General features: G+C 42.5%; 6 protein-coding genes, 23 non-coding genes and 1 pseudogene across 41 annotated transcripts in view; 26 read left to right on the forward strand and 4 right to left on the reverse strand.

Annotated features, from left to right (window-relative positions):
- Positions 1-613, reverse strand: part of LOC147334816 (uncharacterized) — a 19395-nt gene extending 18782 nt beyond the window's left edge. For both annotated transcript variants that reach the window (XM_086275366.1, XM_086275349.1), the window contains exon 1: positions 343-613. The gene's annotated coding sequence lies outside the window, so the exon portion shown is untranslated. The remainder of the gene's footprint in view (positions 1-342) is intronic.
- An 8925-nt stretch (positions 614-9538) lies between these two features.
- Positions 9539-22271, reverse strand: LOC147334817 (uncharacterized; annotated as a pseudogene). Its single transcript, XR_015128365.1, has 7 exons — positions 22194-22271; positions 14085-14305; positions 13882-13965; positions 13538-13775; positions 10955-11061; positions 10837-10881; positions 9539-10701 (listed from the first exon to the last, which is right to left on the reverse strand). The product of XR_015128365.1 is annotated as an uncharacterized LOC147334817 (transcript).
- Positions 22272-25019: 2748 nt separating this feature from the next.
- reeld1 (reeler domain containing 1) lies at positions 25020-30043 on the forward strand. The gene is made up of 6 exons (XM_086286006.1): positions 25020-25278; positions 26481-26690; positions 26860-27175; positions 27265-27376; positions 27546-27599; positions 29411-30043. Exons 2-6 carry the CDS (start codon positions 26483-26485, stop codon positions 29999-30001), a joined length of 1281 nt encoding a protein of 426 aa, XP_086142132.1. The 5' UTR covers positions 25020-25278; positions 26481-26482; the 3' UTR covers positions 30002-30043.
- Positions 30044-32033: 1990 nt separating this feature from the next.
- On the reverse strand, positions 32034-44830 carry slc10a7 (solute carrier family 10 member 7). 2 transcript variants are annotated; one of them, XM_086275393.1, is made up of 13 exons: positions 44579-44830; positions 42690-42772; positions 42459-42595; positions 41777-41852; positions 41657-41695; positions 41494-41529; positions 40765-40848; positions 40521-40686; positions 38003-38054; positions 37448-37521; positions 36944-37089; positions 36770-36821; positions 32034-34906 (listed from the first exon to the last, which is right to left on the reverse strand). In XM_086275393.1, exons 1-12 carry the CDS (start codon positions 44676-44678, stop codon positions 36801-36803), a joined length of 1014 nt encoding a protein of 337 aa, XP_086131519.1. In that variant the 5' UTR covers positions 44679-44830; the 3' UTR covers positions 32034-34906; positions 36770-36800. The 2 variants fall into 2 exon arrangements, with proteins under 2 accessions (XP_086131519.1, XP_086131511.1); XM_086275385.1 differs by lacking the exon at positions 36770-36821.
- A 362-nt stretch (positions 44831-45192) lies between these two features.
- On the reverse strand, positions 45193-55099 carry ttc29 (tetratricopeptide repeat domain 29). 5 transcript variants are annotated; one of them, XM_086275413.1, is made up of 12 exons: positions 54830-54983; positions 54470-54561; positions 53388-53471; positions 52756-52815; positions 51596-51759; positions 51241-51417; positions 49723-49935; positions 48538-48623; positions 47401-47492; positions 47022-47145; positions 46800-46889; positions 45196-46494 (listed from the first exon to the last, which is right to left on the reverse strand). In XM_086275413.1, exons 1-12 carry the CDS (start codon positions 54923-54925, stop codon positions 46327-46329), a joined length of 1446 nt encoding a protein of 481 aa, XP_086131539.1. In that variant the 5' UTR covers positions 54926-54983; the 3' UTR covers positions 45196-46326. The 5 variants fall into 5 exon arrangements, with proteins under 5 accessions (XP_086131561.1, XP_086131539.1, XP_086131554.1 ...); XM_086275428.1 differs by lacking the exon at positions 54830-54983 and adding an exon at positions 55027-55099 and having other exon boundaries at positions 45197-46494; XM_086275405.1 differs by having other exon boundaries at positions 45197-46494; positions 53388-53474.
- A 7122-nt stretch (positions 55100-62221) lies between these two features.
- Positions 62222-72061, forward strand: LOC147334821 (endothelin receptor type B-like). The gene is made up of 8 exons (XM_086275447.1): positions 62222-62382; positions 63304-64103; positions 64697-64824; positions 66698-66899; positions 69556-69708; positions 69787-69923; positions 70011-70119; positions 70796-72061. The coding sequence occupies exons 2-8, from the start codon at positions 63594-63596 to the stop codon at positions 70892-70894; spliced, it is 1338 nt and encodes a 445-aa protein (XP_086131573.1). The 5' UTR covers positions 62222-62382; positions 63304-63593; the 3' UTR covers positions 70895-72061.
- Positions 72062-72642: 581 nt separating this feature from the next.
- On the forward strand, positions 72643-82152 carry LOC147334822 (transmembrane protein 184C-like). Of its 6 annotated transcripts, none has more exons than XM_086275505.1 (12): positions 72643-72663; positions 73942-74099; positions 74379-74509; positions 75320-75356; positions 75520-75725; positions 75808-75882; positions 76663-76756; positions 77125-77237; positions 77336-77435; positions 78311-78388; positions 78568-78661; positions 81512-82152. In XM_086275505.1, the coding sequence occupies exons 2-12, from the start codon at positions 73983-73985 to the stop codon at positions 81784-81786; spliced, it is 1320 nt and encodes a 439-aa protein (XP_086131631.1). In that variant the 5' UTR covers positions 72643-72663; positions 73942-73982; the 3' UTR covers positions 81787-82152. The 6 variants fall into 6 exon arrangements, with proteins under 6 accessions (XP_086131631.1, XP_086131595.1, XP_086131586.1 ...); XM_086275469.1 differs by lacking the exon at positions 72643-72663 and adding an exon at positions 72670-73033; XM_086275460.1 differs by lacking the exon at positions 72643-72663 and adding an exon at positions 72670-73007.
- A 1882-nt stretch (positions 82153-84034) lies between these two features.
- trnas-gcu (transfer RNA serine (anticodon GCU)) lies at positions 84035-84116 on the forward strand. Its single transcript has one exon. It is a non-coding gene; the product is annotated as a tRNA-Ser (tRNA).
- Positions 84117-85894: 1778 nt separating this feature from the next.
- On the forward strand, positions 85895-85976 carry trnas-gcu (transfer RNA serine (anticodon GCU)). The gene has a single exon. It is a non-coding gene; the product is annotated as a tRNA-Ser (tRNA).
- A 1778-nt stretch (positions 85977-87754) lies between these two features.
- Positions 87755-87836, forward strand: trnas-gcu (transfer RNA serine (anticodon GCU)). The gene has a single exon. It is a non-coding gene; the product is annotated as a tRNA-Ser (tRNA).
- A 1779-nt stretch (positions 87837-89615) lies between these two features.
- On the forward strand, positions 89616-89697 carry trnas-gcu (transfer RNA serine (anticodon GCU)). The gene has a single exon. It is a non-coding gene; the product is annotated as a tRNA-Ser (tRNA).
- Positions 89698-91466: 1769 nt separating this feature from the next.
- trnas-gcu (transfer RNA serine (anticodon GCU)) lies at positions 91467-91548 on the forward strand. Its single transcript has one exon. It is a non-coding gene; the product is annotated as a tRNA-Ser (tRNA).
- Positions 91549-92185: 637 nt separating this feature from the next.
- Positions 92186-92258, forward strand: trnaa-agc (transfer RNA alanine (anticodon AGC)). The gene has a single exon. It is a non-coding gene; the product is annotated as a tRNA-Ala (tRNA).
- Positions 92259-93327: 1069 nt separating this feature from the next.
- Positions 93328-93409, forward strand: trnas-gcu (transfer RNA serine (anticodon GCU)). The gene has a single exon. It is a non-coding gene; the product is annotated as a tRNA-Ser (tRNA).
- Positions 93410-94046: 637 nt separating this feature from the next.
- On the forward strand, positions 94047-94119 carry trnaa-ugc (transfer RNA alanine (anticodon UGC)). The gene has a single exon. It is a non-coding gene; the product is annotated as a tRNA-Ala (tRNA).
- Positions 94120-95187: 1068 nt separating this feature from the next.
- Positions 95188-95269, forward strand: trnas-gcu (transfer RNA serine (anticodon GCU)). Its single transcript has one exon. It is a non-coding gene; the product is annotated as a tRNA-Ser (tRNA).
- A 1778-nt stretch (positions 95270-97047) lies between these two features.
- Positions 97048-97129, forward strand: trnas-gcu (transfer RNA serine (anticodon GCU)). The gene has a single exon. It is a non-coding gene; the product is annotated as a tRNA-Ser (tRNA).
- A 1769-nt stretch (positions 97130-98898) lies between these two features.
- trnas-gcu (transfer RNA serine (anticodon GCU)) lies at positions 98899-98980 on the forward strand. The gene has a single exon. It is a non-coding gene; the product is annotated as a tRNA-Ser (tRNA).
- A 1769-nt stretch (positions 98981-100749) lies between these two features.
- On the forward strand, positions 100750-100831 carry trnas-gcu (transfer RNA serine (anticodon GCU)). Its single transcript has one exon. It is a non-coding gene; the product is annotated as a tRNA-Ser (tRNA).
- A 637-nt stretch (positions 100832-101468) lies between these two features.
- Positions 101469-101541, forward strand: trnaa-agc (transfer RNA alanine (anticodon AGC)). The gene has a single exon. It is a non-coding gene; the product is annotated as a tRNA-Ala (tRNA).
- Positions 101542-102609: 1068 nt separating this feature from the next.
- On the forward strand, positions 102610-102691 carry trnas-gcu (transfer RNA serine (anticodon GCU)). Its single transcript has one exon. It is a non-coding gene; the product is annotated as a tRNA-Ser (tRNA).
- Positions 102692-103328: 637 nt separating this feature from the next.
- trnaa-agc (transfer RNA alanine (anticodon AGC)) lies at positions 103329-103401 on the forward strand. The gene has a single exon. It is a non-coding gene; the product is annotated as a tRNA-Ala (tRNA).
- Positions 103402-104469: 1068 nt separating this feature from the next.
- trnas-gcu (transfer RNA serine (anticodon GCU)) lies at positions 104470-104551 on the forward strand. Its single transcript has one exon. It is a non-coding gene; the product is annotated as a tRNA-Ser (tRNA).
- Positions 104552-105188: 637 nt separating this feature from the next.
- On the forward strand, positions 105189-105261 carry trnaa-agc (transfer RNA alanine (anticodon AGC)). Its single transcript has one exon. It is a non-coding gene; the product is annotated as a tRNA-Ala (tRNA).
- A 1068-nt stretch (positions 105262-106329) lies between these two features.
- trnas-gcu (transfer RNA serine (anticodon GCU)) lies at positions 106330-106411 on the forward strand. Its single transcript has one exon. It is a non-coding gene; the product is annotated as a tRNA-Ser (tRNA).
- A 637-nt stretch (positions 106412-107048) lies between these two features.
- trnaa-agc (transfer RNA alanine (anticodon AGC)) lies at positions 107049-107121 on the forward strand. Its single transcript has one exon. It is a non-coding gene; the product is annotated as a tRNA-Ala (tRNA).
- Positions 107122-108180: 1059 nt separating this feature from the next.
- trnas-gcu (transfer RNA serine (anticodon GCU)) lies at positions 108181-108262 on the forward strand. Its single transcript has one exon. It is a non-coding gene; the product is annotated as a tRNA-Ser (tRNA).
- Positions 108263-108899: 637 nt separating this feature from the next.
- Positions 108900-108972, forward strand: trnaa-cgc (transfer RNA alanine (anticodon CGC)). The gene has a single exon. It is a non-coding gene; the product is annotated as a tRNA-Ala (tRNA).
- Positions 108973-110040: 1068 nt separating this feature from the next.
- trnas-gcu (transfer RNA serine (anticodon GCU)) lies at positions 110041-110122 on the forward strand. Its single transcript has one exon. It is a non-coding gene; the product is annotated as a tRNA-Ser (tRNA).
- Positions 110123-111162: 1040 nt separating this feature from the next.
- Positions 111163-111235, forward strand: trnaa-ugc (transfer RNA alanine (anticodon UGC)). The gene has a single exon. It is a non-coding gene; the product is annotated as a tRNA-Ala (tRNA).
- Positions 111236-121896: the final 10661 nt, after the last annotated feature.

Genomic DNA, 121896 nt, shown 5'->3' on the forward strand with positions numbered 1-121896 from the left:
CGACTCCCCGCCACACCGAGTCAGAAAGTCATCACGCCATTTAGAGCCGCCTAACTGCCAATTTACACATTTTTAACGGTTTTCCCTCGCGCTGCCTTCAGTTATGGGGAACAAGGGCAGGTGTCAAGAGTCCAACGGCCCCCCCACACACACCTCCTCCCCCCCTCCCTCGCCTATCGATCTCCTGCAACATGGCTGAACGGTAACCCGACCTCACGAGACCTCAAAAGTCATTTTCACGGGTCAGTTACCAACGATACCCAGGCACGGCTAGCACCAACCCGCCCCGGGACACCACGGTTCTCTCCCAGCTTCCCACCTCCTCTTCCCTCCGTGACTTACCGGCACCAGGGGGGGCAGGTGGTGGTGGTGGTGCAGTCCGGGGCATAGCCTATATATAGACTGAAGATCTGCTCCGTGTTAAATTTCCTCTCGCTTTTCCCGTGGTCACATCATCTCCCCGCGGTTTCCTCATCCAGAGATGTGAAAGTTAAAATTAAAAAAATGACAACAGCGAGGAGACGATCCGTCTGTTCCCCGAGCCCGAGGATGACGGGTCGGTCACCGAGCAGGGCAGATGGAGGTTTCCGCCTCCTCCTCCTGCTCTCTCTCTCCCTCTCTCTTTCTCTGTGTGTGTGTCTGTGTGAGGGAGATGCAGCGTGTGTCTGCACAGGGCACATAACATGTTAACAGCCTCCATCAGCACGAACCATGAGGAGAAACCTGCATGTTGGATACTCTTAAGGGGGACATGATCCTGCAACTGCTCCACTGTCTCACTGAACACTGATCTAACAGACCTGTTTCCACATACTGCATCAGGTTGGCTGCATGCAGTATTACAGCAGTAACTTTTCCCCAGCTCAGATTACACACCGATACTTGAACTGCTGGCACCAATACAAATAGTGATAATGTTTGCAAAAGAAGATGAACTTTTAGGTTGTTATTATTCAGGTTATTATTTAAAATGTTTTAGTTTTCATTTATTATCTCAGCATTTCAAGATTTTATTTAGGTGTGTCCAACTTTAGACGTATAGTAATTTGGATTTCTTTTCTTTTCTTTTTTACATACCTAACCTAAAATTTTGGCAAGTCTACGTGGCCATAACTGTTTAGCCACATGTTTTAGCAGTAACCTGACTACTAACCATGTGACATTAACTTTTGCATCATTTTGGACCTGTGACACTGGGCCGCCATAGACCACCGCTGGTTGCTAGAGAGAAAAATTTGCACTCCCTGACTGGTTGGTGAGTGGTTGATGCCAGCTGCGGTGAAACTGACTGCTAAAGCTCCAGAGTGGTCAGTGACCATTCTGGAAACTGCTGGTCACAAGGAAAATAGCTGACTGCTTTGGTCGGAAGCAGACCGCTGCTGGTGCTTGTAGTTTGCATGTCTGCAAACACTTGGCAACTCCTCTCCAAGCAGTGGTGAAACTGTGAAGTCCATTTTTTGTTTGTTTAAGATAAGATAAGATAAGATAAGATATTTATTGTCACTGTTACCAGAACAATGAAACACAGTTTGGGAGTGTTTTGAGTGTCCAGGGTGCGAGGGTTCTTTGATGATGATGCTAGCTTTCTGCTGACGTCTGCCAGTATAAATGTCTCTGAGGGGGTTAGTGAAATGCCAGTTGCCCGCTCTGCTGCACTCACCACCCATTGCAGTTTCCTATTGTCCTCCACAGTACAGCAGTTGAACCAGAGTGTGGAGCAGTAGGTCAGAGGGTAGAAGTTAATTAGCAGTCTCTGGGGTAATTGGGCCTAACGCAGCTTCCTGAGGAAGTACATCCTTTGTTGTGCTTCTCCTACCTGGTGGAAAATGTTTGTGGACCAGTTAAGGTTGGTCGAGATGTGGACCCCGAGGAACGTAAAGCCTTCTACCCTTTCTACAGGGTGGGCCATTTATATGGATACACCGTAATAACATGGGAATGGTTGGTGATATTAAAGTCCTGTTTGTGGCACATTAGTATATGTGAGGGGGCAAACTCCTCAAGATGGGTGGTGACCATGTTGGCCATTTAGAAGTCGGCCATCTTGGATACAACTTTTGTTTTTTCAATAGGAAGAGGGCCATGTGACACATCAAACTTATTGTTAATGTCACAAGAAAAACAATGGTGTGCTTGGTTTCAACGTAACTTTATTCTTTCATGAGTTATTTACAAGTTTCTCTTTGTTCACAGTCCAGCAATAATTGCTGGTGTTTTATTTTTTCAATTTCTTGTGTGTGCGGTGAGAATTAATAGAGGTTTCAATTGTTTTTTCTCTTTTTGACTTGCTCTTTCTGAAATACATGCCTTTCAACAGCCATTGACATGTCGAAGAGGTTAACACGTGAGGAGCGGATCGAAATTGTGTTGATATCTGGTGAACGCAGTAACCGGGTCATTGCAGCAGATTTCAATGCAAGACACCATACGAGACCACCCATCTCCCATGCTCCAACTGCTTGCTAAGTTTCGTGAAACTGGTTCAGTGTTGGATTTGCCAAAATGCGGACGCAAGAAAACTGTCACTAATGAAGAAACATCAGTGGCTGTCCTAGCTTCATTCAGCAAGAGCCCACAGCGTAGCACTCGCCGCATGTCACTGGAGAGTGGCATTGGTCGAACATCCCTTTGGCGGATATTAGCTACTCACAAATGGCACCCTTACAAACTCCAGCTACTGCAGCATCTAAACGAGGATGACCCAGATCGGCACACAGAATTTGCAGAATGGGCAAAACAAAAATTGGAACAGGACCCTCAGTTCACGCAGAAGATTTTGTTCAGAGATGAGGCAAACTTTTATGTGAACGGTGAAGTTAACAAACTGTCAGGCTCAGGAGGGACTCGGAGTCAGACCGTCACTAAAGTTCGTGATTTATTTACACACACAGACACCAGGTGCGACTATATACAGGTGAGGGGGCACAGGAAGAGGGTCTCCGGGGAACACAGGCACGGGAAGAAGAGGGCTAGGTACAAAATCCACTGAAGCTCAGGTAGCTCGGACTCCGGCTTTAGCTCACCAACGGCGGTCCTCAGGCTGGCGAGAATTCTGGCACAGAGAGGAAAGGCAGGTGAGTAGTGGCACGACAGAAACTCGAAAAACGGCTCAGATAGGTGATGACACTGACGAGTGTTACACAATAATCCAGCGAGGAAGCACTCTCAGCAGCCGCCTTAAGAAGTGGGTGAGATGATTGCTTGCAGGTGTCCGAGCCAGGGGCTGGAGCCGTCACGACTCCGCCCCGGTAGAGCGCAGTGAGCGGGAGGGGAGAGAGAGAGATGCAGCACAACAAAAACACTTGTAGCCATACAGAGTCAGCCGAGAAGGCACAGGGTCATGACACAAACAAAACCACCGCTATTGGTCTGACACTAACCCACATTGGATGGATCCCTCCAATACTGTTGGAACAACAAAAGTGATGGTTTGGTGTGGTATATGGGGTACAACGATAGTGGGTCCATTCTTCATCAATAGAAACCTCAAGGCCACTGTATATTTGAAATTGCTACATGATGATGTGTTTCCCTCTTTGTGCACTGAAGCTGGCAGGTTCCCTGAGTTTTTCATGCAAGATGGTGCACCACCACATTATGGGTGCCAGGTCCGAGCATTCCTAGATGAACAGTTTCCTGGAAAGTGGATTGGTCGTCGTGGGCCAGTTGAATGGCCCCCAAGGTCTCCCGATCGGACCCCCTTAGACTTTTGGGGTCATCTGAAGGCATTTGTCTATGGTGTGAAGATACGAGATGTGCAGCACCTGAAACTACGGAAACTACGGATACTGGATGGCTATCAGTGTGTGAAGAGTGGGAGATGAGGATTGCATTGACAATCCAACACACAGCACATTGAACACATTTTATAAGTGGTCAGAAACTTGTAAATAACTCATGAAAGAATAAAGTTACATTGAAACCAAGAACACCATTGTTTTTCTTGTGACATTACCAATAATTTTGATGTGTCACATGTAGGGATGGGTACCGGTGTCCGGTGCCATGATGGCACCGGTTCTGACATAAACGGTAGTAACCAGACCGAAAAGCAGCGCACATTTCGGTGCTTTATTTCGGTGCTTTTTTTTCCTGAGCTGTGATACACTTCTAGCCAATCATTTTACGTTTCCGAGGATAGTAGGCGGGGCCAGGTACGTACGTTCAGTTAGAGCAGAGCTACAGATTAAAAATGTCCAAGGCGAAGCGGTTAAAGTCTGGCTGTACTTCACAGCAAAAGATGCAAACTCAGCAGCCTGCAACAAGTGCTTTAAGCTGATACTGTGATACTGTCAAAGGAGGTAACACCTCGAATCCGATGAAACAGCTGGCGACGCATAGCGTTTTTTTTAAAAGCCGAGAAATGCGCCGTATTTGATAGCTTGCTGCGAGACCTCACACTGTGCACGTCGGGTGGGTTGCCAGTTATCGGACCCGGAGCAACATCCCCCAAAAACACGAAGAATAGAGTCCTGGCCCCTAGCCCTGCCACTGTAGCAGAAATGATGAGGATGATGATGGCAGCAGAAGCCGTTCTTCTCTGCGTGAGTCGCTTAATGTTGTTCGAGTGTAATTTACGTTGAGTAGGCTAACCACGTTATTACATTAATGCATGTAAGGTGAACTAGCAAACATCATCATAGCTACATGCGGCTGTCCTCTTGTTTGATGACAGATACTCCCTTCACCCTGGACAAAAAGGCTAAAATGACCAAAGAAAAAGTGGGAAACAGTTAAACATGAGAGGTTTTTGGACAAAGTTTGTGTTTTTTTTCCATTGTTTAAGCACTGCTTCCAGCCAGGAGTGATACCATATATGCCCCATAGCTGCAGAAAAGGCTAACATTGTTATCTTTTTACAAAAAAAAAACAAAAAACAGCTGAACATGAGAGGTTTTTGGACAAAGTTTGTGTTCTCCATTCTTTAAGCACCGGTTCGAGCACCGTTTAAGCACCGGTTTCAAAAGTACCGATTTGGCACCGGTATCGGATAAAACCTAAACGATACCCATCCCTAGTCACATGGTCCTCTTCCTATTGAAAAAACAAAAGTTGTATCCAAGATGGCCGACTTCTAAATAGCCACCATGGTCACCACCAGAGATGGGTAATAATGGATTGGATTTATATAGTGCTTTTCAAGGCACCCAAAGCGCTTTACAGTGCCACTATTCATTCACTCTCACATTCATACACTGGTGGAGGCAAGCTACGGTTGTAGCCACAGTTGCCCTGGGGCAGACTGACAGAAGCGAGGCTGCCATATCGCGCCATCGGCCCCTCTGGCCAACACCAGTAGGCAGTAGGGTAAAGTGTCTTGCCCAAGGACACAACGACCAGGACAGAGAGCCCGGGGATCAAACCGGCGACCTTCCGGTTACAGATACGCATCCCAACCCCCTGAGCCACGGTCGCCCCATCTGCCTAACCCACTCCTGCTTTACAGGTGAAAATAGAGCAAGAGGACCGCTAGTCTTTGACTTTATTTATTTTCTGTTGTGTTTTACTTGCATCTATTTGAAAGACTGAGTGTAAACACAAAAAACATTTTATTTTATGTGCTGGAATGTGCAGAAAATAGGTTTAAATGTTAAACTAATTTATTCAAGTCAGAGAATGTTGCATATAATTACAGGTTTGCTTGATGCATAAAGTTAAAAGATTAAAACTGATAAAAGAAGTTAAAAAAAAGAGAGACTTTTCCATTTGATTACATTTTGTATGATGGATTATGTAGAAAAAGTAGAATTGGGCTGAAAGATCTATCGCTTTATCACCTCTTCAGGTTGTAAATCGTGTTTTTAAAAAGTAACTAAGTAACTAAGTAATTAATTACTTTTGAAAATAAGTAATCAGTAAAGTAACGGGATTACTTTTTTGGGGAAGTAATCAGTAATTAGTTACTGATTACTTTTTTCAATTAACTTGACCAACACTGGTCACCACCCATCTTGAGGAGTTTGCCCCCTCACATATACTAATGTGCCACAAACAGGACTTTAATATCACCAACCATTCCCATGTTATTACGGTGTATCCATATAAATGGCCCACCCTGTACTTCCTTGGGCTGAGTGCTCTGATCGCTTTGTTCTTCTGAAGTCAAGACCATCTCCTTGGTCTTGGCTGTGTTCAGATGCAGGTTGTTGTTGTCACACCATTGTTTCGGATGCTGAACCTCGTCTCTGTAGGCTGATTCATTGTTGTTGTCGTCAATCACTCCTATGATGGTGGTGTCGCCTGCAAATTTTATAATGGTGTTACTGGTGTGAATTGAAGAACAGTCATGGGTGAAGAGTATATTAAGGGATGGAGGATACACCCCTGTGGGACACCTACGTTCAGAATGAGGGTGGAGGAGGTGTGCTCTCCCATCCTGATGTTCTGGGGTCTATCGCTCCGGAAGTCCAATATCCAGGTGCACAGTGAGCTACTGAGTCCTAAGTAGCTTACTTTATTAATCAGTTTGTGGGGTTGAACTATATTGAAGGCAGAGCTGAAGTCAAAAAACAGCATTCTCACATAAATGTTACTACTGTCCAGATGTGTGAGGGTTGTGTGAAGAGCTGTTATCATGGCGTCCTCTGTCGACCTGTTTGCCTTGTTTGCAAATTAGTATGGATCGAGGTTTGCAGGGATGACAGCTTTGATGTACAACATGATGAGTTTCTCAAAACATTTAGCAATTACGGATGTTAAAGCAACTGGACGGTAGTCATTCAAGCAGCTCTTCTTGGGCACTGGAACGATGGTAGTTGACTTAAAGCAGGATGGTACCACAGACTAACAGTGAGAGGTTCAAGATGGTGGTGAAAACCTCTGCTGGTTGGTCTGCACATGCTTTAAGCACTCTTTCTGCCACACTGTCTGGACCAGCTGCCTTCCTCGCGTTGACTCTGCGCAGTGCGGCTCTGAGCTGATGCTGCTCCAGCTGGATGGGGGCCTTGTCCCTCTCTGAAACAGCAGGATAGGTGATGGTGTCCCTGTTTTGTTGGTCAAAGCGGGTGAAGAACTGGTTTAGGGTGTCAGGTAAGGTGATGTCCATGGAGTTTGTTTGTATGTGACTGTCTTTGTAGCCAGTAAGTGTCTTGATCCCCTGCCACATGTTTTTGAAGTTGTTTGTGTTAAAGTGCATTGTTTGTATTTGCGCTTGGCTTCTGTTATGCGCTTTAAGCAGAGATTGGCGTGCCTCTTTGTAGACTTGTTGGTCTACTGATTTGAAGGCACTGTCCCATGCTCTTAGTAGAGCTCGCACCTCGCTGTTGAGCCATGGCTTCTGGTTCAGGAACACTTTACCAGTCTTTGTTGTTGTTACACTCTCCTGTCCGGTCTGAATGTAGTGGGGCCCGCTAGCTCAATTGCAGTGTCTGGGGTAAAAGAGTCCAGCCAAGTCTCTGCTGTGATCATAGCACAGTAATCCAAACAACGTGAGGCAGTCCGCAGTTGTAGCTCATCCATCTTGTTGTTTAGTGACCGTGAGTTGATGAGGAAGAGACTCGGAATAGCAGGTCTGTGTGGGTTAGCACTTAGCTTAGCTCTTAGCCCCGCTCTCTTCCCCATCTTCTGTTTCCTATGCCTCCATTGCCTGTGCCACTTCAGCGGTTGTATGGTGAAGTTGGAGTCCGTATTCCTTCAGATATCAGGGGGGATTGAGTCCCAGTCATTGTCGTAGAAAGTGTGCAGGTTTGTGTGGCCTAGAACCATGAGCTGTTCAGTTTTACTGTACTACACATGTGCTCTTGCTAATCAGAGGAGACGTGAAATAAAAATACTCAAAATAAAAAAGAAAGCTGCTAAATTGTGCAGCCCGCGGACCACTGCGACAGCTCACGTCACCATCTTGCGGTAGTTAACTTTTCTAGTTTTCTACCACTTGGCTTGTAGTTAGTTTTGCAAGCAAGTTACCATCTTCCATCCAAACACAGAAAACCATGTCACCATAGCCATGAAGTTTTTGGTGCAGCAGCCTCTTAGCTATCACTTTCGCCCTGGGACAGCGAGCAACCTCCATAAACTAGTCGCTAACCAGTCGGGGAACGCAGATTTTCCCCTTACGACCTGTAGTTCTATCACGTTCAGTGACAACTCTTGAGCAATGTGTACACGATGTCTCACAAGAAACTTATACAAACATTCATTGCACCATACTTGGTTGTTGATGGTTGTATTAATACTACTTAGTATGAAACTTTAAATAGACACCACACACCAACAGAGGATGCCCATGGAAATAACATTTGCTTGGGGTCCCTAATGTAATGTAATGTCTCTGACATCTTCAAATTACGTAAAAACATCAGAAGGGGGCCCTATCGCAATAACGTTACAAAATGGCCATGAATACATTTTATTTTTGTTGTCGTATGTATCATATTCAACACGTATAACTAAGGCTTCCGCTTTAAGTAAACAGTTGCAAATAACTGGTTCAAACAGAGCAATTATGTCAAAGTTATCTTATGTTATTAATAATAAGGTATTCACAATGTTCTTTTTCAATCTTTGCTATGACAGTACGATGGTTTAATGTTAGTATTGCATGAAGTGAAGTAGATATAGAAATCAGTAAAGGCCATTGCCACTATTCTGCCTCAACCACATCCAAATTGTAATGATTAACTTGAAGAAAAACAGCTTCATCTAATGAAGCTCATCTGCCCTAACTGGAATATGTCCATCAGTGGAAAGTATGATCAACATTAGCAAAAAGGATAATTTAATTTAGGTAATCTAACCCTAAATTGTGTTTTTTCTATTCAATGTTATGTAATGCTAGCTTGTCTCTTAACGTAAGCCTTTCATCCAATAGAAAAACCCTGACTTCTGCGTTTAATATTAAGCAAGTTCATGCAAATATCCAGGGTTTGTCCATTTTTAAACCGCTTTAACAGCCAGTGCTGCAAGTAGCTATTGCCAAATAATTGTATTCTAAATCACACTATGTTATTGCCAACAGAATCTTTGACGCAGAATGCTAATTAGCTATCGAGTATTTCCCTACAGTAGAGAACGGCGATAATCCTCTGGTGTTCTGTAACACCTGCTCGATGTTTCAAATTCTATAACCCTAAATAAAAAATGTTAGGCCAGGACCTGATCACATCGATGATAAAAACAAAACAAAACAAAACAAAAAACAACAACATTGTGAATATATTAAAACATCAGGCAGAGTTAGGTTGAAAGTTATCTCAAAATACAATGTTAGTATGATGAACTTTCAGCTTATTTTCAACTTTAGCTATTGTTTAGTTATAGTTAAGTTGAAAATTCGAGATACCGAACTCCAAATTTTGAGTCAAGTAGAAAATTTGACATACAGATATCAGAAAAAATAAAATTTAATTCATAGGTTGCAGTTCAAACTAAAAATATGCATCAAATTTAACAGTCTTGAATACTCTTGAAGAGATTCAAAGTTGTTTCTTTCGTGTCCTCTTTTGTCTGTGTTTGCTCAAACATTTTTGCAAATGTAGAGTAGAAGCAGTAGCAGTATTAGAAATGAAAGCAATGACAGTATTCCTAAATAGTAGCATTGGTAATAATGTAAGGTAGTAGTAAAGTTGGATAAGTGTAGTACTAATAGTAGTACTCAATTACTTTGCAGAGATCTTTAAAAGGGTGCAATGTCCTATTTAAGCCTGCAGGGGGAGACAAAGACAGCCGTTTGAAATGGTCTGTTATTACGATGCAGGGTTCTTTAAACATAAACACACATGAATAAAGAGTTTCAATGGTTTTTCTCCCTTTGGATTAAAATGGCAACACAACGCTTTGCACAAATTTAGAATTTGAGGGTTTTATTTTATTTGAGGGTTTTATTTTTATTTTATTTATTTAGGGTTTCTGTTAGAATAGGTTTACATGCTTTAACCCATAACAGATTTTATAACAGATTTTATCTTTTCTCATGCTTCACATTTTTCCCTTCTAAATTACTGTGTTTTAACTTAAACATTTTACAGTGTTTTTATTAAATGTTTCATATCTCAAATCTAATACATAATCTGTTTGCTCATTAGCAAAAACAACCTGGGCAAGGTATATTAAAAAACAGAAGATTTGGTTCAAAGGGGGGGGAAACAACACATAACATTTTGAAGAATCTAATTCCCAGATCATGTTCTTTAAATTTGTGAGATAGGTTACTGGGTTTGACAACGTCTACCAGGACTGTCTGTAGGTAGGATAATACCAAAACTATCAATGTGAATCTGTAATTTTATATCTCTTTCTGAACATTTTGTTCCCTTTTTCATGAATTTCAGAAAAGAGGATAGAGAAGAGTTCAAAGAACAACAAACCACCACTGAATGTGTCAGAATGCAAAAAGAGGACAAATACTGAAAAAGGACCCAGAATGTAAACAGATGCACACCTCTGTGAGATAGTCTGCCTTACGAAATAAAGTGACTCGAGAGGACTGTTGTTCTGATTCTGTGCAATTCAATAGAATAGAATTGACAATGTAGTTATTGCCTGTGTAGGTTCTCAGTTATCCAGGTCATGGTAATCCAAAGAGCTTGAAAAGAATACTGACTGGACCTCTTTGAGTTTCTTGAAGATGTTTCACCTCAGAGATGAAACGTGAAACAAAGAAGTCCAGTTGCTTTTCTTTCCAAGCTTCTCAGTACGCAGCATCAAGCTTTCTTGATTGAAGAGAGTTAAAGTTGTTTCCTTCATCCCAGCAGTGACGTCTGTCTGCAGGCAAAAAAACATGCACTTGTCCATAAAACTGCTGAAAACAGAAAGACTGAGCTGAGCTTTGAAACCAAACAAGAATAATCAAGGTAATTCATTTGACAGTTTGCCGACTCTACAGTAAAGCTGACCCACCTTGCTTTACTTCTTCATTGTTTGCCTTCTTCAGATGAACAGACCCTGCAGCAGAGACGCACACATTAGAAACTCCAGGCAACAGAAAACAAAGAGACGCGCACTGATATGTTCTTACAGAGCCTTGTAGAAAGCCTTCTGGGCCATCATGTGCTCTCTGAAGATATTGATGGCTTTAAATGCATCCATATGATCCTGATTCTCCTTTATCACCTTTTTGTACCTGTGTCACAGAGAGAGAAAGAGGGAGTAAAAAAAGGCTGTTTGTTGTCATCACAAGAAGAAAAGCAAAACACAAAAGCTCAAAAGTTGATAAGCAGAGATGGTACACTAAGAAAAAGGAAAACTGGAACATTTAGGATCTCACTGTGTTTCCTCTCTGCATCATTGTTCACCCTTCTAAAGGACGAGGGATATAATCAGCTCTGTTTGTATGTCTAGTGTCCACAGTTTTCAAGACATCATGTCCAAATTTTGTGTGATGGTAGCAGAGGTGGGCAGTGACACATAATCTGATTACTTTTTTCAAGCAACGAGTAAAGTAAGGGATTACTATTGCAAAAACGTAATTAGATTACTGTTAATTTCTTGTAAGAACTCTGCATTATTGCGTTACTGAACCGTGATTTTGTTTGTGAGAGTGTCTTAGTGCAGGAGAGAGTATGAGCGTGCAGTGTTTAAAGCGTGGAAGTACTGACATTACTTTGAGTTTGATTCCATAAAAAGTGACAAAAACGTTAGCATCCGCTGTTCACTCTGCGTAGGAAGAAAACTTCTTTTTACAGAGAAAAATTAAACTTCAAATCTGAGCAAGCACTGCCACGGGCATGTGAAATTCACACAGATCCTCCCACTGACATGACCTCTGTGGCACCGGGCAAACCTCCACCTCCTGCTAAACATGTGACAGTAGATTTAAGAGTGACAGAATTTAGTGCCACTGAATCTTTGACTTTATTTTTTGCTGTGTTTTACTCTCATCTGTTTGAAAGAATGAGTGTAAACATAAAAGTTATTTTATTTTATTTGCTGGAATATGCAGAGAATTGGTTTAAATGTTAAAGATTTTCTTCCAGTCGGAGAATATTGCATATAACTTAATATTTATGCAATGTGCATAAAGTTAAAAGATTAAAACAAGTTTTAAAAGGAGACTTTTTCATTTCATTACCTTTTATATGACGGATTATGCAAAAAAAATAGAACTGAGCTTAAGGATCTATTGCTTTATTACCTATTCAGGTTGTGTATCATGTTTTAAAAAAGTAAGTAAGTAACAAATTCCCTTTGAAAATAAGTAATCAATAAAGTAACAGGATTACTTTCTTGGAGAAGTAATAAGCACTCAGGAACTAATTACTTTTTTTTAAAGTAACTGGACCAACGCTGGATGGCAGACACCAATAACAGCTCGAGGCATTTTAACTTCAATTTAAATCAGTTCAAAATCAATCAAGGTCACACCAAATATGAAAATTAGTAAAAGCTTTATATGACCTGCTTCACAACCATGTACTTGTCACGGCGAGTAGAGTGAGTCGTGTGGAAATATTAAAGGAGAATCAAGTCGCAGGCACTCGTGAAGGTGAGGTGGTTTATTGAACACAAAATGCAAATGGAGAAACAGCAAACGGGACTGAAGACTATTTAAACTGAGGACTACTAAACTACTGAACACAAACCAGGACCTGAACACGAAGGAGGATGAGCAGCGGTAAATGACGACGGACAGCAGGGAGAACACACAGATGAAGCATGGTGGATACACAGACGGACCAGCAACTACTACAACAGAAGACACGACTTAAATACACAAAGGCTGAGTCCCAATTCAGGGTCTGCACGCTTGAAGGACGCGCACTATGCATACTACGTACGGTGCGTACTATAAGTACGAGAAGTGCGGAAGTGAGAGGCCTGTGAAATGGGACGGTCTAGCCTTTGTCGCGCTGTTCAGGTTGCCTAGCAACCATGATACTAATCGCGAGAAACGTTACATACAGCTTTGTTTGACAGAAATGAAGGAGAAAAATGTTTTGTTGGTCATTCATTGTTGTCATGACATCACTTTAGTTGAGTATCTGAGGCAGAGACCACAGGACTCTAAAACATGATTGTTGGGCTTCATTTCTGTGCTGAACAGTCATTTAAGATTAGTTAGTAAATAACAATTAGTTAATGTTGTTCATGAGACTAAAATCATCTCACTGTGGTAATGTAAATATAATATGGCCAATATTATAGTATATACATATATATATATACACATATACATACTGAAGGAGGTCAGACATGTGTATATACATATGTATATATACACATATATATACATACATATATAGATAACACCTCCCACCCACTCCATGACATGTTGGTCAGTCACAGGAGCTCGTTCAGTGAGAGACTGAGATTACCGAAAAGCACCACTGAACGACACAGGAAATCATTCCTGCCTGTGGCCATCTCCCTGTACAACGCATCCACTTAACACACTGTTTGCTGCTACAACTACACATGTTTCTTTTCCAACTATTTATTTATAAGTGACTTATGTATGTATGTATGTATATATATGTATATATCGTACTATTCTTAGTTAGCGTATTGTCTGTCTTGTCTTAATGTTGGTTTAAAATGGAGCACTGTAACAAAAAATAATTTCCCCCAGGGATCAGTAAAGTATTCTGATTCTGATTCTGATTCTGATATGTCTGACCTCCTTCAGACTGTCTTTGCTCCACTCCTGGTAGAAGCTAGAAGCTGTTAGTCATGGACCTGGAAATCAGTAGCTCTTCAAGCAGTTCTTGAGCCAGGAAGCAACGTAGACAGGGCCGGGCCGACAGAGCCACTAACCAATAAACCGGCTCCTCCAAAACCACAGAGTGGTACAGTTGGAGAGGACAATGGAGCCACTGTGGGGGAGGTGAAGCCAGGAGGCTCTGAAGGACAGGACAGAGTGAATCACAATTAATTTAATTCATTTTGCATGATCTGTTGTTTCAGTGGTGTGTTTTTCTTTTGACTGCTGCAGGAAAATGGTTTCACCTGGTTTGTGCTGCTGTAGCGTTTAAGTGTGTCCAGCAGCAGTGGCCTAATGTCGTCAGTCTCCTCTCGATTACGAATCAGGACCTGCAAGAAAAGTCAAAGAAGGAGCTGAAGTCTGAAAGTCTATGAAAAGAGCTGGTCTGGAAAAGGTTGTAAGAACATTCACAGCCGCTGATTCTGGGATAAACATGGTGACCTCATACCTCCAGAGTGCTTCTCACTCAGGTCAAATACAGCGCCTCCTGCTGCATGAAGCTGGAGTAGCACTGCTCTGTCACAGCTCTCTGAGGAAGGAGTACGAGTGGAGCTCCTCTGCTAGTGCATCGCTTTTGCTCCAAAGGACATCAAACAAATCCACGCCAGGGGCAATATCTGAGTGAGCAGGCGGGACACTAGTGAACGTACTTCTAAAGCTGCAGTTCCTCTAATGGCCACTAGGGCCATGAACACACAGGTGTGTAGTAGCGGTTTTTCATAGGGGCGACATCACGGGCATCGGGGGGGGGGGGGGGGGGAATTGCTCGTTCTCATGCTGCCCCGACATCAGCCAGCGCATATTAGGAATGGTACAGGCACTGATTGGTTTTCTATCGCCCATTTGCTGGGAGTAACGGCGCCCTCCGTTTGCGAGGTGCGCCTGCTGCTTGCGGCACGCCGGCACACGGAGGAGAGGGCGGGGCGGCGGGGGATTCACTGGTGGCTGGAGCAGCATCTAATAACCAACTCGCAAAATAAAACAAAACAACAAACACGAAAACACCAGACATTATGATACAGACTTATAATTTGCACCGATGTTTTATCGAAATTCTATACGCGAAAAGTGAGCGCGAGAGCCCTCGGTGCGCCTAAGTCAAAGTCAATTTTATTGTCAACTCCGCTACATACAGTCCAGTATATAGAGAGACGAGACGACGAGGCTCCAGTTACAGCAGTGCAAGTAAACAAACAATATATATAAGAAGAGTAAGAAAATAAATATACACTTTAGGACTAGAGGTAAAGGGATCAATAACAATTTAAAATTTATATTTTGATGATTTAATGTCTCAAACACAACCCGTGGAAAGGGGTTCATAATGTTGTAAATCCAAGCCCATTATGTAATCATGATTTGAATCCTGGGTTGTGTGAAATCCCAGAACCCTAGACAAAGTGAATCTGTGAACTAAGGTGTAGGTCTGTTAGGTTATGTTGTGGCGATCCTCAAGTTGGTGGATTTGTGTTCATACTGGAGTCCAAAATTAAAACCAATGGAAGATGGACAAGAAAAGTTCAAAGCCATCAGGTGCTCAGTTTAGAAAAAAGGAGAAACGAGCAAGGAACATGTTGGCTGAAGCAAAGAACTCAGGTGTGGGAGGAGCAGAGATGGGCAGTAACACGTTACTGTAATCCGATTACTTTTTTCAAGTAACGGGTAAAGTACGGGATTACTATTGCAAAAACGGTAATTAGAGTACCGTTACTTTACCGTAGGAACGCTGCGTTACTGCGTTACTAAAACCGTGATTTTTTTTGCGAGAATGTAAGCCAGTGCGACGTTCGTGACAACAGCTGTGTGCAGATCAACAATGGATCATATATCGAGTGCGGGAGAGAGTATGAGCGTGCAGCGTTTAAAGCGTGGAAGTACTGACCTTACTTTGAGTTTGATTCCATAAAAAGTGACAAAAACATTAGCGTCCATTAGCATTGTGCGTGGGAAGAAAACTTTTTACAGCGAAAAAAAAAACCCTAAACAAGCTCAGAGTGCGCAACGACGTAATGGGAAACTCACAGAGAAACACACTGACCGCGGCACACCTGCACCAGGATAAACCTCCGCCTACCCTACTCCTGCTTTACAGGTGAAAATAGAGCAAAAGGACCGCTGAGTCTTTGACTTTATTTATTTTCTGCTGTGTTTTACTTGCATCTATTTGAAAGACTGAGTGTAAACACAAAAAAAAACATTTTATGTGCTGGAATATGCGGAAAATAGGTTTAAATATTAAACAAATTTCTTCCAGTCAGAGAATGTTGCATATAATTAAATTTTTGCTTGATGCATAAAGTTAAAAGATTAAAACTAATAAAACAAGTTTTAAAGAGTCTTTTCCATTTGATTACATTTTGTATGATGGATTATGTAGAAAAAGTAGAATTGGGCTGAAAGATCTATCGCTTTATCACCTATTCAGGTTGTAAATCGTGTTTTTAAAAAGTAACTAAGTAATTAATTACTTTTGAAAATAAGTAATCAGTAAAGTAACGGGATTACTTTTTGGGGAAGTAATCAGTAATTAGTTACTGATTACTTTTTTCAAGTAACTTGACCAACACTGGGGAGGAGCTCTGAGATGTGTTAGAAAAAGACTTTTAGACACAAGTAGACTTCTTCCAAAGTGTGGCTGGCTTCTCTCGTAGAGATAAAGCGAGGAGTTTAGCTGTTCAGCCATCTGGAAGGGGGCTCAGAGAAGAGCTTCTACTCCTCCACATAGAAAGGACCCAGTAAAGGTGGTTCAGGCATCTGGCAGGAATGCGTCGCTGGCACCTCCCGGGTGGGGTGTGAGGCCCTGGGGCAGACCAGGACATGCTGGCCAGATTAAGGCTATGCCCACGCTAGATTTGAAAACAGCATTTTGTGTCCACACCAGCGCTTTCAGTCGTTTTCACATAGTTGTGCGTCCACATTGAAATGGCCGAAAACACTTACATTCCAGCAGTGTTGGGAAGGTTACTTTTAAAATGTATTCCATTACAGAATACATGCCCCAAAATGTATTCTGTAACGTATTCCGTTACGTTACTCAATGACAGTAACGTATTCTGAATACTTTGGATTACTTAATATATTATCATGCTTTTTACTATTATTGCTGTGTGATTTATTACTATTACTGAAGGCGACTCCGAACTGTAGTAAAGGGACCTCTGACTAATACGGCGGGGTCCCTGTCGGCTCGTAGCCGAAAAATAGCTTTACTTTGTTGTGTGGGTCAACTTTTCTTGCGAGAGACAGAGAGAGGCGTTGAAAGACTGCTCCAACGGAACTTATTGTTTTCGGAGGAAAACACGAACACGGTGTACAGTCGAGTCTTAATAGCTTACTTATAACTGGGCTCGTCAGGCTCTCTTCTTGGCTGCAGTGGTTATTATTATATTTACATGCTTCCAGCTCCCGTTTTTCCTCGATGACAACTCGTACCTTTCCACTCCCCTTTTTCTCCCTCCTCGCGCTCACAGACCCATAACGTGTATGGCAGTCCATTCTCCCTGCAACACGGACTACACTGCCCATGATGCTACATTCTTTAGAGCTATGATTGTAGCGTTCTGCCTGTTAGCTTAGCACAACAACAACAACAACAACAACAACAACAACAACGAAAAGGCGCTCTCTCACCCAGGAAACACACAGTCGCAGAGAGAGAGAGCGTCGCCCTGTAACCATGGCAACCGTAACGCTGCCGCCTGGAACAAAAGAACGTAGCTGTCAAACAAACCCAAACAGTCCTGACCCGCGACAATATGAAACAGGAAAGTACCGCAGTGTAATCCATTTATTTCAACAAAGTAACTGTATTCTGAATACCACCTTTTTAAACGGTAACTGTAACGGAATACAGTTACTCATATTTTGTATTTTAAATACGTAACGGCGGTACATGTATTCCGTTAATCCCTAACACTGCATTCCAGTCCTGCGCATGCATGAAACGCAAGACGATTCGACCTGCCTCATTGCTGTCAGCTGTTGATTTACTTTCCGGCTCTTTGAAACGTCGCGGCAAAATGTCGAGGAAAAGCACCGAGTTTTTTAAATGGACTAACAATGAGGTGGAGTTGTTGCTGCGAGTAACACGAAAGTAAAAAGTTGCAAAAGCGAGTGAGAGTGCTGTATAATGCCCTCTGCTATCTTAGTTTAATTGGTCACATGACTGCATCACATGACTAAAATGTGTCATAATTTTAGAAAGTCTCTGTTTCCGCTGTCCACACATCAAATGTATGCGTTTTCGAGAGTGTTTTGAAAATCCTGGGAAAACGCAGGATTTTCTGAAGGCTGATCTGAAGGCAGTTTGGACCACAGTCACTAACAACACCAGTGGTAACACACTACACTAATGTATTAAAACACTGCTGCTAAAGAAGGCACATGTTCAGGCCCGCCTCGAGTTTGTCAGCGAACGTCTAAATGATTCAGAGAAGGCGTGGGAGAAAGTGCCGAGGTCAGACCAAACTAAAATCAAGCTCTGTGGCTTCAACTCAACTCCCCATTTGTGATTATGATTCAAATAACAGCATCCTCACAGTAAAGCATGGAGGTGGAAACATGCTTGCATAAATCATCTAGTTGGCGTTTTTCAGTTTTTTATGCTTGAAAGATTCACAGAAAGTGTTGAGTGTCTTAACAAACAAATAAAACAAATGCTGTGAAAATGGTCCTTTAGATGGAAGGAAGCAGAGCTAAGCACAAAGCACACAGTGGAGGGCAAGTGATAAGTGATAAACAGAGTGGAGGCAGACTTGACAGGATTGGGAACTAAATTGAGAAAGTAACTCAGACCTACAAACATAATGAGAAATAATAATAAACTGAACAATGTAGAACCAACCGGACCCACACTCCGTGACACATGATGAGTGTACCTAACCACACTTTTTAAGCAAGCCAGGAACTCCCTGACAACATCTGTGCCGCCACCGAGAAGATGTAGATTCACAAAAGGGCTCTTGCCACATCTGAAGGGAATTACTAAACCACCATAAAGGTGAAAAAGAAAACAGTAAATTCTGAAGTACAATGTAATCACAAAAAGGTGTACAATTAAGTTTTAAATTCCAACACATGTTGTCCAATCAGTGTTGAGTTTCAGCTTCAGGTCACGGAAATAATGTTGTTTCAATTTTTAAAAAAAGACAACATTCATGTAATGAAATTAAAAACACGAGTTCAGCCACTACCATAGGTCACTTATCTAAAATAAGAAATATTATATAAAGTATTTAAAACTATACATTTTCAGAAGTTCACTGAAGGAGTTCCAGCAGGAACGCATAAGATCAACTCGAGGTTCAGAATCTTCCCCAAGAATATTTTAGCATTCAGACTGGAGCAGCCAGGGATCGAGTGCTTGTCCTGCTACTGATTAACCACTGATTAAATGTAAAGTGATGTATAAACACATAGGCTATCTGACATGACCAGTTGGGGATGACTGGATTTTACATGAGGCATTCACTTATAAAATATATAAATGTGAAAGTGTGTAATTAACACACGTTAATAGAAGAGGTATTACAGTTGTAGTCAGACATTTGCATACATTTGTCATGGAAATGAATGTCATGGTAATTTGGTGCTTTCTTTGAACTTTATTTTTCAGGGTCATATGCTTGTACAGCGTACATCTTTAATGACTTTTAAACCAAAAGAAATTCATTTTCAGAGTTCTCTTTCCGGTCCCTGATGAATGATAACCAACAATATCACCACATGTAAACATAGATGGGTTTTTGATGACCTGGACCAGTTTCTTTCTTTGTAACCTGAGAGCAAAACTCTTAAATCTCTCACCCACTCAGACTACATTGTCCCTCTGTTCAGCACTTTGGTTGACACTTGATATCTTTTAAACGTGCTGTACAAATATAGCTGACTTGACTTGATTGTTGTGCCTTTGCTAATGTGGCCAGCATGTTTATCAGCAAATGACAAAAACCACAGACTCCAAACCTTTCTGTTCAGCAACTGTGAACAAGTTTAAACAAAGTATTTAAAACTATTTAAGCATTAAAAACTTAACCTTAAGAAGATCCAACAATAAAATACTTCAGTCTCAGAGGAGGACATATCTGAGCTGCATAACATAACTTTGCAGGGGTGTAAAGTGGGGTCCTGCTAACAGTGTGTTAAAATTTGACTTACATCCACCAAGGTCCTTAAGGCTAACTTAATACTTTATTGGCGAAAAGTTGACAAAAAGCCTTAGAATTTAGAAACTATGACTCTTCCAGGTGTGGTGTCTGAAGAGGTGCCAGACGTACAGACACTCTTCATTTAAGTATGAATGCAGATATTGTGTTTAAAAAAATAACCTAGTGAAGGCTGATGAATTGGAGCAACTTATTTACTTACAGACTGTGAAATCGAGTCAAAGTATGAAAGTGAAAAGTAGCTCAATGAAGGAAAATTCTACCATTGATTTTTATGCAAAGGTAACCAGGCCTTTTTATTAGGATTCATCTCTTTCACAAACAGGAAAATATTCTTCTTGGTTGATTTTAATAGGAGAAGTGCAATAGCTGCTGATGTATGGGTGAAAAACATTTATATCTGTACATAAAGACCTCATTACTTACCTACCTTGGCTCAGATAGATTTTCCTATAGCAAACCTCACCCTCTCCTTTATGTACGACCTTACTGACAATGCCCTGAACCTTTTAAGCCCTGAAGCTTAAAAAATACAAAAAGCCAACATTTGAGTGACACTCAAGATACAGAATGTTGTAGCTGTTGAAATGTTCCTGTTGTTGGAATGTGGACCTGCTGCTGGAAGTTTTACCAGTGAGTAACTGGAGCTGTCTAAATGCATGGACTTTTCAGCGTCACTCTGAGACAGGATATTTCAAATTTTAGAGATTTTGCACAAATGGAAGAAAGCAGTCTTACATATTTGTTTAATATGTGCGTTGAAGAACATGTCCTGGTCAAAAATGACTCCAAGGTTCCTCACAGTGTTACTGGAGGCCAAGGTAATGCCATCCAGGTCTTTATGTCTTTAAGACATTCCTGCAGTTTAACTAATTGGTGTGTGTCATCTGTGACATGGGGTTAGATGAGTAATTTGTTTGATAATTTTATTAAATTCATGAAATTTTATTCAGTTAATTAATTTATAAAGCAGCAAACTATTTCTCCAGGCTAAATGATGACATACTAAATTTCTGATATGCCATGTCCTCTCCAGCTTATGAGTTATCTGCTGTAATGGAATTTTCTGTTCATAAAGTCTGCAGCACGGTGTGGTCAAGCTTTTTAATTACTGCAGGCAGAAATTGAAACAGACATCAAACGTCACAGTTATAAAGTGAGGAGAGCACTCCCCTTGGGATGTCTCAGCTCCTCTTTTATACCCTCAAGCACAACTCACTGTACCCTCTCAGTTACAATACGTGCTTTCCCAGCAACAGCCCGCGGCCTCCCTGGGAATTTTCATACAGTCAGCAGATAACATAGTTAAGCAGGCTACACCAGTTCATATTGACCCATACGTCCTTCACCTAAGAAATAAAAAGGCTATGTAAAATTCTAACCACCTAAATCTTATTGTGAAAAAAAACTAGAATTTTGCCATCACAATGCTTTAGGGTACGTGTTTGAAAATTATACCACGGAGTCAGGTACTTCTGATCTGAGACCTTAGTTTTCACAGGAGCTACAGTATCCAGAGTCGTACGTAGTGAGGAGGTGAAATTATTAACAAGATAATCGACCTCTGTTGGGGTAGCGTTCAGATAGCTGCTCTGCTCTGTGTTGGTACAGGGCATTGAAGATGATAGCAGTGGGTGGATTATATTCTTAAACTTAGTTACAGCAGTTACAGAAAGACATCTACTTTGATAAAGTCTACTCTTCACCGCTGTGTAATCAATTATTGTAAATGTTGTAAATGTAAATGTTATCAGGAAATGATCAGACAGCAGAGGGTTTTCAGGAAACACTGTTAAATGTTCAGTTTCTATGCCATATGTTAAAACAAGATCTAGAGTGTGATTAAAGTGGTGATGTGGCTCGGCTGCAGGGGATGGGTAGAGCAGCGGGTTCAGGTTGTGGTGCCGGGGAAGGCTGGTTTTCATAGCATCATCTAATCATGCCTTCCCATTTCAGTATCAGCCAGGCTGGAGAGGAGAGAGAGAGGTGCTGGAGCAGAGAGCCATGTGCAGAGCGTGGACCATTGTGCTCTGCAAAGTGCTGAAGTGCAGAGTTAACCATGAAAAACAAAACAGAACACTGTGAATAAAACAAAAGGAAAACGCGAGAGTCGGAGATTCGTTGGGTCCTTTGGGTCTACAGGTGATTAGAAAGAAGAGGTAGAAAGTATGTTTTGTGACTATTTGACTGCAGGCCTCATTTGCAGACTCCACGAGACACGGAGGCGGGAAGAATCAGCCTCAGGTGAAACAAAACAAAATGTGCAATCACAATGTGAATCTTTGAAAAAGGCCCCCTTCAAAGTAAAATATGAAATTTTAAAAACCAAAATAACAGAGACCCAGTCAAGACAATGACACGTTTCAGAAGCATCCAGAAACTTTTCTCCTCACCATGGAGTTTTCAAAATAAAAGACTTCATGCAGGCTGAATGTGTCACGGCCCAGTGGATCAGCAGGGGCAGGACTCATTGCGGGTTCAAGCCCTCGGCCCACGCACCTGTGAAGAGTAAACACCTGAGCCTCATTTGCACTGTCAGCATTTAACCTGAGGGATGGCAGGTATTCATGCAGGATCATGGTGTGACTCGCGTCAGTGTAGCTTGGCTCTCAAAGTATATAGCACTTGTTCCTTCTGTGCCTTTGTTAGCGTGTACGTTCTGAATATAGATTCCCTGAACCCGCCCCTCTGTTCCCTGAGAGGATTCCTTGTTGTGAGTGATTGGAGAGTGGCTGGCAGCAAGCAGTGAGTGATCGAAGAAGAGCAAGTGTTTTCCCCTTGTCCTCCCCACCTTGGATCCACTGGAGCCCATATTCCTGTCACCATTGTATACAGCAGTGTTTCCTGCTATTAAATCCAGTTCTTTGTATTCTTCAGGGCAAAGAAAGACTCAAGGCTCAAAGTGGTCAAACTCAAAAAATGATCTTTAATTTTACATATCCCGGAATATGGAGGCTTAGCACACCCAGCAACGCCAGCTGAAGTCTGAAGCAAAAACAGCAAGCTTGGTCATTTATATTCCTCCTCTGGACGTCACACACACTTTAAGTTTTGATCAAACACTCTGCTTAGTCTCACTTTCTGGCTGCAGCTCCTATTTTCTCTGCAAAAGCATGCAGTTTCCTGTCAGTACTTTTTGGCACACACTGTGTTGGCCTCTCTTATACATAAAACAATATAATCAGCAAATAAGCACTAAGAATATATATTAAATACATGACAGTTCAGCCCCTTTTTGTCTTTTTTAAAAGACGACATAAACCCTGATTTATCCCATTAAGTTTTACTTTCATGTGGCAATAATAGCTAAAATATAACAAACATCAAGCTCTTAGACAGCACCTCACGTTTGCGCCGGGCTGTGAATTATTGCCCCCTTTTTAAGTAAAATCCCACTTCCAAACCCACTGTTATCATCACAAGCTCCAGAGTGCTGCGTGAGTCCTCAGCGAACCGTGACAGAATGCTTATGAAACACTCCCGGTGTGATCTGAAGCTGAAGAGATGGAAGGAAACAAATGTCAAAGACACACCTTTTTTTTTGCAAACTTACACTTAACTTAGAAGGCATTGGAATGAAAAATAAAACAACTAGAAAAAAGTAGAGACAATAATAGAGAAATATCAAGACAACATTTTACTCTGTCCGTGAAAATGAAAACTCAGTGAACTCCGGCATTGATGTCCAGTTTAGATATTTCTTCCCTTGCGCGTCCTGTTGAACCAACTTTACTTCTGTTTTAATGTTGACGTAAACGTTTTAACCTCTTTGTGAAGGTTTTTGGGTTGAATCGTCTTTTAGAAATAAATTTCTTCCTTCTTCTGATGTTAAATCTGACCTTAAAATTCTAATTTGAGTTTAATGACTCGTGAATTAATGCTGATGTTATTCTTATAATATATATGCTCTTGTGATAGTGGATAGTGACTACTGAATAATGTCTCAAAGTGAAGAGTAACATCACTGATGTTTAAGCAGAAGAAAGACAACAAAATAAGAACAATGAGAACAGAGGGACGAGGAGGAAGAGGTCAGTGGAGAAGTCTGCAAGATCCTGGAGGGAGGCGGCCACAGCTGGTGTACATCCTGGTAGTGTGTGGTTGGGGTGATGGGAGGTCTTAATCCCATAGAAAACCTGATACTAGAAGAGAAATCTTGAAACAGAGCAATAAGAGTAATAATGATCAAATTCTTTGACATTAAAGTGCAGAGAGACTTTATTGTAAGTGATCCCTTTTGATGTATCCATAAAAAGGGATCCACCATAAAGTTGTTGCCAAACATACGGCCCGGGGTCCAGAACTGTCTCATCAAAGGGTCCAATCCAGCCTGTGGGATGGCTGTGGAGTATTGCCGAGTGGGAGGGCTTAAATTCAGAATTTCTTTGGTTATATTTTGACCATAAGGATGGATCACATCAGGAGAGCCTGAACTGTTCATTTCTGTCTGAATTGCCTTACAGCCTTACAGCCTTCCTTCATCCAACAACATTCTCCCATGACCTTGAACTCTGCACCAAAGTAAGCACAACATAAATCATTAAGTCATTTTAAATTAGCTGATTATTCTTTTTTCAGAACGTGGAAAAACTGAGACATATTTTTCATAAAGTATTTCAGACTATTTGTTACTTTCATACATATCAACATTGTAATAATTGATGATACGGTGTAGTAGTAAAATAGTAGTAATAGTTGCGGTCTGGCATATGGGCTGAGTGGGAAATTATATATGCGGGCAGTTTGTATTCTTTCTGCACCATTTCATGGTGGATGGTGAAAATGAATTTAAATAAATGCTTTTTTAATGTTTTGAATAAATACAAATTAAAATGACGTGTTTTTGAGTATATAGTATATATATAGTGTTGTCATAAGTATTGTCACGTTAATACATTAATCCTTAAAACAGACGGTATTTGAACCTTTGCACATGGCACAGTGACATGAATCTGTTTAGATTTGTTGTTCACACAAAAGACAATCTTGTTTTCTTATTTATATCTAGAAGGTTTATACACAGCACGCTGTGCACCTGCAGGGTCCACCTAATGCAGATAAATCAGCTTTAAATCAACCACAGACCCCTCTGAGGTAATCATCTAAGATATATTTATTTTTGTGAGGAGTACTTTTGTGTTTAATATTTGTTTATTTTTGAAAGTTACTGTTGCTGTACACAGCGTCACATATGCACTGTTTTTCCATTTGAACGTCACAGATTGTTAATCCAGCAGCTCTACATGCTCTGGATCTACATCCCTCCCCCCTCTTCCTCCACATCCTGGAGCCCCGGATTACTCTTTCATCCTCAGAGTTTCCAGGAGCACTTTATTCCCCCAGCTGTGGGCTGAAGTATTTTAAATGGTTTTCCCACAACAGCTGAACTGACAGGACAAGAAGATCTGTGCAAGCTGAAGAAGAAGCAGGAGCTCGCTGTTGTTTTAAAGGCATCCTGAAACTTAGTGCTCTGACAAGGTAAGGATAAAACTCACTACTGCTCCAGTCATCCATTCACATGTGAACTCCTTCCTAGGAGGATGTACAAACAGACAAGGCTGCTTAAAAATTGGAAAAAAATGTATCAAAGGAGAGAAAAAGAAAAAAAAGCAAGAAATAAACCTTATGTGCTTCTGTAAGGATTTATTGAGTTCTATTGGTTTAAATAAAAAGTATAACTGATGTAATTTTCTCATAGCCTGATATATTCAGACTCTACATTCATATTTTTCTTTGGGAATTTTGTCATCCATCCATCCATCCATCCTCTTCCACTTATCCTTTTCAGGATCGTGGGGCAGCTGCAGCCCAGCTGTTAGGGTGAGAGGCAGGGTGCACCCTGGACAGGTTGACAGTCTGTTGCAGGGCTACAGCTAAAATGATATATTAGCTATATTTGTTCATATTCATTTTTTTTATGAATATTTTGATGAACAGCCTTTTAAGATTTTTGCGTCACTTGCTTTGGGACTTTTCCTCTCATGTTGGTGTGTTTCATGCTTTACATTTTTTTGCACATCATTGTTTTTTTTTTTTTGCATTAATTTGAATAAGTTTGGGACTCTAAGTAGTCAGCACCTCTTTACAGTCACGTTTCGTTTCTTAACAGAGTGGTGTGTCTATTTTTGTTGACTTTGCATGTCTTTGTCCTCTTTTTTGCATCTTATTTGTGTCATTTCATGTTTACATTTGTGGTGGTTGGTTTGCTTCTGTTTGGCTGTTTTGTTTTTTAGGTTTTTGTTGTAGTTGTTTCGTGCCTCACCGTATTTTTTCTTCTGTGTTTTTCATGTGAAGTCATGTCATGTTGTGTGTTTCTGAAGTGTTTCAATACCTTTGATCTCTGCAGTTTTTTCTTTGTTTGCCTCTTTTGCGTCTAATTTGGTTTATTTGCTTCTCTTTTGCCATGTTCAGTAATTTTATAGCTCATCATGCATGTTCATGTGTAATAATAGGTTGATTGGTTCATACGCATTATACTTGTCGTTTTACTTTATCTCTTTATTGTCTTTTGTGATATTTGCACTGCATTTGAGCTCTGCATGGTGGTTTTATGTTGCATTTTCCCAACTTTATTTTGCACTATCCAGTCTCAGTTTCTGATAAGCAAAATCTTGTTTGCATCATCTCTCAGTCCATCAAGTGAATTGGTTGAGCTACATAAACTTTGTATTTACCTTTAGCGATGCTGTCCACCCTACACTGTTTGGGTGTGTGTGCGGTCTTATTCGTACTGGCCCCGCCCACCACATCGTTCTCCGGTGGTGCAAGCCACGCCTCTTGTCAGGAAATGATTCCCGGCCACATCCGTGCTCACTCTCAGGACTCGCAGCACAGACAGGTCACCATACGCACGTCTGCCTCTTCCTACCTCCCTGGACAGTTTATAACAGGTACTATCAGCGTAATGTGCGACGCTTAACAAACCAACTAAAAACCAACAAACCTGCTGTGATAGTTACTCAAATGTAGTTATTTTAATGTGGTATGTGAGCTGAATGACATTAAAACACCTTCATGATCTGTTTATGTTGGCTACCTTTTGTTTTTTTGACTGTTCAGTAATGGTGCGGAGCTCTCGGGACTTCATGGGTTTCCTGCTCCAGGCACGCCGTGCAGAGGGTACCTTCAGCAAATTTGGAGGAAGCTATGGGGTCACGCCATGGCCCAAAACCAGAGCTGGAAGTGGTGTCAGGAAGTCCAGGAGACAGGGCCCGTTGCTGGTGGGCGGCTCCTGGATCCTCACACCTCCTGGCACCCACACTCTGTGCTGCCTCTCGGAGGGTGACACTGTCACACACTCGGACAAACAGCTGAAGAGAAACCTCTCGTTTGTATGGAGGGCTCCTGATTCACCAGTGGGAGACATACGGTTCTAGTAAGCCTACAAATAATAACAGATTCGTTTTCACAGAATTTCAAGTTTTGTACAAGAAAACACAAACCTGAGTATCCTCTGTTTTCCAGCATCACGGTGGTACAGTCCTACTTTGTTTACTGGGCAGGTATTGAGTCTGGACTGGTGCGTGACGCGGGTCGTAGGCTTTGGAATGGGAGTAACACTACTGGAGTGAATGGAGTGAGTGCAATTTCCACACTACTGCAAGACAAAGTTACAGCCCTGCCAAGTAAGCTGATTTAGTTAGTATGTGATGGTAAATTTGGGACAAAATGCAAGCTAGGTGCTTTGAAATAGAACAATTGTCGCCTCTCTATTCACTCTCTTCTCTCACCTTGTTGTCTTGCAGCTCTCAGAGCCTTTAAAGCATCAAAGAAAGAAACAAATGCGACAAATAGACCAGGTACTAGTCTACAACTTATTACAAGAGCAAGAAGTGGACCTTACAACTACAAATCTATGAAAACAACAACAGAAACAACTCATCCAGCCTTGGACAGGAGCAGGTCTGTGACTCTGGCATTGTTTGAAGTCAGTAAAAAGAAGAATATGACCTTAGAAAATCATCAAACTGGTTCTCAAACACCTTTAAGATCATATTCAGGTGTGACTGAAGAGGCACAAATTGACCCCGTTCCTCAACCGAAGGACCCCAAGAGCTCAAGTCCTTTGACAGCATCTTTCTTCTCTGCTGAGGCTACAGGGATGAAAACTACCACCATTTCTTCATTAAACAACACAGTGCAAGCCTCAAGTAGTCCTCTTCCCCTCCTTGTTCCTGTCATCCCGCTGAAGGAAGAGGAACTTCCAAAATTACATTTACCAGATCCAAAAGCACCTAACAAACCTGAAATAGAAGATGTCACCAGAAATCACTCAACTAATCACAGTTTTCATAAGATAAAGCTCCCAAAACCCACAACCCAGAATCCAAAAGCAGCAATCCAGGAAGAAGAAGGTTCAGCAAAGTTCAAGACCCAGAGTGGTTCAGTCCAGCCTCACAGGACTAGTGTAACTGAGTCCCAAACCAATGCAGTTAAATCAGAAATAGGTATCGGGTCTCAAAATCCTCACTCCCAAACTTCTTCACCCAAGCCTATTAGTCATTTCGAAACTTCCATACTTCCATCCATACTTCTTCTACGGTCCCAAACTGGTAGGAGTAATATTTATCCATTTCTCCCAGCATCTCCATCCAAATTCCTTTCTCGCTCTCAAACCTCTTCTCCACACTCCATTCCACCATCCAGATCTCCCATCATTAAGTCCTTTCTCACAATATTGTCCCTTACCCACTCTGAAAACAGCCCTTTAGAACCCAAAAGTAGCCCAAAGCAAACCAGTACACCTTTCTCTAAGCTTCAGACTACAGCTACTGTCCTGAGTAGCTCTCCTCACAGTGAGTATATCAGAACATTTCTCCAAGACATGCCAGAAACTACTACAACTAAAAGTCAGGGTAAAACTAGCATTCCTTGGACAGATTACTCCCAGTCTGAGATATCACCTGACGTCTCAAACAACTCTCCTCGACCACAGAAACAGAAACAAACTCCATCCTCAGAGTCTCTCTTTAACCCACTGCTCTTTACACTGAGGACTGACCAAACTCCCATACTGGAAAAGAGTCAAGTGGATCTTAGGTCTGACGCAAAGATCAGAACTACGCGCCCAGTCTTTGCTCTGCCCTCAGCCACTCCTTCCCTTTCCGCTTCATCTTTCTCCTTCTCCAATACTTTGCTCCCTACTGCAACAGTTAACGATAGGTCTACCAATTCTCCTCATTCTTCTGGAGGTTTACTCCTTGTAACTATGCGTGCATCCATTAGGTCTACATTTGTCATCCCTTCTTCCTTTACGAGAAACCAACCGACAACATCATCAGCTCGTTTTGCTCTCCCCTCCCCTTCTCCAATCTCCAACCCCCCTTATTTGTCATCTTCTCAACCTACCCCCACTTCCCCACAGCCATCCTCCTTTGCCTCGTCTACTATACCCTATTTATACACTTCTAACCATCCATCATCAGATCTCTTGTTTACTCCAGCTCCCTTGCCTACCTTTACCTCTTCCCAGTGCATCACAAATTCAACAAATTCTTCCATTTCTTTTGTTTCTTCTACCACTTCATCTAGCTCGACCTCAGCAACTTCTTCCTCCTATCAAGGTACATCTTTTTATATCCCATCTGTAACCTCCCCGCCTGCTGCCCAGGCTACCTCCCTTCACTCAGGACCCTCTCCAGCTCCCCGTCGCTCTCTGCACAACCTCTCCATGCCCTCACCTTCCCAGAAACATACTGAAGGTCACACTGCATCATCTGATCCTGATCCAAGTATACACCCACCAACACCAAGAACAGACATTCATCCAAACCCCAAACCCCACCCTAACATCGAGGAAAATCTTGGCCACGAGTTGAAACCAAAGCTTCCAAATAGTGATGCTAAACATCCCTCCAGTCCTCCTGCAACTCCAGACAAGGAAGGGAAATATCCAGACATACGCAGGCACAGTGCCTGGGAGCTGGGCATGCTGCTGGGCAGCTCAGCTGGTTTGGGTATGGTACTGGTGGTTGGAATAAGGTACTTGTATCGCCAGGCTTGTGGAAAACGGACAGCGGTGACCCTGAACGATCGGGAGAGAGAGTATGGGAGAGGAGAGATAGGACTGATCCACGTCCAGGAGTGTGGAGATTTGGTTAGAGTCCGAAAAATCAGAGAGAACAGCTTAGTACTTCTGGCAGAGTATGATGTACTGTCACCACCTGGAGAGAGAAATGCCGGCTGCCAACAAAGATGCTAGATACCAAAACCTTTCAAGGACAAGAAAATAATCTTGATTAACTCCTCGAATGTTCGGATTGATTTTTTTCCCTACAACAAACGTCACATTGGGGAGACAGGTCAGGCTAGGTAGTAAAAGGAAAAACAGTGAAATGTGTAACACAAAAGGGTCATTAAGGAGAAAAAGAACGCACAGATATCATCACACCATAACACAATAAAACACAGACAAGCAACAGGGGGACATATTCCAGCTGGATCTGGGACCGCTGCAATCTTCGATCGTGCCTCCAGCTGATCCCTGTCCACATCGGATGCGAGCCAGTCCGTTCTGAAATTTTCTTCCTCCTTCCAGATTTTCAGTAACTATTGTTTGAAATTCATTAGCTCAAAAACCAGCAGAACTTTCACTTGTGACAGCACAGCAATGCAGATGAATGCAAACACTGTCGTCTACTGCAGTGCAGGCTCCACAGGGGTGACTACGAAAGGATAAAACTGTGGTCAGTCAGTCTGTTGCTGAAAGAGATATTCTGACACCTTTTTCCGCTTCTTCATTAGTTTTTTTTTTTTTTTTGCCTGTCCCATTTGGTTCTTTAGCCGTCAGAATTGTTGTCTGAAGACCAACAAGGATACCCAATGGATTTACTTTGCCAAATGGATCATCGTGGCATTGCCGTATTGGTCCATTTGATCGACCTTTGTTTTTATTGTTTATTATATTTTATTTTCAGATGTTACAGACGGGACAGACATGAGTGAGGGATAGGAAAGGGAGAAAGAAAGAGGAAGGAAAGGAAAAACAGAAGGGGAGAGGGACAGTGAGAAAGGGGGGGAGAAAAAAAATCTCCTGGATCACCTGTTGAGAGAAGAAGAATAGAAAACAAGCGAAAAAAAAAAAACCAAAGCAACATACTAAACACAACACCATCGCATTAATCTAGCTAAGTGTAAACAGCAGTAAATACTAAATATTCAATGTTGTTGTGCAGCACGCAGGACAGACAGCGCACAATGTGCTTTGAAGTAGCAGCCAAGAAAGGTGTAATTTAAGTCTACTGTTACGTTGCCTAGGCCGGGGTGTAACACTACAAACACCTTCATTAGTTTTAAACAAGCAGCGTCTCCAGAGGACCTTTCAGGTCCCGTTGAGCCGCGGTCCCTGACAAAATGGGGCTTGGCAGGCTGTCACGAAATTCGCTGTAAATGTTCACAATCATCCACAGATTATTTAAGCCAGGAGAGCACATTAATAGACTCCATAGACAAAAGCACACACTGGTGCACTTTCTAAGAAGAATCAGCAAGAGCAGAAGAAAATATTCCTGGCTAAATCTTTCTGTCTCCAACATAAGTAGAAGAATAAAGCTACAATCTGAGTACGTTAACAGAGAAGAATAGGTATGTTTTCTGCATGCATGTCTAAATATACCACAGTGTATAGACAATGACAGGAGGGCTGTAAGTCCAGCTCTGATTAGGTTTTATAGGCTGATTTTAACAAGCAGAGGTTTTTGCATCTGTGGAGAAAGAGACTACACTGCTGATCACTAACATCCATATTAAATTGTTAAGTCATGTGATTGCACTCAAAAATAAAAAGTATATTTTCAGTATCATACACTTTTCATTTCTTTATTCAGCTCCTGGAGTTTGAGGCAAAATGCTGGTTTTTAAATTAGGTTTGATTGAAGGTTAAAAACAGCACAAAGCGACTGCGGTCTGCTGGCAGTGCTTTTATTGGTTTATTTTACGACTGCTCCTTCCAAATGATGTGACAGAAGAGCCATCTGTCCAGAAAAAGATGGGTCAGTGAAATTAATGAGCTGCCAATACAGCTCATTAATTCTAGAGTTCTAGAGTATTTGGTCAGAGAACAAATACAAGGATTTATTCTAAAGTGCTTCTGGCCTCAGAGGACGAAGCACTCATTAGGGCTGTTAAGACTTTGTCAAAGAAGTAAGAGAAACACATTCCAGGTACTTCTAACAGCTAGTAGGGTGTGTAGAAAATAGTCTCTGCTCAAAATGTGGTACTGTGTTACAAAGAGAAAGCCTTTTTGTGTTTAATTCCCAAAACTTCTTTAATAAAACAAACAAAAATCAGACACATACATATCCCACTCATTGTTTCTCCCCACAATAAATTACAATGACAAAACAACCACACTGCAAATAGACTGAACAGAGACTAACTGTAAGCTGGACGACATAAGAAATGACATTTGTGCTGTAAAGGCTTCAGAATTGAAGTGAATGTGGTGACATTCTCCGTCAGAGACGCCAAAATGTTCATACAGTATTTTCAACACTATGTTAACATCTTTTTGAAAGGGCAGCAATCATGTGAAAGGAGACTGGAGGCTTTACAGTCTTAGGTGGATACAAAAGCTAATTTCTGCTACTGGAAAAAGAAAAAAAAAGCCATCCACAGTTCAAAGTTTTGACTTTCTAACTTCAACTTTCAAACATCTGAGCTAATACTTTGAAATGTCAACTTTGCAAGCTGTTTTTTTTTTTGTTTTTATTTGTGTAATTAAGGTTTCATAGGTGGAGAAGACCAAAGCAAGAGATAAAAGAACTTGGCGTCACATGGCGGACATGAGCTCCACTCCAACTGAATATTGGTGTCTGCTGTTAAATCAAGCAACACTTTGCTTAGAAATTTTAATGACACTGACTTGGATTGTGTCACTTTTGTGAAAACAACTTTACAAGTTGCTTGTACTGTTCTCAAGTGGTTTAAAAATAGGTATTGCAGGTTTTTGGTCCATCACTTCAATTCACTTTAATAATATAAGACAGAAACACCATGCTGTAATTCATTGTAGGATATGTCCCATTAATGTTGTTATTGTGACTGCACAGGCTATGTTTGCATCCTTGGTGATAATGTGAGCCAGAAGTAACAGGAGTCTCCTGGATATAGAAATAAGTTCAAAGGATGGACAATGTGTGGTTTCTTCTTTTTCCAGTGTAAGGTTAGGTACACATGACGACTACAGACTAAAAAAAATACTGTAATGTGGGACTGAAGCTGAATACAATCTGCTCACTTCTGGATTTGACTGGTTGAGCAGCATGGTGGTGAAAACCAACGGGCATCTGTAGTGACGTACCAACAAAGCAGAGTAAACCTCATGATGCTGCTATCTGTAATTCAGTGTTAGAAAGGATAGTGACGGTAATTTTAACATGCTAGCACTACTTTAAGCTACAACAGATACAGAGTTAGCTGAGCACAGAGCTACTGTAAGGCCCTCCAGTGTGTCCTCTGAGGCTTGATGGAGTTGTGCTATTACGTAGCGTGAAAGCCCTTAAAGAAAAATGGAAGTCAGAGTTGTCATAATTTACCAGAAGGATGTAAGGCTAAGTCGTTAGAGCAAAGAACAAAATAGAAAAATACTACCAAAGTTCCCCTGAGCAAATTCCCACCCTTTCTCCTCACTGGTGTGCATTTCAGTTTGGTCCACAGAACGAGATGGACTAGAACAACGTTTTAGTGAATATCATGTGCTGCTGTTCTAATGAGATAACTCATTCGCTGTCATACCTCTGAATAAGGTGAAGCAGCTCCAGACCTCATGTCACAAAATTTTGTTATGCAAATCTAGATTCTAGAGGTCTGAAATCTATTATTGTATTTTAAAGTTGCAGCTCTGGAGCCCAGCAGCCTAGAGTGTGGAGGGACTCTAGACCTGGACTCTAAGACTCTAGAGTTCTAGATTTTTCCTCCCAAAAAACATTTACGTGTTTACTGTAGACTTTGGTTGGTGTGATATACAGACATAATCAGCTATATTATTTCCTTAGATAATACCATATTCTACAGCTATGTTCAGAGGTTTATTTAGATCTTTATTCTAGAGCTTGAGTGATGCAGGATTTCTGATTCTGATATTTGGTGGTTTAAAACTCTGATATTCTGCTTTCACTTTCTTTAACATTTCTTATATCTGGTGATTTATTTACTTGTTCACGTCCTGCCTGCTCCGATTGTTTGTGGAGCGCGTGTCAACAGGAACGTTGCAGAGTGCCCCCCAGGAAAAAATCTGCAATGTCAAGACATTGTAAGAAAATTGTCCCCCCATCTCTTTACTTTTTTAATTTTGCAATATTAAATGCCAATAACAACAGACTGGCAGGTATCTCATACCAAACAATATCAGCTTTACCCATTCCTGCTTTTTTTGTGCTTTGTTACTATTTAACAGGATCCTTACTGAGAGCCCAAAGCTCTCCTTATTGGTCCGAGACATAAATGCCCTTATGGGTGACAGATTTGGTTAGAATCTGAGGGAAGCAGGCCAGGAATTAAACCGAGACAGCCATATAGAAACAAGTGAACCAAGTCATTAACAAAAAAATTTGACCTGTAAACTTGGACTCACTACTCCAGTATTAATGTACTAACATCCTCCACTCAACTAAACGCCACCAAAAAACTACTTGTAAGACAGACGGCATTTTAGAAAGTGTCAAAAATCCAATTGGCTGTTACAATACAGTATATTAAGTATCAGATAATCCAGATCGTCCATGTAACAAACACTGACGCAGGCAGCGACCGCTAGTGGGAAGGTAGAAAAATGTTGAAAACGGCAGAAAAGAGAAAAGACTGGTCCAAATAACTTCATCCTTCTGGCTCCAAAATCCATATAAAAATAGAACTCGCACTTAGTTTAATATAAAACAATATATGTGCTGGAAAGAGGAGTCCTTCCTCATCATAGAAAGAAAAGAACTGAGGCACGCGGTTCCTCTCGTTCTTTCCGCTAGGCTGAGGTCTTCGTTGATTGGTAGCAATAAGGCACGTGTGACCACTGCAATCCTCCACCATAGTTCCCTTTTGTATGAGACACCAGTAACTTCACAAAAGCCAACATTTCATGTCAGATGGGCTGCAGCGCTGACAGCTTCACCGCCTGAACAGAGACAAGAGCCATGAGAAAGAAAAGATTGAGAAGAAAAAACATTAGACAAAAGACGAGTCATTTAACAGGACAAAGAAAACTCTGGAATTATTTAATGACCGACAACATGAAGCCAATTACTCATTTCCCCACCCTAGCAGCACACTTATAACAGGCAGCTGAAGCTTGTACAAACACAACGTTGAACCGTGCGTCATTAACTTTGAGAGAAACCCAGCTTCATAAACATTGTGAAGTGAAGCAAAAAGGTCCATGTCCCACCAACAACACAACATCCGTTTGACACCAGAGGGCGCTGTTGCACCCAGAGCGCAGAATTAAAGAGAATGTGCAAAAGAATTATTCATCTGATAGTGGCACACCAAAGTGTTCAATATTAAATAACTAAATATGTGGATAAAACAGACAACATAACATGGGATAATGTGAATATAATGGCGTTTAATAGAGCTCATTCTTATGGAAGTAGCATGATGACAAACAAAATGCAAGCTATGCATATAAAATTTTGTAAAAACTAAAAAACCCAAACATTTAATTATTAAATAAATTAAATGAATAGAATTCAAAACTGTAAAAACAATGAAAACAACTAAAAATAAACAAAAAAGCCCACATTTTTTTGATCTAATGACACTTTGATGCTTTATTTTCTTTTTGTTTCTAATGAATTGAATAAAACATGTTTAAAAACCGGGTCGGGGATGAGTTCCTGCCCCAAGTGGAGGAGTTCAAGTATCTCGGGGTCTTGTTCGCGAGTGATGGGAGAAGGGAGCCAGAGATCGACAGACGGATTGGGGCTGCAGCTGCAGTAATGCGGACGCTGCACCGGTCCGTCGTGGTGAAGAGGGAGCTGAGTGTAAAAGCGAAGCTCTCAATTTACCGGTCGATCTACGTCCCTACCCTCACCTATGGCCACGAGCTGTGAGTAGTGACTGAAAGAACGAGATCGCGGATACAAGCGGCAGAAATGAGCTTCCTCCGAAGGGTGGCTGGCCTCTCCCTTAGAGATAGGGTGAGAAGTTCGGCCATCCGGGAGGGGCTCAGAGTAGAGCCGCTGCTGCTCCACATCGAAAGGAGCCAGCTGAGGTGGTTCGGGCATCTGACAAGGATGCCCCCTGGGCGCCTCCTGGGTGAGGTGTTCCAGGCATGTCCCACTGGGAGGAGGCCCCGGGGCAGACCCAGGACACGCTGTAGAGATTATATCTCTCGGCTGGCCTGGGAACGCCTTGGTATTCCCCCGGATAAGCTGGAGGAGGTGGCTGGGGAGAGGGAGGTCTGGGCCTCTTTGCTTAGGCTGCTGCCCCCGCGACCCGGCCCCGGACAAAGCGGATGAAGATGGATGGATGTTTAAAAACATAATTTGTATTTGAATTTGATTTTTAATGACACAGATCGTGATCTTTTTTTTCCTCTTGTTTGTTCTGTAGTGACTCATATTCAACAGAGACTACATAATTATTTAGATGCAGTATATTGTTAAATTTAATGGGACTTACACAGCTGACTTTTTTTAAATGCCCAAACGAACAATAAACAAAGTAAAAAGACAAAATTTCAAGCTGAAAAAGTTAAAATTGTACAAAATGTATGAAAGGAAAATTGTTTGTCAGTGTGTCAGTAAAGGGCTTTCATAAATCAGAGTATTACTAAGAAAACAACATACCACATTCATGGTTCAGTCACACTTGAATATTATTATTATAATTCATTTTTCTTTCATGTATTTAATATTGAACACTTTGGGCTTCCATATTGTAAATAAAAAGAAAACCCAGGGAAGCCACAGTAGAGATTTTTTTGAAATTATATACAAAAATAACTGAATTTGCTCTTCCGTCCGTTCTTACTCACTCGGGTCAGACAGAAGTGTTGGCATGCAGCCTTATCGCAACAACAGACTAGACTGTAGGGGGACAAGGTGTAGAGGTTAGTGTTGGCATGGAGCCGCCACGCCGAGGAGCAGGAGAGTTTGATTTAACATCGTCCTCAAAGTGCACGTGTGTGTGTGTGTGTGTGTGTGTGTACCTTCTGCCGGCTGGTCATCCAGCTGCGGATGGTCGGCACGAGGACGGAGCCGAGCAGGATCTGAGCCGGATGGTAGATCAGGAGAGGGACTGAGATCAGAGACAGGTGCTCATAGCCCTCAAACACGATCTTCAACATGGGGATACCTGTGATTAAATAAATAAGGAAGACCTCATGGACTTAAAGCTAACCCAGCATTTAAAATTAGACTTCAGAATGAGATGCAGCGTAGACGAGATGACTTTGTTCACTTCATGCCAGCTCCGACCTGCAGCAGAGCTCACGACCGAGCTCAGAGCTTCACAGGCCTCAGAAGCTCTTTCTAACTCCTCCAGATTTCTCCTCTCTTTACTTTCTAACTTAAAACTCCACAGAGCTCTCAGGAGACACCCGACACTTTATACAAGTTTTTGCGCGCATGCAGGAGCTCTCTTCAAACACAACTTTGATGTGAAGTTTCTCTCTAACACAAAATCTGAGCGTCTAATCTGGATGTGCACCCACCCAGGGTTAGAGACTTGTGTGTGGAGCAGAACATGATGGCGACGGTGTCCGCGGGGCTGAACCTGGAGCCTGGCCTGCAGAGACAAACAGGAAGTTAAAACGTGCCATCTGTCACCCTCCAGACGGTTTGCAGGTGGTGACCTTTACACCCAGAGCAAAATGTTGGAGCAGTTCTTATTGTTTTAGGGAGCCAATACATGGAATGATAAGAATATGATGAATAAATGAAATGTATAAAAATAAAATGTGTGAATACCAAACTGTGAAAAAAAAGAAATGAAATCTTAAAATTTAAGATTTGATCAAAGTTGTCGTTTTTCTGTTTTTAATTTTCACATTAAGGGTTTAATACTGATTCTTCTGCAAGTAACTTGATGACAAAAACTACAAGAAATAAATGCTGAAAGCCACTTAATGCTACTAAAAAATGTAATTAAAAAAATATATATTTAGAAAAACATTTCATCACATTTCTGGGCAGAGCTATGTAAAAATAATCAATATAATGAATATTAAAAGAAAAGAAAAGGACAGGTTGAGAAGGAGGAAGCTTACCTGGTGGAAAAGGCAAATGTGAGCAGCATGAAGCTGATCTGGATGGAGAAAACTGCAGAGCAAGAAAAAAAAAGAGGCAAATTTAACTTCTCATTTCATATTAAGCTAAAATCAACATTTAGATGGACTTTTAGCAGTTTTTCTTTTTAAAATATTGTTTTAGATCTTATAATAATAAGAACAATAAAAAACAGTCCATTCATTACTAACAGTCTGTGGAGTGACCTCTGTGGTGGAAATCTTCAGTAACTCCTTCAGTAACGGTTGATTTGATTAGTTTAGTATTGAGTTCTTCGATTAGCCCTTTTTTGGATTGATTCACCAGTATCTGTTCTTCTACACTGCAGCTGCTTTGCAGCGGTTGTAGTTTGTACTAAGCATCTGTAAAAGACGTTGTGTGAGTTTGTTCATTTATGATTTATCATGGATTTTTATTCTAAATTAATAAAAATGTATGGATACTGAGATGTATTAGTTCTACACATTGTCTCTGAAAGTTTTCATTTTTAGACCAGCTAGCCTGAGGGGTAAAATAAAACACCACACTGTTTGTGAGGGAATAGTTGTACACGTTAATAGTCTATATATACTGTTTCTATGCTTCTATGCTATGTTTCTATGTGTTCAGTCAAAACACTGTTTATTTTATCTCAATGTATTGTGTTCCTATATTCAGCGATTACTGTTTTCTTTCCTTTTAAGTTAGCTTGGCTAGTTACCAAGGTAAACTTTAGGATTAAATCCAGTTAATGCTGATTTGGACGAGCGCTGTAGAGATTTTATGGTCATTTGGCGCCCTCTAGTGGCTGATACAAACTAGAGCAGTCAACTGGGAAACATTGACTACTGTTCTGTTTATTCTTTTCTGATATTTTTATTTGTAGATCACACTTAGTCGGATTGTAAATAAAGGGAATCTCAAGGCTTTTTTAAATCCTTTACCAGATGCTTGCAGTGGCTGTAATTACTTAAACATTCAAAGAAATCAGGTTCTGATGATTATACTCAGTCCTGGCCCCGGGGTCGAGCAACATGAGCTAACATCATTTTAGAAACTGAACCTGCTTATCGCTAACCTCAATAAACAACACAGAGATAAAACCACTGGACGTGCCTTCCAGGTCTGGAAGGTGGGCTTCCTGAAATCTGCATTATTTTTACTGACTAGTAGAAGGAAACACTGGCAAACTGCTAAATTAACCAACACAATCATTAGGAGTCTTTTGTTTTCTTTTTTGCCACTGATTTTACTGAGAGCCAGAAACTTCAAGAAACCAATTACAACCAATCAGGAAGTGCACGTTTCCCTAGCAACCAGAGGTTAAATCATGTCCAACATGGCAAACAACTCTTGAACAATCTCTTGAGATCAGTTGGGTCAGCTTAACCTATGTTTATGGGAAAACGGTCTTAGCAGACAGTTTCCTTTATGGGAAACATAAAAGAACAACTTTACGGCCTCATGGCTGCGGGCCATGAAGAAAAGGAAGATTAGTCAGGACTTCAGTCATAAGTCCTGTGGTCAGCTGTTTAAGGATCTGATCAGGATCTCTTCTGGATGTCTCACTTCAGAAAGTGGACGTCAGGGTACACACCCAGAACTCTCTGTAGGGGTTATACATCTCATGTGGCTTAATTACACCATGGGATGCCTAATGGCTAATGGCTAATGGAAGTGAAGGATTTCATTGGGTGGTGGCCGGTATGCTGGAGCATTTGAAAAAATGTCATCTGAACAGATAGAGGTAGTTTTTGGGTGTGAAAAGTGAAGCCAGTGTAGAAGTGTCTTCAACCTGCATTATTTTTAATGACCAGCAGGGGAAGATCGCTGATTCAGCAAAAACTGGCAAACTGCTAGCTTAACCAACACAATCTTTGTTTTTTTTGGTGCAGCACATTCTCTGCCACTGATTTTAACGAGAGCCAGAAACGTCCAGAAACCAGTGCCAACCAATCAGGAAGTGTACGCTTCCCTAGCAACCAGAGGTTAAATCGTGTTCAACATAGCAAACAACTCTTGAACAATCTATTGAGATCAGCTGGGTCAAAACAGCCCTTATCTGCCTTGATCTATGTGCTTAGCAGTTTCCTTGACAACTTTATGAGCTCATGGCTACGGGCCATAAAGAAAAGGAAGATTCAGGACTTCAGTCATAAATTCGGTAGTCGGCAGTTTAAGGACAGGATGATACCTGTGGTTGCAAACAGGCTTCCAGTGTTATAGAAGTCTGTGGGATAACAGCTCTGACCTCGGTAACACTTTCCAGATGAGCTCATATTCTCAGCCACTGGTTTCAGTTTACAGTGAATATAACATGAAGTCCACTTGAACTTTTGGTAGTTCTCAGAGTAACCGAGGAGAAATGTATTCAGGGATGCTTAAAAAGTTCAACTTTACTCAGCGTTTCAGCGCTAGCACCATTATTTTAACACTTCCTCTGATAGTTTAGTTCAAATTTACAATTTACATTTGATTTCCATTAATCTGCCATTGATGACACGCAGAAGGTGTACTGACTGATAAGGCCGACCAGCAGCAGGCTGGTGGGGTCCAGCTCGATGCTGGGGTTACTGAAGGTTTCGCAGAAGGTGGTGTAGATGATCATGAGGAGGACGGCGCTGCTGATGGCGCCGAACGGGGGCTTTTGCCTTTCCAGAAACTCCCTGAGGAAACCGCGACACACCTGCGCACAACCGAGCAAATCAGCCGATTTAGAGTTCAGACTTTAGACCAAGACTTCAGGACGTGCGCCGCTTCATACCTGACCCAGGATCAGAGGCACCACCACCGTCATGAAGAGCTGAGAGAAGATTGAGGAGAAGGGAACGGAGGACGAGGAGCCGAGCTGGAGGAGGAAGAGGAAAAAATAAATAAATACAAATATTATCACAAGAAATGCACAAAATATTGATCATAAAAAAAAAATTGTGCTTAATTTTAGTTATTTTATGACTACTTTTCATTTTTATGACCCTTGGTTGCGTCGTGTCTTTTTTCTTTTAAAAGTAAGGTAAATAAAAACTTATTTAATTATTCGTACGTTCGTAATTATTAAGCTCTTCTGGTTCTAATTTTATTCTGATTTTCATTTTTATTGTTTTGTGACTGTTCAGTTGTGTTTAATGTCCTCACGGTCATTTCAAATCTCTTTATGGTTGCTTTGTGTGATTATTTTAGCTCATTTGTGGTTTTTCGAGCTCTTTTTGTGTTTAGAGATATTTACTTATCATGCATACTTATTTATGTTCTTATCTGGACATCAAACAAATCGAAAACAAAGTTTAAATTTATCCATTTTTCACTTTCTTCATATTTGGAGCAGGACTGGCTTGTAGCGTGTCTGTAATTTAAAAGTGATCATTTTGCTTGTTTTATGTCTCGGTTTGGTTGCCATGGATCTGTTTATGATTGTTTTATGTTCATAACCCGACCAGGACGTCCTTACAAACGTCTAAGCCTCATAAGGCGTCATGTGGCAGGCGGGACTTACAAAGAGCAGCAGCAGCAGAGGAGTGACGACGATTCCCTGCAGGGAGAAAAAAGGAAAAGAGAAATCAGGATTACAGCTTTGACTCTTCGTTCATTACTGCAGGATCGCTTCATTACAGTCACAATCCTCCAAGGAACGTGAAACAGAAAAAAAACTGTCTTACCAAGAAGCTTCCAAAAGCAGAGTTGAAGATGGCGGCGGCCTGCACAAACACGCACTCAGTTTATCACTTTGGTGACACTGCAGGTTTAATCTGACCTGCTAATCTTTGTGTTTGTGTTACCTCGTTGCCTCCGACAGCCTTGGTGAGAATAACGGCGGAAGAGACCGGAGGGGGCATGCAGCTCACCGTCTGTAACCTAGGCAACCACAACAACCACAGGGTGAAGAAGAAAGAGGAGGATGAGGATGAAACAGATCTGAGTCACTGCCTGCCTCCTCAGAGGAAATCGTGAGGATGGAGGAATGTTTTTCACAAATGAGAAAAACAAAACAAAACAATGCAATACGATGTCACGCAAACAGGTCTGCAGGTGGGAGGGGCTTGTGTGAGACTGAGATGACCATATTAGGAATATGTCCCCTCTGTGATGTCATAAAGATCAGAAAAAAACTGCCTGAAATAAAGAGTTTAGAGCCGTCTGAAGTCTGGAATTGCTTCCACATAGAAAAAATGTTTACAGATCTTATAAATCTATATTTTATTTACAACTGATGATACAATTTTATTTATTTTAATCTGATGACTTCACTTGGACGGACCTCAAAACAAAACTGTGAAAAAAAATAAAATATCCTGTTCCTGGTGTTTCTCTGGGAAGAGGGAAGTCTCACATTATACACAAACACATGGAGCCGGGTCTGTAGTAATCTGTGAATGTGTCTTTATGCCAGCCCTCTAGGTACTGTGAGAATAAAGAACAACATTCTCACACACACACACAGACAGACACACAGAGTCCTACCCTCTGAGCAGCCATTGGTCGATGGCGGTCAGTGAGAGCACCTTGAGCAGCAGCCAAACGGCGAGTGGGAAGAAGATGAGGGTGAAGGACTGAACAAAGAGGTGGAGCCGCACGTGAAGCAGCGCACTGGTCAGCTCCTGCACACAGAGACGGAGACTTTTCCAAACTGCACCTGAATGCAACACTGCATGTTCCATAACTGAGGACAGAAGCAGGATGGGAGCAGCTCACCTCCGTTTTTAGTGACAGGCCGCTGTTGAAGAAGATGAGCGAGACGGCGATGTACGCTACGGTGACCTCCGGTTTTAAAGGACCTGACAGACAGAAACAGATCAAATTTTCAAATGTGACATAGTCTGTGTAATACAGCAGGGAGAGGAAGCAGCCATCTGCTCTCTGTAGCTCTGCGTGGAGGCCTGTTTTTACTGCAGTATGGATTAAAAGGGTTTTCACATCCGGTGCAGTTTCACCTCAGTGCTGCCTTTGTGACGTTGACATAATAGTTTCCTTAATAGGATTTAGCTTTCGGTTGGTGTCTTTGGTTCAGCTCTTGACTTGTTTTCCTCTTATTTATCTGTAAGGACCTTCTCTGTTAGGGTGTGCAGATTTTCCTCTTACGTTGCTTGTATGACCTGTGAGGTTCCACAAGGTTCACTCCCGGGTTCATTGTTATTTTCGTTTTACCAGCTTCTTTTAGCTAGAATCAATCTTTTTATGGCATTTCATATCATTTCTGGATAACCAGCTGGAGGCTAGTTAACTGATCATCCCAGATTACGCACTGACTCTTCAATAACTACCTTGTTTTAAACTTCATATATAACTGAACAAAGACTGATCGCACCACAACTTCTGCCTCCAAGTCAGCTGTGTCATCCATGCTCGCAGTTTACAAAAGATGAGAGCTGCATGTCTTTTAGCTGAAACAAGACTAAGGTGCAACTGTTTTCAACACAACAGCAGCAAATAAAACAAACAATCAAAGAAACAAAAACACACCACACCTGTGCTGATGTCATACTTCCAAAGCATCAACATTCCATGTTGGGATGCCCAACATGCAAACTGGCTGAAAAAACACTGTAGTAATCTGTGAATGTGTTATGAAGTTGAGACTTCAAAATGCGTGATGTCACAATGGATTTGACCATCTTTTATATACAGTCAATGGTAACACGTTAAAATAAGAGTCCAGCAAATACGAGCAAGAAAACCCACTGATATTTGAAGCCGGCGTTTACGAGCAGCGCCTAAAGGCACCACACCGATAGTGGCGTCTTATCTAATCTACAGGGGAAATGAGCGGAGGGGTTATCAGCTCCGGTGGCGGCTGATTTGTAGTTATCAATGCTTATGCTTTCTCCTCACTTAGTTTACTGTGAGTAATTAAAGATGCCGATAACGTGCTCGTGGACGCGCACACATGAGCGCGGAGCGGAGCACGGAGTTGGGTTGACATTACCTACTGAATGCAACGTGTCACTACAGCGGCACTTCAGGTACGGAGGGAGACACACACAAACACACACAAACACACACAAACACACACAAACACACACACAAACACAAACACAAGGAACCACTGTGACGTAGAGCCTGCTGCCCCGGGGCCAGCATGCAGGGGAACATTCCACTGAAAGAAAATCCTGAAATGTACACTTTGTTAAAGTCTGACAAAACCTCCATTCATTACATCACTACGTTATAAATAAAACCAACAGTATTTGCACCTTGTTTCGGCTCAGGTCATATTCACAGAAACATGCAATGTTAAGTTGATAGTCCACACTTTTCTTCAAATTTCGGGGAAACAGCGCTAAATAAAGTCTAGAAGTTGTTAATTTATGGAAGATCAAATGTTTCCAGGTAAATCAGCCTGTGGCGATTTATTTTGTGACTCCTAACGATTGATTTAAGGTGTTAAGTCTTTACCTGAAAGAACACCTTTGGCCCTGAGAGAGAAGTAAAAGGATGGCAAACTCTTTCACAGCCTGGCAGTAAAATGCCCCAAACTGACCACTTAATAAACGGAATATTTGTTCATTTAGAGTCATTCAAAGAGTGAACACATTTTAAAGCAACACCATTGAACTTCAGTGATGAACTTCCGACCCTCTCACCTCCTTTCACTCCGATGCTGGGCTGCAGCTTGGCCGATAAGATGACCAGCACGATCCCGACGATGAACCACTCCTTTCGTATCCTCGCCACAAGGCCCATGTTTCAGCTCGCCGGTGGTCCACCGGCTCTCCTTGCCTGCCCCCCACGGTCACAGCAGCCGGGACAGAAGTTCCCACAACTCCGGCGCTTCTTCTACGAAGCTTTTATCATCACAAAACACAGGCAGAGGAAGCCGAGGCTGCTTCCGGACACATGGGCCCAAACTAGCCGTAAAGACCAGATTACAGACGCACCGACTCACTCATTACCGTAACACTACTAAAAGCAGCACAACATGCGTGTAACGATCAGAATCTGAAAAAATGTCAATAAAAGATTACATGTTAGGATACAGTTTCATTATTTATAGGTTAAAAAACACAATACAAGTAAAAGTATGAATAATACTGTTATAAATAAGAAACAGGTAAAGAAACAATGGATGTAAGGGTCAGTATAACATTAACACATTTTAGTAGATATTTAAAAGTTATTTATTAAAAATATGTGCCATTTATTTAACTATCAACAAATAATCATAGCAAACATTTTAAAAAATGTAAAAAAAATATATATTTAGAAAATTGTGATAATGAGGTATTGTTTTAGGTGAACAAGTCATAAAAATATTTTAAAAAATTTAAGTTTGTACAAAAAAAATAGACAAATTTTAATTGACTTGGAGAACAACAGTATATAACATGTAAATAAGGCTGAAATCCCAAACCTCATGCTTTGATGTCCATTTCTCTTCTTACCAGTTTTGTATTCAGTATTTAACGTCTTTTAAAACAGTCAAGGTCACTTTTAATAGAAGACTTATGAACAATAACCAATGACAAACAAACTATATATCAAGTCAATAAAAGTAAATTTTAACACTGAGTATTTAAACTGACATTAAAACATTACAAGTGCTTGAGTACAGATGAACTGTGTGGTTGTAGTACATTGTTAACTATGCAGAAAAGGGATCTCGTGACGTGCTGTGATTAGACCCGTGTGATAAGGAGCGTCCTTGTAATGACATTATTATGACTGTTGTACATTTCTTTGTGGATGATGGCCTTCAGCTGATGCAATTGAAAAGTAAACCACGGTGCAGTGCGAGAGAAGGAAAGGTTTCTAAAGGAGCCATCTTTAGTTTAGCGTTTATCCTTTTCACTCTTATTTTTAATTGATACTATACAGAGGTGAGATTTGGGTAAACGACCGTAGATGTTCTAGGCTATCCCAGCTATCATATAGCATCCTATAGTCTTTGGTAGCATGCTTCATTACTGTGATCTGTGTTTCCTTCCTTTCAAATGTTTGAATGACAGTAAAAACGAGTCTTAGGCGAGATGCGGGACACGTTGCTAAACTGTTGCAGGGCTAACACAGACAACCATTCATACCTATAGCAAGTTTACAGGCTCAGCCCTGTAAATACTGACTCTTTGTATAAATTTGATTTGTTTATGAATAAAAGTCTTTGCATGTTATGAAATGCTCATGATTGTTCTTCACTCCATCACATCTGTATGATATCTCGATGCCACATGAAAAAAAAAACATCTGAAGAAAGATTTAAACAGTAACTTTGTGCTGCTGCCAAAACGTTTGGCCTCGACAAAGCACACAGCAGATGTTTCAGGGTTTCATCTTTATTCACGGTAACAAGTAACTCTTCTCCTTTCTCTCCCTCATATTGTCAAACGACGGCCCGTTAAAACCAGGCAGGAGAGTAGTAGTCCTCGGAATCCACACTGAGGTCCTCGCGTCCTCGTTTCACCTTCCAGGCGAGCAGCGCCTGCAGAGCAGCGGGCGAGGTTGAGGTAAGTTTGGCGCTGTATTTTCCATTCGTGGCGTGGGCGTGAGCGGAGGCCACCAACACCTGATGGAGGAAAAGCAGCAGGGTCACGGCCTTACAGTCGACATCTGGATCCACATAAACTGTCCTCAGACTCTTCAGTCAATTTAACTTCATGACTACTTCCTGAGTCACAGGTCTCAAAGTTCACAGGCTGAAGGACTCTAATGAAGGATGCACAAGTGTATCTTTTACTCTATTTTTATCTGTGTATAAAAGAGGTAACATGTCATCCTTGTTCCCGAGGTATTGCATTCACAAACTGTGTGACACGGATACCTCATCAGGCTTTTACGGCTGACTGCTAAAGACGTAAAGAAAAGACCAACCTGCGCTCTCTGCAGCCGAGCCACATCTTCTGTGGTGCAGGCCACCTTGTAGCCCTGCAGGTAGTACTCAGCAGCTTTCACATACTGACTCTACAGAGACACACAGAGATGGGGAAGCAAGCCCAGGTGTTTACGAGGCAAAGCTAACATTTTTCAGCTGCTATAAATCAGTGTGATTGGTTATTGATTCCTGCACTGAATACTGTGGGGTGTGATTGGTACCCTGCTGAAGTAGATGTTTCCCAGACACAGATGAACGTCGATCAGTCTGTGATGCAGTCCGCTGCTACGAGACATGGCGACTAACTTCTCCAGACACGCGACCGCCTCCTCGAAGTATCCCTCGCTGTGCCACACACACACACACACACACGAACACACGAACACACGAACACACACACACACAAAGATGGAAAATGAACACTTGACTACAAGAAGGTTACTTGACTCACATTTGCACAGAGACCTCCAGACAATGTGCTGATAAACTTAACTTAAACTGTAGAAATTTCCTTTGTGGTTTTTTATTTTTATTTAATTCAGTTTTAGTCACCATAATACACTTTTGTGTGTGTGTGTGTGTGTGTGTGTGTCTGTGTACCTCTTTAGAGACTTTGCCAAAGCTATGCAGGCCTTCACCGCTCTGTCTGTGCCGTCTAGGCTGTGAAAAATCTCCATGCTGGTGTTAAAGAACTGGACACACACACACACACACACACACACACACACACACACACACACACACACACACACACACACACACACACACACACACACAGTTGAATAATTTTTGGGTGGATGTGCGTATGAAATGGGGCTTTACTGAAATCTGTTAAAAACACAGTGTGACTTTTGTGTGACTTGTTGCCTACACCACACACATGTGGATTCATCCGCAGCCTAAAATAGTCCCACCTAAACTGCCTTTTCCCTCGGGTTCTGTGTTTTTGAGTTTGATTTTCTGTTCTTGGGTTTTACTATTAACACCTCTTAATCTGTCTCCCTGGTTTCAGTCTTATTCCATTTACTTCAAAGCCGCGTGTGAGACGTCAGGAGTAACATCCCTCCTGAGTTATTGTATTCCAGCAGGAAAGCTGGAAAAGCGTGAAAAACTGGATTTGCTTTTCTAGTTAGTAAACACAGCCACTCATGCATCATTAGTAATGCAGCATAATATTTGTGTTTTTGCAGTTAAAAAACGCAGCTGCAGCTTGTTCATGGATGGAGAATGCTCGGTGTCTGCCTATGAAAATTCTGACTGGGAACTTAGAAGTTCCGACTTCCTGGAAACCACCCTTAATCTCATTAACCTCCTGTGTTCCCTTTTTTCTCTGTTACTGTTTAGTCCCTCTTCTTCTCTGTTTAATGTTTGCATTTGCTTTCTTCCTATTTTACTTTGAAAGTCCATTTTCTTCACTGTCCTTTGTGAGTTTTACTTCCTGTCTTGCTGATTCCCAGCTTGTTTGTTCTGCTCTCTCCTTTTCCTCATCAGGGTATAAATCATCCTGTCCTCCTTTTTATCGAGTCGTGTCTTCCCCTCTCTCCCCGAGCCCTCGATTTTCTTTACCTTTTGCTCCAACATTTATGACACTTTGTTCATGTCTTTGAGTAACAGCTGTTAAAACTTTACAGACCAGCTGTTCAAAGAGTAATATCTTCAGCAGAGTGGTCTGAACACAGAAGTGATGAAGTTTAGGTTTCTTTGTGGCGTTCAAAAGTCAAACACAATCTTTGGTACCTTTTTGGCTGTGCTATGGTCTCCTGCTCTCTGATAGGCCAGGCCTACTTGGAAAGCCGCCTCCCCCTTCATGTGTTTGTCTTCAGCTGAAACAGACGTAAAAATAAAAACCACGTTATAAACACTAATCACTAAACACTAAGAGTCGATCTGATGTCTGTTTAGCAGGCCTGACTTCTATTGAGGAATTTATCCATATATAGGTTTTAGTTTTCGAATTCAAAGATCTTCCTGTGATTTTCAAAGTAAAATCATCAGAATTTTTGTAAAAAGATACTTTAAAAATAATAATAATAGATGTTTGTTTATCAAATGCCCAGCAATAACCCTCAACCTTGTAGTAGGTACACCCATGGTATCAACTGAAAATACTTGTCTCGCATTCACAAGATTTTCAGACCTTTCTGACCTTTGACCTTTAGGTCACTGAGTGTGGTGTTATTAACGTTTATATCGAACCACAAAGCTTTCAACGTAAATTGTATATTTGTTAATTTCTTTGTTGTAGCACGAATGGGAGACATCAATATCAATAAATAAACAATAAACATAAAGCTGTAAAACTTATGAAAACACAGTTAAAAATCCAAACTTCAAGCCTTCCTTTGTGTTTTCTAAAACTGTCCAGTGGGGCCAAAGTGGAGTCTTTTGTGGGCCAGTTTTGGCCCCCGGGCCTTATGTTTGCACCCCTGATTTAGATGGATAACAGCACTACAGGCTGGTTTAGAGGCGAATAACAAACTGGACTAAATGAACGTAACGTAAATGAACTCTTTATAGTATATATACTATAAAGAGTGTCTCGGCTCGATTCTTCTGATGTATCACAAATTTAATTCTTTTTGGCGACTGAGTTGAGGCTTTCGCTTGGATTATGGTTAAAAAAACCCTGTAATTTATTTTAATAAACAGAATAAATAAACAGACAAATCTCCTCCTTCTTCAGAAGAATAAACATTTCAAACTCTGTAGCTGTCAGGACCAGTTCTTAACCCCCTCTGAAAACGTGGTACTCGTTGTTTTGCTGAATATTTCTCTGCTTCTGCCTTCACTGTGATCCTCTCAGCACAAACACCTCCTCCTCGGTCTATTTTTAATCTAAATGTTACACATGTGTGTGTTTCCGTGCACAGATTACTCCGATGCGCTGCCTCTCACTGTGTTTTTAGCCCTGGTTCCACCTACACTCCGCGGCCCTGCTGTTGCCTTCGTGAAGCAGCGTCAGGGCCTTCTTGTGGTCCTCGGCGGCCAGCGGCGCCTCCGCGAGCTCTCTGTAGATCTTCCACAGATCCCGGCAGGCCCGGAGCTTCAGGGGCCGACCGTCTGAGTCCAGCCAGCCGCCGTCCTCTGCCTGTTTGCGGCATAGCTCTCCTTGCTGCCTCGCCTCCTCCAGCTCACCTGAGAGAGGTGGCATTTTTATAAGAGTGGGTGGAACATGAGTTCAACCGTCACAGGAAAATAAAGAGAAAAAACAGCAACAAAACAACTAAATCAAATAAAAATACCAAACATCTAGCTGGTTTTGAGGGAATAAGCTTGAGTTTTAGATCATCTGAGTGAAGAAATGTTTCATTTTTTGAGTGCTGATTTAGCTCACAGGGTCAATCAGGTGACCTATACGCCATAAGACTAACACAGAGGGCTGCATTCAGGTCGGTCTTCCATCTTTCTTGTCTTCTCTGCACCGCCCTGTCACAATAAATTATTAATTTGAGTTAGAGTTATTTTTAATCTCAGGCTTTATTCCACAGTGTGTTCTTTGTCTTGTCTTCTTCTCGTCGCCCCCAACCAGGAGATGGCTGAAGCTTCCTCTGCCGGAGGTTTTTTCATGTTAAAGGGGAGTTTTTTCTTCCCACTGTCTCCAAATGCTTGCTCATAGAGGGATGTCCGACGGTTGGGGTGTTGTATGTTGTAATTTATCAAGAGGACCAATAACAGCACAAGCAAGAGGGGATCTTATCTTTTCAACACTGCCCCCTGGTGACACTACACAGCTACAACACTCACAAAGGACCAACACACAACTGCCCTCTTTAGGTAAGAGACTAATGCATCAGTGTCAGTGAAGGACAAGTATGCCTGTGTGTGCATCTGCGGCTCTCCACTTACACACAGAGCAGAGCACTAGACACTCCCACAGTGCGGGCAACAGTGGTCCTAAAACGTATTACAGACGGACTGCAAGGTTGGCTGGTATTTTACAATTCAAATGTTTAAGTTTGTAATTATGATTAATTTTTACAATGAACGTTTCAGGATCAAACTGAAAGGAGAAGCCACACCTTCCACTGCAAATGCAAGTTAAATAAGGTCTTATTGTAGGTGATACTCAGTCTCACATAAAAATGAAACAGAAGAAAACAAAACTTCATGTTCAGCTTTGACTTTCTTTTAATCTGAATGTGATTCAAGGTTTTACTGGCCGCAGTTTTTAGTGCTGCTCATCTAAATCACCTCGACCTTGGCACTGCGCTCACCAGAAATAAACCAGCCAAGTTTGAGGCTGAATGGATGCTTGGACGTTAAGACAGGCTAAGAGCAGACAGTCAGAGAGTTTCATTATTCACTGTCATCGTTAGTAATTCAGATTAGTCAGTTACTGTTTCTACTGTCTTGGAGCAACTGTGACCACACGCTTTCCTCAGGGATTAATAAAGTGCTGTGATTCTGATCATTCACTGTCACTATACTCGGTGTGTGCACCTCGATCCAGGTACAGCTCAGTCAGGCAGGCCCGGGCCTCGGTGGCTGCTCTGGAGAACCTCCCTTTCTCTCTGTCAGTACAGCTGTGGTAGAAGTAGAAGCGGAGCCAGAGGTCCTCGGGGTCTGAGAAGAACCGACCCAAAAGGAGACGCTCCTCGCAGACGGTGGACCAGATACCTGCAACAGAAGTCACCTGGTCCTGAACCATGGACGCAGTCTTGTTCTGTGTTCTACCAACAATAACCTTACACTCATTATGTCACTGACACACAAACACACTGATCTAATCACTAAATGAAGCCTCACTGGAATCAGAAGGATTGAATCGAGGCTCTGTGTGCGTGTGTGTGTGTACCGGTCCTTTCAGCCTCCTCAGCCAAGCTCAGGTGCTGGCTAATGGTCTCCATTTTGTGTCTTTGTTCCACCAGAGGAGGAGCACGAAGCCTGAGTGATCCCGGTTCAGCCGTCGCCCTCCAGTCCTGATCAGAGCGCAGCAGAGAGACGAGCTCAGAGAACGACCTGAATGACAGAAAGACATTTTTGGGGGATCTTTTTAACTTTGTGTAAACTGGAATGACCACCTGGGAAAAGCATGTCAGAGCACCAGTCCACTGTTTGTTAGAAATGTGCTGCACTGAAGCTAAACATCAACTGTGGAAGCCTCCATCTTCCATGAATTCTTTTTTATTTATAATGTTTGTTGTACAGTCTATTTCTCATGATCCTGTCAAAGGGAAACTGGAGTTTGCTGCAGCCAGTAATTACTCCAAGTCGGATTGTCTTTGATAGCAATAACTTCAAATGCTCACCGCGCCTGCATCAGCCACAAACCGTCAAACAGAGATTCAATATAACACGGGAGGAATCACAGCAGTGAGATGAGTCTGGTATCAACATGTGGGGGAGAAACAAAACATAAAATGCATTTTGAAGGTTTCTCCAGAGTACCGGCTCTTTCCCCCTGTGTCATAGACATTAAATGAATGCACTGTTGCTGTTGAAACTGAGACGTACACCATGAGAAGGTTTTATCTTTGGTTGCAGATTTTAACAAAGCCTGAAAATCTCACACACCTGTCTCCAGCACTAACAAACTTAAGAGAGCTCAGAGCTGCTGTCAAAATAAGATGACTTAAAAAGTGCCACTCTGTGCAGTTTGGGGGTCTCTAACCCAGAAAGTGTTGATGGCATGAAGGAAAAGCTCAGCTAGATATTTAACATCACTGTACAGTGGAAAACAGCAGGCTCTGAGGCGTTTGGGTGCTGTAGGAAAATAGGAAACAAGCAGTGTTGGTTGGGTCCTGTGTGAAATAACGAAATGTGTTGCATGTCTGATGGACAATCAGTTCTTCATTATAAAAAACATGTATTTCATGTCTGTGAGTGTTTGATCACACTGACGGTAATTTTGTTTTTGTACATCAGCAAAACTGTGCAACGATCAGCCTGCGACTGCAGAATCTTGTTTTTGAGTCAGACATTAAACATTTATCTTGCTGACGGAGAAACAGATACCTGTGGAAGCCTTCCTGCAGCAGCCGCACACAGATGCTCTGCTTCGGACTGCTTCTGAACCTGATGTGAGAGACGGAGGAGTAAAGATTACAGATGTGAGAGAGGAGGAAGACCATGTTAGGCAGCTCAGTGTGGGCGTGTCACAGGAGAAAAATCAGTCGGCAGCCCTTCTCTTTGCAGCAGGGGGCACTCACACCACTCAGATTTCACGGTCACGATTGCTGAGCAGTACATCTCTAACTCCTTAAACTAACTGCTGACTGGCACCTGTACACCTGAGAGCTGTGCTATGGTTTTCTTTGTGTTAGCTGTATTATTGTAGGGTCTTTAACTTACAATAAGCGCCTTGAGGCAACTGTTGTTGTGATGTGGCGTTATATAGATAAAAGTGATTTGGACTTACTCCACAAAATATCAAACCACAGTCAGAGATCACAGGGACGACGATGGTGGTTATAAACTTTCACTACTAAGCTGGGCTCTCAGCTGCAGGCTCTGAGCGCGCTCGCATAAAATGATCCCTATGAGTGCCCACTACTGCAACCAGAGACATTATCAAATATGATAAAATGGTGATTAAAGTGGTGGTGCCTGTGTTAAAATCCACCCAGTGACACTGAGGATGAACTCACAGAGCGATTTCTTTCCTGGTCAGACTCTCTGCTGGTCGAGCCGGGCCCAGTCTGGCTCTGAGGGACTCCTTCGTCTGCTTCATCCTGCTAAAATACACACACACACACACACACACACACACACACACACACACACACACACACACACACACACACACACACGGGAAGTTGAGTTCCCATCATTACTTCAGAGACTGATACCCTGCTGCTATGTCACTGCGCTCTCCAGCACATTGAGTGCTGCTCTAAACAAAGAAGCCTTAAGTGGAAATTACTTCCAAAGACCTGCAGTTAGCACCAGTGCTGCTTTCTAAGCACACTCTGTAGGTGGAGCGCTTTGGTTATGCTGAGGAAACACTGTTTGAATACTTCAGTCATCACTGAAGGAAATCAAATATTCTTTAATAGTGCCACAGTTCATCTGTTAATAGTAAGGGGAAATGAATGACACTGAAACACAATAGATGCACATGGAGTAAGTGATGACTGTAATACATCTGATAGCGGGGTAAATCGCCACATATTCTGATTACAACTTCCTGTTTCTGTCCGTAAAAAGGCAAGGGCGTATTTATGTTCCACCCTGTCTTTAAGAGAGCCACCAGCAGCTGTAAGAGCTGCACCGAACACTGAAAGTGAGGTTAAAGTTTACTCTGAGGGTTACTTCTGTCCTCACGCTAATGCCATGCTGTCAAAGATGTAAAGCATATCAGCAGGTTATGGCATGACACAGAAAACACATCAGTAATACAACAACCTGTCAGTTATGTGGTGCTTGTTTTCATTACCTGAGCACTATGAAATATCTTTGATAAAGAAAGCAGTGAATACTTTGCCCTAGTATTTAGCGAATACACAGATAAGCACAAGTGATGTTTGCTTTGATTTTGATGAAGAAGTAAAGACAAGGTCACGAGAAGGTCTGTGTGGGTGTTCCAGGAAAGAAAAAGGAGGAAAAGAGGAAGATTTGTAGATGTAATAACAGAGGACATGCAGAGAGATGATGTGACAGGAGGTGATAGGGATAGGGTGAGATATCCTCCTTGCTCTCTGCCCTTTCCTGCCCTGCAGGCGGTCCTTACCTGTAGTAAGTGCTGCTCCTCTGTTTGCTTTTGTTGGCATTAATTTCAGGGAGAAACCCAACAGCTGTGTTCATCTTCACCTGCAGGTCAACCTGGTGGAGAGAGAGAGGACCCCACCCCACAGAAAACTTTATGCATGAACTGCAATCAGTTTAACACTGATGCCTCTTCTAAAATCACAGGGTTTTTATCTTGATTTGAACAGTTTTGCTGCATCTAACAGGGTCACCAAAGAGCGCAGGTCGTTTAAATACAATTACAATAATTTAAGTGAGAATAAGTTAGGCAGACTATTCTGGAGTGTAATTGTGATATTTACAGCTGCACTTTTTAGAAACACACGCAGAGCTCCTGAATTACCGAAAGAAAGACACAACCAGCTGCGCGTGACGGTGAAGCGGGTGAGGTGCACCCGAAAAGCTCCGGAATGAAGCTAGAACGTGAAGCTAATGTCATTAAACCGGAATAACAAAAACAAAATAAAATAAAATAACAGTAACCCTGCTAAGATTTTAAATGTAACACACGGAGAAAGAAGCGCAGAAACACGAACTCACCGCCAGTTTTATTAGAGAAAAACTTTCCACGCTGCCAGCACACTCAACTTCGTCACTATGACAACACCGAACCAAGTCGACCAGAGCAACGAGCTGAACTGCTTCCGGTCAGGTGGTCCCATTAAAAACAATCATTTTTTGTGTGTATATTAATTTTATTTATTCCATGGGTTTGTTATTATTGTCTTCGTGGTGACTTCATGTGTATCTTGTATAAACTGTTTAACAAAAACTTCATAAAGTCCAGTTTTTTTCTTTTCTTTCTCTTCTAACAGGTAAGTTTCTTTTCTTTTTTTGCATTAATCCCAGAATGAAGAGGAATAAAGTCTGACAGTATTTTCCCTGTAAATTTACAGCTTTATCTCAGAGAGTGCTTAATTTTTAAGAAGCTTCACTGACTTTAAAAAACAATTCTGATCAAAATCTTTCCAAATATTTAATATATTATAATAAGCCAATTTTATTTATAAAGCACTTTTAAAAAACGATAGCGGCTCCGGCAGATCCCAGGAACGACATTCAAGATCTCTGTCCAGAGCGCAGTCCTAGGAACAACTAACAACAACTTTTTAAAAAAAATATTAGTTATATATCAGTTATTAGCAGTTTTATCAGTAATTTGTAAGACCTGCATATGACAGAGGTTCATGAAGAGCTTGTAAATAGTAACATTACACACCAGAGGATGCTGCAGAGAGGGGTTCATTCATTTCATTAAATTAATTTTTCATTAATTTGTTCTTCAAAAATCAGTTTAGTTATTGCACGTGAGCACAAATGGTTGCAGAAATCTTGCAGACAGAGTTTTAAACCACAGCCAGTCACAAAAATGTCCGGATAAAACAACAAAAGCCAAGAATGATTTTGACTGTGGGGGCTGACAGAGCAAAAAGACGCAGTAAAACTGCAGCAGTGGAGTCAGCGGGGGTTGAGTAAAGCTTTTAAAGGAGCCTTTTCAAAAAGATACACAAATTTTTCTTATTAACACTGCATTAAATCCTCTCCTCCTCACGATTCATCTGCTTCTTTCCCTGTTTGCACTCTGCACACATCAGATGTTCGGGTTCCCGCAGTGAGACTTTTCCATTCAGCCTCACCACAGCTGGATGGAAATAGTGTGCCACTGCGGGTTCTTCAGAGCTTTATAATAAAGTTTCACGAAATCATCAGCAGCTGAGGGGACGTAGAGGCTGTTTCCTGTCTGTCTCAGTGGGCTTGATTCGCTTGTTTAAATGAACTTGTTTGTTCTCGTCGCTCTAATTAGCTGCGAGTGTAATTTATCTTTTTATCAGCGGCACTTCAAGACGAAAGTGAGAACGAAACCTGCGCTCACTGAAGATAAAGTGCAGCACTCGGTCCTGGTGGTCCTGTACATGCTTCTGCTTCAAAGGAAAAGCATTTGTTGTTCACAGACACAGCACATCTTTTTCATCTCTGCAGTTAAGCCGCGCCATAAAACTGATTACATTTATAAAATTAGTCTTGGTATGTGGCCTGTCAAGCTCCTTGCTCCTCATGGGTGCAGTTTACTGTGATAAGAGCAGCACATTACCTCGCAGGTTATCTCCGACAGAGGGGTCACTGATTTCACACAGTGATGCACAAATCCACGCTACTCATTGCTGCCTGACTATGCTGGCTTTTTGAGTACTTCTTCTAAAAGGGCACGCTCGTAAAAAACAACAGTATAAAAATATTAAAAGTACACAATCTGGGGACAGAGGCACCTCCAGACTTTTTTCAAAGGGTTGCTCTAAAAATATTGGAGTGGCACACCAAAAACAGCATTTGCCCTTTTATTATGTTGTTGTTAAATATAGGTTACTTGAAGAATATAGCAAGAAAGAGAGAACGAACATGCCTTAGTAATTTCCTGCTATTAAAGTTGATATGAAAATATGGACCCATGAAAACCACATACGATTTCGTGATCAATATTAATCTGATTCATTAGATGAAGTTATAGATTGATTGAACATCCCAGCCATTAGTTTAATTGGTAAAATTATTACCAACATAGGACAGGTTTGCTTTGTGGGGTTTCCCCTACCCGACACGCGCGCGCGCGCGCACACACACACACACACACACACACACACACACACACACACACACACACACACACAGTACAGTGGAAATTGTTTTAGCGACTCTCAGGATTTATTTGAAGAGCATAAACAGAGCTGAGTGAGAGTGGATACTGGAGTTGGATGAGTCAAGTTGGCCAAAAGTCAAAAGATAAACTCTAATGTTGTTCAAAGGGCTGCAACTGCTTACACCTCAAAATCCAGTCTTTACAGTTTTTTCTGATTGCTTAAGCACATTTTTTGTAACTATTGGCTAATTTTGCAAAACTCTTCACACAAATAAGAAAACCTGTCACCCAATCATCAAAACATTGTAGTTCTCTTGCAAAAGCAAACACAGCTAGATTAACTCTTCACACCTTCGTAAAAATGGTGTTTCCGTATCAAACAGTACACACAAGCCATCATCTACTAAGCACACAATGCGCCAACTGCACACTGATGGTATGAATACAAAACACATCTGGCTTTTGCTTTCTCTGTGCACAAGGTAGGCTATGTCAGTTTGAGCTCATACTTCTGTCATAGATCCATAAGCATAGAGGGATCCAAACTTCAAGTACTGCTGTTTATTCAAACACATCAAAACAAACACAAGTGTTCATTTCCAAGTATAGGATTATTTGCAATCGCCATAATGACTATATGGGTTACTTGGTCTGCAGTGAACATGCTTCCTCTGCCCCCAGCATCTGGTCATCTAGCAATTCTGTAAAGTAACAATTTCAGTATTTTTACATCAATGGTATTGGTGTGTTTCTCATTGGCATATGGCAGTGCTACAAATCTTTGTGCAAAGTGACTGTACTAACCGATTCTCATTTCAAGATGTCCTTATGGTACTTGCTACAGTGTAGCGGCTCGAGTTAGGCTGGACCCGTTGGCCAGCTACCCTCAGGGTCATTCCATGGTTGATTACATGGTCCACTATTGTAGCTCTGATGTCATCAGCAATTCTATTTCTTACTCTTCCTACCCTTCCTCTCCCCCCTCCTCATCTTCCTCTCCCCCCTCCTCGTCTTCCTCTTGCTCCTCCTTGTCCTTGTCGTCCTCTTCATCCTACTTCTTCACCTCCACGTCCTCTTCCTCGGCCTCCTCTACTTCTCACTCTTCCTGCTCCCTCCATTGTACTCCGCACACACAGCTTACCTGTATTATAGTGCTTAGGCTGATTGCAAAGTGAACTAATTATCTAAAAAAGTTTTCACATGTGAAAGTGTGCCAGACAGTTGGCAAATTAGTGTTAATGATAGCCATACATGTGTATACTTTTGCTAGGAGTGTGTTGGAAATTTGGTAATTGAGTGTTGTGCAGTGAATTGTGCCTACAGTTTTGCAAAGTGTGTGTTACAAAATTGCAAACTGAGTGCAAAGCAGTTTTTGTGCTTTTAGTTTTGCAAACTCAGTGAGTGGTTTTGCTATAAGTCTGAATAGTTTTAGAGATTGTGCTACAGGAATCACAGTTAGGGTTTAAGCATTCAGAAAAAACTGTAATGTGGACAGGGGTAAGAAAGGCAGGGAAAGACCCACACATGAGAAACTCCAACACTGACCAAGAACATCAGGGAAGAAAGAGCAGTAAAAAAAAAAAAAAAAAAAGTAATGTCTGAGATATGAACAGCTGTAGATACTGAAGAGGCTAACTGAACACAGGTGTTGAAACAGAACAAAGGAGGCAAAGAAAGTACCAAAGCCAAATATCAATACTATTGATACCAAAGTTGGTATTGATAGTATTGGATCAATTTTATAATTTAAAAGTAATCATACGTAAAAAGGTATTTTCTGAGTTTTAATTCAAGCACCACATGGAGCCTCTGTTTGTGTTAGCTTGTCATACGTGTTCAATTCAATTCGAATTTAAAAAGGATATTTTAGTGAAAATTAATCAACAGTTTTTAAAAAACATTTGTATTTTTGCAAAATTGGCACTGCTTTTCCTTTACAATGGGTTTTAATTCCCATTTTGATTATAAGAATGAGCAGTGAAATTTTTAGGTTTTTAGCTTTAAAATTTTTTAAAATAATTTTTCAGATATTTTCCTGCAAATGCTGTCTCAGAATGTAAAGTACAAATACCTGAATGTGGGTCAACAGACAATTAAAATAAATATATATTGTGGTGAAGGTGTGGTCCCTGGCTCAGCTGTGCAGTGCTCAAGGGGCAGTGCCAGTCAGGTTCATGGTACAGGTATGTGGTGTTTTATTAATGAGCTCTCTCTCTTCCCTGTTGATTTAGTGAAGCCGCAGCAGAGTGTGTAGGAGTGCAGCGGAGAAGCTGCACGCGTGGGTGCAAAACCGAAAGCCCAAAGAACTGTCATATATATATATATATATATATTTTTGTGGACACAAACATGTCCTTCTGTGCTGCATGCAGAGAATAAGGGAGAGGGCCATCCTCTGATGTAGGTCACAGGTCTACCAGCTCCTTCCCTGGGCTTTGAGCCAGGCAGTAATATGTGTGTATTTGTGCCAGAGAAAAAGAGTTATTATCTGGCTGCATGCTTCGAGTCACGTAGAGCTTTGATGTGTTTATCTCTGAGTTTACTGTCACAAATAAACAAAACACACGCACACACACTGGGCTGCATATCTCCACCGACTCGCTGGGACTCAGATAACATGGACTTCTCGTAAAGGCACACTTAGCCCCGACATCAACTTTCTGAGGTCAAAGGTCATGCTGAGCGGAGCCAAATCAAACTCATACAGAGACAAAAAAAGACAGACAGATAACTGGAAGACTGACACACATGTGTCACAGATGTTTAACCATGCATGCTCCCACAAACATGTTTCAGTCAGGAATAACACGGGCTGTGTGCTTCTGCCAGATGTTTAAACGTTTCCATGGTCACAGGAGATCCAGAGCTTTTTCTCATTTCCTGTTATTGCTGAACATAATGACGGTATAACGGTAAACAGCGAGAAACGTGTTTTTAAGCCAGGTATTATCACTTTTGTCTAGGCACTCCAAAAACTGTAAACAACAACAAATGATACACTGCCTTGAAAAGACATTACTTGTTGCTTTTAGTGCGATGAGATCTCAAAAGCCTTTATGTAGTTTAAAAAGTACTTTTTTATTGGAAGCTGGGGAACACATTATTGACTCAAAGAGGTAGACTAAAACTCTCATGTGCACACCCTGTGTCAGTGTTAGATTTCAAACAGGTGGATGATCAAGAATGGGCAAGATTCATACTGGATTGATCCGGGCCCAGTCTCTGATCCTGCTGGCCAACAGGGTATCAGTGGAATCTGTGCTGCTGTTGGGCGAAGGACAAAGGAAAAGACTATGTTTGCATATAACACTCTAATCTGTAGTGAAAGTTGGGAGGAGGTGCAAAAAGAGCCTGCAGCAGTGGAGGTGTTCTGCCTTTCATTCTTCTTTCTAGTGCACAAAGAAGATTGAAAGGCAGTGGAAGAAAAACAGAATACATGTGTGTGAATGAGGGGAAGACAGGTGGAAACATGAACATGCAAGGAGCAGAGGCAGTGAAGGTTGATGAGTTAAAATACCTGCGTCCACCCACTATGTGCACATGAGAGGTGGAGAAGAGCGTGCAGGTAGTGGGTGGAGTGGGTGGAGATGAGTGTCAGGGGTGATTTGTAGCAGAAGGATAGGAGCAAGAGTGAAAGGGAAGCTTTACAAGATGGTAGTGAGACCTGCTGTGATGTTTGGGTTGGTGGTGGCGGCACTGACAACTAGACAGGAAGCTGTTAGAGCTGAAAAGAGGAACATCACGAAGGTTCATGGAAGTAGTGAACAAGGACAGACGAAGGGTTGGTGTGACAGGGATGGAGGCAGATGATCTGCGGTGGAGACCTACAAAGGGAACAGCTAAAAGAAGAAGAAAAATCCACCTTAAAAAATAAACATGACCAGATGTTTGGAAGGATGTCACAAGAAATTGACTTTTTTCTGTAATTATCTCAGTAGATCGACAGACGGATTGGTGCTTGAGAGACTACGGTGCTGATTGTTTGTATATTATGTTGTAGATAGCAACTGATAATTAGCAATAGCTATAAACTTATGTGCTGGACTGGACTATGTTAAACAGCACTGTCCCTTTTAAATACATAAATTCTTCTATTTTGTGCTTTATTTATTGGATCTTTGGTTTATAGCAATCACTTTGGCCAGGTCTCCCTTGTGAAAGAGATTTGAGATTAATGGTACTTCCTGATTAAAAAATCTATTCCATTTTTATTAAAATCCTAAAGAGGAACTCTTTTATCCACTGAGTGTTTCCTCAGTTAATAATATTTCAGCTGTGTGCTTATCATGTCTGGACGTCAGTAGAGATCCATGGTCACCCTGATTGGTGCCTTACAGAAACCAGGCTTGAACTTTTGGTGACAGTTTTGTAAGGTGCAGAATTAGGCATGTGTTGATTCATTTGGGCATTTGTGTAGCAATTTTCTGGTCTATCTGTATTTATAACTGTAGGTGGAAACAATGGGAACAAAGGCGCAGGGAAGGTTCAAATCCAGGACAGCTGCACCGCTTTCTTCTAAATTCACGTGTGCAGTCTGAGCACTGAGCTGAATAATTTCCATTTAATAAATCAGTTAATTAATTTGTGACCACCATGACTGTTCAAGCTTTGAGTTAAACACAGTTTACTTTGTGTTTCTCACTCATAAAAATAAAAAACTCTGTAAACTGTCCTGATATGTTTTCAGCACGTTCCTGTGATGGCTGTGAAGACTGGGGCTGGAGTGGAGCTTTGTTGAATTACTGTTTGAATCAGTCAGTAAAACGAGTTCAGGGATTAACGCTGTAACAGTAATAAACCGACTCTGGAGTCTGGAATCGCTCGTGTTCAAACACTCGTGACGCAGTCGTAAATTTTTACAGCTTCAATTTCCACAACATTGTTTTATCAACAAGCTCTCAAGTGGGAAATCTGGCTCGGTTTCAGTTACGCTCACTGACGGTAAAAGACTTCGTGTCTTCTTTATGAGATGTTCCACTGAGACCTGAAAAGAAGAGAGGAGGGGAGGAGGACAGCAAGTGAACAGGGAGACGAGAAGGAAGGAAGGAGGGAGGGAGGAGGGGGACGCCCGAGCATTTACAGCAATCAGAGTGAGAGAGAGATAAAGAGGGAGCGAGGAAGTGAAAACTGAACTCAGTTTGATTTTAGTCAGTTTAGTCTGGACTGAGCAGAAGGAACTAATCTTCTTCTTCTTCTTCGTTGACTTTGGAAGGATTTATTTTAAGAGGAAGTGACAGACAAAGACAGAAAAACTCAAACAGGTGAGCTTTTTAAACTTTTCATATTTCATACATTTATACAGACGTAAATTTGAATTGTGAGCCAGCAGTGCATTCTGACGAGTTCACACCTCTGATCTGTCTTTAATTTTTTTATGCCTTATTGACACCAGCTGACTGTTCTGTCCTTCAAACACGTCTCTGTTATGTCTGTGGTTTAGGAGTAAAGTGAGAGTTCACTGAGCCCAGTCTGATCTGAGGTGGCCCAAACAAGTAAAACCAGATAAAGTGTCAAGAAGTACATTCTCAAACAATAAAGTTCAATACGTGGTGTGTGTAGTTGTCTGCGTTTATAACTCCAGTGTTTTCCCTGCGGTTTGAAATTTTGTGTGATCTTGTGAATTTCATGAGCCCAGGCAACTAACCACTCATACTAGATTGCATCCTGTCATCTCAGCAGGAATAAATTAAGTTGTTGAATTTCATACAGATACTACATGATTTAATTAGGTTCACCATAAACATTAAATTATTTTGTACAAATTAAAAGTTCCATTTTTGTAAATGTAAAAACCACCAATTTCCTTTTTTGAGTGCAGCAGACTTTAGTCAGCTCCTTACTCCAGTATCCAGATAGGTGAGTTATTAAAAAAATGTAATGCTGTAAAGTTGCTGTAAAACATTTTACCATGGGAGTCTATGGGGCTTTACTCACTGCTGAAGTCAGCCTCAAGAGGACATCAGAAGAACTGGAATTTGCAACTTCACAGGCTTCATTTTCCAGTCCTGGAGGTTGCTCCTTGGAGATTACCTCTGCAAGCCCTGTGAATTATCTCAATGTAGAAATATCTAGCCAAATATTAACATCTTATAGGATTAATATCTTTAAATATACAACTAAAATCCTCAAAAGTGGCCTTTACTAACCAATCACCTGTCACGTTCATTCTACCCTCTCCACAGACCAAAAACAGCAGATTCATCTGAGGACCACGATCACTTTCACGTCCCCTTTCAGCCCAGCTTCACAAAGAGAAACAAAGATTCTGGAGTCCCAGAATTCAGGACTTTTGAACAAGTTTCTGAATCTGAGCAGCCAAACAGGGATCTTCTGGAATCAGTTTTGAAGCTACAGAAAGTTTTAGAAACACTACTACCTCCAGATTTTTCTCTAAATTTGGGAAGTGGTTTAGAAGTAGCAGTCCATAAGAATTTTTGGAGTCGCAGTAGCAGATTCGGTGAAGGGTTCCAGGATGGGACACAGAATTTCCTCCATGCCCTTTGGGTTCATCCTGCTGCTGATTGTCTGGTGTTTGTCATTTATTGATCCAGCTGTCTGCCAACATAACCCCACATCAGAGCCATCTTTCTCAAATCTGGTGATGTCTGATCTGCCAGGCTTCCACAGCACTGACCAACCTCTAGACCCAGGCTCGCATCATTTGCAAAATAATGAGAAAAAGAGTGGTCACGGAAAGCAACACTTCCAAAAGCTGAAGCAACACAAAGAACAACAACCGTCCACCAATACATCTACGGTGGTTAGGTGCTCAGTCAATGTGAAAATGAAAGCAACCTTCAGGTACATCAATGTCGTGCTTTCCTGTTTGATCTTTATTGTGGGAATCATTGGCAACGCCACCCTGCTGAGGATTATCTCCCAAAACAAAAGCATGAGGAATGGACCCAACGCTCTCATAGCCAGCCTCGCCCTCGGGGACCTGATATACATCACAATAGTCATGCCGATCCATGTCTATAAGGTACCGGACTTAAGTTTATATGTATTAATCCTTTTAACACCTCAATAGCTTTCATAATCTACTGACTTGAAAATCCCAAAAGGTAGCATTTAAGAAACATGTGACCTTTAATAGGTTTTTACCTGAAGTCCTGAAGAAAATTTAAGTGCAAGAAGCTCAAAAGAGTAGAAGAGTTAAAAGGCTCTGATCAGATGGTGGGAGAGGTCAACTGTTGGAACGAGGTCTCAGTGGATCTGGGATATCAGCGGGAGTCTGACCTCACAAAGCTTTTAAAATTAGTTCAAAGATTTACTGGAAGCCAAAGAATCTTTTTCTGAAAAGTTGCCAGTTTAGCATGTGGCTAAAATAACATCAAAGCCTAACTCTAAGAGTACATTTGACAATATCAGGAGGTTTAATTTTTATGACCTGTGTAGCACTAACATGGACAATATGATGGGGAACAAAACCACTTCCTAGCTGAGTGTCTCTATCAGGAAGTTGAGTGTCGTACTGATAACAACCCAAAAATATCCTGCTGATTGTGATTGCTCACACACTGTTTTAAAGCTCTCTCGGTTTGTCCGTGTGTGTGTGTGTGTGTGTGTGTGCAGCCCTTGGCGATGAGGTGGCCCTTTGCCGAGAATGACTTTGGGCTGTTCCTCTGCAAGCTGGTTCCCTTTGTGCAGAAAGCTTCAGCCGGCATCACCGTCCTCAGCCTGTGTGCTCTGAGTGTGGACAGGTAATACAAATTTTACTATGCTGATGATCTTCTTGGTGCATTCTCAATCATCCAGGAAAGTAAATCTCCAAAAGTTGATTCTGTTCATCTGGACGTAGCGTTTTGTGGGAGAAACGTTTCGTCACTCATCCAAGTGACTTCTTCAGTCTCAGCTGACTGCAGGTTTCCAATCTTATAAACAATACATTACAATAACTATACATTATTATTACATTATTATAAACAATACATTACAATAACTATACATTATTATTACATTATTATAAACAATACATTTGCATAATGACTGAAACCAGCCCACTGAAGGAACACTGGGCTGATGGTCGTATCCAGATATGCCCTTTATCAAAAATATCTACATGTCTAAAAAAACAGACTCTGTCATCAGCCTCTAGTCGTAGTCTTAAACCTCAAATAGTGGCGCTTGTTGTTTTAAAAAGGCTACTGTTTGTCAAAGCTGCTGTAGTCTAATGCTTGTATGCAGAGCTGGAGTAAATTCAAAATCCACATTTTGAATGATGATTTCATTCATTGAGGGAAAAAAATCCAAACTTACCTACCTAGTAAAAAAACCACACAAAAAACCCTATTAATCGTCCACCCTTGTTAAATCACAAATTAACTGTGATTATCCAAATATTTTGGAAAGCTCAGTTTAATTTTTACCAGTCACACCCAGGTCTGATTACTGCCAGACCAGCTGAATTAAGAAATCACTTAAATAGAACCTGTCTGATAAAGTCAAGCAGGCAAAAAGATATCAAAAGACAGCACATCATGCTATAGTCTAAAGAGACAGCTGAGAAACAAAGTCAGTGACATCTGTCAATCTGAAAAGGGTTAAAAAGTGATTTCTAAGGGTTTTTGGACTCAACTGGACCACACTGAAGGCAATTATCCACAAACAGAGAAAACTTGGAACATTGACGACTCGTCGAGGAGGTTACAAAATAGTCCAGAACAACATCCAAAGAACTGCAGGCCTCACATGCCTCAGTTAAGGTCAAAGTTTATGATTCAACAATAAAGAAACTGGGCAAAAATGGCATCCATTGGAGAGTCCAGCAGAAAACCCCTGCTGACCAAAAACAACAAAAAGCCTTCTACATTCTAATGATCGCCAAAACCTTTGGGAAAATATTCTGTGACCTGACGAGGCGAAATCTTTTGGAAGGTTTGAGTTACATCTGGCATAAAACTAACTTCACAACTTGCCATAATAGATGGAAACATGAATTCTGCTTTCTACCAGAAAATACTGAATACTAGGAGACAAGTAAACTTGGGTTAAGTGCACCTCAAAAAATAAATAAAAAGAAGAAGAAGGAGAGGTTTTTTGGGGTGGTTTAGTCAAAGTCTGGAGTTAGATTAGATTGAGATGTGTTGACATGACCTTAAACCTTCATGTGACCAAATTAAACCAATTCTAGAAAGAACAGTGGGCCAGAGTTCCTGTACAGTGATTAGAAAGACTCATTGCCAGTTATCTAGCTAATTTTGTTGCCAACGGAGGCCCAGCCAGTTATGACGTTTAGGAGGGCTGGGTAGGTTTGGATTACTTTCATCCTTATTAAATTAAATCATCATTTAAAAGCTGAATTTTGCATTTGCTCTGGTATCTTTGTCAAACATTAAAATTGGTTTGATGATGTGAGACATGTAAGTGTGAGAAATATGCAAAAAACTAAGAAATCAGGAGGTTTATCTACTTTCTAAGTGTGAAAATATGAAAAGGAAACAAGATCTGCATCAGATTAGATTTAAATCTGTCATTGTGCTAAAACTATGTGTGAAACTAACATTTATGGAATGAATATTTTTCATGAACATTAACAGAAGACGTATTTTTCAAACTGTTCCATCTTACTTCCAGGTACCGAGCTGTGGCATCCTGGTCACGGGTGCAGGGCACGGGTCTCCCCACGGTAACAGCGGTGGAGATTATGGTGATCTGGGTGCTGTCGGTGGTGCTGGCTGTGCCGGATGCTGTCACCTTCACTATGGTCCCTTCCACATACAACAACCATAGCTTCAATGTCTGCATGTTGTCACACAGGAACACACCCTTCCTGAAAGTGAGTCTGCACTCTGAGAGCTTGCGTATGTGGGCGTGTGTGTGTTTATGGGAACATCTGATAAATATTTAACCCTCAAAACTGACTAGTGGCTGCTACAACAGTTTCTTCACATCCTCCACAGCTCTCACGTGTCTCTTAATAGTATTTTCACCTGTAAGGAAGCTTTTTTAAGTGGTATGTCAAATAGAAAATTGAAGGTAAAACAATAAGAGAATGAGAGAATGAGCTGGTAGGGAGTGGTAAAGATTTATCAATTCTTAGCTATCCCAGTCTGCATGCCAGAGTATCCTTGGGAAACATACTGAACCAGAGGCACCAGTGTGAGTGTTTGCACAAACATTAGACATGGCACTTTGGTACTTTGTGCTACAGTTTAACAGATATCAGGTAAAAGCAAGAAGCCGTGTGTCAGGTTTGATCATGATGCCACTTTAAGATGAATGGTCTCCATGGACGGGAAATAAGTGGCCACTTTCGTCCATTTCCATGGACTCGTGGTTTTTACGTCTCTGGGCAAGGCCTCTTTAACTCAGACGTTTAGGACAACATTTCCTGTTTATGTCTCCAGGTCATGAGTAGCACAAACAAACAGCACAGGCACTTGAATCTGAACCTGGGTCAGCTGACCTGCTATCAGGTGTTGTGTTTGCATCGGTGTTGTGTTTGCATATTAAAACTGAATCTTTGACGTAACAAAGCAGCTGGGTTCAAGTACAAGCTACCAGCTCCAAACACAGATCACAATCATGGTCATAAACAAAAAGCAAAGTTTAGAAAGACGAACATGTTCACATGGGCTTATTAAAGGATAATGTGGGTTTATTTTAACCCAGTTCATTTCCCATTAGTGTGGCTGTGGGCTTGGTCCACTCTAATGTTGCACTCTCCTACATGGAAAAGTTTTGATTCATGATGGTAATGCCAGCTTCCTGCAGCATTCAAGGAACATGGATTAATTAATGAGTCATTTCCAACATGTTTTGGATCAGACACAGAAGGGAGCTGAAATCAAATCACCAGCATATTTATCCACACACACTAATTGGATTTATCAGCCAGCTGGTGTTTGTTGTGCTCCTCCTTTTCCTGAATCTCTGAAAAACAAGTGCAAAGTTAGTATAACTAACAGAAAACCAAACACACCCTCGCAAACTGTCAGTCTATTTAATTTCCCATCTCTTCCTCCAACATGTCAATGCACCATGTCAGTGATTGCTGTTTCAACCCCTCCACCTACACCAACATCCAGCTGCCAATTACAGTATGCTGCAGATTTTCAGGAGCCTATCACAGTAGACTTAGGGTGAGAGGTGGTGTACACCTGGACAGGAGGCCAGAACATCATGGTGCCAACACAGAGAGACAGATAACTGTTCACACTCATATGCATACCTACAGCCAATTTGGAATCATCAGTTAACCTACCAAGCACATCTATGTACAGTCAGGAGAGATTTACGCAAGGAGGGGGGGTTAAATTGCTGACATAAAGGTCCCAGCTGAACTCAAATCCAGGATCAATTTTATATAGTATACAGAACCGCAAACAATACCCTTTATAATGTAAGATAAAAAGCCTCAGAGCCGACACATGCCCCCTTGAGGCTCATATGGAGGCCCAAAAGGACAACAGCTATGGGGCCCACGTGTTTTCTTTGGACAAGCCCATAGTGGGTATGTCTATAGAAAACCCAAAGGGGCTAAACTGCTGTCGACTCTGTGTATGTGCACTCATTTGAGGATCACGGGAGATAAACGTGGGTTTGTCCTGCCCACACTGCTGCAGTCTGTGGATTTTACAGACTGTGTGGAGAGTGAAACTGAGGATCCAGATGCAGATGTGTGGAGGCAGTTAGAATTAAACAGAAAAACCCCCCACCTTTATTGGCAAATAAATATTATGCAAAATCCATAAACAAAGAAAGAAAAAGGACACATAACTATCAAAATAAAGCAGGAAGTGAAATCTAAATAGCAGCATGCAGAAACAAATTAACGTAATACTAGGAAACTAACAGGAGAGGATGGAACAAATACACCGAGGGTAACTAAACTGTAATACAACCAGAAACTAAGAATGAGACTAAACACTCTAAAGAAAACACATGAAGAAAATTTAAACAAAAAGCAAACTCAGAAACAAGCAGAATACTTAAATAAACAAAACTTGAAAGCCCCCAAACTCAAAAACACTGGGTCAGTGACCCCGGACGAGGCCATGCAGGGGCTCATTTACCCACAGCTACCCATGGTGGGCCAACACGGGCACGTTTATGGGGAACAACCAGACAGTTGCCTGTGAGGAGGGTTTTATGACGGGTAACCATCTACTGAGAGAAAAAACGAGAGCACAGAGAGATGGGTATAAAACACCTGCAGGATGCTATGTAGTAAAGCTGTTTCAGGTCTGTGCTGCATGTGTCAGCTGTTGGCTCTAGAGCACTGTGATGTGAACCAACAGATTCTAGAAAGTTTTTACATCCAGAAAAAATCTGTGAATACAGGCTAGCATTGAAATATGGTCACTCGTGTCTCCAAAAACAAGACGATGGTGGCCAGGATGTTAAAGCTGAAGTTTCCAAAACCAACATTACTATGTCCATCCTTTATGTACAGTCTGTGGGTGTAATGTGGTTGTCTCTGTGTTTTTCAGCACTACATCGAAGCCAAGGACTGGTGGTTTTTTGGTTTCTACTTCTGCATCCCTCTGGCCTGCTCAGCCATTTTCTACAGCCTCATGACCTGCGAGATGATCCAACACGAGAAAGAAAGTCTGAAGATCTCGCTGACCGAGCACCTCAAGCAGGTGATCACCAACACTGAAAAAAAAGGCTGTTTATCTTTAACACACAAACAAGCTTCTTATGCAAAGTCCTCTCTGCAGCGGAGAGAAGTCGCTAAGGTCGTGTTCTGCCTGGTGTTGATCTTCGCCTTGTGCTGGTTTCCTCTCCATCTGGGTCGCCTGCTGAAGAAGATCATCTATGATCGAGACCTCAGTGAGCAGCGATGTGAACTCCTGAAGTAGGCCAACCATCATGCACTGCTGGGAAAACAAAGCTTTTTCTGTTTGTTTTTTTCTGGCTGTTTACACGTGTCTACATTTTCTAGTTTCCTGCTGGTCCTCGACTACATCGGCATCAACATGGCCACCATCAACTCCTGCATCAATCCCATAATCCTCTTCTTTGTGTCCAAGAAGTTCAAAAACTGCTTCAAGGTAAACACTGAACATGGCTGCGCTGTGTGAGAGCGAGTTTTTAATCTAGACTGCCAAGAATCTGCTTGTTTCTGTGCCAGCGTAGCATCGCAGCAAGGTCACGGGGTCAAAGGGCGTGAGATAGATATAACAGAGAAACAGAAACTTATCAGATGCTCCCAGAATGGAATTATCTAGAGGACAGAATGAGAGGGGAGATGTATAAACATGGAAAGGTCGTGACCTATGATAGGAGACTTATGGGAAGTTAGTTCTGTAGGGTTAAAGAGGCACTCCACCGAATTAGCACATAAAGGGGTGTGAGTGAGGTCATGTTAACAATCCATTAAATTTTAGCTCACATCCACCAACACCTTCAAGGTCAACTCAACGAATTAATGGTTGAATTAAAGCCTTAACTTAAGAACTATGATCCCTACACGTGTGGTGTGTATGCAACACATACAGGAGAAAATACCCTATAAAGACTTAAAATATCATGCCACATTTGACCACTGACCTCCTCTTCAAGGTCAATAGATTGATCTGAAGGTCAAGCTGATGATAATGCTATATCAGGATACTAAAGGTGCTGAGGTGGTTCTCTGCTCTTTCAACAATGTGTCTCCTGTGAGTCGCTGAAAGAGGTACGCCTTTAACCTGACTCCCCTCTGTCTGTCTGTCTGTCTCTCTGCAGTCCTGTCTGTGCTGCTGGTGTTACTCTGGCTCTCTCTCTAACAGCATGCTGCCTCTCCACCATGGGACGAGCCTGCAGTACAAACACACTGACCACTGAGCGAGCAGGACACTCGCCTGCATCTGCAGCTCTGAGCGCTGAACCAGCAGCCACACAGAGACACTGACTGTGTGTGAAATACAGCACAGAGTACACCAGCGCTTTCATGTGTAGTCTTTACCTTTATTAGTGCATTTATTCAATTCTGTATTATATTATGTGTATTATATGTGATATAGTTATACTATGTGTCAGACCTTATAGCTGCAGTGTAGTGACGTTTAAATGTTTAGTGACAAGTTCGAGTTCCTTCGAAAAAAAGAAAAGAAAAGGTTTTCCTCAAACCCTGAGCTCCGAATTCAACCTCATCCAACATCTTTGGGATGAATTGGAAAGCCAAATGAGCCGGACCTCATCACCCACGGTCTGTGTTGGGCCTCTTGTGGCTAAACAAAGTATTACATTAATTATGATAACGTAAATAATGTGTTTTTGTGCCCTTTAACTTTTACTGCAGATAAGCTGTTAAATGACAGCAAATCTTTGTTTTTACTAAAGAAAAGAAAATTAACAAAATCTTATTTTATCAGATCAATTTGAAATAGCAATATTTTTTCATGATTGAAAAACCATCTAAAACAAGAGAGAATTTCTTGTTTTATTTTCATACTTGATAAAAAAATAAATAAATCTTGTTTTGATATTTTTTTCTGTAGATTTTGAAGTGTGTCCACAAAAACAGTGCATTGTCTCTGAATTAACAGAAACGTTTCATTTTTCTAGATCTTAGATGTGTCTGAGTTGCACGCAGCCATTTTTTCTTTTTTCTTTTCTGCATCCTATTTATTGTTGTTTAAACATGTAAAATAATATTCAGTTAGTGCAAACAGAAACAATTGTGATGTCAAATGGTACAATAGCGTCCTCTAGAGGCTGAAATTTTGCATCACATCGCACAAAATCAAACGTCACACGTGATGGTAAATGCAAACGTCAGGGTCTTTCTGCTTTCGCAGCTGAAGCTGAAATTTAAATGAAGTGAAATATAAAACCTGTGTGTGCTGTGGAGCAGCGATCAGACCAACAATCTGACTTCCACCAAAGTCTCTAAACATGTCAGCACATGGACTGAAGTTACTGGTGTTGAACTATTCATCTGTTTTATATCTATACTTACTGTGACTTGTTTAATAAGTATTACACGTGTTTGTTAATAAAAGTATATTCTCCACATGCTCATGAAGCTCTGCTTTGGTTTTTATATGTGTGTGTGAGTGCTAAATGTCTGATTTTTTTCCAGTGCACTGCAGTTAAGAGCTTCTGTAAATGCACTCAGTCCTTTGGTTCCCAGATAGGGCTTTCAGAGGGACACGCATCATGCTGTCAGCTCTGTGAGGCAATTTTATTTTACATATTTCAGATTATATATTGAAATTTTACAAAAATATTTAATCTGACTCTCATACATTTTCTTTGTCTCATAACTTTATTGTTTTCAGATACTTTTATTATTTTACTCTGCTACTTTGTAACCTAGTTTTTAATTTCATAATATGTCTCATAGTTTGAATTAGTTGATTCATCATTCTGACTTTTAATCTCATAATTGTAATTTAGCATTTTGATTTTTTTCTGCATTATTACTAATAATGTTTACAATATTGTTTAAGTCTAAAAATATTTTAAGAAATATTTTTTTATTGGCGTCAACGAGCTTCCATACATACGAAAAACATGTCCTTGAGCAGAGGTAATTTAATTTGAAAGTTCACGCCCTGTTTGTGGCGCTTTTCCGCTGACCACGTGACTGACGGACAGCGGGGAGCTGGGTGAGGTCCCAGCCTATGACGTGGGCGCGTAAACACGGGAAAGGGCGAACACGGACATCGGTGTGTGTGGTCGATCGATCCGGATCAGTCCGGTGGTCTGACAGTGATCTGGGGTCTACTGAAAACATCAAAGGGGATCAGCTGGGCTTCATTTTGCAGCGTGTGGTTGGGCGGAGGAAGGATGCGTTGCCTGGTAACAGAGAACGGAGTGAGGATGAAAGCAGGCCAACCGTCGCTCTGAGTGAACGTCTTCCGCCGTAACGGTCCACATTTTCTTCTTTTAACAGTTCGGTTTAAATCTATTGTATCGAACCAGCAGCTTTTTAACTGATCAGCGGATAAAGGTGGTGATGCCTGAAGAATACACCGTGTACTGACCTCATTACACGCTGGGCATTTAAGATTTTTACGACATTTTAAAGCTGTAATACGCCTTTAAGAGGCTACATGAGGGATGCTTTAACCCCAACGGTCATTTTAACACGTTTAAGGCTAATATACCTAATTAATATGGATACAGTGGTGGTTCCTAAAGCCCTTAAGATATTAAACTTATGTGTTTTTTGGTATAATAGGGATCACATAGTGCACTGTTTACCAAAATATTACCCACAGATTTCAGTTTATTTGAGTTTTAGTGCTATAAATCAGTCTAACTTCAAGATAGGACCCATAAATAATTACTTTTTACTTATTTAAACATAAGCTAGATTTTTTAAAATGTATTCTATCAGTTCTAATTTGGCAAAATCCAAACTTTGTATGCAGTTAGTGGAGATTTTAAGTCCAAGGTTGCGTTTTACAAAGTTTTATTGATATTTTATTGGCTTTTACTGACAGAATAAATAAATATAAGGCAGTTTTCTCCGCTCAACACTAGTGTCATACTTTAGTTTGTTTATGGGCTAATTAACAGGTGTTTTAAATACTAAAAACTCCAATTTGAAAGATTGTGTGGAGGGTTTTTCACAGAGATATTCTCCAGAAATGTCTGTTTATCTGGTTGGAATCAGTGCCAGCTTGCAGAGTGTTAAGTTGTTAAGTAAGCACAAGTCAAATTACACATCCTTTTGTCATTATTAATCCAGACAAATGCCATCATAAAGTAAATCTGTGCTCTTTTTGTGCAGTTTGCTAAGATTTTTATGCAATCATTTGCTCAAAATTGTGATTTTCAGGTCAAATAAAGAGTGTGTAATGAAATGAACGGGTTAATTACACATGCTGCAGCAATTTTAATTGTCCGCCTTAACAACCTGCCTGTGGTCTGTGGTTTAGGATGTGTGCCTGTAGTCTGCGTTGAGGGTGAAGCTGCCGTCATGCCGTGTACATGTGCAGAGTGGAGGAGGTGGATCCGCCCGCTGGTTCTGGTGCTTTATGCCCTCCTGCTGGTCGCTGTGCTGCCGCTCTGCATCTGGGAGCTGCAGAAGGACAAAGTACTGACACCTCCACCTGTGCTCATCTGTGGACCAAACATAGTCGCATGATCTCGTAGCCCCCTGTTCATGCTGTAATAAGCAGACTGTATATAAAAGATGGACTCATCTTTAGTAGTTTATCTGTTTTTTATCTTTAATGTATAAAAAGGGTGGAGTTTTATTTATGCAGTGTTCTCACTGCACAAAAAAACACAACAGTCCTGCAGTGACTAACTGTGATGTTGCAGGAAGGATGTTGGATACACTTTAAAGCCTGCGGTCTGTGTCTGCGTGCAGGTCGGCACTCACAGTAAAGCCTGGTTCATCGCTGGCATCTTTGTGTTTCTGACCATCCCGATCTCGCTGTGGGGGATCCTGCAGCACATGGTGCACTACACACAGCCTGAGCTGCAGAAGCCCATCATCAGGTAAACACACACACACACACATGCACTTCAGTTCTGTCTTCAAACACTCTAAATATCTCCACAGATACACTGAAGCAGGTCTGACAGAGTCTGACTTTAGGACTGTTGTATTTGACGTCAGCAACGAGGCGTCAGGTGTAAAAATGAAATAAGCTGCAGATTTCAAGCTGGATGCTGAAGTTGAAGGAAAAAGCAGAAAGTGGGTATTTTGTGCCTAAAAGCCTACTCTTGTTGGTAGCTATTAAATTTAATCTAATTTGAAAAGTCTAAAATTAGCTTCAGCAGTGAAGCTCTGAGGATGTTTTCCTCCATCTGTTATGCTGGGAACACTTCAGAAAGGCCAATGTGAGCAGCAGGGATGATTACAGCAAGATAAACCTGCCTCAGCATTTGATTTTTAATTAAAACAAACTTGGAACATTTATGAGTCTACCTTTCAAAATAAAAGTCTAAATCCAAATGTATCAGTAGATGTGAAATTGTTAGAATTACTTACTCCACACTATATTAAGATTTTTTTAGTCAAACAGGAGTTTGAAAAAAAATGATAAGAACAACTCTGAGCAGAGCTGCTGGTCTCCAGAGCTTGCAGTGGTTGGACTATGTGGCATAACTTACACAGACTGCATATAAATGTTGGATGTAGCCACTTTGACTTCACCCACTATTTTTTAATCTCTTGTTCTGAAGCGTTAACTTTAGCATTATGGTTGTTGCCATGTTGTTTTTGGGACTATAAGTGGCTGTGTGATGTTTAGTGGAGTGCTAACTTATGAGCTAAAGTTAGCTTGCTCTGTCTCTTTTCAACAGGATACTGTGGATGGTGCCGATCTACAGTTTGGACAGTGTGAGTCATTGTTACACACAAACGAACACAGACATCCAGCGACACAGACCCTTCAGTATTTTCTTCCTTTGCCGTGTTTATAACTCTTTTACACTTAATGAAATTCATCAAATTCTTTCCCTCATGTGACCTTTATGATTTCTGCTTGTTGAACGTCTTTCAGTGGCTGGCCCTGCGATATCCCAACCTGGCCATCTACGTGGACACGTGCAGGGAGTGCTACGAGGCCTACGTCATTTACAACTTCCTGGTTTTCCTGCTGAACTTCCTGAGTAACCAGTACCCCAGCCTGGTGCTCATGCTGGAGGTCCAGCAGCAGCAGCCACATCTGCCCCCGCTGTGCTGCTGCCCACCATGGCCCATGGGAGAGTAAGAAGAAGGGAGGTCACAGAGAGGGAGTTCAAAGTGTGTGATGAATGGATGCATGTTAAGTTTTTTCTCTCTCTGTCAGGGTGCTGCTGTTCAGGTGTAAGCTGGGAGTCCTGCAGTACACTGTGGTCAGACCAGTTACCACAGTGATAGCGCTGTGAGTTTCGTGCTATAACTGTAATGTTTTATAGCCTAATGTTTGTAACTGTAGCAGTAATACTTGATGTTGATTCCAGCTATTGGCTGTAGTCTTTCTGTTAGCTGTTGAAATATATCTATTTTTTCCAACATGATTAGTAATGCAGGATGAAACCTCTCCTTGTGTTTAGTGTGATAATTCAATCACTGCTAACCTACTTAGAGCAGCCGTGGCCCATTTTATCACCTAAAACTCTCCTGTGGTCCAAACAGACCTTCAGAGCTGTGCTCATCACATGAGCCTAACAGAAAGTATTTTCTTTACTGCGTTTTCACTGATCTTCTGCTTGTTAAGGCTGAATCCTGCTGTTAGCAACCATGACATTTTTAGTCAAACCTCATTCAACAGTTTTGATTTATAAGTGAAACAAAATGTTTTCATTATATATTATTTTATAAACATCACTGTCTTGATATTTTTACTTGAACTAGAAAATAATGTTCAAAATCAGTAATATTTAAAAAAAAAAACAGAATGAAAATCACCTCTGACTTGACTGAAAATGAAAATAAAAGCCGTTTTTTCTACTGTAAAAATTTACAGTAACTTGTTTTTCCCACGTATGTATTCACAGTGATATCCACATGGAACAGTAGAGTACTGTACACCATTTTCTTTATTTTTCTACCTCAGTTTGGGAAAGTGTAGATGTTTTCATATGTTTTGTAATCTGAGAGCAAACTGAAAAAACAGTGAAGTTTGTGACCTGCTAAAGTGACTGATTGCTTTTGTGTGCAGCATCTGTCAGCTCTGTGGGGTTTATGATGAAGCAAACTTCAGCTTCAGAAACGCCTGGTCCTACCTGGTCATAATCAACAACATATCACAGCTGGTAAAGACTCAGCGTCATCATCACAGAGCAGCAGTTTCGCATTCCCAGTGTGTCAAATACACCTGTTTCTGGTTGTTAGCACACCTGGCTACATCTGGATTATTGTGGGGTTTTTTGTATTTGAACATCTGGTATGAGACTGCATTACATCAGAGCATGTAGTACAAACATTAGCCCCCAGCCCGAAACTTACCTGAACCCTGTTTAACCTTTACACAGTTTTTTTTAAGCCAGTATCCTTCAGAAAAAGTGAAAACTGATCGCTGAGGCTTTTTTTTTAGGTTAATACTAAATTTAAAATCTATGATTTCTGTGAACAAGAGATCAAGTAAAATTCCAAAATTATATTTTTGTTTCTTTATCTGCAGTTTGCCATGTATTGTCTGGTGTTGCTCTATCGAGCTCTCAGGGAGGAGCTGATGCCCATCAGGCCTGTGGGGAAGTTCCTCTGTGTCAAACTGGTCGTGTTCGTCTCCTTCTGGTAAGAATGGGAGTGTGATTGTAATAGCTTTGGGTTTTGAGCCGTTTCATTTTTCCCTTTAAACACATGCAGTGCTGATACATTCATTTTGTCTCCAGGCAGGCGGTTTTAATAGCACTGCTGGTGAAGGTTGGTGTGATCTCTGACAAACACACCTGGGACTGGGACAGCGTGGAGGCCGTGGCTACTGGTCTGCAGGTACAGATCATACTGCTGCATCAGTCAGCTGACCTTTGATTTATTTGTCTTCATGTTTAGATAACAGGTGAGATTTCCTGGACTTTTAGCAGAGATTAAAATTTAGCAACATTCAGCTTTCTGTACAGATTAGAAGACAAATGAACTAAAAACAGTAAAAGCGATGAAAATAAATGCCACAGTGTTCAGATAAAGCATGAAAACTGAGTAGCAGAATAAAAAGAGGACTTTAATGACACTTGCTGATGGGTGCTGCAGAAAAACTGGCAAGAAACCAACAATAGCCCAAACATCAAGGAGTTGAACTAAAAATGCAAAAAATGAAGTATCACACCAAAAACAGAAGCAAAGTCACAAAATAATATGGAGAATTAGGTGAAATGAAGTACTGTAAACATCATTAGTGTGATATTAGGATCACACTCAGCAGCAGTGCAGTGTTTCCTAAGGCACTTTGTGAAAACAGTAAGGTACACTGAAAACTTTGAGGGTCCAGGAAGAAGAAGAAGAAGACTGAGCAGCAGGGAGGGATTTAAACAGGTACATCCTCGAAATATGACAGAAAAGCTGCCTGATATCAGACAGAACTCTGACTCTCACATCTGGAATCAAACCAACACAAAAGATGATGGAAAAGTAAACCATTCAGTACAAATTTGTATATATTTCTGGTCTTTCTGCATGAATTGATGGAACAGCTAAAATGAAACAGGATGAAACATCAGAAAAACTGACTTCTTAAGGTGAAATGACTGCAAGAGGCACACAAAAACACAAGGCACAAAATAAGGAAATCAATTTTTTTTTAAAACAGTTAAACACATTTTACGCTGCTGTTTCTATTCTGAAAGATAACTGAGTTTTTACTCATATAGGACTTCATCATCTGCATAGAGATGTTTCTGGCTGCCATCGCTCACCACTATACCTTCACCTACAAGCCCTATGTACAGGTAACCTTATCTATCTATCTATCTATCTATCTATCTATCTATCTATCTATCTATCTATCTATCTATCTATCTATCTATCTATCTATCTATCTATCTATCTATCTATCTATCTATCTATCTATCTATCTATCTATCTATCTATCTATCTATCTATCTATCTATCTGTTTCTGTCCATCAGGAAGCAGAGGAGGGGTCGTGTTTTGACAGCTTTTTGGCCATGTGGGATTTCTCTGATATCAGAGCTGATGTCAGTGAGCAGGTCCGCCATGTTGGTGAGTGTCTGACTCAGAAATCATCACAGTATGTGGAAATGACACTGAAGCAGTTTGTTGAGGAACACATCAGTGATTGGAAATGGGGCTAAACTGCTTTTGGTGCTACTGTTCTCTCTGTTTTAGATGTTCTTACAGTTTTTCTCAGTTGCTTTGGTGCGTTTCTCAGAACACCATTAACATTTGCACAGCAGTTAGTGCATTTCCCAAAACAATTAGTGCAAACTGCAAAACCTAGTGGATAGCCTGCAAAAGCACGTCACATGCACAGAATTGATTATCCATACCTCAAAAGCAAGTATCCATGTCAATGAAACTGTCAGTGCCATCAAAATGAAAAGTCTTGACACCATCTTTATGAACAAGATAGTCAAATGGCATTGTCATGTTTCCACTATGACAGTTTATAATTTCAGTGTTTCCCATTGCAAAAACAATTGGTGACACCTGAAAATGCTGACGACAGCACTATGGCCTACCTGTACAGCCATCTGAAATGTGCATTTAAGTCACTGTAGATGTTATGGGAGTCTTGGGAGTAACTGAGACACTGAATACGTACGTTTCACATTTCCATTGTGTAGAAGTGTTTGTAATCCTACAGAATTGTGCAAAAGAAAAATATGCTACAGTCACTTGTTCACTGTAGAATACATGTAAACATAAAATCACCCATTTAGTAGAGCTGTGCACTAATGTGAACAATAAACAGCACATGTAACAGTACAGTAAATCATTCTGGCACATCCAGACGTTCCTGTCTGTCTGGCCACATATTTTCATCTACATCACAACAGATGTTATCCCTCGCAATGCAGCGAGGAAAGTATCTCCTGGAGTGGCGAATCCATCCTCTGCAGGACCCTGCTGTGATGTCGTCACATGCTGCATCCATGGCTGCTAGCAGGGCCATTTGCTCATGTGGATGCTGGTCATAAACTTTCCACCTCCAGGCAGAGAAAAACTCCTCTATTGGATTAAGGAATGGGGAATATGGAGGGAGATATTCAACCAGAATTCTGTCATGTGCTGCAAACCACTCTCTGACCTGATGGGAGTGGTGAAAACGGACATTATCCCAGACAACAACATACTTGCTGAGTTGGCCTCCACCTCTCTCATTCTCAGGGACTAGGTCCCTGTAAAGAGTGTCTAAAAATGTCAGGAGATGTTGGGTATTGTATGGACCAAGAAGGGGGACATGGGTGAGGACGCCGTTGTCTGAGATGGCTGCACACATGGTAATATTCCCTCCGCGCTGACCAGGGACTTCAGTGGTTGCCCTCTGTCCAATGCGATTTCTTCCACGCCTTCTGCCTTTGGCCAGATTGAAATCTGCCTCATCAACATATATGAATGTGTGCAGTGTTTCCCTGGCTTCCAGCTCCAGTACACGCTTTAGAGAGAGACAGAAATGCAATGTCACAATATGCCTGTGTACAGTAACAAACAGTAATGCATGCATTTGGTAAAACACATTGTAGAGTATGTGCTGTGGAATTGCAAGTGTACTGCATGAAACTACGAAGTACTGTAAAACAGTTTGCAGTGCAGAACATAGAAGACCAGCTTTACCTGCACATACTGGTGACGGATCTCCTTCACCCTGTCACTGTTTCGTTCAAATGGCACTTTATACAATTGCTTCATGTGGATTTCATTTTTCTTGAGTACTCTGTCAATTGTTGAAATTGAAACAGATTCAATATGGCCAAATACCGTGTAATTCTCTATGACAGCGCTTTGTATGTCTCTCAGCTTTATTGCATTGTTTGCAATGACCATTGCACAAATGGCTTCTTCTTGCTGTGGGGTAAAAAGGGGCCCTCTTCCGCCTCCGCGAGGTTGTCTTACAATCCTATGTGGTGCAGAGTAAACTTTTTGTGAAATTGCAAATACAGTACAGTAACATGTGATGTGTCTGAGATGGCACAGTACAGTACAGTGTATTACTGTTTGCATACCTGTTTTCCCTACGGAATGTTTGAATGATTGAACTGACAGTAGTTCTTCCAATATTGGGTTGCACCCTTCGACCAGCCTCCTCCATGGTGAGGCCGTGATTGACAACATGGTCCACAATTGTAGCCCTTATTTCATTAGGAATCCGCCTATATCTGCCTCTTCTCCCTCTTCCCCTTCCCCTTCCTCCCCGCATCCTCACCCCTCTTCCACGGTGCTGATCTTCCATTTTGTGTCACAGAAGTGTAGATGGTACACACTAGCTCCTGCGCAGTTTATATATGCTTGCCAATTGGGGATTCACAGGATTCATCCATAATTGACAGTGAACAAGTTGTTTGTCATTGGTTACAACTAAACTTTCACACGCCTCCTCATGAGTGACAGCTGTAATTCACCTGAGATCAATTGTTCAATTTCGGAGACATTTCCAGGAAAAATGATACAGAAAGGTATAGGATTTGCTTGACAGATGGCCAATATTTGGCATGTGATAACTAGTTCAACAATTTTGTGTGTGATGACTCAAGCAATGGATGTATGACTATTAGTTTTATTGGGAACGACTATTCAGCATCCATAGGTATGATTACTTTTGACTGACATGACATAAGCAAATGGAAATGTCAGAAAGCAGCAGGGAAATGTATGGAAGCAACTGATTCATGTCCAAAATCATTTGCAGTTTGTTCAGAGAGAGGAGAAATTGCTACTATGATGTGCACAAATGACTGAGTGTTGTGGAGGTTGAACTAATAGTTATGAGAATTTCAATTCTGATCTGAGAAACGCACCAAAGCGACTGAGAAAAACTGTAATTTTGAGTGTAGAAAAAGGGAAAAAAGACACTGCAGCTGTTACATGTTTGTTTCCTCCCTCCCCGCTCAGGTCGGACGTTCCTGGGTCGTCCCAACAAGATGTATTTCGGTGCTGCGGCTCGACCCGAGCACACTGAGCACACCGGCCTCCTCGCAGCCACCTCGCAGGACCCCATCGCCGTGGCAGCCACGTCGATGCCCACCTCCCCTTCGTCAAGTGGGCGCTATCAGGGGCTCGGCCACACCACGGCACCCCACTCTATCTCCGCTCCTGCTGGGTTCACGTCCTCGTCTTGGGATGAAGACAGCGAAGGTTCTCCTCCACAGGCGGGTGGAGCCCAATAACAACAGGGACGTACAGCAAAGAGGAGAGAAAGAGACTCTCAGTTTCTGTATTCAAATCTAAAACAAACTATAAACATGAACTCTTCTGAACTTTCTGCACTTACGTTTAAAAAAAAAAGGAAGCCAAGCATACAAGCATACTGTAACGTTAAAGCCATGTTTGTTGGAAATCTTTGGTATTTAAAAATAACTACTCAGATTTCAATGTCTGAATATGTATTTTGATGTCAAATGATGTAATTTTGATAAATGTATCTGTCGCGTGTGAAGGAAAAGGATTGGAGAGTTTTCAGCAGGTTATTCGAGCTAGCTTTGACTATTTCTTCTAACTTATTATACATAAATAAACAGACTGTGCTATGAGCAATCACAAGTGTAGTCCTGTACCTCTGATAACTCAAAAACATCCCTTAACTATCTGAAGAACAAACATCAGCATAGTAATATGTCTGTGAAGGTTCTCAGTCATCCAGGTCATCGTAGTCAAAGGAGCTTGCTAAGAAAAGCATCTGGACTTCTTTAAGTTGCTTGAAGACGTTTCACCTCTCATCGGAGAAGCTTCTTCAGTTCTAAGGTCAAATGGTGGAGAGTCCCAGATTTAAACCTAGTGGGAGTATCCCCCCGCAGAGGGACAAAAAGACCCCCCGATGATCCTCTAATTGGCTGAGCCAAGGTGTGAAACTGGGTGTGGGTCCCAATCAGCCAGCGTTTCGGGTGAGCTCTTTGTGAAACCTGGCCCCACCTTATCATGCGAATTCCTGAGGTCAGATGGCCCAGGATGTGAGTGGGCGTTAAGGCGTCTGGGGAGGGAACTCAAAACTGGATTATAGATGCTATCTATAATCCAGTTCTGAGTTCCCTATTATAGATTCTATCTCCTCCAGAAGCAGCTGAAAGGTGCTTCCACAAACGGTGACAGTCTCCCAGCATAATGTGTAGTGCCCAGACTAGAGTTGGTCCTTAATGTCTCGTATGCGCAGTGATTCTACCACGGGGTCTTGTTGTAGTTGGCATGCCCAGAAACCCATGAAGGCGAGGCGTCCTTTTTAGATCCGCCGGAGTTAAAGGTCCATATGACAAGATGAAGCTACAATCCCCAAGCGACAAAGGGGAATTAGCTCAAATGGGAGAGCGCTCGCTTAGCATGCGAGAGGTAGCGGGATCGATACCTGCATTCTCCAGTGACCCTTTGCACATCCCTGACATGCCCACCAGCAAATTCTGCATCCAATCCATTGGTTTTGTCTTATTATGTCTGACTTTACTCATTATACTCACTTTTCAAGGCTTTGTGTCATCACTTCAGGGTAGCATTCAAAGGAAAAGGAAGGAAAAGAAAAAGTAATGTTGTCGTGTAAATAAGAATGCTAGGGGTGCTAGACCAATGGCAAAGGAAAAGCCTTATAGTGAGTTCAAGGTGAGCCTTGACACTAAGCATGGAGAAAGGGACTTGTACCAATTGGTATGGCAGAGAGATGAAGCTGGAAAGGATGGACAGCAGTTTAAAGTCATTAAGGGTGGAAATGGTAATGTGCTAACAAGGGAAGGAGTACTTTGAAGGGAAGATGTGGGTGGAGACCAAATAAAGGGGTGATTTGTGACACCAGGATAGCAGCAGGTGTGAAAGGCAAGCTTTACAGGACGGTGGTGAGAACTGCTCTGATGTATTGTTTTATGACTGTGGCACGGAGGAAAAGACGAGAGGCCGAGATGGAGTTGTCAGAGTTGAAGATGGTAAGTTTTTTTATGTTGGGAGTGTCCAGGATGGAAAAAGATTAGAACTGACTATGTCAGAGGGACAGCTGGGGTTGAGCGGTTTGGAGACAAAGTTAGACCGGTAAGGCTGCGGTGGTTTGGAAATGTGCAGAGGAGGAAAATAAGATATACTGGGAAAAGGGTGTAAAATATGGAGCTGCTAGGCAGGAGGAAAAGAAAAATACAGAAGAGAAAGTTCATGGATCTAGTTGAGGAGGACATGAAGAGGGTTGCTGTGACAGAGGAGAATGCTAGGGGCAGGGTGAGATGGAGGCAGATGATCCACTCTGGCAACCCCCAAGAAGAACAGGCTCAAAGAAGAAGCCAGCATCACTCCAGGCTTCTACCAAAGTGTTACGCAGCCCCTCGTGGGGGATCTGGAGTAGATTTCCCTGCGTCGATACACTAGCGCTCAGCTCGCATTTTGTCCATCTAGACTACATGGTCACAGAATAAATTCCCAATTCTGCTGGCAAAGAAACTGCAGCCACGAGATGAGGTGTCCGAGAGGTTAAGGCGATGGACTGCTAATCCATTGTGCTCTGCACGCGTGGGTTCGAATCCCATCCTCGTCGAGTCCTCTTTCTACTTATCTTAATGCATGTTGTGAGATTGGCTGCCAAAGTAGGCATGATGCAATGCCTCAGCTCTTCTTTGGCTCAGTACTCCCTATAGTTCACCATGTGGTCTTGTTGCACAGGTCACGTTAAAGAGAATGGTCTGCTAATACAATGGCCAAAAGATACTTTGTTTCCAGAATAGTCAGTGCTCCAAACGAACGCATGTGGCTTCCTTTGGCAAATGTTTATTTGCACGTCTCCTCTGAGTACCTTTCAGGTACTGTCAGGTTAACGCTGGCTTTAAACCTCATCAGTGTTTGTCCATCTGAGGTGATTGTCTCCCCTCTTACCTTCACAATACTGGCCGATGGCAGTCAAGAGTCACGCAGCAATGCCCCCAGTCCAGTCTGACATCTCTTTTTCTCCAGAAGCAGCTGAAAGGTGCTTCCACAAACGGTGACAGTCTCCCAGCATAATGTGTAGTGCCCAGACTAGAGTTGGTCCTTAATGTCTCGTATGCGCAGTGATTCTACCACGGGGTCTTGTTGTAGTTGGCATGCCCAGAAACCCATGAAGGCGAGGCGTCCTTTTTAGATCCGCCGGAGTTAAAGGTCCATATGACAAGATGAAGCTACAATCCCCAACCGACAAAGGGGAATTAGCTCAAATGGGAGAGCGCTCGCTTCGCATGCGAGAGGTAGCGGGATCGATACCTGCATTCTCCAGTGACCCTTTGCACATCCCTGAGATGCTCACCAGCAGGTTCTGCATCCAATCCATTGGTTTTGTCTCATTATGTCTATGACTTTACTCATTATACTCACTTTTCAAGGCTTTGTGTCATCACTTCAGGGAAGCATTCAAAGGAAAAGGAAGGAAAAGAAAAAGTAATGTTGTCGTGTAAATAAGAATGCTAGGGGTGCTAGACCAATGGCAAAGGAAAAGCCTTATAGTGAGTTCAAGGTGAGCCTTGACACTAAGCATGGAGAAAGGGACTTGTACCAATTGGTATGGCAGAGAGATGAAGCTGGAAAGGATGGACAGCAGTTTAAAGTTATTAAGGGTGGAAATGGTAATGTGCTAACAAGGGAAGGAGTACTTTGAAGGGAAGATGTGGGTGGAGACCAAATAAAGGGGTGATTTGTGACACCAGGATAGCAGCAGGTGTGAAAGGCAAGCTTTACAGGACGGTGGTGAGAACTGCTCTGATGTATTGTTTTATGACTGTGGCACGGAGGAAAAGACGAGAGGCCGAGATGGAGTTGTCAGAGTTGAAGATGGTAAGTTTTTTATGTTGGGAGTGTCCAGGATGGAAAAAGATTAGAACTGACTATGTCAGAGGGACAGCTGGGGTTGAGCGGTTTGGAGACAAAGTTAGACCGGTAAGGCTGCGGTGGTTTGGAAATGTGCAGAGGAGGAAAATAAGATATACTGGGAAAAGGGTGTAAAATATGGAGCTGCTAGGCAGGAGGAAAAGAAAAATACAGAAGAGAAAGTTCATGGATCTAGTTGAGGAGGACATGAAGAGGGTTGCTGTGACAGAGGAGAATGCTAGGGGCAGGGTGAGATGGAGGCAGATGATCCACTCTGGCAACCCCCAAGAAGAACAGGCTCAAAGAAGAAGCCAGCATCACTCCAGGCTTCTACCAAAGTGTTACGCAGCCCCTCGTGGGGGATCTGGAGTAGATTTCCCTGCGTCGATACACTAGCGCTCAGCTCGCATTTTGTCCATCCAGACTACATGGTCACAGAATAAATTCCCAATTCTGCTGGCAAAGAAACTGCAGCCACGAGATGAGGTGGCCGAGAGGTTAAGGCGATGGACTGCTAATCCATTGTGCTCTGCACGCGTGGGTTCGAATCCCATCCTCGTCGAGTCCTCTTTCTACTTATCTTAATGCATGTTGTGAGATTGGCTGCCAAAGTAGGCATGATGCAATGCCTCAGCTCTTCTTTGGCTCAGTACTCCCTATAGTTCACCATGTGGTCTTGTTGCACAGGTCACGTTAAAGAGAATGGTCTGCTAATACAATGGCCAAAAGATACTTTGTTTCCAGAATAGTCAGTGCTCCAAACGAACGCATGTGGCTTCCTTTGGCAAATGTTTATTTGCACGTCTCCTCTGAGTACCTTTCAGGTACTGTCAGGTTAACGCTGGCTTTAAACCTCATCAGTGTTTGTCCATCTGAGGTGATTGTCTCCCCTCTTACCTTCACAATACTGGCCGATGGCAGTCAAGAGTCACGCAGCAATGCCCCCAGTCCAGTCTGACATCTCTTTTTCTCCAGAAGCAGCTGAAAGGTGCTTCCACAAACGGTGACAGTCTCCCAGCATAATGTGTAGTGCCCAGACTAGAGTTGGTCCTTAATGTCTCGTATGCGCAGTGATTCTACCACGGGGTCTTGTTGTAGTTGGCATGCCCAGAAACCCATGAAGGCGAGGCGTCCTTTTTAGATCTGCCGGAGTTAAAGGTCCATATGACAAGATGAAGCTACAATCCCCAAGCGACAAAGGGGAATTAGCTCAAATGGGAGAGCGCTCGCTTCGCATGCGAGAGGTAGCGGGATCGATACCTGCATTCTCCAGTGACCCTTTGCACATCCCCGAGATGCTCACCAGCAGGTTGTGCATCCAATCCATTGGTTTTGTCTCATTATGTCTATGACTTTACTCATTATACTCACTTTTCAAGGCTTTGTGTCATCACTTCAGGGAAGCATTCAAAGGAAAAGGAAGGAAAAGAAAAAGTAATGTTGTCGTGTAAATAAGAATGCTAGGGGTGCTAGACCAATGGCAAAGGAAAAGCCTTATAGTGAGTTCAAGGTGAGCCTTGACACTAAGCATGGAGAAAGGGACTTGTACCAATTGGTATGGCAGAGAGATGAAGCTGGAAAGGATGGACAGCAGTTTAAAGTTATTAAGGGTGGAAATGGTAATGTGCTAACAAGGGAAGGAGTACTTTGAAGGGAAGATGTGGGTGGAGACCAAATAAAGGGGTGATTTGTGACACCAGGATAGCAGCAGGTGTGAAAGGCAAGCTTTACAGGACGGTGGTGAGAACTGCTCTGATGTATTGTTTTATGACTGTGGCACGGAGGAAAAGACGAGAGGCCGAGATGGAGTTGTCAGAGTTGAAGATGGTAAGTTTTTTATGTTGGGAGTGTCCAGGATGGAAAAAGATTAGAACTGACTATGTCAGAGGGACAGCTGGGGTTGAGCGGTTTGGAGACAAAGTTAGACCGGTAAGGCTGCGGTGGTTTGGAAATGTGCAGAGGAGGAAAATAAGATATACTGGGAAAAGGGTGTAAAATATGGAGCTGCTAGGCAGGAGGAAAAGAAAAATACAGAAGAGAAAGTTCATGGATCTAGTTGAGGAGGACATGAAGAGGGTTGCTGTGACAGAGGAGAATGCTAGGGGCAGGGTGAGATGGAGGCAGATGATCCACTCTGGCAACCCCCAAGAAGAACAGGCTCAAAGAAGAAGCCAGCATCACTCCAGGCTTCTACCAAAGTGTTACGCAGCCCCTCGTGGGGGATCTGGAGTAGATTTCCCTGCGTCGATACACTAGCGCTCAGCTCGCATTTTGTCCATCCAGACTACATGGTCACAGAATAAATTCCCAATTCTGCTGGCAAAGAAACTGCAGCCACGAGATGAGGTGGCCGAGAGGATAAGGCGATGGACTGCTAATCCGTTGTGCTCTGCACGCGTGGGTTCGAATCCCATCCTCGACGAGTCCTCTTTCTACTTATCTTAATGCATGTTGTGAGATTGGCTGCCAAAGTAGGCATGATGCAATGCCTCAGCTCTTCTTTGGCTCAGTACTCCCTATAGTTCACCATGTGGTCTTGTTGCACAGGTCACGTTAAAGAGAATGGTCTGCTAATACAATGGCCAAAAGATACTTTGTTTCCAGAATAGTCAGTACTCCAAACGAACGCATGTGGCTTCCTTTGGCAAATGTTTATTTGCACGTCTCCTCTGAGTACCTTTCAGGTACTGTCAGGTTAACGCTGGCTTTAAACCTCATCAGTGTTTGTCCATCTGAGGTGATTGTCTCCCCTCTTACCTTCACAATACTGGCCCATGGCAGCCAAGAGTCACGCAGCAATGCCCCCAGTCCAGTCTGACATCTCTTTTTCTCCAGAAGCAGCTGAAAGGTGCTTCCACAAACGGTGACAGTCTCCCAGCATAATGTGTAGTGCCCAGACTAGAGTTGGTCCTTAATGTCTCGTATGCGCAGTGATTCTACCACGGGGTCTTGTTGTAGTTGGCATGCCCAGAAACCCATGAAGGCGAGGCGTCCTTTTTAGATCCGCCGGAGTTAAAGGTCCATATGACAAGATGAAGCTACAATCTCCAACCGACAAAGGGGAATTAGCTCAAATGGGAGAGCGCTTGCTTAGCATGCGAGAGGTAGCGGGATCGATACCCGCATTCTCCAGTGACCCTATGCACATCCCCGAGATGCCCACCAGCAAATTCTGCATCCAATCCATTGGTTTTGTCTCATTATGTCTATGACTTTACTCATTATTCTCACTTTTCAAGGCTTTGTGTCATCACTTCAGGGAAGCATTCAAAGGAAAAGGAAGGAAAAGAAAAAGTAATGTTGTCGTGTAAATAAGAATGCTAGGGGTGCTAGACCAATGGCAAAGGAAAAGCCTTATAGTGAGTTCAAGGTGAGCCTTGACACTAAGCATGGAGAAAGGGACTTGTACCAATTGGTATGGCAGAGCGATGAAGCTGGAAAGGATGGACAGCAGTTTAAAGTCATTAAGGGTGGAAATGGTAATGTGCTAACAAGGGAAGGAGTACTTTGAAGGGAAGATGTGGGTGGAGACCAAATAAAGGGGTGATTTGTGACACCAGGATAGCAGCAGGTGTGAAAGGCAAGCTTTACAGGACGGTGGTGAGAACTGCTCTGATGTATTGTTTTATGACTGTGGCACGGAGGAAAAGACGAGAGGCCGAGATGGAGTTGTCAGAGTTGAAGATGGTAAGTTTTTTTATGTTGGGAGGGTCCAGGATGGAAAAAGATTAGAACTGACTATGTCAGAGGGACAGCTGGGGTTGAGCGGTTTGGAGACAAAGTTAGACCGGTAAGGCTGCGGTGGTTTGGAAATGTGCAGAGGAGGAAAATAAGATATACTGGGAAAAGGGTGTAAAATATGGAGCTGCTAGGCAGGAGGAAAAGAAAAATACAGAAGAGAAAGTTCATGGATCTAGTTGAGGAGGACATGAAGAGGGTTGCTGTGACAGAGGAGAATGCTAGGGGCAGGGTGAGATGGAGGCAGATGATCCACTCTGGCAACCCCCAAGAAGAACAGGCTCAAAGAAGAAGCCAGCATCACTCCAGGCTTCTACCAAAGTGTTACGCAGCCCCTCGTGGGGGATCTGGAGTAGATTTCCCTGCGTCGATACACTAGCGCTCAGCTCGCATTTTGTCCATCTAGACTACATGGTCACAGAATAAATTCCCAATTCTGCTGGCAAAGAAACTGCAGCCACGAGATGAGGTGGCCGAGAGGTTAAGGCGATGGACTGCTAATCCATTGTGCTCTGCACGCGTGGGTTCGAATCCCATCCTCGTCGAGTCCTCTTTCTACTTATCTTAATGCATGTTGTGAGATTGGCTGCCAAAGTAGGCATGATGCAATGCCTCAGCTCTTCTTTGGCTCAGTACTCCCTATAGTTCACCATGTGGTCTTGTTGCACAGGTCACGTTAAAGAGAATGGTCTGCTAATACAATGGCCAAAAGATACTTTGTTTCCAGAATAGTCAGTGCTCCAAACGAACGCATGTGGCTTCCTTTGGCAAATGTTTATTTGCACGTCTCCTCTGAGTACCTTTCAGGTACTGTCAGGTTAACGCTGGCTTTAAACCTCATCAGTGTTTGTCCATCTGAGGTGATTGTCTCCCCTCTTACCTTCACAATACTGGCCCATGGCAGCCAAGAGTCACGCAGCAATGCCCCCAGTCCAGTCTGACATCTCTTTTTCTCCAGAAGCAGCTGAAAGGTGCTTCCACAAACGGTGACAGTCTCCCAGCATAATGTGTAGTGCCCAGACTAGAGTTGGTCCTTAATGTCTCGTATGCGCAGTGATTCTACCACGGGGTCTTGTTGTAGTTGGCATGCCCAGAAACCCATGAAGGCGAGGCGTCCTTTTTAGATCCCCCGGAGTTAAAGGTCCATATGACAAGATGAAGCTACAATCCCCAAGCGACAAAGGGGAATTAGCTCAAATGGGAGAGTGCTCGCTTAGCATGCGAGAGGTAGCGGGATCGATACCCGCATTCTCCAGTGACCATTTGCACATCCCCGAGATGCCCACCAGCAGGTTCTGAAGCCAGTCCATTGGTTTTGTCTCATTATGTCTATGACTTTACTCATTATACTCACTTTTCAAGGCTTTGTGTCATCACTTCAGGGAAGCATTCAAAGGAAAAGAAAAAGTAATGTTGTCGTGTAAATAAGAATGCTAGGGGTGCTAGACCAATGGCAAAGGAAAAGCCTTATAGTGAGTTCAAGGTGAGCCTTGACACTAAGCATGGAGAAAGGGACTTGTACCAATTGGTATGGCAGAGAGATGAAGCTGGAAAGGATGGACAGCAGTTTAAAGTCATTAAGGGTGGAAATGGTAATGTGCTAACAAGGGAAGGAGTACTTTGAAGGGAAGATGTGGGTGGAGACCAAATAAAGGGGTGATTTGTGACACCAGGATAGCAGCAGGTGTGAAAGGCAAGCTTTACAGGACGGTGGTGAGAACTGCTCTGATGTATTGTTTTATGACTGTGGCACGGAGGAAAAGACGAGAGGCCGAGATGGAGTTGTCAGAGTTGAAGATGGTAAGTTTTTTTATGTTGGGAGTGTCCAGGATGGAAAAAGATTAGAACTGACTATGTCAGAGGGACAGCTGGGGTTGAGCGGTTTGGAGACAAAGTTAGACCGGTAAGGCTGCGGTGGTTTGGAAATGTGCAGAGGAGGAAAATAAGATATACTGGGAAAAGGGTGTAAAATATGGAGCTGCTAGGCAGGAGGAAAAGAAAAATACAGAAGAGAAAGTTCATGGATCTAGTTGAGGAGGACATGAAGAGGGTTGCTGTGACAGAGGAGAATGCTAGGGGCAGGGTGAGATGGAGGCAGATGATCCACTCTGGCAACCCCCAAGAAGAACAGGCTCAAAGAAGAAGCCAGCATCACTCCAGGCTTCTACCAAAGTGTTACGCAGCCCCTCGTGGGGGATCTGGAGTAGATTTCCCTGCGTCGATACACTAGCGCTCAGCTCGCATTTTGTCCATCCAGACTACATGGTCACAGAATAAATTCCCAATTCTGCTGGCAAAGAAACTGCAGCCACGAGATGAGGTGGCCGAGAGGTTAAGGCGATGGACTGCTAATCCATTGTGCTCTGCACGCGTGGGTTCGAATCCCATCCTCGTCGAGTCCTCTTTCTACTTATCTTAATGCATGTTGTGAGATTGGCTGCCAAAGTAGGCATGATGCAATGCCTCAGCTCGTCTTTGGCTCAGTACTCCCTATAGTTCACCATGTGGTCTTGTTGCACAGGTCACGTTAAAGAGAATGGTCTGCTAATACAATGGCCAAAAGATACTTTGTTTCCAGAATAGTCAGTGCTCCAAACGAACGCATGTGGCTTCCTTTGGCAAATGTTTATTTGCACGTCTCCTCTGAGTACCTTTCAGGTACTGTCAGGTTAACGCTGGCTTTAAACCTCATCAGTGTTTGTCCATCTGAGGTGATTGTCTCCCCTCTTACCTTCACAATACTGGCCCATGGCAGCCAAGAGTCACGCAGCAATGCCCCCAGTCCAGTATGACATCTCTTTTTCTCCAGAAGCAGCTGAAAGGTGCTTCCACAAACGGTGAAAGTCTCCCAGCATAATGTGTAGTGCCCAGACTAGAGTTGGTCCTTAATGTCTCGTATGCGCAGTGATTCTACCACGGGGTCTTGTTGTAGTTGGCATGCCCAGAAACCCATGAAGGCGAGGCGTCCTTTTTAGATCCGCCGGAGTTAAAGGTCCATATGACAAGATGAAGCTACAATCCCCAACCGTCAAAGGGGAATTAGCTCAAATGGGAGAGCGCTCGCTTAGCATGCGAGAGGTAGCGGGATCGATACCCGCATTCTCCAGTGACCCTTTGCACATCCCAGAGATGCCCACCAGCAAATTCTGCATCCAACTCATTGGTTTTGTCTTATTATGTCTATGACTTTACTCATTATACTCACTTTTCAAGGCTTTGTGTCATCACTTCAGGGAAGCATTCAAAGGAAAAGGAAGGAAAAGAAAAAGTAATGTTGTCGTGTAAATAAGAATGCTAGGGGTGCTAGACCAATGGCAAAGGAAAAGCCTTATAGTGAGTTCAAGGTGAGCCTTGACACTAAGCATGGAGAAAGGGACTTGTACCAATTGGTATGGCAGAGAGATGAAGCTGGAAAGGATGGACAGCAGTTTAAAGTCATTAAGGGTGGAAATGGTAATGTGCTAACAAGGGAAGGAGTACTTTGAAGGGAAGATGTGGGTGGAGACCAAATAAAGGGGTGATTTGTGACACCAGGATAGCAGCAGGTGTGAAAGGCAAGCTTTACAGGACGGTGGTGAGAACTGCTCTGATGTATTGTTTTATGACTGTGGCACGGAGGAAAAGACGAGAGGCCGAGATGGAGTTGTCAGAGTTGAAGATGGTAAGTTTTTTTATGTTGGGAGTGTCCAGGATGGAAAAAGATTAGAACTGACTATGTCAGAGGGACAGCTGGGGTTGAGCGGTTTGGAGACAAAGTTAGACCGGTAAGGCTGCGGTGGTTTGGAAATGTGCAGAGGAGGAAAATAAGATATACTGGGAAAAGGGTGTAAAATATGGAGCTGCTAGGCAGGAGGAAAAGAAAAATACAGAAGAGAAAGTTCATGGATCTAGTTGAGGAGGACATGAAGAGGGTTGCTGTGACAGAGGAGAATGCTAGGGGCAGGGTGAGATGGAGGCAGATGATCCACTCTGGCAACCCCCAAGAAGAACAGGCTCAAAGAAGAAGCCAGCATCACTCCAGGCTTCTACCAAAGTGTTACGCAGCCCCTCGTGGGGGATCTGGAGTAGATTTCCCTGCGTCGATACACTAGCGCTCAGCTCGCATTTTGTCCATCCAGACTACATGGTCACAGAATAAATTCCCAATTCTGCTGGCAAAGAAACTGCAGCCACGAGATGAGGTGGCCGAGAGGTTAAGGCGATGGACTGCTAATCCATTGTGCTCTGCACGCGTGGGTTCGAATCCCATCCTCGTCGAGTCCTCTTTCTACTTATCTTAATGCATGTTGTGAGATTGGCTGCCAAAGTAGGCATGATGCAATGCCTCAGCTCTTCTTTGGCTCAGTACTCCCTATAGTTCACCATGTGGTCTTGTTGCACAGGTCACGTTAAAGAGAATGTTGTGCTAATACAATGGCCAAAAGATACTTTGTTTCCAGAATAGTCAGTACTCCAAACGAACGCATGTGGCTTCCTTTGGCAAATGTTTATTTGCACGTCTCCTCTGAGTACCTTTCAGGTACTGTCAGGTTAACGCTGGCTTTAAACCTCATCAGTGTTTGTCCATCTGAGGTGATTGTCTCCCCTCTTACCTTCACAATACTGGCCGATGGCAGCCAAGAGTCACGCAGCAATGCCCCCAGTCCAGTCTGACATCTCTTTTTCTCCAGAAGCAGCTGAAAGGTGCTTCCACAAACGGTGACAGTCTCCCAGCATAATGTGTAGTGCCCAGACTAGAGTTGGTCCTTAATGTCTCGTATGCGCAGTGATTCTACCACGGGGTCTTGTTGTAGTTGGCATGCCCAGAAACCCATGAAGGCGAGGCGTCCTTTTTAGATCCGCCGGAGTTAAAGGTCCATATGACAAGATGAAACTACAATCCCCAACCGACAAAGGGGAATTAGCTCAAATGGGAGAGCGCTCGCTTTGCATGCGAGAGGTAGCGGGATCGATACCCGCATTCTCCAGTGACATTTTGCACATCCCCGAGCAGCCCACCAGCAGGTTCTGAAGCCAGTCCATTGGTTTTGTCTCATTATGTCTATGACTTTACTCATTATACTCACTTTTCAAGGCTTTGTGTCATCACTTCAGGGAAGCATTCAAAGGAAAAGGAAGGAAAAGAAAAAGTAATGTTGTCGTGTAAATAAGAATGCTAGGGGTGCTAGACCAATGGCAAAGGAAAAGCCTTATAGTGAGTTCAAGGTGAGCCTTGACACTAAGCATGGAGAAAGGGACTTGTACCAATTGGTATGGCAGAGCGATGAAGCTGGAAAGGATGGACAGCAGTTTAAAGTCATTAAGGGTGGAAATGGTAATGTGCTAACAAGGGAAGGAGTACTTTGAAGGGAAGATGTGGGTGGAGACCAAATAAAGGGGTGATTGTGACACCAGGATAGCAGCAGGTGTGAAAGGCAAGCTTTACAGGACGGTGGTGAGAACTGCTCTGATGTATTGTTTTATGACTGTGGCACGGAGGAAAAGACGAGAGGCCGAGATGGAGGTGTCAGAGTTGAAGATGGTAAGTTTTTTTATGTTGGGAGTGTCCAGGATGGAAAAAGATTAGAACTGACTATGTCAGAGGGACAGCTGGGGTTGAGCGGTTTGGAGACAAAGTTAGACCGGTAAGGCTGCGGTGGTTTGGAAATGTGCAGAGGAGGAAAATAAGATATACTGGGAAAAGGGTGTAAAATATGGAGCTGCTAGGCAGGAGGAAAAGAAAAATACAGAAGAGAAAGTTCATGGATCTAGTTGAGGAGGACATGAAGAGGGTTGCTGTGACAGAGGAGAATGCTAGGGGCAGGGTGAGATGGAGGCAGATGATCCACTCTGGCAACCCCCAAGAAGAACAGGCTCAAAGAAGAAGCCAGCATCACTCCAGGCTTCTACCAAAGTGTTACACAGCCCCTCGTGGGGGATCTGGAGTAGATTTCCCTGCGTCGATACACTAGCGCTCAGCTCGCATTTTGTCCATCCAGACTACATGGTCACAGAATAAATTCCCAATTCTGCTGGCAAAGAAACTGCAGCCACGAGATGAGGTGGCCGAGAGGTTAAGGCGATGGACTGCTAATCCATTGTGCTCTGCACGCGTGGGTTCGAATCCCATCCTCGTCGAGTCCTCTTTCTACTTATCTTAATGCATGTTGTGAGATTGGCTGCCAAAGTAGGCATGATGCAATGCCTCAGCTCTTCTTTGGCTCAGTACTCCCTATAGTTCACCATGTGGTCTTGTTGCACAGGTCACGTTAAAGAGAATGGTCTGCTAATACAATGGCCAAAAGATACTTTGTTTCCAGAATAGTCAGTACTCCAAACGAACGCATGTGGCTTCCTTTGGCAAATGTTTATTTGCACGTCTCCTCTGAGTACCTTTCAGGTACTGTCAGGTTAACGCTGGCTTTAAACCTCATCAGTGTTTGTCCATCTGAGGTGATTGTCTCCCCTCTTACCTTCACAATACTGGCCGATGGCAGCCAAGAGTCACGCAGCAATGCCCCCAGTCCAGTCTGACATCTCTTTTTCTCCAGAAGCAGCTGAAAGGTGCTTCCACAAACGGTGACAGTCTCCCAGCATAATGTGTAGTGCCCAGACTAGAGTTGGTCCTTAATGTCTCGTATGCGCAGTGATTCTACCACGGGGTCTTGTTGTAGTTGGCATGCCCAGAAACCCATGAAGGCGAGGCGTCCTTTTTAGATCCCCCGGAGTTAAAGGTCCATATGACAAGATGAAGCTACAATCCCCAACTGACAAAGGGGTATTAGCTCAAATGGGAGAGCGCTCGCTTCGCATGCGAGAGGTAGCGGGATCGATACCCGCATTCTCCAGTGACCCTTTGCACATCCCTGAGATGCCCACCAGCAAATTCTGCATCCACTCCATTGGTTTTGTCTCATTATGTCTATGACTTTACTCATTATACTCACTTTTCAAGGCTTTGTGTCATCACTTCAGGGAAGCATTCAAAGGAAAAGGAAGGAAAAGAAAAAGTAATGTTGTCGTGTAAATAAGAATGCTAGGGGTGCTAGACCAATGGCAAAGGAAAAGCCTTATAGTGAGTTCAAGGTGAGCCTTGACACTAAGCATGGAGAAAGGGACTTGTACCAATTGGTATGGCAGAGAGATGAAGCTGGAAAGGATGGACAGCAGTTTAAAGTCATTAAGGGTGGAAATGGTAATGTGCTAACAAGGGAAGGAGTACTTTGAAGGGAAGATGTGGGTGGAGACCAAATAAAGGGGTGATTTGTGACACCAGGATAGCAGCAGGTGTGAAAGGCAAGCTTTACAGGACGGTGGTGAGAACTGCTCTGATGTATTGTTTTATGACTGTGGCACGGAGGAAAAGACGAGAGGCCGAGATGGAGTTGTCAGAGTTGAAGATGGTAAGTTTTTTATGTTGGGAGTGTCCAGGATGGAAAAAGATTAGAACTGACTATGTCAGAGGGACAGCTGGGGTTGAGCGGTTTGGAGACAAAGTTAGACCGGTAAGGCTGCGGTGGTTTGGAAATGTGCAGAGGAGGAAAATAAGATATACTGGGAAAAGGGTGTAAAATATGGAGCTGCTAGGCAGGAGGAAAAGAAAAATACAGAAGAGAAAGTTCATGGATCTAGTTGAGGAGGACATGAAGAGGGTTGCTGTGACAGAGGAGAATGCTAGGGGCAGGGTGAGATGGAGGCAGATGATCCACTCTGGCAACCCCCAAGAAGAACAGGCTCAAAGAAGAAGCCAGCATCACTCCAGGCTTCTACCAAAGTGTTACGCAGCCCCTCGTGGGGGATCTGGAGTAGATTTCCCTGCGTCGATACACTAGCGCTCAGCTCGCCTTTTGTCCATCCAGACTACATGGTCACAGAATAAATTCCCAATTCTGCTGGCAAAGAAACTGCAGCAACGAGATGAGGTGGCCGAGAGGTTAAGGCGATGGACTGCTAATCTATTGTGCTCTGCACGCGTGGGTTCGAATCCCATCCTTGTCGAGTCCTCTTTCTACTTATCGTAATGCATGTTGTGAGATTGGCTGCCAAAGTAGGCATGATGCAATGCCTCAGCTCTTCTTTGGCTCAGTACTCCCTATAGTTCACCATGTGGTCTTGTTGCACAGGTCACGTTAAAGAGAATGGTCTGCTAATACAATGGCCAAAAGATACTTTGTTTCCAGAATAGTCAGTACTCCAAACGAACGCATGTGGCTTCCTTTGGCAAATGTTTATTTGCACGTCTCCTCTGAGTACCTTTCAGGTACTGTCAGGTTAACGCTGGCTTTAAACCTCATCAGTGTTTGTCCATCTGAGGTGATTGTCTCCCCTCTTACCTTCACAATACTGGCCGATGGCAGCCAAGAGTCACGCAGCAATGCCCCCAGTCCAGTCTGACATCTCTTTTTCTCCAGAAGCAGCTGAAAGGTGCTTCCACAAACGGTGACAGTCTCCCAGCATAATGTGTAGTGCCCAGACTAGAGTTGGTCCTTAATGTCTCGTATGCGCAGTGATTCTACCACGGGGTCTTGTTGTAGTTGGCATGCCCAGAAACCCATGAAGGCGAGGCGTCCTTTTTAGATCTGCCGGAGTTAAAGGTCCATATGACAAGATGAAGCTACAATCCCCAACCGACAAAGGGGAATTAGCTCAAATGGGAGAGAGCTCGCTTAGCATGCGAGAGGTAGCGGGATCGATACCCGCATTCTCCAGTGACCATTTGCACATCCTCGTCTAGCCCACCAGCAGGTTCTGTAACCAGTCCATTGGTTTTGTCTCATTATGTCTATGACTTTACTCATTATACTCACTTTTCAAGGCTTTGTGTCATCACTTCAGGGAAGCATTCAAAGGAAAAGAAAAAGTAATGTTGTCGTGTAAATAAGAATGCTAGGGGTGCTAGACCAATGGCAAAGGAAAAGCCTTATAGTGAGTTCAAGGTGAGCCTTGACACTAAGCATGGAGAAAGGGACTTGTACCAATTGGTATGGCAGAGAGATGAAGCTGGAAAGGATGGACAGCAGTTTAAAGTCATTAAGGGTGGAAATGGTAATGTGCTAACAAGGGAAGGAGTACTTTGAAGGGAAGATGTGGGTGGAGACCAAATAAAGGGGTGATTTGTGACACCAGGATAGCAGCAGGTGTGAAAGGCAAGCTTTACAGGACGGTGGTGAGAACTGCTCTGATGTATTGTTTTATGACTGTGGCACGGAGGAAAAGACGAGAGGCCGAGATGGAGTTGTCAGAGTTGAAGATGGTAAGTTTTTTTATGTTGGGAGTGTCCAGGATGGAAAAAGATTAGAACTGACTATGTCAGAGGGACAGCTGGGGTTGAGCGGTTTGGAGACAAAGTTAGACCGGTAAGGCTGCGGTGGTTTGGAAATGTGCAGAGGAGGAAAATAAGATATACTGGGAAAAGGGTGTAAAATATGGAGCTGCTAGGCAGGAGGAAAAGAAAAATACAGAAGAGAAAGTTCATGGATCTAGTTGAGGAGGACATGAAGAGGGTTGCTGTGACAGAGGAGAATGCTAGGGGCAGGGTGAGATGGAGGCAGATGATCCACTCTGGCAACCCCCAAGAAGAACAGGCTCAAAGAAGAAGCCAGCATCACTCCAGGCTTCTACCAAAGTGTTACGCAGCCCCTCGTGGGGGATCTGGAGTAGATTTCCCTGCGTCGATACACTAGCGCTCAGCTCGCCTTTTGTCCATCCAGACTACATGGTCACAGAATAAATTCCCAATTCTGCTGGCAAAGAAACTGCAGCCACGAGATGAGGTGGCCGAGAGGTTTAGGCGATGGACTGCTAATCTATTGTGCTCTGCACGCGTGGGTTCGAATCCCATCCTCGTCGAGTCCTCTTTCTACTTATCTTAATGCATGTTGTGAGATTGGCTGCCAAAGTAGGCATGATGCAATGCCTCAGCTCTTCTTTGGCTCAGTACTCCCTATAGTTCACCATGTGGTCTTGTTGCACAGGTCACGTTAAAGAGAATGGTCTGCTAATACAATGGCCAAAAGATACTTTGTTTCCAGAATAGTCAGTGCTCCAAACGAACGCATGTGGCTTCCTTTGGCAAATGTTTATTTGCACGTCTCCTCTGAGTACCTTTCAGGTACTGTCAGGTTAACGCTGGCTTTAAACCTCATCAGTGTTTGTCCATCTGAGGTGATTGTCTCCCCTCTTACCTTCACAATACTGGCCCATGGCAGCCAAGAGTCACGCAGCAATGCCCCCAGTCCAGTCTGACATCTCTTTTTCTCCAGAAGCAGCTGAAAGGTGCTTCCACAAACGGTGACAGTCTCCCAGCATAATGTGTAGTGCCCAGACTAGAGTTGGTCCTTAATGTCTCGTATGCGCAGTGATTCTACCACGGGGTCTTGTTGTAGTTGGCATGCCCAGAAACCCATGAAGGCGAGGCGTCCTTTTTAGATCCCCCGGAGTTAAAGGTCCATATGACAAGATGAAGCTACAATCCCCAACCGACAAAGGGGAATTAGCTCAAATGGGAGAGTGCTCGCTTAGCATGCGAGAGGTAGCGGGATCGATACCCGCATTCTCCAGTGACCATTTGCACATCCCCGAGATGCCCACCAGCAGGTTCTGAAGCCAGTCCATTGGTTTTGTCTCATTATGTCTATGACTTTACTCATTATACTCACTTTTCAAGGCTTTGTGTCATCACTTCAGGGAAGCATTCAAAGGAAAAGAAAAAGTAATGTTGTCGTGTAAATAAGAATGCTAGGGGTGCTAGACCAATGGCAAAGGAAAAGCCTTATAGTGAGTTCAAGGTGAGCCTTGACACTAAGCATGGAGAAAGGGACTTGTACCAATTGGTATGGCAGAGAGATGAAGCTGGAAAGGATGGACAGCAGTTTAAAGTCATTAAGGGTGGAAATGGTAATGTGCTAACAAGGGAAGGAGTACTTTGAAGGGAAGATGTGGGTGGAGACCAAATAAAGGGGTGATTTGTGACACCAGGATAGCAGCAGGTGTGAAAGGCAAGCTTTACAGGACGGTGGTGAGAACTGCTCTGATGTATTGTTTTATGACTGTGGCACGGAGGAAAAGACGAGAGGCCGAGATGGAGTTGTCAGAGTTGAAGATGGTAAGTTTTTTTATGTTGGGAGTGTCCAGGATGGAAAAAGATTAGAACTGACTATGTCAGAGGGACAGCTGGGGTTGAGCGGTTTGGAGACAAAGTTAGACCGGTAAGGCTGCGGTGGTTTGGAAATGTGCAGAGGAGGAAAATAAGATATACTGGGAAAAGGGTGTAAAATATGGAGCTGCTAGGCAGGAGGAAAAGAAAAATACAGAAGAGAAAGTTCATGGATCTAGTTGAGGAGGACATGAAGAGGGTTGCTGTGACAGAGGAGAATGCTAGGGGCAGGGTGAGATGGAGGCAGATGATCCACTCTGGCAACCCCCAAGAAGAACAGGCTCAAAGAAGAAGCCAGCATCACTCCAGGCTTCTACCAAAGTGTTACGCAGCCCCTCGTGGGGGATCTGGAGTAGATTTCCCTGCGTCGATACACTAGCGCTCAGCTCGCATTTTGTCCATCCAGACTACATGGTCACAGAATAAATTCCCAATTCTGCTGGCAAAGAAGCTGCAGCCATGAGATGAGGTGGCCGAGAGGTTAAGACGATGGACTGCTAATCCATTGTGCTCTGCACGCGTGGGTTCGAATCCCATCCTCGTCGAGTCCTCTTTCTACTTATCTTAATGCATGTTGTGAGATTGGCTGCCAAAGTAGGCATGATGCAATGCCTCAGCTCGTCTTTGGCTCAGTACTCCCTATAGTTCACCATGTGGTCTTGTTGCACAGGTCACGTTAAAGAGAATGGTCTGCTAATACAATGGCCAAAAGATACTTTGTTTCCAGAATAGTCAGTGCTCCAAACGAACGCATGTGGCTTCCTTTGGCAAATGTTTATTTGCACGTCTCCTCTGAGTACCTTTCAGGTACTGTCAGGTTAACGCTGGCTTTAAACCTCATCAGTGTTTGTCCATCTGAGGTGATTGTCTCCCCTCTTACCTTCACAATACTGGCCCATGGCAGCCAAGAGTCACGCAGCAATGCCCCCAGTCCAGTATGACATCTCTTTTTCTCCAGAAGCAGCTGAAAGGTGCTTCCACAAACGGTGAAAGTCTCCCAGCATAATGTGTAGTGCCCAGACTAGAGTTGGTCCTTAATGTCTCGTATGCGCAGTGATTCTACCACGGGGTCTTGTTGTAGTTGGCATGCCCAGAAACCCATGAAGGCGAGGCGTCCTTTTTAGATCCGCCGGAGTTAAAGGTCCATATGACAAGATGAAGCTACAATCCCCAACCGTCAAAGGGGAATTAGCTCAAATGGGAGAGCGCTCGCTTAGCATGCGAGAGGTAGCGGGATCGATACCCGCATTCTCCAGTGACCCTTTGCACATCCCAGAGATGCCCACCAGCAAATTCTGCATCCAACTCATTGGTTTTGTCTTATTATGTCTATGACTTTACTCATTATACTCACTTTTCAAGGCTTTGTGTCATCACTTCAGGGAAGCATTCAAAGGAAAAGGAAGGAAAAGAAAAAGTAATGTTGTCGTGTAAATAAGAATGCTAGGGGTGCTAGACCAATGGCAAAGGAAAAGCCTTATAGTGAGTTCAAGGTGAGCCTTGACACTAAGCATGGAGAAAGGGACTTGTACCAATTGGTATGGCAGAGAGATGAAGCTGGAAAGGATGGACAGCAGTTTAAAGTCATTAAGGGTGGAAATGGTAATGTGCTAACAAGGGAAGGAGTACTTTGAAGGGAAGATGTGGGTGGAGACCAAATAAAGGGGTGATTTGTGACACCAGGATAGCAGCAGGTGTGAAAGGCAAGCTTTACAGGACGGTGGTGAGAACTGCTCTGATGTATTGTTTTATGACTGTGGCACGGAGGAAAAGACGAGAGGCCGAGATGGAGTTGTCAGAGTTGAAGATGGTAAGTTTTTTATGTTGGGAGTGTCCAGGATGGAAAAAGATTAGAACTGACTATGTCAGAGGGACAGCTGGGGTTGAGCGGTTTGGAGACAAAGTTAGACCGGTAAGGCTGCGGTGGTTTGGAAATGTGCAGAGGAGGAAAATAAGATATACTGGGAAAAGGGTGTAAAATATGGAGCTGCTAGGCAGGAGGAAAAGAAAAATACAGAAGAGAAAGTTCATGGATCTAGTTGAGGAGGACATGAAGAGGGTTGCTGTGACAGAGGAGAATGCTAGGGGCAGGGTGAGATGGAGGCAGATGATCCACTCTGGCAACCCCCAAGAAGAACAGGCTCAAAGAAGAAGCCAGCATCACTCCAGGCTTCTACCAAAGTGTTACGCAGCCCCTCGTGGGGGATCTGGAGTAGATTTCCCTGCGTCGATACACTAGCGCTCAGCTCGCATTTTGTCCATCCAGACTACATGGTCACCGAATAAATTCCCAATTCTGCTGGCAAAGAAGCTGCAGCCACGAGATGAGGTGGCCGAGAGGTTAAGGCGATGGACTGCTAATCCATTGTGCTCTGCACGCGTGGGTTCGAATCCCATCCTCGTCGAGTCCTCTTTCTACTTATCTTAATGCATGTTGTGAGATTGGCTGCCAAAGTAGGCATGATGCAATGCCTCAGCTCTTCTTTGGCTCAGTACTCCCTATAGTTCACCATGTGGTCTTGTTGCACAGGTCACGTTAAAGAGAATGGTCTGCTAATACAATGGCCAAAAGATACTTTGTTTCCAGAATAGTCAGTGCTCCAAACGAACGCATGTGGCTTCCTTTGGCAAATGTTTATTTGCACGTCTCCTCTGAGTACCTTTCAGGTACTGTCAGGTTAACGCTGGCTTTAAACCTCATCAGTGTTTGTCCATCTGAGGTGATTGTCTCCCCTCTTACCTTCACAATACTGGCCCATGGCAGCCAAGAGTCACGCAGCAATGCCCCCAGTCCAGTCTGACATCTCTTTTTCTCCAGAAGCAGCTGAAAGGTGCTTCCACAAACGGTGACAGTCTCCCAGCATAATGTGTAGTGCCCAGACTAGAGTTGGTCCTTAATGTCTCGTATGCGCAGTGATTCTACCACGGGGTCTTGTTGTAGTTGGCATGCCCAGAAACCCATGAAGGCGAGGCGTCCTTTTTAGATCCGCCGGAGTTAAAGGTCCATATGACAAGATGAAACTACAATCCCCAACCGACAAAGGGGAATTAGCTCAAATGGGAGAGCGCTCGCTTAGCATGCGAGAGGTAGCGGGATCGATACCCGCATTCTCCAGTGACCCTTTGCACATCCCAGAGATGCCCACCAGCAAATTCTGCATCCAATCCATTGGTTTTGTCTCATTATGTCTATGACTTTACTCATTATTCTCACTTTTCAAGGCTTTGTGTCATCACTTCAGGGAAGCATTCAAAGGAAAAGGAAGGAAAAGAAAAAGTAATGTTGTCGTGTAAATAAGAATGCTAGGGGTGCTAGACCAATGGCAAAGGAAAAGCCTTATAGTGAGTTCAAGGTGAGCCTTGACACTAAGCATGGAGAAAGGGACTTGTACCAATTGGTATGGCAGAGAGATGAAGCTGGAAAGGATGGACAGCAGTTTAAAGTCATTAAGGGTGGAAATGGTAATGTGCTAACAAGGGAAGGAGTACTTTGAAGGGAAGATGTGGGTGGAGACCAAATAAAGGGGTGATTGTGACACCAGGATAGCAGCAGGTGTGAAAGGCAAGCTTTACAGGACGGTGGTGAGAACTGCTCTGATGTATTGTTTTATGACTGTGGCACGGAGGAAAAGACGAGAGGCCGAGATGGAGTTGTCAGAGTTGAAGATGGTAAGTTTTTTTATGTTGGGAGTGTCCAGGATGGAAAAAGATTAGAACTGACTATGTCAGAGGGACAGCTGGGGTTGAGCGGTTTGGAGACAAAGTTAGACCGGTAAGGCTGCGGTGGTTTGGAAATGTGCAGAGGAGGAAAATAAGATATACTGGGAAAAGGGTGTAAAATATGGAGCTGCTAGGCAGGAGGAAAAGAAAAATACAGAAGAGAAAGTTCATGGATCTAGTTGAGGAGGACATGAAGAGGGTTGCTGTGACAGAGGAGAATGCTAGGGGCAGGGTGAGATGGAGGCAGATGATCCACTCTGGCAACCCCCAAGAAGAACAGGCTCAAAGAAGAAGCCAGCATCACTCCAGGCTTCTACCAATGTGTTACGCAGCCCCTCGTGGGGGATCTGGAGTAGATTTCCCTGCGTCGATACACTAGCGCTCAGCTCGCATTTTGTCCATCCAGACTACATGGTCACAGAATAAATTCCCAATTCTGCTGGCAAAGAAACTGCAGCCACGAGATGAGGTGGCCGAGAGGTTAAGGCGATGGACTGCTAATCCATTGTGCCCTGCACGCGTGGGTTCGAATCCCATCCTCGTCGAGTCCTCTTTCTACTTATCTTAATGCATGTTGTGAGATTGGCTGCCAAAGTAGGCATGATGCAATGCCTCAGCTCTTCTTTGGCTCAGTACTCCCTATAGTTCACCATGTGGTCTTGTTGCACAGGTCACGTTAAAGAGAATGGTCTGCTAATACAATGGCCAAAAGATACTTTGTTTCCAGAATAGTCAGTGCTCCAAACGAACGCATGTGGCTTCCTTTGGCAAATGTTTATTTGCACGTCTCCTCTGAGTACCTTTCAGGTACTGTCAGGTTAACGCTGGCTTTAAACCTCATCAGTGTTTGTCCATCTGAGGTGATTGTCTCCCCTCTTACCTTCACAATACTGGCCCATGGCAGCCAAGAGTCACGCAGCAATGCCCCCAGTCCAGTCTGACATCTCTTTTTCTCCAGAAGCAGCTGAAAGGTGCTTCCACAAACGGTGACAGTCTCCCAGCATAATGTGTAGTGCCCAGACTAGAGTTGGTCCTTAATGTCTCGTATGCGCAGTGATTCTACCACGGGGTCTTGTTGTAGTTGGCATGCCCAGAAACCAATGAAGGCGAGGCGTCCTTTTTAGATCCGCCGGAGTTAAAGGTCCATATGACAAGATGAAGCTACAATCCCCAACCGTCAAAGGGGAATTAGCTCAAATGGGAGAGCGCTCGCTTAGCATGCGAGAGGTAGCGGGATCGATACCCGCATTCTCCAGTGACCCTTTGCACATCCCCGAGATGCCCACCAGCAAATTCTGCATCCAATCCATTGGTTTTGTCTCATTATGTCTATGACTTTACTCATTATACTCACTTTTCAAGGCTTTGTGTCATCACTTCAGGGAAGCATTCAAAGGAAAAGGAAGGAAAAGAAAAAGTAATGTTGTCGTGTAAATAAGAATGCTAGGGGTGCTAGACCAATGGCAAAGGAAAAGCCTTATAGTGAGTTCAAGGTGAGCCTTGACACTAAGCATGGAGAAAGGGACTTGTACCAATTGGTATGGCAGAGAGATGAAGCTGGAAAGGATGGACAGCAGTTTAAAGTCATTAAGGGTGGAAATGGTAATGTGCTAACAAGGGAAGGAGTACTTTGAAGGGAAGATGTGGGTGGAGACCAAATAAAGGGGTGATTTGTGACACCAGGATAGCAGCAGGTGTGAAAGGCAAGCTTTACAGGACGGTGGTGAGAACTGCTCTGATGTATTGTTTTATGACTGTGGCACGGAGGAAAAGACGAGAGGCCGAGATGGAGTTGTCAGAGTTGAAGATGGTAAGTTTTTTATGTTGGGAGTGTCCAGGATGGAAAAAGATTAGAACTGACTATGTCAGCGGGACAGCTGGGGTTGAGCGGTTTGGAGACAAAGTTAGACCGGTAAGGCTGCGGTGGTTTGGAAATGTGCAGAGGAGGAAAATAAGATATACTGGGAAAAGGGTGTAAAATATGGAGCTGCTAGGCAGGAGGAAAAGAAAAATACAGAAGAGAAAGTTCATGGATCTAGTTGAGGAGGACATGAAGAGGGTTGCTGTGACAGAGGAGAATGCTAGGGGCAGGGTGAGATGGAGGCAGATGATCCACTCTGGCAACCCCCAAGAAGAACAGGCTCAAAGAAGAAGCCAGCATCACTCCAGGCTTCTACCAAAGTGTTACGCAGCCCCTCGTGGGGGATCTGGAGTAGATTTCCCTGCGTCGATACACTAGCGCTCAGCTCGCATTTTGTCCATCTAGACTACATGGTCACAGAATAAATTCCCAATTCTGCTGGCAAAGAAACTGCAGCCACGAGATGAGGTGGCCGAGAGGTTAAGGCGATGGACTGCTAATCCATTGTGCTCTGCACGCGTGGGTTCGAATCCCATCCTCGTCGAGTCCTCTTTCTACTTATCTTAATGCATGTTGTGAGATTGGCTGCCAAAGTAGGCATGATGCAATGCCTCAGCTCTTCTTTGGCTCAGTACTCCCTATAGTTCACCATGTGGTCTTGTTGCACAGGTCACGTTAAAGAGAATGGTCTGCTAATACAATGGCCAAAAGATACTTTGTTTCCAGAATAGTCAGTGCTCCAAACGAACGCATGTGGCTTCCTTTGGCAAATGTTTATTTGCACGTCTCCTCTGAGTACCTTTCAGGTACTGTCAGGTTAACGCTGGCTTTAAACCTCATCAGTGTTTGTCCATCTGAGGTGATTGTCTCCCCTCTTACCTTCACAATACTGGCCGATGGCAGCCAAGAGTCACGCAGCAATGCCCCCAGTCCAGTCTGACATCTCTTTTTCTCCAGAAGCAGCTGAAAGGTGCTTCCACAAACGGTGACAGTCTCCCAGCATAATGTGTAGTGCCCAGACTAGAGTTGGTCCTTAATGTCTCGTATGCGCAGTGATTCTACCACGGGGTCTTGTTGTAGTTGGCATGCCCAGAAACCCATGAAGGCGAGGCGTCCTTTTTAGATCCGCCGGAGTTAAAGGTCCATATGACAAGATGAAGCTACAATCCCCAACCGACAAAGGGGAATTAGCTCAAATGGGAGAGCGCTCGCTTAGCATGCGAGAGGTAGCGGGATCGATACCCGCATTCTCCAGTGACCCTTTGCACATCCCCGAGATGCCCACCAGCAAATTCTGCATCCAATCCATTGGTTTTGTCTCATTATGTCTATGACTTTACTCATTATACTCACTTTTCAAGGCTTTGTGTCATCACTTCAGGGAAGCATTCAAAGGAAAAGAAAAAGTAATGTTGTCGTGTAAATAAGAATGCTAGGGGTGCTAGACCAATGGCAAAGGAAAAGCCTTATAGTGAGTTCAAGGTGAGCCTTGACACTAAGCATGGAGAAAGGGACTTGTACCAATTGGTATGGCAGAGAGATGAAGCTGGAAAGGATGGACAGCAGTTTAAAGTCATTAAGGGTGGAAATGGTAATGTGCTAACAAGGGAAGGAGTACTTTGAAGGGAAGATGTGGGTGGAGACCAAATAAAGGGGTGATTTGTGACACCAGGATAGCAGCAGGTGTGAAAGGCAAGCTTTACAGGACGGTGGTGAGAACTGCTCTGATGTATTGTTTTATGACTGTGGCACGGAGGAAAAGACGAGAGGCCGAGATGGAGTTGTCAGAGTTGAAGATGGTAAGTTTTTTTATGTTGGGAGTGTCCAGGATGGAAAAAGATTAGAACTGACTATGTCAGAGGGACAGCTGGGGTTGAGCGGTTTGGAGACAAAGTTAGACCGGTAAGGCTGCGGTGGTTTGGAAATGTGCAGAGGAGGAAAATAAGATATACTGGGAAAAGGGTGTAAAATATGGAGCTGCTAGGCAGGAGGAAAAGAAAAATACAGAAGAGAAAGTTCATGGATCTAGTTGAGGAGGACATGAAGAGGGTTGCTGTGACAGAGGAGAATGCTAGGGGCAGGGTGAGATGGAGGCAGATGATCCACTCTGGCAACCCCCAAGAAGAACAGGCTCAAAGAAGAAGCCAGCATCACTCCAGGCTTCTACCAAAGTGTTACGCAGCCCCTCGTGGGGGATCTGGAGTAGATTTCCCTGCGTCGATACACTAGCGCTCAGCTCACATTTTGTCCATCCAGACTACATGGTCACAGAATAAATTCCCAATTCTGCTGGCAAAGAACCTGCAGCAACGAGATGAGGTGGCCGAGAGGTTAAGGAGATGGACTGCTAATCCATTGTGCTCTGCACGCGTGGGTTCGAATCCCATCCTCGTCGAGTCCTCTTTCTACTTATCTTAATGCATGTTGTGAGATTGGCTGCCAAAGTAGGCATGATGCAATGCCTCAGCTCTTCTTTGGCTCAGTACTCCCTATAGTTCACCATGTGGTCTTGTTGCACAGGTCACGTTAAAGAGAATGGTCTGCTAATACAATGGCCAAAAGATACTTTGTTTCCAGAATAGTCAGTGCTCCAAACGAACGCATGTGGCTTCCTTTGGCAAATGTTTATTTGCACGTCTCCTCTGAGTACCTTTCAGGTACTGTCAGGTTAACGCTGGCTTTAAACCTCATCAGTGTTTGTCCATCTGAGGTGATTGTCTCCCCTCTTACCTTCACAATACTGGCCGATGGCAGCCAAGAGTCACGCAGCAATGCCCCCAGTCCAGTCTGACATCTCTTTTTCTCCAGAAGCAGCTGAAAGGTGCTTCCACAAACGGTGACAGTCTCCCAGCATAATGTGTAGTGCCCAGACTAGAGTTGGTCCTTAATGTCTCGTATGCGCAGTGATTCTACCACGGGGTCTTGTTGTAGTTGGCATGCCCAGAAACCCATGAAGGCGAGGCGTCCTTTTTAGATCCGCCGGAGTTAAAGGTCCATATGACAAGATGAAGCTACAATCCCCAACCGACAAAGGGGAATTAGCTCAAATGGGAGAGCGCTCGCTTCGCATGCGAGAGGTAGCGGGATCGATACCCGCATTCTCCAGTGACCCTTTGCACATCCCCGATATGCCCACCAGCAAATTCTGCATCCAATCCATTGGTTTTGTCTCATTATGTCTATGACTTTACTCATTATACTCACTTTTCAAGGCTTTGTGTCATCACTTCAGGGAAGCATTCAAAGGAAAAGGAAGGAAAAGAAAAAGTAATGTTGTCGTGTAAATAAGAATGCTAGGGGTGCTAGACCAATGGCAAAGGAAAAGCCTTATAGTGAGTTCAAGGTGAGCCTTGACACTAAGCATGGAGAAAGGGACTTGTACCAATTGGTATGGCAGAGAGATGAAGCTGGAAAGGATGGACAGCAGTTTAAAGTCATTAAGGGTGGAAATGGTAATGTGCTAACAAGGGAAGGAGTACTTTGAAGGGAAGATGTGGGTGGAGACCAAATAAAGGGGTGATTGTGACACCAGGATAGCAGCAGGTGTGAAAGGCAAGCTTTACAGGACGGTGGTGAGAACTGCTCTGATGTATTGTTTTATGACTGTGGCACGGAGGAAAAGACGAGAGGCCGAGATGGAGTTGTCAGAGTTGAAGATGGTAAGTTTTTTTATGTTGGGAGTGTCCAGGATGGAAAAAGATTAGAACTGACTATGTCAGAGGGACAGCTGGGGTTGAGCGGTTTGGAGACAAAGTTAGACCGGTAAGGCTGCGGTGGTTTGGAAATGTGCAGAGGAGGAAAATAAGATATACTGGGAAAAGGGTGTAAAATATGGAGCTGCTAGGCAGGAGGAAAAGAAAAATACAGAAGAGAAAGTTCATGGATCTAGTTGAGGAGGACATGAAGAGGGTTGCTGTGACAGAGGAGAATGTTAGGGGCAGGGTGAGATGGAGGCAGATGATCCACTCTGGCAACCCCCAAGAAGAACAGGCTCAAAGAAGAAGCCAGCATCACTCCAGGCTTCTACCAAAGTGTTACGCAGCCCCTCGTGGGGGATCTGGAGTAGATTTCCCTGCGTCGATACACTAGCGCTCAGCTCGCATTTTGTCCATCCAGACTACATGGTCACAGAATAAATTCCCAATTCTGCTGGCAAAGAAACTGCAGCAACGAGATGAGGTGGCCGAGAGGTTAAGGCGATGGACTGCTAATCCATTGTGCTCTGCACGCGTAGGTTCGAATCCCAACCTCGTCGAGTCCTCTTTCTACTTATCTTAATGCATGTTGTGAGATTGGCTGCCAAAGTAGGCATGATGCAATGCCTCAGTTCTTCTTTGGCTCAGTACTCCCTATAGTTCACCATGTGGTCTTGTTGCACAGGTCACGTTAAAGAGAATGGTCTGCTAATACAATGGCCAAAAGATACTTTGTTTCCAGAATAGTCAGTGCTCCAAACGAACGCATGTGGCTTCCTTTGGCAAATGTTTATTTGCACGTCTCCTCTGAGTACCTTTCAGGTACTGTCAGGTTAACGCTGGCTTTAAACCTCATCAGTGTTTGTCCATCTGAGGTGATTGTCTCCCCTCTTACCTTCACAATACTGGCCGATGGCAGCCAAGAGTCACGCAGCAATGCCCCCAGTCCAGTATGACATCTCTTTTTCTCCAGAAGCAGCTGAAAGGTGATTCCACAAACAGTGACAGTCTCCCAGCATAATGTGTAGTGCCCAGACTAGAGTTGGTCCTTAATGTCTCGTATGCGCAGTGATTCTACCACGGGGTCTTGTTGTAGTTGGCATGCCCACAAACCCATGAAGGCGAGGCGTCTTTTTTAGATCCGCCCGACTTAAAGGTCCATATGACAAGATGAAGATACAATCCCCAAGTGACAAAGGGGAATTAGCTCAAATGGGAGAGCGTTTGCTTAGCACACGAGAGGTAGCGGGATCGATACCCGCATTCTCCAGTGACCCTTTTCACATCCCCGAGCAGCCCCCCAGCAGGTTCTGTAGCCAATCCATTGGTTTTGTCTATGACTTTACTCATTATACTCACTTTTCAAGGCTTTGTGTCATCACTCCAGGGAAGCATTCAAAGGAAAAGGAAGGAAAAGAAAAAGTAATGTTGTCGTGTAAATAAGAATGCCAGGGGCGTTAGACCAATGGCAAAGGAAAAGCCTTATAGTCTTGTTGTATTTGGCATGCCCAGAAACCCATGAAGGCGAGGTGTCCTTTTTAGATCCGCCGGAGTTAAAGGTCCATATGACAAGATGAAGCTACAATGCCCAACAGACAAAGGGGAATTAGCTCAAATGGGAGAGCGCTCGCTTTGCATGCGAGAGGAAGCGGGATCGATACCCGCATTCTCCAGCGACCCTTTGCACGTCCCCGAGCAGCCCCCCAGCAGGTTCTGTAGCCAATCCATTGGTTTTGTCTCATTATGACTTTACTCATTATACTCACTTTTCAAGGCTTTGTGTCATCACTTCAGGGAAGCATTCAAAGGAAAAGGGAGGAAAAGAAAAAGTAATGTTGTTTTGCAAATAAGAATGCTAGGGGTGCTAGACCAATGGCAAAGGAAAAGCCTTATAGTGAGTTCAAGGTGAGCCTTGACACTAAGCATGGAGAAAGGGACTTGTACCAATTGGTATGGCAGAGAGATGAAGCTGGAAAGGATGGACAGCAGTTTAAAGTCATTAAGGGTGGGAAGGGTAATGTGCTAACAAGGGAAGGAGTACTTTGAAGGGAAGATGTGGGTGGAGATCAGTGTTGGTACTAACGCGTTATTAAGTAACGCGTTACTGTAACTACGTTATTATTGTGGTAACGAGCACGGTAACTAGTTATTATGCCAAAATCAGGAACGCGTTACTCGTTACTGGGATTTAGATAGGGTCGTTACTTGTTACTTCGTGTGGTGGCGGAGTTTCCACAGATTCAGTAACATTAGCAAGTGGTGGAGTCCAGCAGGTGGATGAAGGAAAAGGGACGCAGAAGGAAAAGAGACCCGAGGCAGCCGCCGGTCCAAGTGTGAACTGAACTTCAGGTAAGAAGTTATGACCTGCAGTCTCTCCGGGTCAGATATAAACCAAGTTTAGGTGGAGTTTATTTTCGTTATTCTGACTTTTTCTGTACTGCGTGCTAGCTAGCATGACTGCGCTGCCAGTATTGTCTCCATGAGGAGCGATTTATCTGTAGACATTCGAGTCAACTCCGTGAAGACACAAAGGTGATGTTCATGTTTAGTTAAGGGACAAAAATGGTTAAGTACGAGCAAAAAAGAAGCTAATATGAAAGTGGGTGTCTTAACATGTGTTAAATGCAGTCTGTATCAGCACTTCTGAGCCCTAAAAACATAACCTAGAGGGGTTTTTTTTTAAAGTATACTACTATCCTAAGTGTCCTAGTGAGTGGATGCAAAGGTTATATGGGAGTAAGATGATCTCTCCTTTCAGTTTCCGGTTCAGTGTCTCACTTAGAAGCTCTCTCATTACAGGACTTGACTCTTTCGCCAGCTCATATTCTTGACATTGGTTTTGAACCTTTTTTCTCCATGGAGGATACTCTCTGCATGTTTTATCTGTCAGTTCTAAAGTTTTACTTATTAGCGTTTAGTAAATAATGAGTATTGTACGTGTGATGTGTACGCTGTGTGTTTTGCTTACAGCATATTTCAAGTGTGAAATCTGGGGCACAGCTTATGTTTGCAGTATACTTGAATGATTCTCTGTTTTTCCCCTGTAGTGTTTGTATTAAATGTGTAAATTAAGTTTGTGAGCAGCTTCTCTCTAAAGGTAATGTTAAATAACTCAACCTTTCCTCTTAGCTTATAGAAGAGTCCATGGGTCCCAGCTCTGACTCCATGAAACGTGATCGATCCAGGATGGAACCGCCCATCTTTAGAGATCAGAAATCCAAATTGTGAGTGTAAAGTTTGTACTTGTTTGCCTGGCTGATCTCTGTATATTATAAGTAGGTACTAATGGAAAAGGGGCTTTAGTTCACAGAAAAGTGTTGCACATCCCAGCTGTGTCTCCATTAAGAGTGATCGATCCAAGATGTATTCTCTCCACTTTAAAGATGAGAAATCAAAATGGTAAGTGTAAAGTTTGTACTTGAGAACATGTCCGACACATGAAAGACGTGTTCTTTCATGTGTGATTTATTCCTGGTAGATGGTCATTTAATAACATTCGTTTATTACTAAACTCAATGTATTCAAGCTATGGAAAAGAGGCAAAAATAGCTGTTCTCTCTCTTGACACCCAAAAAGTGTTTGACCAGATTGAATGGTTTTATATATTTGAAACCCTTAAACGATTTGGTTACGGGGAATATTTCATGGATTGGATTAAAATGATTTATTTGTGTCCGGTGTCCTGCATCCTCACAAATGCAGATAAATCTTCCCCCTTTCAATTACAACGCGGAGTGAGACAGGAGGAACCCCTCTCACCTCTTCTTTTTGACATAGCTCTGGAGCCCCTTGCTATTAACATAAGAAATCAACCCAGGAATACAGGGAGTCAAATTTGGGAATGCTGAAAGTCTTGTTAATATGTATACAGATGATTTATTGATCTGTCTTTCTGAACCAGAAATTTCATTTCCTAACCTTTTAAATTGTATTAAACACTTCGTGAAATTATCAGGATTTATGATTAATTGGGAGAAATCTGAATTCATGCCGATAACAGATAATTTCTGCCCAAAGTTTCTCAGCTCACTCACATTTAAATTAGTGACTATATCCTTTACCTATCTTGGCCTCAAAATTCTTAAAAATCCCAAACTCCTTTATAAACTGAACTTCTTGGAAATGCTGGACAAGCTCAAAGAGGATATTAGAAAATGGAAATTGCTCCCTTTGTCTTTGAGTGGTTGAATGAATAATTAGAATGATGTCTTTGCCACGATTTCTATATCTTTTTCAAAACCTTCCTATTTACTTGCCACTTAAATTCTCCCATTTATCTGGACAGGAAAACCTCCAAAAGATATCTAAAGCTCATCTTCAACAAAGTACTTCCAGTGGGTGGGGTTGGGTCTCCTTGTGTTTAGAGACTATTACTGGGCTGCAAATTTAAGAGCTCTATTATACTGGCAGTGGGGTTTGCCTATCGACAACCGTTATGAGAATCTCCCGCTCTGGCTTCAGATACAGCAACAGTATCTGGAACCTCATTACCGGCCTTATTGTTTTCTAACACCTCCTTTAATAAATGGATCAGTTGTAATTTTGTTGTTAAACATTGTCTAAAGATATTAAGTCAAATCAGGAAATTTCTTAAATTACCTAACCTCTCAGTAAGAATGCCAATAACACCTAACCAGTTGTTTAACCAGGAAAAATGGACAGGGTGTTTTTAGATTGGGGAAAAGGGATTGAAACATATCAAGGACTTATATATAGATGAGAAAACTGCTTCTTTCCTTCAACTTCAACAAAACTTTCAGCTACCTCAATCACATTTTTTCCGCTATCTACAAATAAAGAATTTTGTTCAACGAAACTTTTCAGACTTTCCACCGAAACCACTAAATCATACTTACCTTGAAACAATTCTGAAAGCAAACTCTAAACATCTGATTTCCCAGTTTGTTAAGTGCTTTAGAAGAAGAATCCGATCGAATCAGGAATACATGGGCTGAAGACCTCGGTGTCTCTCAGTCTGATGACCAATGGCCAAACTGTTTGTCCAGCATTCAGAAAGGCTCAATAAACGCCAGATACAAACTAATTCAGTTTAAGTCATCCACAGACTACATTTTTCTGAACTCAAACTTAAACAGATTTATAAGTCTGTATCTCCTCTATGTGATAGTTGTAATGTTGATGAAGGTTCCCTTGCACATCTATTTTGGCACTGCCCAGCCTTAAATGTATTTTGGTGCCAGATTTGTATGTGGATTTCAAACCAATTTAGGAAAAAAGTACCACTTCATGTTACACTGGCTATACTTGGATCTTCTGCCTCAATCGAATCCTTCTCCTGCTCACAAAAACAGATAATTACAATGGGTATGCTTGCTGCAAAGAAACGTGTTTTCTTACAGTGGTGGTCTCCTTCGGCTCTGTGTTTTAAGAGGTGGCTTAATGAGATGGTGTCTGTGGCCAGAGTGGAACAGATAAGATTTGACAGGGAAGGGAAAACATCGCGTTTTTGCACGATTTGGCAGCCATTTCTATAATTTTTAAAAATTTATTGATCTTAATTTTATACCTCCCCCTCCGCGTGCACTTCCCCATTTTATTTAATTACTTATTTATTTATCATTGTTATAGTTTCTTTCTAATTTTTTTTACTTCCTCAGTTATTTTATTTTTCATTTATTCATTGTTCTCCACGCTTACAAGTTCACATACGCTAATTGTAGTAATTGTTTACAATTGAATCTGTATAAGTATGTTGTGTTCAGTTGTAAAAGCAAAAATAAAATATATATTTTTTAAAAATGAGTAGAAGTCACACAGATGCCAGCATTGTGGTTAGACATTAAGTTTATGCAGCACTTAGCAGTTTAATGGGAATGTACATAATGGACATAATGGAAATGTCCTGTCACTGCAGGTCACTGAAATGGTCAAGAATGAATTTGTGAACATGGTTATATATGGAGTTTAACAATAAATAACTCATCAAAGTGTGTTTTTTGATTGGTTACATCAATGTCAACTTTCTAGTTCACAGTCAAATGCTTCAGGATCCGCAGCTCCCAGTAAGACTGAAAGATCCAAGTTTGAGCCTCTCGGGTTTGAGATGGAGACAAGAAGGTAAGTCTAATTTCTTCTGTAAGGGAAAATATCTTAAATTGCTGATGGATTAATCTGAGGCTAATGATGAGGCAGGAGAAAGTCTTTGTTACTGTAAGATATTACTCAGTAATCTAAAGAGACTCTTATAAAGAAACAAAGAAATATTGGCCTCTCAAGGAGATTGTGAGTCTTTGTGAGGCTGGGATCAGTTTATCATGAACAAAAGCCAGCACCTCTCCAAAACTAAGTTGGGATCACAATAAGGAGGATCCACAGGCACCTTGGAACCTGATTTATAAAGAAAACACTCGTCACACTAATAGGCAAGTGCCAGAAGCACCCACAGCAGCTATATGTCTTAGACTCCATGGTTATGAGCCGAGTTACGCCATGTCTCAAGTTTTGTGAGGTGCTTTTTTGATATTTAATGGATCGGATTACATTTTTTATTTCTCTCCTAAATCCGATCAAGTAATTTACGTCAGTATCGGACCGATACGTAATATCGGATCAGTCCATCTCTAATCTCTATGCAATCACAAAATCCAAAAACTCTAACAAGTAAACATAACCACAAAAGCCCTGCAACCATTTTACATTTACATCATGTTGTTTTATTGTTTTTTAGGCTTCTGATTGGCTGGCATTTCTGAATGGTTTGGGGTGTATGGTTTGCATCCATTTTCTTAACCACTCGTATAACTTCAGGTCATGGACAAACAGAGAGAGAATTAAAATGCTGTGTATTCTGTTGTGCTCCTTTCAGATCAGTTAGTGAGAAGCCACCCACATGTCCAGGATTCAAGGATGCTATGAGGGATCCAGTCCAGCTCATTTGTGAACACTGGTCATGCAAACTGTGTCTCAGCACAGACCTGAACCAATCTGATTCACCAGCAGACAATTCTTGTCCTCAGTGTGCAAGGAAATCCTGGAAAATACCAAAACACGAGAGAGACACAGAGCGAGATACTAGTAAGTTTACATAGATTGTACCTGTTGCTGCTACTGCAAAACATGCTGGTAATACAGAGGGAAACATTTGAACATTTTGTTTTGTTGCTCAGCTGCAGGGAGGGGTGGAGCAGTGAGTTCAGGGTGTGGTGTTAGGCTGACCAGAACAGTTGATGGCCATAATTTCATCAGGCCTGGCCTAATTTAACAGGATCAGGGGACGTGACTGGAGAGCCGGCAATTTGAACAAGAACAGGCAGCTGGAAAGTGCGCAAATAAAAATGTGCAGAAAGCTCTAAATAAACTCTTGCAGTACTGCAACACTGTGTGTGTCAAGTCTTCTGTTTGTCATGATCTAAAAATCTCTGTAACATGTTTTGACACTCAGCTGCCAACACATGTTGAGTTTTTTTGATTTTCTTGTAAAAAGACAGTTTGGTGCTCTGAATCTTTTCAGTTTCTTTTTTGTTGTTAGCAGTGAAACAGTGATGATTGTTTTGGGAATTTGGGGTTTTACCAGTTGTTTCCATGACCAAACTAAAGTCTGATTTTAACCACCTGAGTAATTTTTACATTTACATGTTGTATTTTATTGTTACAGATAACATCTCACTTTTGAAGGTACAGATGAAACTAAAAGAAGCAATGAAAAAGAAATTTTCATCCGTCTATGAAGGCAATGGTGACAACACAAGTTCCCTGAGCAGCATCTATACAGAGCTTCATATAACCACTGGAGAGAGGGAAAGTGTAGAAAATGTGTTCAGGCAACCAGAACAAAAAATGAAAAGCTGTCAATCATCAAAACAACAAATAATCAACCTAAACAATGTTTAGACACCTTTGCCGGGCCAAGACAGACTTCACAGTTGTGACAGGGTGTTGAAGGAAATGGAAAATATTTTTTTGTGCAGATATTCATTCTCGACTGGGCCGAAGAGAAGGAAAACCAAGATCTTGACTTTGTTTTCAGCCTTTCTGTCAAAGAGCTGAATTTGATTACAGGTGAGAAAAGCCTACATGAGCTCCTGACTTTATTTCACCCACACTGTCTGAACTCAAAGATTCAGTGGATTATACCAAAACCAAGATTGTTCTGATCCTGGACGGTCTGGATGAAAGCAGGTTTCAGCTGGACTTTGAAGACATTAAAACTATAGCATCTGTCAAGAAAGCAGCACCTGTGAGTAATCTCCTACCAAACCTCATGTTCCTGAATCCTCTGGATAACTTCCTGTCCAGCGGCAGCCAATCAGACCTCTGCAGACTACGTTGAATGAATGAATGAATGAATGAATGTCTTTATTCGAGCAACCAAATAACCAAATAATAAAGTTATTGTAATGTACAATTACACACACACACAAAAAAACAAAAACAAGTTTAACTCGAAAAGGAGTGGGATGAAGACAAGCTTTTTTACTCCCACCCCTGCAATCTTATCTGAGTTTTAAATTTTGTAGTTGCGCAGTACATTTAAATATTTGTGACATACAATTACAATTATAAAATTATCACATTGTCATAATTACAACATACAGTAGTATAAATATTTGGCATCAATAATACAGTCTTTGTTACCACCGTTGAGTATCACAGTCATCACCATCATGGTCATTATATCCTCTCCATATATTATTTATATTTTAGCTATGAAAATATCAGTGAATTTTGCTTCCATTATATAGTAGTAACTTCATCAATTTTACTTCTAAGAATTAATTCTGGTCTACTGTTTCCTAATAATGGAGATTGCAGTAATAACAACAGCGTAAGACAATATCAACAGTGTCCATTTCAACTCTACAAGATAATTGTTTATATATTTGTTGTTAACATTCTATATATAAACAAGGAAAAAGAAAAAGAAAAAAAGAAAAGAAAGAGAAAAAAAAATCATACAAAGAATATATTATTATTTAAACAATCACACACACGATTCCTCTTTGTACCTTGACAATATACATTCTTTGTACCTCAATTTAAACAGATGGATATTTGGACATTGCTTGAGCTCTACATCCAATCTGTTCCAAAGTTTCACTACAGACACGCACAAACTTTTCCTGGTAGTTGACATGGTAACAGAGATGAGTGGGTTCAATGACTGGACAAACATCTCTCCGGGCGTTCATTTTGTTTTATCTGGGTAAATATACGGTGAGAAGAGTCATTGCTTTAAAAGGCACATTTAAATGGTGAATTGAAACCACTGAGCTACCGTCATGATGAGCTAAACATAGAAAAATGAATGAGGTGACTTGCCGACAGACCTGCTCTCAGTAAATGCCCATTTTTGCCACTGATAGATTTTTTTTTTTTACCTATACCACACTGGGACACTTCCACAGATTACCTGAAAGAGAAGCTGTGAGTTTGAGCATTTGCTGGTTTTTAATTTAGCTTGAGATTGAGCTACATTCAAAGCACTAAGTAACGTGCATATGTTACTCAAGTTTACCATCTTATAACGATAATGAAGGAAACTTGACCCATGTGTTCATTTGTGATGAGTTTTTCAATCCTGTAGTTGGACTGCCTGAAACCCATTTCTATGTCCATCCATGTAATTCAGCTAACTGCTGCAAAGACACAATAATCAAACATAAGCTCTACATGATTATGAGAACTAGCTAACACACGTCATCATTTTAAAAGGGCCACACCACAATGATAAAAAATAATTAAAATGGAAAGATTCGCTCTTACTAAACCTGAAAATAAATAAAGTGAAGTCACTGATGATTCCGGTGTGATTCCAGCTGGATTCTTTTTTCTGGCATTTTGTTTAGTAAAAAAAATCTCTAATTTTTCCTCCAGGACACAAAAACTAAACCTTTGATCTTGTTTTACAATCCGCAGGAACTCAAATTACTCAAATTACCCTTTTCCATTATTAAATACTGCCTGAGCACATGAACTGTTAGGGAAAATATTATAAAACACTTCTTCAGTAAAGACTCAGAGAAGAGAAACACAGACAGTTTTACTTGTTGCTTAGCAAGGGCAGCTCTGAGCTCTCGCACGAGAGTGAAGGCTCAGAGACTCACACTCAGAGACTGCCCCGGTCTTTATTTTATAGTTCCAATGTGTGTGTGTGTGTGTGTGTGTGTGTGTGTGTGTGTGTGTGTGTGTGTGTGTGTGTGTGTGTGTGTGTGTGTTCAGAGTGTGACCCCATGAACGACTTCCCTTAACCTGCTGGTCTGGAAAATCCAACAGTTCATCCACATGTAAAGAAGGCACTTAAACTAAAACAGACATAGCTACGTTAATCCTGCCGTAAAACAATAAGACAAGGTACAAGCTCTCATGCTCCCAGGACGTGGGGGTGCATTCCTGGAGTGCACACCAAGCTTGCAGCCTGCTAAAGATCACACACAATTGATTATATGCCTCTAAGTATACATGGTTAAACATTTCCTAATGCAAATAACTACATGCAGTATTCTACCATATGCAAACTTATATCACTAAAAGATTATACTGACTACTAAATACAATTTTCTATTGACATGAACAAAGAGCTTCTAGCACGTATAATGTTCAGCCTGCAGGAAATCATTACTTTACCTGAGAATCAAACAGCATCAATCTAACAATGGCTTCTGGCTGTGAGCAAGATTTACTCAGATTTCACTTTATTCATAATCATTTATTGTTTTAATGAAAAACCTGCTTTTATGCAGAGTAAGACTCTGCAGCCATGTTCATGTAAACATAGTTCTCACTTACCAGTTTTTACAAAGACACAGTCACAAGTAGGCTTAGGTTTAAAAAAAATTATTTTCCTGATTCAAAATGATTTTAGTTTGAATAATGTGATATTTATTTGTTAAATTCTGAATCAATTTTTTAATATAAATGTATTTTACCAAAAATGCCAGTCTCAGGTTAAAGCTCACATAACTGTTTCAACAACCACAAAACAGCAAATGAGAGCAGGTGAACGGATTTTACAAAAAGATATAAACACAGTAACAGTCCTAAATCGATACCCAGCCCTACTCACAAGAGAGCAGATTGGACACACACTTGTACACATCAGATGTATACTTAGCCACAGGAATCTTATTTTCCTGTATTTAAGTGAGTTTATAGAATGTTTTAAATAATATTCTAATTATCAAGAAGGTATTTTAAAACCTTGCCTCAGCCTCAGAAAGCAAATCAATAAGGTGAGTGATACAGTGAAATAACTAAAATACTGTAAATCCCAACTTCATATGACTCACTGACAGAATATGAAGGCAAGTTTATTTATATAGCACAATTCAACAACAAGGTGATTCAAAGTGCTTTACAGAGACATTAAAGAACAAAAACAGATAAAAATCATGATTTAAAATTGATTTAAAAATGTAAGTTTTGAAATTTAAGCTTAAAAGTGTGGATTTGGTGTTTTATTCAAATGCAGCTGAGAATAGGTGAGTTTTCAACCTGGATTTAAATAAACTGAGTGTTTCAGCTGATCTGAGGCTTTCTGGGAGTTTGTTCCAGATATAAGGAGCATAAAAGCTGAATGCAGCTTCTCCATGTCTGGTTCTGACTCTGGGAACTGATAAAAGACCGGATTCAGATGACCTGAGGGATCTGGAAGGTTCATACTGGGTCAGAAGGTCACTGATGTATTTTGGTCCTAAACCATTCAGAGCTTTATAGATCAGCGTCAGAACTTTAAAGTCTATCCTCTGACGGACAGGCAGCCAGTGTAAAGACCTCAGAGCTGGACTGATGTGGTCCACTTTTTTGGTCTTAGTGAGGACTCGAGCAGCAGAGTTCTGAATGAGCTGTAGTTGTCTGACTGATTTTTTTAGGTAGACCTGTAAAGATGCTGTTACAGTAATCAAGCCTACTAAAGATGAATGCATGGACTAGTTTTTCCAGGTCCTGTTGAGACATCAGATCTTTTATCTTTGAAATATTCTTGAGGTGATAGTAGCTGATTTTGTTATCGTCTTAATATGTTTTTCTAAGTTTAGGTCTGCATCCATCACTACACCCAAATTTCTCGCCTGGTTTGTGGTTTTTAGGTGTATAGATTGAAGTTCTCTGGTGACCTGTAATCGTTTTTCTTTGGCGTCAAAGACTATTACCTCAGTTTTGTTTTTGTTTAGCTGGAGAAAATTGTGGCACAACCAGTCATTAATTTCCTCAATGCATTTACCAAGAGCCTGCACAGGGCCTCGGTCTCCTGGTGACATTGTGATATATATTTGTGTGTCATCTGCATAGCTGTGATAGTTTATTTTGTTGTTGTTTATAATCTGTGCCAGTGGGAGCATGTAAATGTTAAACAGAAGGGGTCCCAAGATGGAACCTT

This window comes from Aulonocara sp. 'chitande type north' Nkhata Bay, linkage group LG3 (genome assembly GCF_057382095.1).
Source record: "Aulonocara sp. 'chitande type north' Nkhata Bay isolate Kocher_YH1m ecotype deep benthic linkage group LG3, A_spYH_male_GT1.1, whole genome shotgun sequence".
NCBI lineage: Eukaryota > Metazoa > Chordata > Actinopteri > Cichliformes > Cichlidae > Aulonocara > Aulonocara sp. 'chitande type north' Nkhata Bay.

Excerpts from the sequence above, each read along its gene's own strand:
- LOC147334822 (XM_086275505.1), top strand. The coding sequence starts at position 73,983 with ATGCCGTGTACATGTGCAGAGTGGAGGAGGTGGATCCGCCCGCTGGTT. Across the intron at positions 75,726-75,807 it reads CCACCATGGCCCATGGGAGA|GGTGCTGCTGTTCAGGTGTA; the intron begins GTAAGAAGAAGG and ends TCTCTCTGTCAG. Across the intron at positions 76,757-77,124 it reads TCAACAACATATCACAGCTG|TTTGCCATGTATTGTCTGGT; the intron begins GTAAAGACTCAG and ends CTTTATCTGCAG.
- ttc29 (XM_086275405.1), bottom strand. The coding sequence starts at position 54,925 with ATGACATTAGCTTCACGTTCTAGCTTCATTCCGGAGCTTTTCGGGTGC. Across the intron at positions 51,418-51,595 it reads TGAGGAGGCTGAAAGGACCG|GTATCTGGTCCACCGTCTGC; the intron begins GTACACACACAC and ends CTTCTGTTGCAG. Across the intron at positions 49,936-51,240 it reads TGAGCTGTACCTGGATCGAG|GTGAGCTGGAGGAGGCGAGG; the intron begins GTGCACACACCG and ends CACCTCTCTCAG.
- slc10a7 (XM_086275385.1), bottom strand. The coding sequence starts at position 44,678 with ATGGGCCTTGTGGCGAGGATACGAAAGGAGTGGTTCATCGTCGGGATC. Across the intron at positions 42,773-44,578 it reads CAGCATCGGAGTGAAAGGAG|GTCCTTTAAAACCGGAGGTC; the intron begins GTGAGAGGGTCG and ends TCTGTCTGTCAG. Across the intron at positions 38,055-40,520 it reads GCTGCTGGTCGGCCTTATCA|TTTTCTCCATCCAGATCAGC; the intron begins GTCAGTACACCT and ends CTTGCTCTGCAG.
- LOC147334821 (XM_086275447.1), top strand. The coding sequence starts at position 63,594 with ATGGGACACAGAATTTCCTCCATGCCCTTTGGGTTCATCCTGCTGCTG. Across the intron at positions 69,709-69,786 it reads TGACCGAGCACCTCAAGCAG|CGGAGAGAAGTCGCTAAGGT; the intron begins GTGATCACCAAC and ends TCCTCTCTGCAG. Across the intron at positions 70,120-70,795 it reads AGTTCAAAAACTGCTTCAAG|TCCTGTCTGTGCTGCTGGTG; the intron begins GTAAACACTGAA and ends GTCTCTCTGCAG.
- reeld1 (XM_086286006.1), top strand. The coding sequence starts at position 26,483 with ATGCTGTCCACCCTACACTGTTTGGGTGTGTGTGCGGTCTTATTCGTA. Across the intron at positions 27,176-27,264 it reads GTGGGAGACATACGGTTCTA|CATCACGGTGGTACAGTCCT; the intron begins GTAAGCCTACAA and ends TCTGTTTTCCAG. Across the intron at positions 27,600-29,410 it reads AAATGCGACAAATAGACCAG|GCTACCTCCCTTCACTCAGG; the intron begins GTACTAGTCTAC and ends CCTGCTGCCCAG.